General features: G+C 45.7%; 1 protein-coding gene across 3 annotated transcripts; it reads right to left on the minus strand.

Annotated features, from left to right (window-relative positions):
• Nucleotides 1-3,499: 3,499 nt before the first annotated feature.
• Pex19 (peroxin 19) lies at nt 3,500-60,815 on the minus strand. Of its 3 annotated transcripts, XM_065440484.1 has the most exons (9): nt 60,437-60,814; nt 57,244-57,431; nt 52,773-52,834; nt 48,283-48,448; nt 46,331-46,413; nt 41,243-41,416; nt 38,033-38,209; nt 21,322-21,363; nt 3,500-3,876 (listed from the first exon to the last, which is right to left on the minus strand). In XM_065440484.1, the coding sequence occupies exons 3-9, from the start codon at nt 52,785-52,787 to the stop codon at nt 3,814-3,816; spliced, it is 720 nt and encodes a 239-aa protein (XP_065296556.1). In that variant the 5' UTR covers nt 52,788-52,834; nt 57,244-57,431; nt 60,437-60,814; the 3' UTR covers nt 3,500-3,813. The 3 variants fall into 3 exon arrangements, with proteins under 3 accessions (XP_065296556.1, XP_065296554.1, XP_065296555.1); XM_065440482.1 differs by lacking the exon at nt 57,244-57,431 and having other exon boundaries at nt 60,437-60,811; XM_065440483.1 differs by lacking the exons at nt 21,322-21,363; nt 57,244-57,431 and having other exon boundaries at nt 60,437-60,815.
• Between the last annotated feature and the right edge of the window lie 83,364 nt (nt 60,816-144,179).

Genomic DNA, 144,179 nt, shown 5'->3' on the forward strand with positions numbered 1-144,179 from the left:
CTGCCAAAGCCATGAAATACTAAAATTTTGTGAAGTATACTAGTAGTCGTTTCAATCGTCAAGACACAGAGTTTATTTTTAAAATTACCTCAAGGGAAGCTTCAAAAATGCATTGAAAAGTTAGCAACAAATATGATTTGCATCACAAACGGAAATGTTCATGTTTATTCCTGAAATATCCATGGAATAGCGGCCAAAGTGTAACTTGCCACATTAGTGGCGATGCTTCCACTCGTAGGTCCGAATAATCTAGCAGGTCCAAAAAGTAAGGCTCTGAAACATCGCTCGATGACTATATATTTGCATCCTGTCGAGATCAGTTTGACCTAACGTAAAACGCAAATGAGAAGTCGCACAATTGGCATCAATACGACAATCGTAACCAAGGTCTCAAAATTGAGCATCTCACAATAAAATCGTAAAAGCTGGCAGATGTGAAATATAGACATAAATCACAACATATAAAAGAAAGAACATGATCTCAGCATACTAGTTCCAAAACAAAAGAGCCAATACTTGGTTGAAGAACTTTATCATTATTAAACTGTCCCAATCGTTAACAAATCTCGGGGAGAAGGAGCACTTGAAGCAAAGAACACATTTGCGAAAGACGGTAACGGTTAAATTATGCCTTTGTATGGTGGCATATCTGTATAACAAAGATAACTTTTGATGTATCAGCATTGTAGGGCCCATAAATTAGCCAGTAGAAATTAATATGGGAACAGAGCTTCCTCTGGGACAAGGCAGATAAATTAGCCTTGGCAAAAAGAGCAGTTATTGAACATGTCCCAACCTGTTACATGTAAAGCGGAGATAATTTTTTTCTTGCATTTTCTCTGTTTTGTCAATATCATTTTTAGTCAAACAGTTGCACATTAAAGAAGCATGCTCTACTATTGGTGAGAAACCAGTTTTATAGATTAGCAACCCAAGAGCAGGGGTTGATAGTTTTACAATTCTTCGAACAGTTTTTAGTTTGGGTTTGCTGTAACATAGTCAGTGTGCTTTGACCAATGAAGGGTGTTATTCATCCAATGTCGTAAATATTTAAAGTGAGTTATTTTATCAAGAAGGTTATTTGCACCAAACCTAAATTTTTAAGGTTTTCGTTTCAGAGTAATAGTCGTAGAAATCTTTTCCAAATTGGTTTCCATTTGCCAGAATTGACATCATTCAATAATTTTACAGGAGTCCTCATTCAACTCTTCCGAGTTAGAAGAGCTTTTGATCTCCAAGCAACGACACAATCGTCAGTGTACAACTTAATTTTAACTGAAATATCTGTTATTCTGTCATCAATAAATATGAGAAATAAGAGCAACCCGAGAATGGGTTCCTGTGGGATGCCAGAGTCTACTAATAGTCATTCCGAAGAGTGGCCTTTGTAAACAACATACTGCTGCCAGTTTCTTAGGTAGGCTGACAACCAGGTTATCAATTGTGTTTTTGGGGACCTGTTTGTGGGAAACTTCGTCAAGTGCCTTGTTGAAATTTCATAAAAGATTGTGTCAGTTTGCTTCCATTATTAATTTCTACAGCAAAATCGTGACCAGTTTTAGTTAGCCGAGCAGATGATCAAAAACCTTTAGTAACCCCGTGTTGATATCGTACTAATATATTCACAAGACAGAAGATAACAATTTAGATTTTGTTTACTTTCAGATTGAAAGATTGCAAAAAGAGCACGATTCAAAGGAAGACAAATAACCACGATTTCCTAGCGCGAAAAGGCATTTTGTCTACATTGTCCAAAATATTTCTTGTTCTCCAACATTCGTGATAACTAAATTCTTCACCACATGCTGTTAACAAGGCGATCACAATTACCCGAGCTTTATGCAGGTCGAGTACTATGCTTCTGCCCTTGATGTATCTAAAAGCCACCGTAAAGTATTAATTGGTCAGAAAGCCATTAGAAACGGAAGCAATTTGTTCAGATTCGCGTGAACAAGCTCAAGCGCTTCAAGACCTACGCCTCTCTATAGTTGATCTGAACATAAAATTTATTCCAATTGATTTTGGGAGACAATACGCTTGCGAATGTACTACAATCAAGTGCATTTAGTGATGCTTGAGAACCGGCAGCGCTTCAAGCCACTCAAATTTTTTTGTAGAGAATAAGAAAACACTTTTGTCAACACAATATGAACACTGTGATTAACCACTGTGCTATGAAGTGCAATTACAAAGTAAAGACTGCCAATGTGAAGCCAACCGTTACTTCATCATGGTCATGGAGCCTATGCGTCACACAGCGATTGTCGGCTGCCGACATGTAGCTTTTGAATAATGAGCTCCGTTTTAGAAGGTCACTTTTCAATCGACTTTACTAGCTTATAAGTCAGCCGCCGTGGTTGCTCAGTGGCTATGGTGTTAGGCTGCTGAGCACGAGGTCACGGGATCAAATCCCGGCCATGGTGGCCACATTTCGATGGGGGCGAAATACGAAAACACCTGTGTACTTAGATCTAGGTGCACATTAATAAACCCCAGGTGGTCGAAATTTCCGGAGTCATCCGCTACGGCGTGCCTCAATCAGAAAGTAGTTTTGGCACGTAAAACCCCATTTTTTTTTTTAGCTTATAAGTCACTAAAATGTTGCCCATTGTTTATTCAAGTCGCCAAAAAAGTCGCTGGTCGCTAAATAGAAGTTTGTTGCTAAACAGGCAAGAAAGTCGCTAAACCTAGCGGCAAAATAGCTTAAATGGCAACACTGATTACAGATTGTTAAATTATAAAATACAAAGCAGATTTTGTGTTTTCATAGATTGTTAGGTTATACGTCCAACAAACACAGGATGATACAATCAATGGAAGTCAAAACTTGTCTTGGACTACCCAATGACAGGCCTCCTTACAATGCAGAAGTGCAAGGCGCATTGTGCATACGTCTTGCACCACCAAGAACCATACTCTCCTAAGTGCGGCCGGCTGAGGCCCATATGCAAGGCCGGAAAGGCAATCCTCGCTGACAAAGCAGGAAATACGCTGTAATAGAGCACACTTTCAGGGACCTTATTCTGGAAGACAACTTGGCCTGGATGTTTTGTTGGAGTTTTCCTGTGTGCAGCTGACAGTCACCGCTTTCGAAAGTGGGAGGTCAAATGGCATACTGTGCCCCCCTACTTCTGAGGGTGAGGGGGGGGGGAGGCAGGTGTGCTCACTGCCCCCCCCCCTGGCGACAGGCAGGTGTGCTCACTGCCCCCCCCCCCTTCCTGGCAGATATGCCTATGACCTCAACCCGTGCTAGAACATGCAAGCTGTCATCTCTGCATTTGGGTGGATGCCGTCATTTTTTTTTCTCTCACAGTTCAAAGTGAATCAGCACAGTTTGTGTTCGAAGCATATCTTACATGAGCTGGAAAATAGCCAACCAGTATGAGCAACACATGAAATGACACCAAATACAAGTTCCAACCTTTGCTGCTGTCCTTATGCAGGTACGCTCGCTGAAGAGGTACTTTCAGGTACCCCTCCAGTGCTTAAAGTATTTGCAGACAACATATACAAAATTTATTCCCTTTGAATGTACACTGATCATTGCAGCAATGGGAATGAACTAAAACACAGTCACTAACTGCAGGTGTCACAAGCAAGTGATCACTAGTGGTAGTGGCATTTCAAATTTGTGAACATACTTATATAACCACCAGCTGGAGCACTCTGCACCACAAAGAATATGCAGAAAAGCTAGTACTGCATCCAAAGTGGCTGCAGAGGAATGCACTGTCTCCAAAAATACTGGTGCTTGCGTTGCAATGAATATTGCACAAAATACAGGCAGCCAGGACCTCTGATGAACAAGCTCAGTCACATGACTGCACACTGCTCGGGCATTCCTGGGGCACGCCCATCCAGGCCAATGTCAGGGCCCTGCAAATGGAAGCAACCTCGGTCAAACTTCTTTCTGGTCATGGCTAAATAAGAAAGCATCACTAGTCTTGGATACCTGCAAGATATTCTTTGTGTTCTTTATTCTAGAGCAAACAACCATATCAGGTGTCAAGTGAAGAAATATAAAGGTGTGTAGACAACCATCTTGAAATAGCACACAACGGGATGGCACAACAGAAAGGAAGATGAGTGGGTATGGCGAGGCAGGACGCATCATGTCGCTCACCAAACATTTCCTGTTCATAACACAAGTGCTGCTGGCTGCCCTCGCCATTGGATCATGTCTTGCAATCACGTGTCAAAACCACTGCATGGGTGATACCGAATCTGATCCCGTCTTATTACCCTGTACCTCATCAGCATCCGACTGGGAACTGTGCTGTAGTCTCACTGCGCTAGTGGTGTCATCATGTGAACAGAAGCAAGGCACGACATCATCGATTCCGGCTCTAAAAGACCTGCAGCAACACTTCTTCACCAGTGGGCACAGCGAGGCCAGAGGCATCGTGCCGCTCACCGAACGTTTCCTGTTCATAACACAGGTTAGTTTTTCATCATTTAAGAGTGATGACCTCACTTCGTTAGTTGTGTCATGCCCACAGACGTGTCTATTAGTAGCATATGAGTGTCTTTGTGTCTGTAAACTGCTTGTTTGTGGTGATATCGAACTAAACCCCGGTCCCTCTGTTGAGGAAATGTTTGCATCACTTCAATCTGGACAAGCCACAATCCTGTCAGAACTAGCAGACATTCGAAAACATCTTTCAACTACAGAGCAAACTGTGTCATCCTTAAATACCAAATGGATAGAAGTTTATTGGAGGTTGGAATGCGCAACAGTTTCACGATACACACAGAGGAGACACACACCACAGAGCGCTACTTGCAACTATCGTTTTATTCCCTTGTCAGTGGAATAAATACAGGAAGATACTCAGGGGGGAGGGCGGTAGCGACAAAACAAACAAGCAAACAAAAACTAAAATAGTTTTGACAAATATTGCCATCTACCAATGCCAAGCCGGCTTTGTCATGCGATCGTGTTTGCTGCACTCATCACAAAAAAACCCGGATACGAAAATTCCCGATTAGCGCTTGAGGAAATCTAATTCCTTTGCACTAAGGGAAACTGAAGGCGTGCTCACGCACATACTACCCAAACGCGCAATCTCCGCAGCTTCGATTATCTCCCGCGTTATTTGGCTGCCATCTTTGCTTACAATCTTACAATTCTTGAATAATGGCCGACATCCGCAATCTCTACAATGTATCCCAAGGTGTCCAGTGACTGTTCTTGAAACGTTATAATCATGTTCCTTTAATCTTTCGTTTAAACATCGTCCAGTCTGACCGATGTACTTTCTGCCGCACTGAAGTGGAATGGAATATACTACTCCCTCAGCGCAGTCGACGAACTTCTTTCTGTGTTGTGTTTCACAACCTCGTTTCTGTGTGGCACCTGGGTTAACCTTTGCACACATGCTCAGCAATTTCTCCGGTGCGGAAAACACCACTTTCACCTCGCATCTTTTACCAATTTTCTTAACTCGCTGCGCGATCGAATGAATGTACGGCATCACCACTATTTTTTGTCGTGTGCTTGGACCGCAAGGCTCCTTCCCAGATAACGGAGCCCTGGTTCCGATTTCCTTGAACAAACATTGTGCCACAGATACTAATAGTTGTGAAGGATAACCTGCCTCTGTGAGCCTGCGCGTTTGCTCCCGAAAGCTGTCAGCAATGCTATGATGGCACGACTTTTGCAACGCGTTTCTGTAGCATGACTTAACTATGCCTCGTTTTACGATTTTGGAATGCGCAGATTCGAAGGGCAAAAGAGGCTTATTTGCACGCGGTTCATATTGCCAACAACAATGACTGGAGCCCAGACTTAGTTTTAAGTCAAGAAACCTAATTGCTCCACCATCTGGCTCTTCACTTGTGATCACCAATGGCTCTAGCTCTTCTCTGAAAATACTTTCAAGGTTTGTCAACAGCGACTGATTCTTGTTATCAACGTTGTCCACGTATCAACGTTGTCCAACGTAAGTCATGCTACAGAAACGCGTTGCAAAAGTCGTGCCATCATAGCATTGCTGACAGCTTTCGGGAGCAAACGCGCAGGCTCACAGAGGCAGGTTATCCTTCACAACTATTAGTATCTGTGGCACAATGTTTGTTCAAGGAAATCGGAACCAGGGCTCCGTTATCTGGGAAGGAGCCTTGCGGTCCAAGCACACGACAAAAAATAGTGGTGATGCCGTACATTCATTCGATCGCGCACCGAGTTAAGAAAATTGGTAAAAGATGCGAGGTGAAAGTGGTGTTTTCCGCACCGGAGAAATTGCTGAGCATGTGTGCAAAGGTTAACCCAGGTGCCACACAGAAACGAGGTTGTGAAACACAACACAGAAAGAAGTTCGTCGACTGCGCTGAGGGAGTAGTATATTCCATTCCACTTCAGTGCGGCAGAAAGTACATCGGTCAGACTGGACGATGTTTAAACGAAAGATTAAAGGAACATGATTATAACGTTTCAAGAACAGTCACTGGACACCTTGGGATACATTGTAGAGATTGCGGATGTCGGCCATTATTCAAGAATTGTAAGATTGTAAGCAAAGATGGCAGCCAAATAACGCGGGAGATAATCGAAGCTGCGGAGATTGCGCGTTTGGGTAGTATGTGCGTGAGCACGCCTTCAGTTTCCCTTAGTGCAAAGGAATTAGATTTCCTCAAGCGCTAATCGGGAATTTTCGTATCCGGGTTTTTTTGTGATGAGTGCAGCAAACACGATCGCATGACAAAGCCGGCTTGGCATTGGTAGATGGCAATATTTGTCAAAACTATTTTAGTTTTTGTTTGCTTGTTTGTTTTGTCGCTACCGCCCTCCCCCCTGAGTATCTTCCTGTATTTATTCCACTGACAAGGGAATAAAACGATAGTTGCAAGTAGCGCTCTGTGGTGTGTGTCTCCTCTGTGTGTATCGTGAAACTGTTGCGCATTCCAACCTCCAATATGCTATACCAACACGCCCAGTCGTCAACCTTGGATAGAAGTTAACCAAGTGCAGGTAGAAATCTATAAAAAAAAACCTGAAATTGAACCAGTTCAGACTGAACTACAAAGCTTAAAGCAAGTAACTGAACAACAAAACAGTAAGCTGGCAGATCTCGAGGATCGCAGCCGATGATGCAACGTCATTATTTATGGCATTAAAGAACAACAAGGAGAAAATGAAAAATCGCTGCAGCGTGCAATCGTAGATGAGCTTTTTTCACAGAAGCTAAACCAACCTATCCGTTCTGTTGCAAGAATTCACCGTCTTGGGCAAAAGTCAAGCAACAGACCAGTGATGATTTACTTCCAAGATTTCCTAGGAAAAGAAATGGTCATGTGCAATGCTAGAAATCTAAAAGGCACCAACATATATTTGCAAAATGATTAGAGCCTGTATACCTTGCGTAAAAGACACCTTCTATGGGAATCTGCTCAGGCCGATAAATCTCAAGCAAAACATGTTTTCCTTGTTAATAAAAAACTAAGCATTAATACAACCTCTACATATGGGAGTGACACTAGTAATCAGCGCATCCTTTTCCGAGCAGCTTGTAAACCACGTGATAGTCCCTGACTGGACACGCATAGTAATTTAAGGGAACTGAGATGGTGAAGTTTTAACGCCTGCGGCTTATTAAATAAGACTGAACAGCTTGAACAACTTTTTAAATGCGATCCCCACACAACCGTAGTTTCTGAAACGTGGCTACACGGTGACATCAGTGATGCAAATGTAACCCACCCTTCATATCAAATCTTTCGACGCGATCGCACCAGTCGAGGTTTAGAGGTGGCGATGGTACTCAAAAATAGTTTTGTCGTCGGCTTACTTGCGCAGATAAATGACCACGAAAGCCTTTTTAAAAGTAAACTTAGCATATCATCACTGAAAACAAACACCATTGTATATCCATTCCGTAGTAAAGAATATTGGCACGTGGTATTTTATCGTATTGAGCATGGGTGGCAAATGTTAAGTCATGCACTTGAAGTTCTGTTGAACAGACTAATTTTCCAGGACATTCATGTGGAAATGTGCAGCATACGTAACATACGAGAGTTCTTCATTCCATGATGTCAGTACTCTTTTATGCGAAGCATATTACTAGAGCTCAACCCAGCTCCTCAGGCGCGGCGGTGTCGCCTTCAATACCACGTGACACCGTGATGTCACGACAGAGGAGAAACGGGGCTCCAACTTGCACCGTCGCTCGCGGCGTCGCCTTCAAGGCTCACCACGTGACACCATGACGTCACGACAGAGGAGAAACGGGGCTCCAACTCGCACCGTCGGTCGCGGCGTCGCCTTCAAGGCTGACCACGTGACACCATGACGTCACGACAGAGGAGAAACGGGGCTCCAACTCGCACCGTCGCTCGCGGCGTCACCTTCAAGGCTGACCACGTGACACCATGACGTCACGACAGAGGAGAAACGGGGCTCCAACTCGCGCCGTCGCTCGCGGCGTCGCGGCGGTATATAAGCAGCTGCGCTTGCCTCTGCTAAACACTCACGAGGTGAGATGCCTCCTGGAGACAGAGCTGCTCGTTGGAATAAAAAGCGAAGGTTGCGGCGTGCTACAGAGACTGTTTCTAGGTGGCTTTGCTACGGCGCAGCGACTACGCGCCCCGCATCGGACACGGTGAGCGTCGAGCAACGCAGCGTTCGGCGCGACAACGAAATGTGCGCCTGAGGAAGCGCCGCACGCCTGAGCCGACGCCGACGACACCAGCTTTTCTGCGACACGAGCTCCTTAATGCTGTCGCGTTAAAATAAAGGCTAGTATGCCTCGCATCCTGGGCTTAACCTTAGCTAAGCCACAGCCAGTTTTTTCCAGTGCTGTTAGTATTTTTATGTATTTATAATTACTGTCAAGCTGTTCATATTGTATTACATTGTATAGCACTAGAGGTTGACCTGCAATGGTAAACAGTTAAAATACCTCGTTAATTGTCGCCCTTTCTCTATGCCTTGTATATTGGGGGCTCGGGCGCTTCTCAAGTGAATTGATTTTCACTTTTTGCTCGAGCATTCCCGCATTGTGATGATGCAAATAAATTTCAACTTCAATTGTTGGGGCCATATGTTTGTCTTGTGCGCTGTCTATCGGCCACTGTCTTCCCCTCCAGAGTTCCTGCCACTACTCTTTGATTACATGGCGTCATTAAAGTGTCGTCACGTCATAATGGCTGGTGACTTTAACCTACCTTCCATCAAGTGGTTGAAAAAGTCTGCTTCACATCTTATTGATAGTTCTCTCGTTGACATTATGCTTTCCTGCAACTTGGAGCAAGTTGTACTTGAGAACACGCAGGTAATTGCCAGTCATGGCTCGATATTAGATCTTGTATCTCTCAGCAGAGATATTTCTTTATGCGACGTGGCTGTTAAAGAGGGTGTACCAGACCACAAGCTGATACTAGTCACTTGTATATTTGTTCATTGTACGCAACATCCAAAAAGAGTTCCAAAAACGGTGAAGGATATGACAAAAGCTGGTGACAAATCCATTCTTGATGAGAGCAGCATTCCGGGAAAGTTGGTAATCCATTACTCAAGTAATACTGCACAACAAAAAATGACATGGACTTGGTGTGTCTTCTTGTTTTACATCCATGTCATTTTTAGTTGCGCAATATTACTTGACCATTCTTGATGTATTGTGGTAGCTACCCCAAACTGACACCGCTTCTTTGTGGCTTTCTTTTAAGAGCACTCTACAGCACTGTTTAGATGCCTTCGTTCCTGATCGCCTTATTAAAATGAGACGAACAAACCCTTGTATTACCTGCTACATTCTACAATTTAAACGAAGGCTAAAGAGAGCCCAAAAGAGATTGAGCAGAAACCCCGACCTCATTCAACAACTTCAACTTTCTTGCGCACTATCTGCATCTCGAAATAAACATTTTTTATAAACCTCGCCAAGTTACTGAAAGAGTAATCTGGAAAAATGTTGGTGCTATCTGGGAAATAAAGCTTCGCATTTAGAAAAATTAAAAACACAACAACATAACAGTTACAGACGTAACAGAACTATTAAACGTAATGAACAACTACTTTTATTCTGTGTTTTCTTCAAAGGATGATATAAATCCTGATCTTGTTCCATCCTCGCTAGATCCAGATTTCATAACCTTTGAGGGTGTGTTTTCTCTGTTACTGAACATAAAAGCTAAATATTCTGGGGGCCCTGACGGAATTCCGAACTCTTTCCTGCGCCTACATGCATAACCAGTATCACATATTTGAACTACTATTTTCTGTGAATCAATCAAAACGGCGACCTTACCAGATGATTGGCACTCGCCAGAGTTGTTAGCTGTGCACAAGAAAGGAGATCACCTGCTGAAAGAAAACTACCACCCAATTTCTCTGACGTCAGCGTGCTGCAAGGTACTAGGACACATTATTGCTCATTTTATTACTGATTTCCTTGAAAGTAATAACCTGTTGTCTTTAGCTCAACATGGCTTTCGAAAACAGTTAACAACCTGCACGCAGCTCGTAGTAACAGTCCACAATATCGCATTGACGTTTGATTCCTCAGGTCAGGTAGATTTACTTTTTTTGGACATTAGCAAGGCGTTTGATCATATCTCTCATGTAAAACTTCTCCTGAAGCTCCAAAACCCTGATCTTCCATCTTTCATCATAAATTGGATAGATGCTTATCTTTCAAATCGTGCACAGTTCGTTGGTGTAAGGGGACACGCTTCTAACATATTACCAGTATCTTCTGGGGTTCCACAAGGAAGTTTACTAGGGCTGATTCTTTTCCTAATATATATCAATGACTTAGTAGATATGGTTGATTCTAATATTAATATCAGATTGTTTTCTGACAACTGTGTTCTATATAAGAAAGTAACTTTGTCAACAAGATCAGATTGACTTGGATTTCGCCCTAACAAAAGTTAGTGAATGGTGCACCCGGTCGTCAATGGTATTAAACCCCGATAAAACGGTCTTACTACGCGTGATGAAGAGAAAACAACCATTCGCATTTACTTACCGCGTTCAGAGAACAAAGTACATGAAGTAAATTAATATACATACCTAGGAGTGACCATTACTAACACGCTTTCATGGTCCATGCATATGACAAATGTCTGCACATCCACTTCGCGAAAACTTGGTTTCCCGAGACGCAAGTTGAAAATAACACCTCCCGAATTGAAAATGCTCGCACATGAAACGTACATTTTACCAAATCTAGAATATGCATCAGTGGTTTGGGACCCTTTCAACAAAAAAGACATAAAAAAATTGAGATGATTCAGAGACGCGCTGTACGTTTTATTTTTTTTGAAAGTTTCTATCAACAAATTCTCCAATCAAGTTAGTGAAGGAAAATAACATCCTGTGCTTGAAAATCGCCAGACAATCGTGCGCCTTAAATTTTTGCGTTCTGTTTATAATAGGACGGTAAAGATACCTGCACAGACCTATGTACAGCCGTTTTTACGACGCGCATCCAGGCATTGTCATGTGCTTAACCTGCTCCCATACACTGCTCGGACAAACATATTCAAATATTCTTTTTTTCCTTGAACAATTGTTCAGTGGAACAATTTGCCATCAGATGTCGTTTGTGCTGATGACATTGACAAAGCTTTGCTCGGTATGAACACTGAATGAGCCCGAGCTTTTGTGTACTACTTACACTATTTACTGTGCTCCTTTCAAAATATCTTACTTCTTTTTGTATAATCTGCAGGGATAATTGTTCAGATTGTAATTACTGAATGTGGCTGTATAATCAAAGTGATTTGTACATGCATGTATACATATGTGAATATATATATGTATGCATATATGTATATTTTTGTGTGTGTGTGTGTGTGTGTAGACATTGGCTTTCGTTATTTTGCTGTCTATTCCCCTTCATTTTCTTTTATTGATCGCCCATTGGATATTCTTGTATAATTAATTATTGTTTCTGATGTGTGTATAATTGATTATCTGTTTCCCTCCCCTTCTGCCTGGTTTTTAATGAATGCAGTGTTTCCTAAATAAAAAATAACAAAAACACAGGCGCACTGTTTACACTAGTTGCACAACATTTCAAGATGGCTCTCATGTCAAAATACCAACTAGTCCAACATTGAACTCATTTAAAGTGGGTAGACAACACTGGTCTTTCCATTAGGTGCTCCTGTTTGGCAACATCACAAGACAAAAATTAGGCAGTAAGCAAGCCTGTTCCTGGTCACTGAAATATGGCACATTTTGCATTTTGATTCATGCCAAATCATTGCAAACATGACCCCTAAGATTAAATACAGTATTGCCATTCAAAATCTTCTTGTCTTTGTACGCTATTAACTGATGGCCCAAGCATTTCAGTGCGTAGTGCATAAGTTCTAACAAAGGGTGGCGAAATTCGGCAAGTGTGTTCGGGAGCTCACTTTTTTTAATGAATTTGAGACCTTTCTCTTCCTGTCCTTCAGTTTGTGAATGAGTTTAAACGGGAATGATGTATAAACATTACAAATGTGAAGTATAAACAAGGAAGCTAAACATATTATATATATATATATATATATATATAATTTTGCAGGACATATGCAACTTGTGCAGGTGCAAAGACCAAACCAAACCAAGACAAGGCATTCCTCCTGCATTCAATTGACTACAGCAAGTTGTGCATTAAAAATTGGAGGACGCTTAAGCTTCGCCTTCAAGAGTGGAACGCGACAGCGCTCCCGTCGACCCGCCAAGGGGTGCAAGACAATGGGCTACAGGGCAGCCATCACTTACGAGGCACCCCGCATCGGACGCGCTGAGCGTGGAGCCATATGGTCGAGCAACGCGGCGTTCGGCGCAGCAACGAAACGTGCGCCTGAGCAAGCGGAACGAACCAAAGAACTCGGTATCTCGGAGGGGGAAATGATGCACGCCGGCCAAACGTCGTGATCGGCACGGGCAGAGAGATAGACAGATAGTGATCTAAAGAAAGGAAGGACGCTTGATTCTGCGGAGGGAGCAAGGCGAAGCGTTGTCAGGGGAGAGAGAGTCCGGGCAACGACCCCCCTCGCACCGGTCCTTCCACAGCTCCAATGCGCGCGTGGCGCGCCATCTGTCGAGGCAGCGCCCTACATGGAGAGGAGGGGGTCTTCTGTGTTTGCCGCAAGATGGCTCTGCGTGTGCGGAAAGCGCAGAAGAAATGCAGCGGAAACGCACTTCGCTACTCGTGTAATTGCGACTTCTATAAGTTACACGTTCATAATTACCGATATACACTGCAGTATAACTTTCCACGGCTCGTTTCGAAGGCAACACCGCATTCACTAGAGGCGCGTTTGTACCGCTTGGAAGCATCAAACTCGTGGCTGAGTGGTAGCGTGTCCGTCTCACACTCCGGAGACCCTGGTTCGATTCCCACCCAGCCCATCTTGGAAGTTGCTTTTTATTTATGAAGTGCCTGCCGTGATTTATCGCTCACGGTCAACGCCGCGGACGCCGACACCCGACGCCAACGACACCGGATTTTCTGTGACACGAGCTCCTTAACGCTATCGCGTTAAAACTAGGTATGTGTAGCAGCGTTACGAACAGTACCTTGGTTTGGAACCTTGCTGCCAAATGAAATTCACAGCCCTCTTCAGCACTAAAACATTGGCTTTCAAGTAGCTTTGCACAATGTTTAGACGGCAAAATATATTTGGTCTCCCATTCCAAATCTGATTTGGAAAAAGCACACCATGTAACAACTTCCATCTTTCCACTTCCAGACGGTGGTTTCAGAACAAGTGTTTTACATTCCACTAAGTTGTTAACCACACAAACGTCTCCAGATTCACTGATGATGATTTTCACACTCGGTGCCAGCAATTAATGGCTGACCACCAACTAACAACATGCCTTTCACCATTGAGGAGCCCGAACAACCTTGAGTAACACCCATTCTCACACGTGTTCTGGCCTAGTCTAATGAATTGTATTTCTGGCCAAATTCTTTAACAGCTTTTCAATTTTCGCAGATATTTCCTGCACTCTGATAATTTGCTTCATCCTAAACAATTTGTTTTCACACATAGGAAGAGTGTGCACCTCACCTCACACGTGCTCCATAAAACACTCAGCAAATATAAAGAAAAAAAAAGCTACTTCATTCACTCGTCTCTTGACTTCAAAGGTGTCTTCGGCAACCTTTTTCATCCTGCAGTGGAACAGTTTTTCAGATCTCATAAGTACTCTAAAAAACTTTGCTACCACTTAAAAATTATTTCCTCAAACACCAAACTATCATTTACTAGTAGTCCTATGGGCTCACCAATAAGTCCTCTAGGTTGGAATATTATTATTATTAATAAACATCTAAATCTCCCCTTGCCACCTGGTATGTCTACACAGACATACACCGACAACAGGTGGCGTTATGTCCGGCTGGGCACGCCCTGCAAAATTCACCATGAACATAGAAAAATCATGCTTCCTGTACTACCTCAGAAGCCATGCCAATACTTCTACCCGAATTTGCAACATCACTGTTCTTTTTAATAATGTCATCCTCAAATACTAACAAAAAAATGATAGAGAGTTATAGAACAGCATCTGTCGCCTTACGTAGGTTAAATGTAAGCACCTTTGCGGGACGTTACAGTGCGCATCCTTTCAAGTCTTTCAGTTCACCCTACAGAAATGCACACGTAAAGAAGACGTTATAAAACAGGGCGCCATCTGGTGCCTCGTGCCAAACGTATCCAAGCCAAGACGATCCATTAGCAAACATCTTGCTGTTGCTATGCGGATGTGTCTCGTTAGGCCTACGGGAGCCCGAATCAGAAAATGGGAATCTCAGAAATCTCAGAAAATGGGATGGGCTATGCGCTCATAACTAACCTCTCGGGTGAGTAGATAATTACAATAGTTACTGGCGATCAATGCGAGTAAGAGTGTAGCCATCACAAGAACTCATGCTGAAGTGGGAGCCATGGGTGTCATGGCTCCCGAAAGATAGCCCGAAAGAAAAATAACCCCGTGCCTTCAACAACGCCGCCCGTTGTCTACTCTGTAGCTTCATTGCAAGTGACAAAAGTAGAAAGAGCAGCTCTGCAAGGCTTTTGCGCTTGTTCACATGTACACGGCGCGTCTACTACTAGTTTTCCAAGCTTCAAATGAATCAGTTGCTATTGAAAAAGTACTTATATAGAACAATGCATTTATCGCAACCATTACAAACCTGGGGCGAGAATACGGTTGAGGCAGGAAGGTACAAAAATGCTTCAATCATCGTTTTAAATAAGTACTCTTGGTTTTAAATAGCATAAAATTTATATTTTTTGGTTTTGTGTTTTCACAGCACGCACTCTAGGGCTTGCGCGTGCAGTGAGCACTGGTGGACAGCACTCAATCGACGGTGCTACACAACGCTCGAACACCGTCGCTAGATGCTCGCCTATCTGACTGCTGACAATGATCGTTCACGCTAAGTTGACGGCGACAAATCTTTGCGTAGAAGGCTTCTTCCAGGCACGTACCCAGGGGGGGGCCCGGGGGGGCCCGGGCCCCCCCCGAAATCAAGTGGCATAACCCCCCCCCCCCGGCCCCCTCCCCACCCACGCCACCACTCCTCACACATTCCTAAAGCGCCGCCAGATTAATGTTGAGACTTGGCAGCTGTTCATCGGTCAGCCTTATGCTGCCTTTTTCACTCCTTTTAGATGGCGGTAGTTATCGGCATCTCTTGTAATGTGAAGGGCAGTTTTCTCATAGATTCCGCACCCGCGAGATTAACTCGAGATGCGTTCAGTTGTCATCATCTATTCAACCGTCACGCGCATAGCTGTTGCTTTTGTTAGTTTAACCTTCTTTGTTTAGGCTGATCCTGGGACCAGGAGAGGGATGCGGCTGTTACTCAGCTGGTCTGTATACTCTCATGGAACGAGTTGCGGCCGGAGAAAACGCCCATTGCGTTTAACTTTTCCCTTTGCTTCATTATTTCCTTGAGTTACGGCTCGCCGCGACGCTGGCAGATGCCCGGAACCATATACACGTGATATGGGTTAGATAAGGTGGGAAATAAAATAATGTGAAAGAGCGTCCATCATGAAACCCTGCAATAACCCTTATACCCATAAGCAAGATGACTGTCGCCCGTTACCTCGTCTGTTTTTCCCTAATTGTTAAGCACTTTTCGTGCAAAATTGGCAACGGGAAACAAAAATCGCAAGGAGTTGAGAAATTAGGTGATCTACTAAGGGAGAGAGCCAACGCAACAACCAAATGTGTTAACCGTTGTTTATGAGAATATTTATGGATCAACATCTTTTTATTTAAAAAGGAAGTAGAGGAAACGCCGCCGGAAGTGGAGAATAATTACTTGCTTTGAATGACGCTTCTACAGTTATCGGTCGAACCGCCTCACGTAGCCACTTCTCTGCTGTGCTTATGTGGGTGTTTTTCTAACCTTTCTCGGTGAGCGCAGTACGTCTAGAATCGCAGAGTCCTGCGCTCTACGCGGTTGTATGGGACTGGTGGCCGCACAGCGTTACGCAATTCGCGGAACTGTCAAAACTGATCCACAAGGCGAAAATAACTGATATTCGAAACTATAACATGAGAAAGACTGAAGAAGCCGTAAAAAAATGAAGGCAGCCTGAAATCAGTAAAAAAGAAACCTGGCATAGGACAAACCATGATGTATGCACTAAAAGATAAAAAGGATAATATCATAAACAATCTCGAAGATACAGTAAAAGCAGCGGAAAAATTCTAAGCTGACTTGCATACAGTACCCAGAAGAATCACGATACCTCACTTAGAAACAGTAATGAACAGGATACAGAAACTCTCCTATAACTAGCGATGAGGTCAGAAGGGCCCTGCAAGACATGAAACGATGAAGAGCGGGAGGAGAAGGTGGAATAACAGTCCATTTAATCCAAGATGGAGGAGACATAATGCTTGGAAAACTGGCGGCTCTTTATACGAAGTGTATATTGACTGCAATGGTCCCAGAAAACTGGAAGAATGCAGACATTATACTAATCCACAAAAAAGGAGACTCTAAAGAATTGAAAAATATTAGGACCATTAGCTTGCTCCCGGTATTATATAAGATATTTGCCAAAATAATCGCCAGTAGAATAAGGGCAACGCAGGATTTTGTCAACCAAGGGAACAGGCTGGCTTCTGGAAGAGATACCTTACAATGGATCACATCCATGTCATCAATCAGGTTATCGTGAAATCTGCAGAGTACAATAAGCCTCTCTATGTGGCTTATATAGATTACGAAAATGCATTTGATTCAGTAGAGATACCAGCAGTCTAGAGGCACTACGTAATCAAGGACTACAGAACGCTTACGTAAAAAGCTTGAAAAATGTTGCTACATGCGTGTGGTATTTGTTTGTTTGAATGAGGTGCGTGGGCGCCATCACTCCAGAAAAGAGGGGGGAGAACGAACTGGGCTCACGCTGTGAATCTAAACGGTCAGCGCTGCAACCGTTGTTGTAAATATAATCTGTAAATAGTTTCTCGTCTTACTGACTCGTCCTTCGCGTAAGAATATATACAGAGGTTCTACAGCTACCTTAATTCTACACAAGAAAAGCAGTGAGGTACCTATAGGGAAATGGGTCAGACAGGGAGACACAATTTCTCCAAAGCTATTCACTGCGTGCTTAGAAGAATTCAAGCTATTAAACTGGGAAGGCTTAGGAGTAAAGATCGACGGCAAATATCTCAGCAACCTTCGGTTTGCCGATGACATTGTTCTATTCAACAACAATGCAGACGAGTTACAACAAGTGATTGGAGACCTCAACAGAGAGAGGGTAAGAGTGGGGTTAAATACTAATATGCAGAAGATGACGATAATGATAAATTGCCGGGCAAAGGAACAAGAGATCAGGATCGCCAGTCGGCCACTAGAGACTGTGAAGGAGTACGTTTACCTAGGTCAATTAATCACAGGGAACCCTGATCATGAGAAGGAAATTTACAGAAGAATAAAAATAGGTTAGATCGCATACGGCAGACATTGCCAGCTCCTGACTGGAAGCTTACCATTATTATTGAAAAGTAAGGTGTGCAATCAGTGAATTTTGCCAGTGCTGACATATGGGGCAGAGACTTCAGAATGAGTTAAGGACCGCGCAAAAGGCGATCGAACGAAGATTGCTAGGCATAACGTTAAGAGAGAGAAAGAGAGCCGTTTGGATCAGAGAGCGAACGGGTATAGACGATATTCTAATTGACATCAAGAGGAAAAAATGTAGCTGCGCAGGTCATGTAATGCGCCGGTTAGATAACCGTTGGAGGATTAGGGTTACAGAATGGGTACCAAGAGAAGGAAAACGCAATCGAGGACGACAAAACACTAAGTGGAGCGATGAAATTAGGAAATTCGCGGGCGCTAGTTGGAATCGGTTGGCGCAGGACAGGGGTAAATGGAGACCGCAGGGAGAGGCCTTCGTCCTGCAGTGGACAGGATGATGATGATGATGATGATGATGATGATGATGATGGAGGTGGTGGGCCCCCCCCGAAAAAAATCCTGGGTACGTGCCTGGCTTCTTCTGCAAATATTTTCTGTTGAGATACTCGTAGGTTTGTTTCATGCGCGCACACTTTTCTGATTTCTCCTGAGAATGGTTTTGCTCCATCATTTCCCCCCGTCCGACGAAAAATGCAGCGACACAGTACACAAAAACATCCGCCGCTAACAGTAGGCACCAGTCTTTGGAAAACTTTTCTCGTCGTAACTTTACTTGGGAGTGAAATAAAACAACATGGAACAAGCACGCAGGATGTGTGTTCGTAGCGGTCGCTGCAGGATCCTGTTTTCAGGCAAAGCTTAGCGCAGCGCCAGCGATTCTTGCTGCAACGTTCCTTCACCAGATCACGGCTCAGAATAAACGCACGTGGCACAAATGGCGCATCTTAAGCTCGCAGTAATATTTCCGGCATGATAGATCATCGCAAACAGTTCTGGAATTCACTCTGATGAGGGGCTGAAGCACCCAGCGGACGCGACCTCGCCCATGTTACGTTTCGCCTACGACGCGCGGTATAGCCGGCGCGGATGCAACGGACGCCGGGGCTTGGTTCAAAGCGGCGGACATTTTGGCCCGTTCGGAGCTGCCGCAACGCCTCCCCGCCAAACGCGTCCAGGCATGTTTCAGTGCCACGTGTCTTCGTGTGTGTGTGTGTGCCCACGCTTGTCAAAGCGCGGCAGCCGGGGAGAGGAGCTCCCCAAGTGTGAAGCGAGGAGGTCTGACCGGCGCCGGCCCGGCTGATGCGTCACTACACTCGTCTCAACATGTCTCTCAGCTTGTCCGTGCCCTGCTGTCACATGGCCTCGTCCCGTGACGTTCCCTCTTGCCCTCAACTCCGAGAGTATAAAAGCAGCTGCCCCAGGACGCCAGGAGAGAGGCTCCGATTTCTTCTGTTGAGTAACGTGCTCTCCCGTCTCTCCACTTCGGTCGACCTGACCGGCCGCTCTTTTGCGATGCTAGAATAAACAAGTTGTTCTGTTAGCAGTCAACTCATGCTTTGCCAGGACCTTCGGATGCTTCCAGTTGTGCCCCAGGCCGCCAGGCCAACGCTACCCTTGGGGCTTGCGACCCATTTGCAACAACTCGTGCCAGCGGTGCTTTTGCAATAACGGGTGTCAGCGCCGAGATTCCAACACCCAGTTCGAAGCGGGAGCGGCCATCTTCTCCATCGGCAGAGTCATCGGCCATCCGGCTCATGATGTTAGTCCAGAGTGCGCTCCCATTGGTGGACGCTCGTGTGCCACCGCCTCCGAGGAGTAAACGCCCCCTTTTTTCTAAAGTTGTATCCGACTATAGTCTGCTACTCCGCACTGGGGAAAAGGGAAGGGGAGTGAAAGTACTGGGATGGGTGATGATGATAAGAGAAGTGGTAAGTGCTTATGTATACAAGACAGTTGCCTTGCTAGAGCTGCTCGTCTAGCTTGGTGTCCTGCAGGAACTTCAACACTTTAGTTGCACGCATTGAAGTTGCAGTGTCAGGCCATGGGCCGAGGATAGATTTCTCCAACAGTCGGGAGGATGTAACTTGGGAGACTGGTATTGTGGAAAACCACTGCCATGGGTGCACAGGATGACACAAAGCTCACCGAGAATACAAATTCTAACCCCGAGATACAACTGTCTGTTGTGCATTATCTCTTTCGACTAAACACTGAGCAGCAGCATTTGCTCCTATTTTGTAGTGATTTTTTGCATCCCAAAGTTTTTCTGCATAGAAGAGTTCATGGCAGGCACATTCCACCAAAGCGCTGGCCACTTACTGATGAGAACTAGCGCAAGAAATCCAGAGCAAATGAAGAAGACGAGTAGTGCTGACGATAACGAAAATAGGGCTGGGCCTCAAAACCCCGCGGGCAGGAAAAATGGAATGTTGAGAATTTCACTGCCACAAATCTTACCTTCAGCATTGGCTTTGTATAAAAATAACGAGACGTGAAGAAACCAGACAAAAAGCTACTTATTGCTCCAACTTCTTCTCTTTGCAGTGCCCGCCTGCCCCGTTTATTCGTCTTTTTCTACAGGCTTTGCAATCAATGTGGACTTGCTGTGGCCAAAAATGTGCCTCTGTTTTTTTTTTCCGTGTTTTTCAATAGCCCCAACAGAACGTCTTTCACCACTAGAAAGCACCAAATCTTTCTAATGAGTGAATTGACTCCGTGTCACGGTTCTCTCCCGTTCTACGGCCACATCTTAAAAACGGCATTCGTAGGCACTTTTGAAAGGAAATGTGTGTAACTCCTTTCTTGAGCAGATAACCAAACACGGTGAGGAGCTTTTTTTATATGTTTAGATATCCAAAACCCCCCCAAAATTAGAAACTGTTTTTCAACATTGCGATTCGACAAAAATTATGATTTCAGGCCCTTGCCCTCCCTTAAAAATTTCAGCTGTCCGAGATTAAACCACATACTATATTTACTCCTGTAAGGCTTGAAATTCTTTTTAAGATCATGCAGAACAGAGGAGATAATCGATGGTCAATGAAGGTAACAAAGTGGATGCCAAGGGAAGGAATGGAAGGCGACTAGGAGATGAGATAAGCAAAATAAGGAAATTTGCAAGCATAGGATGCAGTCAGCAAATGCAACAGAGTGGTAAATAAGGGAGACTCTGTAGTGTGCATAAAACGATGGACGCATCCTTTGTTTCTGAATGAGCCAAGATGAATCATGTGGAACCTCCCAACACATCATCGGTCCTGTACTAAACATAACTAACATTGTACGAACTGGCTGGTCATTTGATATGACTCACTTCATGGATATTGACTTTGCAGAAAACTCTAAATATTATGTGTTCTCCTTTGAGGCTCATCTCAAGATACCACCACAACCAGGAAAAGGTAGCACTCACAATTTCGACCAGGTCCTTAGGTGGATGTCCGCACTCTTGCATCTGAAAAGGACACCAGTAGTGAGAAGCCATCATTTCAGCAGGTTCACATGTGATGCCAGAGAATGTTAAGCACATTTCACGCATGTGTGATTTTATCAGCAAATTCAGCAGCTCCTTTCGATGTTGCATGTCTTTCAGCATGTTACCTCTCAATTTTTACACAGCTGACATTGCAGTGTTGCAGTGGAGGCGGTTGGCAACTTTACGAGTGTGCCTGGCACTGGCATTATGCCAATGCTGCTGAACATAGCGAGATTACATCCCGTCACCCCTGTTACATCAGCAACCAGTGATAAGGCAACGCAAGGCTGTGTACTGTGCTATTCAACACAGTCGATCTTGGATATATCACATTCGAAGGGGATTGAACGAGAAGAAAGGGGGAAAACAAGACACCAAGAACATAGGGGCAATTACTTCTACTTATTAACTGAATTTAAGAAATGATCATTTAATGGCAATGAAAGTGGATGAAAAAACAACTTGCTGCAGGTGGGGAATGATCCCACATCTTTGCATTACGCGTGCAATGCTCTAACCATGTGAGCTACTGCGGCAACATTTCCCCATCTAATTTTCTTGTGTATTTATGTTTTACTACTAGAACTAACCTTGGGAGTGTTAGCCAGTGCCACCACTCAGAAACCTGGCGGCGGATGTGGAACATCCTTTCTGCTGCAGGCGTCACGAGTGTGTGATGTTTTTGGGTGAAGGCAACTGGTCAACAAACTCGCACATGCTACCTGAAGGCATCAATGTTGCCAGATTCGTGACCCTCATTATGTAATGAATGAGGAGGCAGGGGGTTAGCCAAGGGGCCCGATTTTCATTAATCATATCATGAGAAGCCAACAAACAAAGACACCAAAGACAACATAGGGGAAATTACTTCTACTTACTACAGTCGAACCCACTTATAACAATATTCAAGTGCCACGAAAATTCCATTGTTATAACCGATAATTGTTATAACCGGGTTGCATGAAAAAAATTGAATAAGGGGACGGCAGAGCTGATATGAGCAAACTATATAGGCAGGGATGCCAGTGACCCTCCCCACCACCTTCCTCCGCCCGGCTGCTCAATGTGTTCACTTATTTAACTGCTTCCTGGGCACTCCGATCGCGTGTAACAAGCCGCGGCCGTCGGCGTTAAAGAATGGCACTGCTATAACAACTGCAAATAGGTGTCACGGCTGGCAAGCGATATGCGAGCACCGTCGAGGCATCGCATTGATGGCCCCAAAAAGGGGCCCTTTAAAAATTGCGAGAAGGCTGCCATGGCAGCCTGTCAGAATGAGAAATCCAGCTTGCCAACATCCTTCTCCAAGGCATCCAGGTGCTCCACGTAGTGCAGTGGAAGGTTCCTCACGGAAACAAAGCTCCGGAGGGACTGAATCACCTGCCGGGCCTCCTGTGAGGACAACATTGAGGCAGCCTGCCCTATCGCATCGTCGCTGCCGTCGTCGCTGTCGCTATCTGATGCAAGCACATTCGCGACGATTGTCTCATCGGTTAGAAGCACTTAGTTTCCGAATCTATAGCTGTGCGCTTTCTTTTCACTGGCAACGTCGTGCATTGCCGATGATCAGCAGGCGGATCAGCCATCTTCCGTTTCGGCAGCGAGTCAAGCGAAGTTGGGAATCCGCGTGGCCAGGAACTACTTCGACATAACCAACAAAAATGAACGTGAGCGATTAAGCTGTTCGCAGAACTGCACTGAATGAGGAGCCAGCGAGCAACATGCGAGCAATCTGCTTGTGGCGAAGTTGGCGCGGTCCATTTGTGTTTTCTATACGTGGGGCGGCGTAGAGGAATGGGCGCAGCCCCTTTGTGCTCGGAGGGGTGGAAGGGCGACGGGAGAGAGCCGCGTGGAGATGGCTGGAAAATGAAATGAGCGCGCGGCGGCTGTTGTAGCAGCGGCTCGTCGTGGAGCGGCTCGTATTTCTCGTTTTCCTTTTTTCTTTTCGAGGATTTCGCATTTCACTACCTTCCGGCTCGGACACCCAGCAGCCAGACTTCATTGTTATAACCGATAATGCGGCATCAGGGCATTGTAGTAACCGGGTTATTTCACCATGGAAAACATACAAAAGTGGACGGTGCAGCAGCTTCTCATTGTTATAACCGACACATTGTTAAAACCGGTATCGTAAGTGGGTTCGACTGTAATTGAATTAAAGAACTGATAAATTATGGCAATGAAAGTGGATGAAGAAACAACTTGCCGCAGGTGGGGAACGATCCCACGTCTTTGCATTACGCATGCGACGCTCTAACCAACTGAGCTACTGCGGTGCCGTTTTTAAATCCACATTCTTGGGTATTTATGTTTTACTGCTAGAATTATCCTTGGGAGTATTAGTGCCACCACTCACAAACCTTGGCGGCAGATGTGAAACATCCTTTCTGCCACTGGCGTCACGAGTGCATGATCTTTTTGGGTGAAAATGTTCAATAAACCAGGATTGCAATTGCAGCATATTTCCATATATCAATAATTTGAAATATAAGATGTCCCTATCTGAAGCTTATTTAAAAATTCCACACATTTCGAACCATTACCCGTGATCACAAAAAGCAGGATTTACTCATTACCGACTTGTTTTTTCAAAGCTGTGTCAAATACACAAAATGTCATTGTTTCTTTTTTTTTTTTTGCAGACGAATGTCGCGAGTCGCTTGCACAGCGGTCTGTAGTAGAAGTGGTTTGCGATATACTGATCAGTATACGAATGCATCACCAACTGGGCTTAGCCAGCAACCAGTTTTATTGATCACAATGCTAACCCTAAAAGCCCACGTTGTCCGGACGCAAGACTGCAGTGTGCTCTGCGTGTCGAAGTGCTTGTTGCATGTTCTAATCCAGGATAAGGTGGAAATGGACTGAATATGTGTTTGCGCTAGAAATTCCTAGTACACACATACTGTTAAGAACGGCCAGCTGCAGTGCAAGTTTGCCACCCAGTTTAAACAATGCGGCAACATTCCGGGACATCACCGCCAACTTCTCGCCACAGCGCGACTAAATCGACTTTGTGTCGGGGAACAATACGAGCATCCCCCACTCTCCGTCGCTTCAGCTAGGATGCGTTCGATGAAGCAGGCTTTGTGCTGAAACCACCACCAACCTTTAGCCTCATCGCCGTTGTGACGGAATGAGTTCGGCGGGTCAACCATTGTTCCCAAACTCCCCAACGCGCTACCCGGAACGACTCCGAGTTCTGCGGGGCCCCTCTGATGTCGGCTCCGGACATTCGAACGTGTGTGCATTTGTGTGTGTAGACCGTCCTGCGGGGAGGCGGCTAGTTTGCGATTACGAAACGAACGTTCGCATCACCTTGTATCGGGAGAGGACCGAGTGTTTAAAAACCGCTGTTGTGCGGCTGCTAGGGGCAATCTTTCTCAAGCAGTCGTGTTAGACTGATGTATTTCTCAAACAGTCATGTTAGACTGATATATATACTGTAAATAAACCCATATTCCTCGTTCTCGATGAGAAACAGTCCTTCCCTTCATCAACGTCCTCAGCGTGGATAAGTTGGACGAGGGCATGGGCCAGCTACCTTCTAATTCATGCCAGACTCCAATCTTGACAACGGATCACGAGCAATGGGATTGAGCCCCCGATCCTGACAACTGGCTGACAGCGGTGAGATGGACTTCGCGACGTGGTGCTGTGACTGCGGTGAGTGCTTGGTTCTTGCTTTGACTCTCTAGGTTTCATTTTGTGGTTGTTTTGTTTAGAACAGTAGGGAAGCTAGATTATTGAGTGTTAGGTAGGTTGTGTTTTCCTAGCTAGATTTAGAGAGAAGAATCAAGGCAGTAAAGCAGCAATCATGGATTTAAAGACACTGCTGAGAGACGAACTGTTGATTGTTGGTGAGGAACTTGGCCTAGATGTATGCAAGGAAATGCTAAAATCGGTATTGGAGCTAATTTCCGAAAAGGCAAGTGAGGAAGAAATTGAAATGGGGTTTGAACTTCTAAAAAAAAAAGAGAGAAACGGGACAGAGAAAGAGAAAGAGAAGAACGGGAAAGAGAAAGAGAAGAACATGACAGAGAGAGAGAGGAACGCGATAAAGATCGCGAGTTAAGAACAATGCAACTTGAACTTGAAAGCAAACGTTTGGAGTTGTCTCAAGGAAGTGAAGGCGCTCTGGGACGATCAAGTGAGGCAGAATTGTACCGCATGGACAGGCTATTAAAGCCATTTGAGGTCCGGACCGACATAGGCTTGTTCCTAAGCAATTTTGAAAGGACTTGCGAAAAGATGAACTTCAGCCTGAGTACATGGCCACAGCGGTTGCTGTCTATGTTGCCGTGTGAGGCGGCGGAAGTAATCGCCAGATTGAGTGCACAGGATGCATATGATTATACAAAAGTTAAGGCTAGTCTCCTGAAGAAATACCGCCTTTCAGCCAAAGCTTTTCGGCAAAGGTTTAGGAGGACAGGCAAGAAAGATAGCGAGGGATATCCGGAGTTTGCATATAGCTTAAAGGCCAACCTAGTCGAGTGGCTTAAAAGGGCGGAAGCGTACGACAGCAGAGACGTGATCATTGAATGCATGTGTCTAGAGCAGTTTTACAAAACCATCCCCCAAGCTGTGAAACTGTGGGTGCAAGACAGAGGGAATGTAAACACTGTGGAAAGGCGGCTGAATTTGCCAAAGAGTACGCAACCCGTAGAAAGTTGAACGCCGAGGACGGAAACTTGGACGGTCGAAATGAACCGCAGAAACAATTTCCGTTCAAAAGGGGTGTGCAGACTAGACGACCGGAGCCTGTAGACATGGCGGAAAAGCCCGCAGAAAAGAGCGAGGAGAAACTTAACGGAGAAACCGCACAAAAAGAACAGAAAAGAAAATTCTGATCTTTTAGACCAATTCGCTATTACAAATGCCACAAACTGGGACATACAGCTGTAAACTGCGGGAAGCCTAGCGTAGTTTTCTCCTACGTGGAGGAAAAAGACGAGAATATGGAACTTTTAAGTCCATATCTTCACGACCTGCAAGTTAATGGCAAACCATGCCGAGTGCTAAGAGACAGAGCCGCCATGATGGACATTGTCCATCAGTCTTACGTGACGGTAGATAACTTCACCGGAGAAGTAGCATAGATAAAACAGGTTGTAGAAGAACACAGCGTGTGTCTGCCTATGGCCAAAGTCAAAATCAGTGGACCATTCGGAGAGCTGGAGACTGAGGCTGAAGTTTCCAAATTTTTGTCACTGCAGTACCCTTACATCTTTTCGAATGATTCAAATCAGTTACTGCGTGACAAAGGGCTTAAACTGGGAGAGGGCATAGTACAGGCATTGACCCGAGGCCAAGCTCGTAAAATCGCATCGCTTTCGGCTGAAAATGCACAAGCTCCTCCAGCGGAAGCTGAAAAGGGGATAACTTCAATACCCGAATCCAAGCTAGGCCCGAGGGTCAAAAGAACAGTTGAGGAGAGCCTGCCAGGTGACCAGCTCAATGAGAGCGTAGCACTAGAGTGTCAAAGTTCTAGCCTGCAGGAAGAGCAAGCTGACGCACTCACAAGCGACACAGGGTCGTTATTATCACCGGCCTCAAAGAACTTCGATCAGCTCTTACGTGTGGATAGAGAGTCACTGGCAGCCGAGCAAAAGAATGATGAGAGCTTAGCTAAATTACATGACACAGCTAAAGAAGGCATTGCTAGGCGCAACGTGACGATACATGAGCGAGGAGGATTGTTGTATCGGCACTACAGAGATCGAAACGGTAGGATTTTAGGCCAGTTAGTCGTACCTACTAAGTACAGGGACCTTTTGAGTCAGTCATGGAAATGGGTGGCCTGCCCACCTAGGCATAAACAAATCAAAGGAAATATTGCTTATGGAATACTACTGGCCTGGTTGTTTCAAAGACGTAGAAAACTTTGTAAGATTATGCGACGCCTGCCAGCGCTTGGGTAAACCAGGAGAGACATGGAAGGCTCCACTAAAGGTAGTGCCCTTAATAATGGAACCTTTCAGACGACTTGTGATAAAAACGGTAGGGCATCTACCACAAACAAAATCGGGTTACAGGTACTTGTTTACCATGCTGTGTCCGGCTACAAAGTTTCCAGAAGCAATCCCTCTGAAAGAGCTCAGCTCCACCGAAGTAGTAGACGCGCTTTTGACAGTGTTTGCATGAGTTGGGTTTCCAGCCGAAATTCAGGCAGATCAAGGGTCAGTATTCACGAGCGCACTGACTTCCACGATCTTGCAAAAGTGCGGGGTAAAGTTAATACACAGTTCTGTCTATCACCCTCAGTCAAACAGTGTAGATAGGTGGCATTCGGTGTTTAAGCCAGTTTTGCGTGTGCTCTGTTACGAGCACAAGGAGGACTGGGAGAACTGTCTGCCGGCAACTTTGTTTGCTTTGCGAACGGTTCCACATGAAGCGACAGGGTTCTCGCCAGCAGAACTAGTGTATGGGAGGACACTCCGTTCTCCACTGAGAATGTTAAGAGAGGTGTGGGAGGAATAAGGGGAGAGTCCAACAGTGGTTGAATACGTGCTAAATTTGCTGGAACGGTTAAGCGCAACCCAAGAACTAGACAGAAAGAACATGGGAATAGCTCAAAAGAACGCCCAATTCTATTACGACAAGAATGCGAGGCTTCGTACGTTTAACGCCGGAGACCAGGTAATGATCCTCAAACCTTCAGGAAAGAACAAGCTTGAAGTTCACTGGGACGGGCACGTTAAAGTGTTGCACAAACTTTCAGATACTAACTATGCTCTGAAAATGCCCGGTCGCAGGAAGGAAGTGAAGATATATCACTGTAATTTGATGAAGCCGTATGTAGAGCAGAGCGGGGTCGTTAACTATACCATCAAAGAGCAGGATGGCACTAGTCCCAAATTTAAGGAGTATAGGGTGACCTCCAACTCTGAAATCGGCCTAGAAGAAGTAGTAGAACACTCGGCATGCTCGCACGCTCTAAGACCGGAGCAGCTAGATGAGCTAAAAGAGGTGCTAGGGGAATATCTCGACAGATTCAGCGATCGGCCGGGTAGAACCGAACTAATAACGCATGAAATTGAGCTGACATCAACCGAACCAGTAAGATCAAAGCCTTACAGGGTGTCTCCAAAACAGAGAGAGATTATGGAGGCAGAGATACAGCGCATGCTAGAGCTGGGAGTTATTGAGCTCGCTGAGAGTGACTACACGTCACCGCTAATACTGGTAGAAACCCCTAACAAGGACCCTCGTCCGTGTGTTGACTACAGGAAGTTAAATGCCATCACTAGGGATCAGCTGTACCTGATACCCAACATTGAGGAACGAATTGAAAGAGTTAGCGCTGCTAAATACATTTCAACTATAGATCTCGTGCGGCGGTACTGTCAAGTTCCCCTTTCAGAAAGTGCCAGCCACTATGCCGCATTCATCTCACCTGTAGGCACTTTTCACCCTCTCGCACTCAGCTTCCGGCTGAAGAACGTGCCGTTTAGCTTCTCTAAGTTAATGGATATTGTCCTAAAAGACTTGCAGGAGTTCGCCTTGCGCTATCTTGATGATCTAGCAATTTTTTCAGACAGCTGGGAACAACACATATCGCACCTCAAACAGGTGTTCTCACGGTTGAGGGAAGCTGGTTTAACGATGAAAGCGGAAAAGTGTAGGTTTGGTTGTTCGCAGGTTACTTATCTGGGCCATGTTGTCGGTCAGGGCATGAGACGGCCGGCTGAGCTGAAAATAGCTACGATTGGAGAATTTTCTCAGCCGCACACGAAAACAGACCTTCGTTCATTTTTGGGACTTGTGGGGTACTATCAACGGTACATTCCGAATTACTCGCAAATGGCAAGTCCATTAACGGACGCCCTCCGAAAAGGAGCACCGAGTAATGTACACTGGGATAAGGACAAAGAGAACGCTTTCCAAAGTTTGAAAACGCTATTGGTCTCTCGTCCTGTGCTTCGCGCGCCAGACTACACAAAGCAATTCATAGTTCAATGCGACGCAAGCGACAGAGGTATGGGCGTGGTCTTAGTCAGGTCGGCTACGATAACGAGGAGCATCCTATCCTCTATGCCAGCCGTAAACTAAATGTAAGAGAGGAAGCTTACAGCACTTCAGAGAAGGAATGCGCTTGTTTAGTTTCGGCCGCCCAGGAGTTGTGTTACTTGTACGGAGCGAAGTTCATCTTCGAGACCGACCACTGTCCTCTGACGTGGCTCAATCAAATGTCACACAAAAACGGCCGCTTGCTCCGATGGAGTCTCACTCTCCAAGAGTACAACCTCTCTGTTAGATATAAGAAGGGAAAGTTGCATAGCAATGCGGATGGTTTTGAGCAGGCTAATTTGAATTCTGCGTTTGAGGGTCCCGCCTAAATTTTAGGGTTACTAGTGTTAATTTTTTTTAAGCCAAGAAGATCTCCTCTCATTTAGCAGGATTCCCTCCATGTTTGCTGAATTTGTCAGCACAGAATTGCTGCAGAAATTGGCATAGCGAAATGCAGCATTTTTTTTTGTTTCTCCACTTATGTTTTTTTTTTGAAGCCTAGCGGGTCTAAAGTGGAAGCCAAGGTACATCATCTCGGCACAGAGCTGTGTTGTGGGGTTCATTTTGCAGTTGCCTGTCCTTGTTGGATGTTTTGGGGCGGTGACATCAATACACAAGTGGTCGCTGCGAGCCAACACATCAGTCACCCCCTGGCCACCAGCCGTTCTCTTCCTGCCCAGCAGTTGTCAGCGCTAGACAGTCGAGATTTTTCGGGCCATGGAGGCGCTGTTAAGAACGGCCAGCTGCAGTGCAAGTTTGTCACCCAGTTTCAACTATGGTGGCAACATTTCGGGAGCGTCGCCGCCAACTTCTAGCCACAGCGTGACTAAATCAACTTTGTGTCGGGAAACAATACGGGCATCCCCCACTCTCTGTCGCTTCAGCTAGGAGGTGTTCGATGAAGCAGGCTTTGTGCTGAAACCGCCACCAACCCCTAGCCTCATCGCCGTTGTGACGGAATGAGTTTGGCGGGCCAACTATTGTTCTCAAACTCCCCAACGCGCAACCCAGAACGGCTCCGAGTTCTACGAGGCCCCTCTGATGTCGGCTCCGGACATTCGAACGTGTGTGCATTTGTGTGTGTAGACCGTCCTGCGGGGAGGCGGCTAGTTTGCGACGACGAAACGAACGTTCGCATCACCTTGTATTCGGAGAGGACCGAGTGTTTAAAAACCGCTGTTGTGAGGCTGCTCAGGGCACTCTCTCTCAAGCAGTCGTGTTAGACTGATGTACTTTCTCAAACAGTCATGTTAGACTGATATAAATACTGTAACTAAACCCATATTCCTCGTTCTCGATGAGAAGCAGTCCTTCCCTTCATCAACGTCCTCAGCGTGGATAAGTTGGACGACGGCATGGGCCAGCTACCTTCTAATCCATGCCCGACTCCAATCTTGACAACGGATCACGAGCGATGGGACTGAGCCCCCAATCCTGACAATACTAGGAATACATGCCTGGCTGCTCGTCCATTACAATGCGCCGTTTGAACGAGTGATCGTGATATGTCGGCAGTGAGTCAACCGTCAGATTTCAGTTGCAGAACAGATTTCTCGTTGGAACCAGTTGCCCTTGCTCCTTGTCCACCCTACGTGGCCAAGTCCAGCTGAATCCTCTTGCATGCTGCTCAGTGCTCCAGTGTCTTAATTTCTTTTGTTCTCAGCCCTTGCCCACCGACCAGTGCATTGGTGATTACCGACACTACACAGACACTGTTGGAATGGATGTGGATGTTCATCAAGCTGAACACCTCTTTTCAATCTCACTCACATGTACGTTTACCTGGTCAAGCACAGACTGTGGGTCTGAGAATCGCACAGTCACGAGCCTTGCACACTGTTGCTGTGATGGTCTTTCCACAAAGAGGATGTGGCATGCGGTGTTATTAAATAGCGGCACAGTTCTGGGCAACTTTTATTGCTGTTTTGAATTTTTGTTGCTCCAGTTCAGCACCCCATGTTCAGAGCCACTCAGTGAAAGGATTGAGTATCATTCACACTTCCTTGTGAAGCACTTGTCAAACCAGGAGGCCTTTTGCATTTTTGAAGCAGAGTGGCAATTTGCTCTTAGTGATAAAGAACGACCGGAGTTTGCAAAAGCCATCCATAATGCGCAGGGAGTAAAAGTGAGACATGCACCCTGTGCATTTTTCCTCTATGGCATGCACTGCCCTTAGATTCTTTGTGTCGTTTGATAGTATCTGCCTAAACAGTACCGTCTTGAATTCATCGGCATTAAATATTTATGACAGTGCAAAAAACATGTTCCTGTTAGGAGAAGTGCACTTGCAGGGGCACAGCACAGCGTATTACCTAATGCGGCAGTGAATGTGAGTTCCATACACATGTAGCGCTATACTTCTGTATGGGATTTCGAAGGGGACATCACAAATGTTCGAATATACACAATGATTCAATAAGTTCCAGTGACATTTCTGGGATTGATTGTAGTCTGCGAGGCATTACAAACACTATTTTTCCTTGTCATTGCAGAAAGGCAATCAATGGCATTGTAAATCCTTGGCAGTGGGTACATGACCTTTTTTCTTTTTTGTAACAGCATTTAGGCAGTGCCAGTGTTAACACAGAATCACTCCCTACCGTGTTTCTTTTTCCCTAATATTACTGGGGCCGCCCAAAGAAAAGCCTGAAAGAATCTTGAATGACTCATTTGCTTAGCATTTCAGGGACTTGACTGCTGATTAATCTTACACTCTGTGAGTGGTGCACAATAAAACTTATCAAATAGGTAGGGGAGATCTTGTGTTGATATGACGCAGATGATTCTATATGCAGTAACCAATGGCAGGTTGCTGTGCTGCGCGAAGTTGAATATCAAGCAGTGTTTCAAAAGGAGGTCTACCAAAGCATGCCACTTGTGGCCAGTGGTTGATTTGTTCCCCATGGAAAAAACAATAGAGTCCATAAAGCAAAGGTTACTGGCTTCTCCTGTATCTGGAGCTTGTATAATGGTTGTCGGCGAGTCTTCTTCAGATGAAGCAAGCCTTGACATAGGGTTGGGCAAAGACACTTTGCAATTTTAGCATGATACAATACAAGATACTCGGGCAACAAGTACATGAAGTAAAGATACAAGATACTACCGTAATTATTGTATTGATACGATACATTCCATTTGTATCTTAAAGGGGAGAAGAAACAACCTCATTATTTTTGGCCTGGATCTTTCCGCCGAAGATACAGGGTCTGAATCGTAGGAAAAAGTAGTCTTTCTTCCAAACGCACCTGGGTGAACAGATTACTCCGGAAAGTATAGAGTGTGCTCACCAGCTTGGTAAATCTCATGAAAGCAAAAGCAGCCCTATCATTACTAGGTTTGTTAACTTCAAGGATAAGGAACATATCCTATCTCGTGGTATCAGGCTTAAGGGTACTAACTTTGCAATCTGTGAGGATTCCAGCCCTGACGCCATGCTTGCACGATGTAAATTTCTAAGTTATGCAAAAACATTGAATTTCTCTTTTCAAACTTCGATACGATAAGCTGATTGATAAGAAGTGCTACGTTTATGATGTTACTCAAGATGTTGTTGAATCGAATAACTAGCAAAAGGGGCAGTCAGTCCGAACGGTCTGGCGGTCAGACCCGAACAATCAGTCCTCCAAGCGATGTGTGCATGCGGGACGTTCCGGCCATCCAATTTCAGAGCTTACTATTTTAGTTGTGAACTGCAGAAGCGTAAAAAACAAAACTGATGAATTTGCTACTCTGACCTCTTTAGTGAAACCTCACGTGATTATAGGTACGGAGTCTTGGCTCGATGAATCTGTTGGTAGTTTCGAAGTTCTCCCGCCTGGTTTTCATGCCTACCGTTCCGATACCAATGCGCATGGCGGTGGAGTCTTTCTACTTGTTGACTCGTGCTTGCAATCGTATCCCATGTTAATCCCACCTGATTGTCTCGAGTAAGTTTGGTGCAATATCCGATTTCAAACTGGGCAGTTGCTGACAGGTGGCTCCTTTTACTGTTCCCCCGCTTCCACATCGCCTGAGAGCTTCAAAGCACTCTCCGGTTATTTCAATATGCCTGACGTGAGGTGGGTTCACAATAAGCCTGTCCTTGTTAATTCTTCTGCTCTGTCTATAGCATTCGGCGAAGCAATAGTTACCAATGATATTTATCAGTTTGTTACTCAAACTACTAGGTGTGGTACGAATAGCTCGTCTGTCTTAGGTCTGCTTTCTTCAAACCAGCCATTGCTTGTGTCTGACAACGCCGTAATTCCCGGTATTAGTGACCAAGACTGCATTGTGGCGCATGTTCTGATTGTCCCCTTTTCATGTGCACATGATCACCCAAGGAAGGTATATTTTTTTGAGAAAGGCAATCATGTTTCATTATCTAATAATCTCGCCATATTCCTGCAGAAATTCAGTCACTTAGCTCAGTCCGCAGATTGCAATACCCGATGGGATACATTTTGCTTCACACAAAAGCAGTTGGTTGATACACACGTTTCATGTAAACATTTGTCTGTAAAAAAACGTAGTGATAAGCCTTGGTTTACTCGGGAGGTCAGGCGATTGATTGATAGGAGACTGTCTTCTGAATGCTTATAGAATGCAGCGTAACCTTTCTGTATTTCTAATGCTAGAGTCCCTTGGAAAAGATATAAAAGTAAAAAACAAGGTTGCTAAGGAAAAATACTTCTTAGCATTGGGCCCAAAGTTACAAAATAACATGAAAGAAATGTGGAAGTGTTTAAAAACAATTAGCAAAGAATCAGTTGGCCTCCCGCGCTTAAAACCGGCAGTGTACTTCTTACTGATCACTTCGATAAAGCTTCTTGCTTAAATCTTTATGTCCAGCCTTCTTTCACAACTCCCTGTCATAATGAATTACCGTGTATTCCCAACAATGTGTTCGAACCTATGCCAGAACTGGTCCCGACACACGGTGGTATACGTAAGTCACTTGACAATATAAATGCTTCTTTTGCAAGTGGTCTGATGCAATACCTTCTTACGTGCTAAAGACTTGTTCTGACATAATTGCCCACTAGTATCTGGTTATTATGTTTGAGAAATCGAGTGGAAGGTTGCAAATGTGGTACCAATCCATAAAGGCGGCCCAAAAAATAGTGTCTCCAACTACAGGCCAATTTCTCTAACGAGAGTGCATAGTAAAACACAGGAGCACATTTTATACAGTGCCGTAATAAAACATCTAGAAAACAATATTTTTTTTTAGCGAATATCAGCATGGTTTTAGGTCTGGTCATTCTTGTTCGACGCAGCTCCCAGAATTCAGCCATAATTTTTTTTCAATCATTCGATCTTGGTGTACAGACTGACTGTATATTTCTAGATACCAAAAAGGCATTTGATTCTGTTCCCCATGTTTTGCTGTTATATAAGCTATCATTCCTCGGTATCCCTCCTTCACTGCTTGATTGGATTAAGTGTTACCTACAAGAGTGCATGCAATGTGTTGTAATTAATGGCTCACAATCTGATCATATTGCTGTTACTTCGGGAGTTCCCCAGGGACCTGTTTTGGGGCCGTTGCTGCTTTTGGTATGCATCAATGATATTGTTCACACTGTGTCATGCAAAGTGCGTCTGTATGTGGATGATTGTGTGATTTGCCACTGCATTAGGTCTTCCACTGACCACGAGTACTTGCAATGCAATTTGGACTATATAACACACTGTTGTGTAAGGTGGCGAATGTCTTTGAACCCCAGTAAGTGTCAATACGTCTCCTTTACACGTAAACAAGATCCATACCTGTTTAATTATACCTTAGACAATGTACAGCTATCGCGAGTAATTGAGTTAAGTATCTTGGTGCTTATTTCTCATCGAATTTAACTTGGACTAAGCATGTTGAATATGTTACAGTGAAAGCCCGTAAAATGCTAAATTTTATTAAACGCAACTTCCGGTTAGCTCCTCCCAAAATTAAAGAACTACTTTACTTTTCGAACGTAAGACTCATATTAGAGTATGCCTGTATGGCCTGAGACCCGCAAACAAAAACTCGGTCTAATATGTATGCTCGAGCATGTAAAAAACCACGCAGCCCATTTTGTCTGTAGTAATTATGACTTTACTTCTAGTATTACTGCACTTAAGGATAGCTTGGGGTGGGAATTATTAAGCACATGCAGACAAAACATGAGATTAGAAATGCTTTTTATAATGTATTTCGGTATGGTTAAACTAGATAAAGGAACTTGCCTTCGACCTCCTCATTTTTTATCTCACAGCAGTGACCACTCTTTAAAAATAAGAGAAATTATACAAACGTCTTCCAGAAATCGTTTTTTCCACATACAATATCACAGTGGAACCAGCTACCGCAGGAAATTGGCGATTTTCGCAATGAAACATCGTTCAAAGCATTTCTGTTTCATTTATAGCAGCGTGAACCTTTCTATTGTTGTGTTATTTTTGTTTGATCAGTTATGTATTTTTTCGAGTTTATGTAACACTGTGTGCTCCCCCTGCAATAATGCCTTCGGGTGCTGCAGGCATCTGAAATAAATAAAGATAAATAAACCACCTGACGTAGCCACTTTTCTGCAATGCTTATGTGGGTGTTTTTCTAACATTCCGTGGTGGGCGGAGCACGTCTAGAACCGCAGCGTACAGGACCGGCAGCCACGCATCGTTATGCAACTTCCCAAATAGCAATTCGAGTCGGTTTTGGCACTTAACTTGATAAGCAGTAAACAAGGGATCCAAAAGAACTGATTATTCCACACATAAATATTTCTCTGTAGTTTTTTCAGAGCTGATTTAAAAAAAGAAACTGCTACAAATTGTTATTTTATACTTTCGCGTATTTATTTGTTATTGGCAGTGTTCTTCCTGTGCTTCTTTCCTGCGAGAGTCCATTTGATGTGGTTCCTTGTCTGTCAAGCAAAGGAGGGTTCTGTCTCACAGGCGAGATATACCTGTGAGATACACCTTGTTTTATTTCTCTTTTGCTGCATTACACGTTTTTATGGCAAATGGTGGGCATTATTCACGTTTACACTAGTAAAGATACCCCCCTCCCCTTTATTTGCACAGAAAATCCTGCGTACGTGCCTGAGTAACAGCACTACTATGTGCAAAACGTGAACAAGGTGAATGCAGGAGCCAACGTTTCGACAAGAGGACTTGTTTTCTTCAAGGCGTGGACTTGTCTTCTTCAAGTGTACTTGTCTTCTTGAAGAGACAAGTCCACTTGTCGAAACGTTGGCTCCTGCATTCATTTTGTTCACGTTTTGCTCATCGTCTTGAATTTCCATCTCCCGCATTCCCCGTCTTTTCCCAGCACTACTATGTGAATACATTGCAAAATAACAATTTATTCATCCGGGATACCTCAATTCCTTCTTGTACAGGCAAATTCCTTGTATAGTGGTCTTCACTATAGAGGCACTCACAATACATAACAAAGGTAGGCATTCTGTCTGGACACATGAGATCCTTCATTGTGAAGGTAATTTCGTTGCAGAAGATTTTCGACTGTTTTAGTCTATAGCTTGAATTTATGCTCCCTGCAACTATTTCACATGAAACTGTGTATTACAGTGAAACATCGTTAAACCATAGGGCCTGAGCTTGGAAGAAGTACATAATAAATGGTAGTACTGCTTAACCGAAATAGCGTGAGATCGCCCACTTACCTGTCAAAAACGGAACTACGAGAGAGTGCAATGAAATGGCAGAAAACACGCAGTATTTATTCAGTTCGCTCGACAAGAGTCTTATTTTCATTTTATGCCCAGCAGGCTAGCAGCGACGATGACGGCCTCAAGCTCACTTAAGCTACGAGCCAGCTTTTCCGCCAGCTCCCTCTTCTTAGCAAACACCCGCATGAGGCTGATGTAATGCACAACTTCTGCGACTGTCAGGCTTGTATCGCTCTTACTTTTGCTTTCCGTGTTGTCCTCATCACTGTCGTCAGGCGACACTTCGGCGATAACAGAGGCAAAAATGGCGAAAGTCGAACCTCGAAAAGTTGAACCTTTTTTCAGGCTCGTTGTTCTTCTGGGCTGATGTACTATTGCTATTTCGCGAAGAAAAGTGGAAACAACATGCGTTAACCAATATGTACGCAATAAGCTGGTACGGTTTATGCAGATACGTTCAATATGTTATACGTTCAATGGCTGCTGAGTTGTGGATTTGACTTCACTACTTTTAAAACGAAACTACTGTTTAAGTGGGTACAGTCTAACGATGTTTTACTGTATAGACATAATTTTTGTTCGTTTGATTATATGATACTCAAATTATACAAATGTTTCGCATGGTTTCAAGAAAGTTGTATGATTAGGGTTCCACTGTAACAATGTTTCAAGTTGCAAGCAACTGCTCAACACATCTGCACTGTGATGATCTGCAGCTGGAGAAGGAATCGCAAAAGCAGAAGCTGATGTCTACACGGCAGTAGCACAGTGATACAAAAGAAATCAACATGTATTCCTGGGAAGAAAAAAAAGAAAGCCTTGTCATTGCAACAAAAGACATTGTCTTGGTCCAGCTTGAAGTTGCAACCAGCTGGTAAGCACTGGACATAGCCTGGTGCCTGCTCTATCCTGGCTTCAAGACCCCGGCAAACTTCCCCTCTAAGTGTCCTTGGTGAGCGACCTCTTCATGAAATGCGCAGGGTACCTACCTTCTGCATGAGGCTGAGTACACGCTCAAAGCGCGCCTGCTTGACCTCGGCTGCGTCCGAGCTCTGCTCTGCTTCAAACTCCTCACACACTTGCCGCATGAGGCCAAACTGCCGGTTGTACCGCTCATACTCCTCGTCTGCCAATGAGGACCGCTTGTCGGCCAGCCAGTCGGGATACTGCGCAAGACAAACCTGCTATAGTCTAGACACTTGTTGCCTGTGCCTGACTGCCAACAACAGCAGTGTACATGGCTTGCCCTTTCTGAGCATGACCAGTCAAAGTTCTGGCTTTTCATCACTACCTGTTCCTACACTTGTCAAAGCACCCCAGTGGCCATTGCTCACTCTACATAGATTAGTCAAAACACACAATGGCCATTGTGTGTTTGTTTTGCCCGACACAAGCCACGTTTTTGTTCTGTGAGGCATGACGACCACCGAGGCTCCTCGGTGCAGAATGTGGTACTGCATGAGCAAACATAAAGCAGCTTTACCAGTTTGCCACCAAGGCATGCATGCAAGACGCATCGAATGCAACAATATCACTTGCACCTTCCCCTGTCTGCTGTCCAAGCAAGTAAATAAACAAAGTTTTGGTTAAACCAACGGAGCATAGTGCCTGTTCACATGACCTTGCACATGGGGCTTCCTTCTGATGAGCATGCAATGTCTAAATCAAGCATCCTGAACCGCCAACTTAGTCGTGTTGCGTGGAAATAACAGTGTGTTTTGGAGCTTTGTGCAAGTTTACTCTTGGAACAAGGGCCCCAAAATGCATGTTTTGCCATTAATGAAGGGAAAATGAGACATCCACAGGGGCAATCATAGCAATTGCTACAAAAGAAACTCATACGGGTTCCTCGAAGGAAAAGCCTCGTAGTTAAGAAAAATTAGTCCTGGTCTGGGACTCGAATCCAGGTCCACTGCATTTCCGGGGCAGGTGTACTATTATCTGAGCCAACCAGGTGGCTAGCAGATGGCAGCGCAAAGTCAAACCCATCAACAACTCGAAGCAAAGGCAAGAGTTTGATGTAATAGTTCTGTGGAAACCTGTAAGGTGGAGAGAAGTAATTAAGGAAAGTGAGACATCCATGCAATCGTAGCAACTGCTACTAAGGAAACCCATACGGGTTCGTCGAAAGAAAAGTCTCGTAGTTGAAGAAAAATTCGTCCTGGTTCGGGACTCGAACCCAGGACTACCGCTTCTCTGGGGCAGCCGCACTACCACCTGAGCTAAAGAGGCTGCTAGCAGATGGCAGCACAAAGTCGAACCCACCAACAACTCGAAACAAATGCAAGTTTGACGTAACAGTTCTGCAGAAACCCACAAGGTGGAGAGAAGTAATTAAGGGAAAATGAGACATCCATGCCATCATAGCAATTGCTACGTTGCAGTTTTGCCATGTTGCTGTTTGCTTCAGTGAAGCCTACAACTTTTATCTTGAATGCCGCTGATAACTGTCTCTGCGTGCCACTGCTCAACGCTCACCAGGAAAAACAAATAAACAAATTAAACATGAGGTCCTCCCAAAGAGAGAGCAAGACGATACAGCAAAAGAGAACACAAAAAAGAAATACTGGCCATCACATTTGGACATGGATATTGCTTTAGCTATACATTCGCCAAGAAGCATGGTGTAGGTTACCAGATGAGCACTCACATTTTATTTTATTTTATTTGTTTATTGGTACTGCAACCCCTACGGGATTTCAGCAGGGTGGGATACAATACATGAAAGAAAATACAGCATAATGGCAAACAAAGTATATGTACATGCATAGGTCACAGTCAAGAAAGAAAAAAAAATATAAACAATGCATTTTTCATATGTGCAAATGAAACAGAGGAACAATCAACGCGGATATCATATAGACAATAACTATAAAAACCATTCTGCTAAAGACTACTATATATAAGATAAATAGTGATGTTAACTTACTTTTTCAAAAGAATATCATGACTTATTCTTGTTATACGGTAGAAGCCAACAAACACTGACACCAAGGACAACATAGGGAAAATTACTTGTGCTTAATAACAGAAAATAAAGAAACGAAAAATTAATGGAAATTAAAGTGGATGAAAAAACTTGCCGCAGGTGGGAACTGAACCCACAACCTTCGCATTGCGCGTGCTATGTTCTACTAATTGAGCTACTGCGGCGCAATTTCCCCATCCACTTTCTTGGGTATTTATGTGTCCTAGTAGAAACCAGGGAGTGTTAGCCAGCGCCACCACTCACAAACCTTGGCGGCGGACGTGGAACATTCTTTTTGCCGCAGGCATCACGAGAACGTGATCTTTTTGGGTGAAGGCAACTGGTCAATAAACCCACATATGCTACCTGAAGGCATCAATGTTGCCGGATTCGAGACCCTCGTTATGTAATAAACGAGAAGAAAGTAGGTTCGGGAGAAGAAAGAGGGTCTCGAATCCACCAACATTGATGCCTTCAGGTAGCATGTGTGGGTTTATTTACCAGTTGCCTTCACCCAAAAAGATCACGTTCTCATGACGCCTGCGGCAAAAAGGACGTTCCACGTCCGCCACCAAGGTCTGTGAGTGGTGGCGCTGGCTAACACTCCCGGGGTTAAAATTATAGAGTTTTACGCGCCAAAACCACTTTCTGATTATGAGGCACACCGTAGCGGGGGACTCCGGAGATTTCGACCACCTGGGGTTCTTTAACGTGACCTAAATCTATGTACACGGGTGTTTTCGCATTTCGCCCCCATCGGAATGTGGCCGCCGTGGCCGGGATTCGATCCCGCGACCTCGTGCTCAGCAGCCCAACAGCATAGCCACTGAGCAACCACGGCGGGTCACTCCCGGGGTTCTACTAGGACACAAACACCCAAGAAAGTGGATGGGGAAACGGCGTCACGGTAGCTCAATTGGTAGAGCATTGCACGCGAAATGCGAAGGTTGTGGGTTCGGTTCCCACCTGGGCAAGTTGTTTGTTCATCCACTTTAATTTCCATTAATTTATCGTTTCTTTATTTTCATTTATTAAGCAAAAGTATTTTTCCCTATGTTGTCCTTGGTGTCAGTGTTTGTTGGCTTCTTTTGGTATCACTAATAAGAATTGGGCCCCTCGGTTAACCCCCTTTCTTCTCATTTCTTTATACGGTAGGTGTCACGAGACACAATGTGAATGAAATCCCATCTACAACATGAGCCACTGGTCACACAAGGCAGAGCTATCGTACCTTGTCGACAATGTCCCTCAGTGCTGGGTAGAGGAGGTCCTTGGAGAGCAGGTTCTGCATCATGCCCTGCATCATGGAGACCAGGCCAGGCACATCCCCCCCGCCACCATTGGGGCCACCCTCGAGACCCAGTGAGCCTACCAGCCGTGACAGCTCGTCTTCAGTGGGAGGGTCCTGGCCACAGAAGGAAGCAGCCATGTTCACAGTAGACACAGTGCTGATAGAGTCTGTTACTGCGACCCCTGGCAGAGGGTAAACTAAAGTCCTTAACACCCTTTTTACCTATGAAAGACCCCTATGAAGCAAAACATTTTCCGAGTGAGAAAGTACGTTCTCACTATTTTGCCAACCTATGGTCAATTTCGAAAAAGTCATTGCTATAATTGCGGTGAAGGCAGCCACAGGAGAAGTTTATCCAAGCAATGCACCCTATGCTTCAAACAACTGCATAAAGAAAAAAAAAATAGAGGGCCCAACACGATACCGGGCGGCAGCTCTTGTAGCATTAGCCTGGAGTCATCGTAGCGCCAGCAACGCAAGTAGTCACTGCTCAGTCTGGACTTACGGCGGCTCCTCCTACTTGCTCCTCCTATGCTTTTTGTTTTTCTTTTCTAAAACTGTGTCCGCTGTTTGTGCCTCTGCGGCACGATGGAGTGGGTTTGGAAGGGAAGTGGAGTAAACAGGAGAAGCGTCGCAATAGAGTGTGAAGCCCTGGGTGCTATGTGAGCGTAGCTTTCATTTTAATCTTCATCTTTGTGACGAAAGTCAGGCATTTCCAGTCCCCAAGGTGCCAGCACTGGCGTGAGAAACAATCAAGATCAACGCTGAGTGTTAAGTTTGGCCAGTGCAAGCAGCCCTGGCCATGCTGCATGCACATGTAAGCGTGTATCAAATTGTGTCGGGATTGGTGCTCCTGATGCATCTGTGAAGCAGCCGCAGACCTTCGAAATGATCTGTGCAGTGCTACCTTCGAGAATGGGGAGGTGAGCCAGAATTTCAGTAGCACACTTGTGTATCGTAGTTTAGTTAGGCAACTTGTGACGTTAGGCTTCTTGAAGACAAGTTCTTCTTTGGCGACTTCAGATAAATTTGGGGTACGTGGGATCTGGGTATCTGGCAGCCACTTTGTGACCACTTTTGCTCCATCTAGTGAGCAATAGACTTCAGCCACCATTGAGACATTGTTCATTATTACCCTTGCTCAAATGCACACCCCCAGAATCTTCTAGCAAATGGGAAAAGGTGGCTGTTAACGTGTCTGACCTGCTCCTATCTCCAGCACCTTTACCAGATGCCAACCTTGAAGGGTTACCACAGGTGCACGGTAGAAAAAATAAAAAGAAAGGAGCAATAGGCAGTGCACTGTTGATGATGATGACGATTAGTGGAGTTTATTGGTGCAAGGGCCAGATGTGGCCAAAGAGTGCCATGTCGATGATAAGGGCTTGTCAATGGAACTGAACTGCGAATTACGAGTGGTGGATGAAACACGACTGTACAAAGGCCTAAAAACATTAGCTGAAAAAGTTCGTAAAATATATATGTATTAAAACTATTACAATGAGAAATGATGTGTGCTATGTACAAACTATATATTACAAGTAAGTTACATACTAAAATACATCGCTGTAAGTAGCAATAGGTCAACACTGCCCTTAAGCACAAGGGCCTGGAGATATGTGCCATACAAGACGCTACTGTCACATCAGCAGCCTCTGGTGAGAGGAAGTACTATGAATCTTATGAACTTATAATGTCCGATATGTCAACGGCTTAAAACTGATTTATGGTCGAAAAACGGTTCTGATCCAAGCAACAATGCCGGGTGATGGGGAATGTGCTACTGTTATGCTCGTGAAACATGCTTTTTCTTTTCAATTTCTGCTTTCCGACATTCCAGCAAGACGTGGAGGACAGTTAGTATCTCACCAAATTTGCAACAGGTAGGAGATTCATCGCCAGTCAAAAGGTAGGAGTGTGTACCATATGCATGGCTTATCCGATTCTGTAGAAAATGACCTCAGTTCGCCGTATTTTAGTTCATCATCATCATCAGCCTGGTTATGCCCACTGCATGGCAAAGGCCTCTCCCATACTTCTCCAACAACCCCGGTCATGTACTAATTGTGGCCATGTCGTCCCTGCACACTTATTCATCTCATCCGCCCACCTAACCTTCTGCCGCCCCCTGCTACGCTTCCCTTCCCTTGGAATCCAGTCCGTAACCCTTGACGACCATCGGTTATCTTCCCTTCTCATTACATGTCCTGCCCATGCCCATTTCTTTTTCTTGATTTCAACTAAGATGTCATTAACTTGTGTTTGTTCCCTCACCCAATCTGCTCTTTTCTTATCCCTTAACGTTACACCTATCATTCTTCTTTCCATAGCTCGTTGCATCGTCCTCAATTTAAGTAGAACCCTTTTCGTAAGCCTCCAGGTTTCTGCCCCGTAGGTGAGTACTGGTAAGACACAGCTGTTATAAACTTTTCTCTTGAGAGATAATGGCAACCTGCTGTTCATGATCTGAGAATGCCTGCCAAACGCACCCCCGCCCATTCTTATTCTTTCGATTATTTCCGTCTCATGATCCGGATCCGCCGTCGCTACCTGCCCTAAGTAGATATATTCCCTTACCACTTCCAGTGCCTCACTACCTATTGTAATGTGCTGTTCTCTTCCGAGATTGTTAAACATTACTTTAGTTTTTAATATTTAGACCCACTCTTCTGCTTTGCCCCTCCAGGTCAGCGAGCATGCATTGCATTGGTCCCCTGAGTTACTAAGCAAGGCAATATCATCAGCGAATCGCAAGTTACTAAGGTATTCCCCGTTAACTTTTATCCCCAATTCTTCCCAATCCAGGTCTCTGAATAGTACCTCCTGTGAACACGCTGTGAATTGAATAGCATTGGAGAGATCGTATCTCCTTGCCTGACGCCTTTCTTTATTGGGGTTTTGTTGCTTTCTTTATGGAGGACTACGGTGGCTGTGGAGCCGCTGTAGATTTCTTTCAGTATTTTTACATATGGCTCGTCTACACCCTGATTTCGTAATGCCTCCATGACTGCTGAGGTTTCATTCTGCTGATGTATTTTAGTTGCAGGTGGCCAATTTCCTAAACATGGCTAATTTAGATGGAGCTTGTTTGACGTTTCACTATCCCACTTTCGTTGCCAATAACTTCTGAGCTTTTTGCATAAGAACGGTTTTAAGTCTGTGGTAGGAATAGCTATGGAGGAGCTACTAGCCCTCCCTGCCATGGACGTGGCGATTTCATCTGCGAGCATGTTGCCTCAATCCCTCTGTGTTCACGCACCCAGCATATTCTGACATGCTGGTATGATACATATGTTGTACACAGTAGTGAATTAGGATTGGTAATTACAGGATGCTTGCACTTTTGCAGACACCAAAGCTTTTGGGCCACTTAAGGAGTCAGTAAATATGATCACTTTTTGTAGCTTCAATTTTATTATGTGTTTAACCACCGATAGTACTGCATAAGCCTCTTCTGTGGTACTTGTTTACGAGTGTAGGATGTCGGATATTGAATAAGATGGTCCAACTGCTGCATGAGCTACACCTGCGCTTGACTTTGATGCATCAGGGTAGAATTCAGGACATGAGTACTTCGACTGAAGCTCTAAAGAGTGCATTCGTATGTGTGCCTCTGGTGCTTGCTTTGTCACTTCAACAAACGACGTGTCTCATTCGACAAGTTGCCACTTCCACGGCGGCAACAGCTTCACTGAGACTATTACAGGATTTTCAAAGAGTGAAGCACCCATTTCTTTATCAAGTTTCCTCACACGCAGTGAAAAGGGGTGAGTCACTGCAGGTCGGTTCTGGAAAAGTGTGGCACATGTCAGTTCATTCACAGTAGCATAACAAGGATGCTCAGGATTGGCATGTACATTTGGAAAATAGGTGAAGCTGGCATAGCAGCTTTGCAGATAAAGTGACCACTCATTCGATTCTGCATAAAGACTTTGCACAGGACTTGTCCTGAAGGCACCTGTGGCCAGTCCGATTCCCAAGTGGTGAACAGGATCAAGCATCTTTAAGGTGCTCGGTGTAGCAGATTAATAGGCTACAGCTCCACAGTCCAAACGTGTATTTACAAGGCTCTTGTACAGGTTCATTAGGCATTTCCTATCACTGCCCCATGCTGTGTGTTATAAAAGTTTAAGAAGGTTAACTGTTTTTAGACATTTCTGTTTGAGGTGTTTTATGCGTGGAATGAAGGTTAGTTTCGAGTCTAACATGATGCCTAAAAATTTGTGTTGTGTGTTCAGAGTTAACTGCTGTCCATAAAGCTTTACAATGGGATCTGGCACCAGGCTGTGAAGAGGACGCAGGAGCTCTTCATCCGGATTAAGCTTAAATCCATTCTCACAGGCCCATTCTGACACTTCGTTCAGACCAAGCTGAACCTGTCTCTCACAGATGGCAAGTTTACACAACTTAAAGCCCAGCTGGACGTCATCTGCACTCTTTAGTAACCATTGTACTCTTTATACCTCCATAATTGGGCCCTTCCAAAATTTTCTGCAAAAATATATTTATGAAAGGGCATCACACTCACTTCAGTGTGTTCTCAGTTTTGTAGAAAAAGTGTAGCACAGCTTCATCTAATTTTGTCCATTCTTACACTGTAATCTGTGACAAATGCCCACTCAGGCACATATCATAACAGCTGTGAGCTCTATTCAGAGCAACCGTTCTCTAAACCATGTTCAAACCTGTCCAGAGCCTTTTTGAGAATACAACATACAATGGTGAAAGCGTTCACCAAAAGTAAGGACCTGCGATGTGGCACAAACCGTGACATTCAATATAGGTGCAGCCTTAGCCAAATGAAGTAACAAGTGTGACATCTGCCTCCTCAACTTCGCTCAATATCTTAAAAAAGTACGAAATACCTTCTCTAAAGGGTTCAAAAGCCACCAGGTGCCTTTCAACTATTTTTTGCTGTCTACATACAAAATTTGTGCACGAGGTTACGCCGTAAATAAGAGCATTCGCATGCACCGAAGATAAAAGTTACTGTTCCTGCAACTTGGCTGTTAGCTCCAGAGTGCTTACCCCAAAAGCAAGGGCCGTGTCCGAGATGTTCCGCAAGGTTTCATTCAGCGTAGCAGAAAACTCCTCATCCGAAGCAGCAGAGGCTGCAATTCGCAGAGACAGAACAGCTGGACTTTCTCCCCAAAATAGTATCTTGACACAAAACAAGAATCAAGCTGGAGTTGTCTAATATGGTTGCCCAAGTTCTATAATTGCACAATATTATGGGAACAAGAAAGGCTCAGTGTGAAATGCACAGTGGCAACTCCCAGCTCTTGCACAAAGCTGTAGTAAAAGAAGCAAGCAAGCACGCTGACGTGATTTAGTTTGGGGTGGGGTGAAGGGTGCAGTGCGATCGCTTGCAGCACATGAAAAATGACCAGAAGCAATCCTGCCGGGACGCCTAAGCAACCTGCTTGCCGCGGAAAATAAATGAACATGAAAGTGCATGGAATGGCAAGACTTGGCTCGGTCTATCGCACTGTCAATGAAACCGACAGTCTACGACAAGTCACTCTCAATGTTGTGAAGAAACGGTGCTTGAGGAGTTAGTTTTTTTCTTCGAAAGCCCGAGCAACCTCATTAGTGCAGGGTGGGTGCAGATTTATCACATTTAGCAAAAATGTAGCAGAGTTCACCATAAGGTCCAGTTTGGCGTAATTGGTGCTGCAGTAAAGCATGTGTATTGTGTGTGTGGGAGATAGCACAATAACAGTTATACATGTACACTACAGAGAAAGAGATTATATCCTCGTAAAAGTAAAATAATGTATGTGCAGCAGTATATTTCATCACATACTCAAGGTCACACAATTATGGCAACTCCATTCTTCCAGCCATCAAAAATATGCGATGTGACCCCCTACACCTGCTGCAATGCACATAAGGCATTATCCAACTCCTGCGGGAAAAAAAAGCAAGTAAAAGACACTGAAACATGTTACCGTCATGGTGCATCGAGGTAAACATGAAACATAAGAAAATGAAATATGTCAGCAATGGCACATATCTTTCACACAATGTGCCCAAAATGTATCTTCTCACTAGCATGAGGCAGCTTGTGGTGCACCCAGTGTGACAACCACCTGCACAGCACAGCATTTCGTGTGCAAAACACCACTTTGACTAGCTGTTTGGCACAGAGTGCACCATCAATGTCTGTGCCTAACAGCTGACTTGTGAAGAAACCCATGATCATTTGGCTATCAAAGTGCAGTCAATCTTTGTCAAATTGACAGGGGATGGAGATTTAGTGTAGTACGCACTGACCACACTTTCATCATCTACCTGTAGCTACAGCATGACAATGATTGCAATACAGGCTGGTCAGGTCTTAGGCAGACGTATGTGTGCGCAGCAACACATTCACAAGCTTTTTCTGCCACTTGTCTTATGAAGGCACTTATTTTCTGATGAATCCATTATTGGGAACTTTTAGGTGATCCCCGCCAAGTCTGAATTAACCTCAGTGGCAGCCCGAGGTTCCTCAAGATAGTACGAATTGCTTGAGGTACCATCAGCACCTACCCTGGGTGGTGCATCTGAAGCCCTACTTGTCTAAGTGACTTGCTTTTCAAAAATATTCTAAATATGTTTTTTTCCTCTTACTTACATAGCACATGCTCAAGTTGTGCAGTGCATAAGGATGATGCTTATTTGGGAAACATGCGATGGCAATGCTTGTAGTATGCCAGAGGACAGCAAGAAAATTGATGCTCACAACGAGGTAAATGAGATGGGAGGGTGCCAGCGTACATTAAACGTGGTCCTCATATCTGTTTTTATATGTGACTATTTGTGGCTGCTGTTTGGTGACCACGCAGCAAATGAACACATGTAGTGCTTCATCTTAGTCTCTTCTAGCCAAGCTATGCACTGATGAAATTCAGCACGTCAAAAAAGTTCACAAATAGGTTTCACTCTGTGTGCTGGACAGTGTGTGCTGGGGGTGTCTATGCGTGGTCAACACGTACCGGCCCGGTTGGCGCTCTGTGCAATGCGGCTGAACTGCTCATGGAGCTGTGGGTCCTCCTCCAACAGACCCTGCATCACATCAGCAAACTGGCCAAACTCGGCTGTCCACGGATGCTGCCTCTCGTCGGCCGCGGGCGGTTCTGCCAAGCTGCCATCTTGCTGCACCTGCATGCCCCCAAATTCTGAGCCTTAAGAGGAAGCTCGAGGCCAAGTTCGATTTCCCAAATAAAATACATGTGAAACAAACAAACGATCTCATTAGACAACTTCTGGACCAACACAGATTGAATTTGTTGCATTTAATAAAGAAAGCTGAATTCTACGAACTGTCGAAAGCAATACGTACATTTAGAGCATCCAAGCTTTTAAAAAAATTGTAAAAAAATCTGTTTCAAAAATTTCAGCATGTTTACAAATCCATAAGTCTGCATGGAGAACAAATCTCACAATAGTGTAACTATGGAGCATCTCAAGCAGACAAATGTGATCAGGGTGTACAGCTCACCTAAAATTCATCCCATGTTTGCGAGGGTGTTGCAAGAGTCCTGCTAGCGAATTTGGGGCAAATTTCAGAACAGTGTATTATACATTGACTTTGTCCGCTCTAGATGTCTCATGGTGATAGCATATTTTGTTGCACACTTAAGTTGTGAACATAAAGCTTTCATTTTTATTTGTAGTTTATCTTTTGTTTAACTTTTGTTCGAAAATTGACAGCCTGAATAAAAAATCTGCTGCTTCCAGTAGGTAGACCTTAAATTTATTTAAAATGCAACAAACCTCATCAAATTTGGCACGGAAAGCAAAGCAATTTCTCAATTCCTTTGTGTTTACATAAGAGCCACGGAGGCACAGCCTGCTCTTTATAAGGGCAACATCAAAGACTTGCTTTAAAGGAACACTAAAAGCATATATTAGGTCAAGCTAAAGTGATAGATTAATGCTCGAGAACGTCTAAGGTATCGATATTGTCATGAACAAAGCTTAGTAATAGAGAAATTGAGGTACAGTCTTGGTCAAAAAACTTGAAGCCGCTGTGAACGGCCGCAGAGTAGCTATGCTACGCTATCGCGGCGCTGCCACCGTCGGTGCGCGCCGCTGCTTGCTTGCGCCAAGGATAAAGAGGGCAAGGAAAGCATGTCTCTTACTCCCAAGCATCGTTTGATAACAGTGCTCGTGAAAAACTAGTGCGGCGAGTGCGGCGCAAATGCGACGGTGGCGAAGCGAAAGCCACCCGACCAGCTAGCATGCCGCTTACAGCATACACTGGATGAGCAGGCGGGGGTCTCTGGCGACTCTGTCAAACACGATACGCTCAAATTTCGCAATTCCGAGTATCATCATCATCAGTTAATGTTTTCCGGGACCAAATTAAAGGAAGAAGGCTATGAACAGTCCTACGCATGCTCGAACACAGGCACTTTGCGAGGGTCGTAGCTAAGATCTGATTTAGAAGCTGAATGCTATATTAAATAATGTGCCACAACGGCATCTCATATTTGTCATCATGAATGTGACAAGTAGCAAATTAATCAAGTAAGCATAAGCTTCCGGGTAGCACCTGCATCTCTCGACGAAATCATGGGGGGCGAGCATGCCTTCAAGGCATTGAGTGTGATTTGGTCTGTGGTTGCCCCGAACAATGGCAGCTTGACCATGTGTTTGACTGTAAACTAGCCAAGGTCTCTGGTTAAAACGATGCTACATTTAACCCATTTCTGTAAACTACCTGTGAAGCCCTTTCTCGTAGAGACAAACGATACCTTAGTAAAATATATTCAAAATACTTCCAGTGAACCCGTGGCAGCAACAGCACCGCCGGTGCTGTCACTGTCGTTGATATACAACCATGCGTCTCCTCGTGGGATAGAACTTAGTGATGCAAACAAAGCCTAGCTTCAGAAGGATCAACATCTGAGCTGTGTTGTCTCTTCTACGTTCTTATTCATCTTGAGCGCACTAAACTTTTCCTTAAAGCCTAGCTTTTGCTGAAAACAGAATGCAAATTAATCACAAAGTGAACATATGTGTTGGTGTTTACAACAGCAAGCATTTCAAGCAAGTTTTGTTGTTTTCCTTATAATAATATCAATAATAATAATCCAATTGATCGCACTTCGTTCTTTTTAATTTGGTGGAATTAAAATGAAATATGGCATATTTCCATAGCGCAGCAGGAGACAGAGGGGGGGGGGTCAGCATAGGAAAAGGGGGCCTGCACGCGCATTAGCCCAGCGCTCCCATTTTTCTTAATCCGGCCCTGCCTGCACATGTCCCACTTCCCTGTGCCCATATGTAAGCGATGCTTGTGCTCCAATGGCATCATTTGTTCAGGAGATTGTGCACCAAAAGCTCGCCAATGTCAGCCTTCACTCAGCGTGCGCTGTCACTCACTGAATGCCCTCTCCTCTTGAATACCGATGCTTCCTGCCACTTTCTCACAACATCACAGAGTGAAGAACACCATGCAATCACCATATATGCTGCAGCTGCTTCTACATTGATCGTGTTCCTCGATACTGTAGCAGTCACTGATCAGTGATGCCTCAGATCCCACTGCATACCTATCAACCTGCGAACTTTCGAATTTATAAGATACCTGGACATGACACTGTGAAGGGAGGGGCTGAGGAAGGGTAATTTCACGGAGTTTGTAGGCCGACAAATTAATCTTACTTACAAACAGAATTTATTTTTCATAATATTAGATGAAACCCTTGTCAAGTCGTAAAACAAGCCCAAACTCATAAACTTTACGAGTAAATCAGGATTGGCAGGTGTGCCATTCTGTTACCACTGCCATCCAGACAGTTATTCTTGCCATTTACCAGCACAACCTGAGCCAAACCTACATCCTTCACTCGCTCACCATGACCATGCATTCACTACTGCCATTTGCTGCACAGTCCTCCGGGTGGCCCCAGTTTCATCACCTGTCAACAACATGTGTCCACCTTGGATGCATCCCTCCAGAAAACTAGGGGATGCAACTCCCAAAGGCGACTCCATTTTGTCGACACTTCCACAAAACTCTCCCACCCTTCTAGCCAGCTGCAGTACAGTCAATGAAGAAGGTGGATTACACATCTTGGTAATATGCAACTCGCTTTAGTGACACCTGAATAAATGTCCCGACACCTGCAGATCCTGCATTACCTGGGTTGCTGATTGAGGAACATCCACATTCCTTGACATGTAGTGCTCATAAATTCAAATGTGAACAATTCCTGAACCACTTCAATGTGTTGGTTTGTTTCCAGGTTTGCCTGCATTTGTAACAGCAACTTAATTCAGGTGAACACAGAACACTGTGGAACATGCCAGACTGGTGGGAGACAACTTCTAAAATGTTTTTCTCACTGATAATGAAAACCAATCCAATAAATTTTTTCTCAGTTTAGAAACAATGAAATGTGCCATTAGATACACTATTTGGCATAATTTTACTAGGACTACCTTAGTGTTCATTTGGTGGCTATATAAATGCCAGAAATTGGTTTTTGCATATATATTGTCACTTATGCGCACTACTGTGCAATACTATATCTGTCTGAAAACATTTCTTGTGCAAATTACAGCTCCTGGCAACTTAGCTGGTATAAAATTTGTACTATTTTGTATCAACCCTTTCGGTAAGGTTTTTTACAGTTGATGCACCCCCTGCGTCAGCTTTTTGTCTAAAATATTATAAAACGAGGGAAGATATGCATATGCTCTCCTGATGTGGTCCTCACATTCCTATTTTATAAAAGGAATGTCAAAAGAAACATTGCAGGACAGAAATACGAAACCTACCAGTACAGCAGTGGCTCTGAAAAGGTTAAAGCATTGTTTTAAACAAAAATTTTCATATATGGACCATTTTGCCCATTTTTACACATAAAAATTGAAGAATGCCTAATAATCAATTAATGCAATTTCAGATGCAAGGCCACTCTTATATCTTCTGATAAAAATTAGATATTTATTTCTTAATGAAGAAATGCACTTTTTGGCAATGCCTTTCATGCTTTGTAAAAAAGTTCCAGTGGTGATTGAGCCAGTTATAAATTTTTCCAGTGAGAAAAATTTCACAAAATGGTGTTTAGTGTTCTAGTGAAGCATCTAAATATTTTTTTAAAGATATCACAGATGGCCGAGTGCCCAGGTTGGGACAGTTGGCATGAAATGAATCATACAGTAGCAATATCTCTACAAAGTAACTGAGAGTCCCTTACAGTAAACTCCAATAAGGCATAAGATGAAACATTAAAACAGGCATTGTTAATTAGTACACGTGCCAACTATTATAACCACTGCAAAAGTACTCACAAGACGTCCACATTTTTATGACTATGCCATACCTCTTCACGCAGACAACAAAACAGCCGTACAATTCGATCCTGTCCTATAGCAGACCCAACATGGTAAGTGCCAAAGGATGTAAACAGAGTGTGACCATCGTAGATGGTAAATGAATCTCTCTGCTGTATCTAGTCAACTTGCTCACCTGGCTTTTGCCCATGTCACTGCCACGTGCGGGTGTTGGCTTCTCAAAGTCCTGCAGTGCACCTAGAGTGAAAAAGGTCATCCGAGGTCAAAACGACCATGCTAGATGGGTGTCATACATGTGGTGGAAGCCACATGATGTACAAGTGTATAACTACTACATTGAGAAATACTCTTAATGTACGACCATCATGCCACAAACGCAGAGGCCAACAACAGTTTCATTTTAGCAAGTCGATTTCTGATTATTGCAGTGTACAACCTAATTTTCCGGAATTGATAAATTTAATCAAATTCTGGGGTTTTATGTACCAGAACCATAATCTGATTTTGAGGCACATTATAGTGGTGGACTTCAGATTAATTTTGACCTCCTGAGGTTCTTTAACATACACTTAAATGCAAGGACATGAGTATTTTTGCGATTTGCCCTCACTGAAATGTGGCCACTGTGGCCAAGATTGAACTCGCAACCTCCAGCACTTCAATGCAACACCACAGCCACTAACCCCTTTAACTGCTGAGAACATTCTGCAAAAGAAGAGGAAAAGAAGAGAACCCAAATATGCCAATTGCTTTTAATCATTAAAACATATATGCAATGGAAGAGCCAGAAATATACTACTGAAGATGTTTATTTTGGAAGGCCCTGAAAAAACATATGTATACAGTGAAAAAAAAAAAAAGTTTGCTTATCTATAGTACTGTTAAAAACTTCACTCGGGAATGTTAAAATTTTAGGTTTAGCTGGAAAGGCGTGTTCTTGACACTACAATAGAGCAATGCTATCACTTTGATAAATGCCTGTATAGCATTGCTTCGACCACTCTAAAAGCTGGCCTCTGTATGATACACTTCAAAGCGAGGAATAGCGCATAGCGACAGGCCACTGTCTTCACATCAGATCCTGGTTTCCTCTTGAGTGCTTGCCTTCCGAACAGCTGAGGATCGTTTTGAGCATAGAAGGTATACCCTTGCTGGCTTTTGACATTTAGCAGCTGGCAGAATGTACTTGGGAAAGTACTCATTTACTCAGTTTTAGCTCCTTAATTATTGATTTTCATTTTTTCATGTGCAACATCTCCCTTTCTATATCCAGCTGCCGGAATCCAGTGATAATCCTGGCTGTTTACCAATTGTCACAAATTGTTGCAGATGGTACACAGATAAAGACCAATGGTTGTCACACCAGTTTAGGATTTAGAGCAATTTTAGGAGCAGGAAAAATTTTATTCTGGAGCAGTTTTGGAGCAGAAAGATTGGTCTTTTTGGAACATTTGGAGTAGTTCAGCAGTAATCTGTAGACATTCGGCAAAGCTTGTTATTACTGTGCAATCAGTAAGTGCTGCTCAACAGTGAAGCAAGACACAAAGTCAACAGCAACCAATTAAGCTTGTCTTCCCACGGACGGTATGCCGTGCACGCAATGTTGCAAAACATATTTGGGTAGGCAAGTAACTCAATTTTGTAAACAATTAAATTTTTTAGGCTAACAAGAACAAACATATGCACCTAAAGCGCTAAATAGCTCAAATGGCTGCCAGTACGCTTATTATGCATACCGGTGCTCGTACTGTGATAGGAGATGACGGGTGGACGCCTGTATAATAAAGGGAAATGTACTGTCTGGTGACAATTGCCCCTTCCCACTTTTGGTACGCGTCACCGCAACAGTTTGCATATGCTTCATCGCGTAACATTACTGAGGCGAAGCTGACTTTCGAGAAGTGGCATTATGCAACGCGCCGTGTTTTCCGCGCTTCAAAGCTATTGGCGAGGTTTACAAAGGCGGAGTTGGCGCCATTGCTAAAAGCGACAAATTGTTTCAATGAAAAACACGGCACCAAACAGCTAGCTTGGCAGCGTCGAAGTAGCTAGGCCTAGCGTTGCCGCGGTGGCGGCTACTGCTGCTTGCAGATCTGCGTGCGAGAGCGCCGGTTGGAGGCGGTGAGATCAATTATTAAATAAAATAATATGGCCGCGGTGGTGGCTTCGATTAACGTTGCTTCGAACCTGCGGTCATGGCAAAACGTCCGGAAAATCAGACGGCGAAGGTTTCAGACATTCTCATACAGTTACTTTATGGGGTACGTGGCCATGCCGCGAATCACGCGTTCGAATTTTCGGGCACGTCCGAAAAACTGGGCGTCCGGAAATTCAGTCGTTGACTATGTGAATGTTCACAAATCGATTCGTGTAACGGAGTAGTTGCACTACCGTGAAAACGCGAAAATAGCGCTCTTTTGCACAGTTGGTACAAATGAAACTTGAGTGGGCGCAGCCAGGAGCATGCGAGTCAAATTGTAGCAAAAATGCGCAAGTGGAGCAGTTGGATCACTATTGAGAGACAGATGGCGCCAAGCAGGCAATTCAATGAGCAAAGCAGCAAACCAGTGGCCTATCACAGAAGCACAATGTCTGCCAAGGGAAGGGGTGACAGAGTGGTAAGATGAGATTTTGATGGAGTTGGCTGGTACATGCAGGACAGGGTGGACTGGAAAATTGCTGAGGTTAGGAAATAGGATGAAGAAAATGATTGACAGTTCACAAGTGAGATTTGCTTAAGCTTTTGGACATGCTGCGATGGCCAGATGCCATTCTTCTTACTGATAAAGCCTTGACCAGTCCTGCAATAGGCAGAGAAACATTTTAATGGTGCTAGATACTACATGCTGCAGCATTGAAAATCAGCCTAGTCCAGTCGGGTGGTCGTCTTATTGCTTTTATCTTCACAAAAACTGGTGCGAATATTTTATCTAACACATGTTAACGTCCTGGCATTCATTGGAGGTCAGCGAATTTTACAGGCTTAGGATGCGACAGGTGGCCCACTGCATTAAGGTAAGACAAAGCTCGGGGTCGAACACAAATTGGCTCAGCATGGCACATGTGGTTCATGGTTGAGGTTCATATTCATGGTTAAGGGCCCAACTGCTGAACTTGCAGGCAAGTTGTTCTGCAGGGGCGCTGAGCAACTAATCTGCTAATCATCTTTGGTTCATTCCTGATGACAATCTGATTGCTTTCGATATGCCCAACATTTCTCATTAACGAAACAAACCTCAGACTTTCATGCTTTCTTTTTCCATTTCCAATGCCTTTAATTAATTAGTTTCAATGTCAATACCCAATCATTCACATTTAATTGGCAGCACTGCAAAACATGCAATCCTTAAGCAGGCATGTCTGGCTTAAGTCCTTGATGTTGACATGCCAATAAACTAGCTGCAAAATGAAGGGGAATAGAAAACTAGGCATTTCCTGAGCAGGAATTGTGGAGAAGCAAGCTGCATGTGCACCGTTCATGCCATACCCCACTAAAGGCATGCAAAGAATTATGCTTGTAAACTTATGCAGCAAGACAAGACAACTTTAGCAGACCAAAATTTCCAATGAATCAAGGTAGCCAAAATGAGTGCATGTGGAAAATAACAAACATATTCTCTTAACATGATACCAAGTATCTACAGTCTACCAAGTACCAAGTAACTACTCCAAGTGCTCGAAGTGTGCACACAGAGAACCAGCCTGGTCCTCGAAGGCGTCTCCTCGTGTATTTATTAATGGTCAGCTGCTCAACTGACTTTACATTGAGGAATATGTGCAGAACACTCAGCTTGTTTTGTAAGGTTTAAAATGATGGGGCATCGTCTTATTAATCCCGTCCCACTTCCGACACAGCACAAATGTACTGGATGCTATGCTTAAATCTATGGAAGAAAATGTTTTGTGTGTAGGGTGGTATAATTTTCATTCTTTCTTGTTAAGCAAGCAGGCACTTGAGGAGAATAGGAAGTTTTCTATTAGCCATCTTCTCGCATGACAGCGAGAGTCGCCCAACAGTGTACTATGTGTGTCTAGATCTCCGATCACTATGTAAGGGTGATGAAGCTCATCAATAAAGCTTTGAAATGTCGCTCTAGAGAGTTGATAAGTAACGGGATGTATATAGACTTGATGGTGACTAGCTTACCAAATAGCACTGCTTTGATAGCAACTGCCTCAAGGGGGGGATCGTTGTTGTACTTGCCAACAGGCAATGCCTCTGTCGACTATTATAGCTACATCACTGGACGACACGACAGTGTCTTCTAGGTCCCTCCGGAAAATAGCATATTGCCAGAGAAAGTTAATGTCTGTAGATTTAAGGTGCGGCTTTTGAACGCACAGCACCTTTGGATTGTATTTGTGTTGAAGTTATTTAATGTCATCGAACCTCTCACATGGCAGTGTAATATTTGTGTATCCATATTATCAGTGTTCTTGTGCTTTCTGTCTAGAGGAGTCAAGTTGGCTTATGGAGCTTCTCCAGGCCCTGTAATCCGGGGTTTGTCTTTCTTGGAACATTCGCGAGATTTGCACTGCTCCTGAGGCACCTGCTGCGCCATCTATCTTGGAGTTGTGACCATTGTCTCCCGAGAGCTGCTGCACTTGCCCTCACTCGAGCGGGGTGTTAGCACGGTAGGCCTTGCCTCAAAAAGCAGAGGCTTGGGGGCCGTCAACCAGGAGGTCCATGGGCCTTCCTTCAAAGAAGGTGAAGCAGTGCCGGCTACTCTTGCGAAGGAGGCTGGTGGCACAGCCACAATCACATTCCTTGTGGGCCGGGTCAATGCGCAAGTCTGCAGCGGTGTTGCCCCCTTGCGCACCGCATCAGCAGACCCTGCGGTATGAGGAAATGAAACACGCCTGTGCGCTTTTCAGAAGGAAATGTTCTCCTTTACTTTGACAATGATGATCTCATTTTCCTTTCTCCAGGTTGGACAAGAGTGGGTATATGCAGCATTTTCGCCATCGCAGTTCAGACAATGGAGTGCACCGTTACAGTTACCCGAGGGACGATCTTGGTCACTACCCTTGGCACAGGTTTTTCGACCTCGGCAGCTGTGTGAAACATGGCCATGCTGTTGACATCCGACGCATCCGCGTAGGCTTGGGATGTACGCTTTTACTCGTATCTTTACATACCCAGCCTTGATTAAGTTCACTTGTACCAAAATTAAGTATAAGATGTTTTGTTAGAATTTCTCAGTTTTCCATTTAACGTTTATTGTATGCACTTGAGTGACATTCTGGGGACGTATTCTGAAACGTTCGCCGCGGTGAAGTTTCGCACTGGCCACGCCTCCGCCGTTGCGGCGCGCTCTGAATGGCTGCTTTGACAAAACCGGAAATTCAGGTGGCGCAAGTGCATTTCCGGTTTTGTCAAAGCAGCCATTCAGCGCGCACCGCAATGGCGGAGGCGTGGCCAGTGCGAAACTTCACTGCGGCGACCGTTTCAGAATACGTCCCCTGGTCCTTCAAGCCCTCTAGGAGCTCTTCTCCACTCAAGTTCAAGAGGTCGTCACTTCTTTGGATGTATTCAGTATCAGATGCAGTGTCACTGTGATTTGAGCATCACCAAATGACACCAGATTTGAAATCTTTCGATGGTGTGGCTTGTCGCATACCTCAAGCAGCAGGTCGACGTTAGGAATTTTTGTCACATTGTAGCCACTACCCAGTGTATCAGTGAGTCATCAACAATGAACGAGATGGTTCTGACAGTCTTTCAAGAGTTCTCACTACGTATTAAAGGGTATCATCGGTAGTTTACTTTGCACTGGATAAAAGGATTGAAAGTTTCTTCAGTGCGAGGACGATCAGGTAGCTTGGGGAAGGAAGATGATGCCAGAAAATCTTAATTTCAACAGGGATGCCAGCCGCCCGCTACCGCGCCCAACAAAGGGACGTGACTGGAGTTTCTGCAAGGGAAGTCCTGCCAATGCCAGCTATACAGCGTTGCTATAACCAAAGACGACAGAACAAAGACAGGTTGGCCACACAAGGCTAACCCTTGATACCAAGAAAAATGAGAAGTAATATGAGGATAAAAGAAAACAGGACAGGTATGAAACAAGAGAGTGAAGAAAACGAGTGTGGAGGAAGAGGAGAGGATCAGGTGACTGCCGATCTCCACTGGAAGGTTCAATTCGAGGGTGCTGTCTACATGAAGCAGAGGCCAAGGAGATGTGTTGCCTCTGCCAAGGGGCCATAAAGGTCCAAATATCGGGCTTTGGCTGAACCCCCAGAATACCCCTTTCCCCGGCCATGGCCAAGCCATGCACAGCTACAAGTACAAGGGTCCGAGCCCCATGTGCCGTGGTGTAGCAACACACCAAATGCTTGCTGATGCAGACGCCGCAGTGGGGAACTTGGCGGAAACTAGTTCACAAAGTGCAGGGTGAATCAAATGGACCCAAAATTTGCAAAATGCCTTGCGATATTGAAAAGGAGCTTCTTGAAGTGACAATGCTTACACTCAGTGGTGCGCCTTGATCTTTTGGATAGGGAGCGAACTCAGCATGAGTTCACCTTCATTAAGGGCTTGGATTTGTGCTCCAGGCACAAAAGGTTGGGCACCAACTCACAACTTGGTTTGTGTAAGAAAATGCACAGAATATGCTGCTTCCAACACCATTGAGTGCATGCTAATAACAAGGCAGAGCCATGCTCAACAAATCTGTGCAACTTTGTCTCAAGCCATCAACAAGGCAAAGGGACATGAAGTGAAATGCAATATATTGGCAGCGTGGGGAGAACACCCAAATTTGTTAAACACAAGATCTTAGCTGTTTATTGCAAACTAGACACTGTGTAAGCACCTGGCTTGCAGAATACATGCAAGAGCTATGAAGGGGTTTCAGGTAAGCACTGTATTATCTGCCACTGTAGCTGGTCCTTTTCCATGAGATATGTTTACTCACAGAGGTGGGACTACAGGTTTGGTGACAGAAGTGTTACAACCTTGAAAAAAAGAGAGTACAACTGTACAGTCAGAATTCAACAAGCTTGTCAGACACGGAAGAATTCGTGCTCTTAGTAGTAACGTGGCAAAAGCGTTTCCATCTGTTGCTTTGAAGTCCCTGTCATAAGCTGCTTTCTTGTCGCAAGCACAGTTGAAGTGAAGTTGGGAGCTCTTTCTGATATAAAATCAGTTGCAAGTCAATGTTGCATGTCATCGTAAAGGGTGTTGCATGAAAGGAGAGAAGCACAGAACGTTTTGCCCTTACCAAAGCAGCCACATAGTACGTTTCTCCAGCGCTCGATGGGTTGGGGGTCAAGGACTGCGCAGCGCTAACTTCAATCTATCAGGGCCCACCCCAAGCAAACCGGCCATAGCGTGCGGAAAAAAGAAAACTGTCCAGTGCCAAGGTCAATCCTCTACACGCAGAACTTCCTTCTTGCTGTAGCACTCTTTTTTCGCCAGCACCCCCTTCTTCCTTAAAGCAATACTCGGAAGAAAAAAAATACAAGCAAATACTTCATTCAATGATGCGTTGACAGCCTTGCTCTAAACGTACTTGTGAACTTTTCCTCCCATTTCAAGGAGAAAAGTAGCGTATACAGAACTAAAGTCTAAAGGCAAACAACTATGACTATAAGCGTCAGCAAACTATTTGCAGCTGTCTTAAAGAAGAATTATTCGCCCAAGAATTTCGACGTCGGCCGTTCTCGCTATGAGAGAGACCTCAGTTAGGATCGTAGTACATGTGCCACTATAAGCAGGAGCTGGGGCGTACAAAGTCGTGCTGGCGACGGTTCGGTACATTCCGGCCTCATTAGAGGAAAACGACATATAATAAGACAGACATCATTGCATGACCAGGTGAGAAGGGATATGCTTACTGTCGAGCAGATCGTCCAGGTCCTCATCAACAGGCTTGTCCAACGTCGCTTTATCAACAACAGGCTCGTCGCTCTCCTTCGCGCGGTTTGAACTCTGTTCTGACATAGCGAAACTGGCGAAACTCGCACAGTCGACGACATACACGCGCTACATACAATTTTTTCCTTCCTCCATGTACGCGCTCCACCTTCACCGTGGGTACAGTGCACTGCTGCAAGAACGCGTTTCCCTCCCCCTAAATAAAAAAAAAACATAAAATAGTCCCCTCATGCATTTCGTATTTTTCAAAATACTGCTGGCGGTCCCTGAGAAATGCTTCAAAATTTTAATGCCTTTTTTATGTTAATTGCGGCCGTGACTGGTGCGACCGGAGCACAGCAGACGAAAGGTGCCCAAAACCAGTAGGTCGTGCCCAAAACGGCTACGTTCACCAATGACGTCACGTCCGCTTTAACCCATGAGGTCACATCCGCCTATTTGCATGGCGTCTGTCTTTCGGGAACAGTTGCACTGCGAAGCAGTCCGTGTTCCATGCCCACTTACAGCGTGAGTAATTCATATTTCCACGCTATATGCGTCTAATAAAAGCTTGGGACTGTGAGCTGCTTGATGCGTTACCGTTAGATAACTTGCGCGCATATTTTGCCTCCTGGCTGCGTCAAATTGCAGCCGGCCTGTGGAATGGGTCGTGGCGTTCATGAGAGCGATTGCCTCCGTCAAGATCGTCAGTGCGCGCACAGAACCATTCAGTAGTCTGGTTCAGGGAAGGATGCGCGAAAGAACGAGGACGTAAGACAACACTAGTATGACGAGCTGTTCCGTCAGATTGTGTTACATCGCGCTTTTTTTCTAAGGTCATCTCGCTCGAGCGAGATGGTCTTGGAACAGCATTACTGCTACTTTTTTGCAGCTTTGCTGCAGCTCATTTAATCATCACCTGCATTCTTTTAATTAAACAAATAATACAAAAGAGCTGGTGCCGCCGTGCGTGCTACATACACGCTTACCTTTCCTGACGCAGTTAAGACGCGGCATCAGATCTGCTACTGCGTTGTATAAGATCTATCATAAGATAATTCAAAAGAACAAACGAAATTGGTTCAGTAAATGTGGTGAAATGTTGCGAAGCGTGATAAACGTACCTGCCTCGCAAGATAGGTTGAATAAATCGGCGTCCTGAAGTCGCAGTAGACTTGTGTAAAGCACACCCAAGAGTATTGCAGTGAAGCACGTCAAAAGTGAAGAGGGGCCACAGTCACGGAACATATATATGTTCTTTAATGATGTATGCGCGCAACCGCCGTCTCCTGTTACGTTACGCGCACCGAGGCGCCTAATAAGTGCAGGCCTTCAGAGCTATTTCGAACGTGGCGGTGACGCTTTGAACCGTCGGTTCGTTGACCTCGTAAGCCAATGTCTCACGGTCATTTTTTTTTTCTGAACTGTTGATTTCTTCCATAATAGCTACGTAATTCGTAGTTTCCTGTCCAACTGCTCTGGTCATATGCAAGGCAAGGTGTTCTCATTAGCCGAGCGCAGTTTTCGAAAGCAAAACGACGCTTTTGTACCAGTTGCCGTCGGCCATTTGCAATACAGCTCAATGTCATTTTGTATGTCACCGGGAGACCACCGAACGCGGGGAACTCACTCGCACGTGTGGAACTGCGTCACTAGCCATGAGTTCAGCGTGCCTCTTGAGCAGCTGCTTTGCACCAAAGGCCAGGCACCCTTGCTATGCTTCACCGCAAAACATTTTGTATGTCTAACCGCTTAACGTATTTGTACTGCGGGGAAGCTAACCTTACGAAACCGAATTTCGCAACGCTTTTTAGACTCCTGCATCTCTACCAGCCACTACCAAACGCTTGTCGGTACGTCTCTTGGCAAAGATCCAGCTAAATCTCCCCTGTTGGGAGTTGGGGAGACTCACGTATGTGAAAACTGCCAAGGAAAGCAGTTGCCCTGATGAAGGCAAGCTCCCCTGTCGAAACATTTGCACCAGCCTGTTCGACCACCGTTGTCACCGCAACATATTTGTCTGTTGCGGTGAAGCATGCCGATATTGGGAAAGATTTACGCGAATATGGAATGTAGGGTTTCAATCAGCGACAAACCTAATGTTCTAGTTTCAACAAAGTAGATTTTCGCGGCAGCATGATGTCTTGAGAACTTTCGTTGGCTAAAGCCATACATGCCAGGTTAGCTCTTGTCACTGTCAATACGCTTTACCGCAATACAGAAGAGGCCTCACTGCAGGACATGCCTGCCGTAGTTAGCCAAAACCTTATGTGACTGTTCACTACAAAAGACATCCTGTATTGCACTGAAACATAATAAAGCACATTTGTCAGTTTAGAATGTAAAGACCCTTGCCCTTCGCTTTTCTGATATTATGACACTCAGTTTAATGAGAACATTTATTCACTGCTAAAGACATTCACATTGAAATGGAGACATGAACACTGATGGCAGCCTGTGTGATGTTTTATCCCTTTGCTTTGTTGTATACCTGTCATGTTGCAGCTATTAAATTTTCCTGTACATTGTAAGGTACTGATGTACAGAACATTACATCGCAAGGAGCCACTGTGTAATTAGTGTTCAAGGACCAGTGTGATGGCTTTTCTCAAGAAAGGTTGGGGTTATTTTGTTGTGAAAGTTTTTTTTTTCTTTTAGAGAGATAGTTTTCTGAGAAGAAATCAGATGTCAAAAAATAGACCTCAGTGGCACAGTAATCTTGGCTGCCTTTTGCTCAAGCGTGCCTTGGACATAATTGAGTGATCTGCACTTGCAACTGGACAGCAGCCTTAGCTTGGGAGACCAGTGGTATGGCATATTTAATAAAACTAGGCATATTATGTATGGCATATTTAAAACTAATATTACCAGTCCGAGCAGAGATCTGTTTGAATGTGTGTCGTCTTTAACACCTAGATTTTTGACCATGAATTCAGACAAACCTGTAGCATAATTCGATCCTAGATTTCAAATGCTGTATAAGTTTATTTATTTTTTATTTATTTATTTATTTATTTACTTCATCAAAGGTCTCTTGTTGAGACATTACATGAGGGAGTGGGAGTTGTCTTCTTGTTCACTGCAGTTGCGCTCGGCTTCTGTCAAAATGGGAGAGCACTTCTGCATAGCTTATTAGGGAAAAACTTTATTTACATACCTTCTTTTTATTTATCTTGCCTACAATCAAGATAAAATGTTTATAGCACATGAAAGTGCTCTGCATGAACCTAACTTACAATGCCATGTTCAACAGCACAGTGCATGTAGCTGGTGTTGGTTCATTCAAGCTAAGCATTACTACAGCCTTTAACTGTAGGTATCATGGTATGAGAGCAGAGAAATAGATATGCCAAGACAGTTGGGTGCATTGAGACATCTTTTTTGCGTGTGAAAAGGTGACAGATACACAAAAGGGGGAGAACACATGCACTTTCATATTTTCTCAACCACAAAAAAAAAAGCCGGAGGAATAAGGTTTCTTCACTGTGCCATAGAAACTATGTGTTTGCTCTCAAAGGCAATTCTGATTCATTTGATTCGTTCCTGTGCTGTGTCTATTTTCTTGAGTGTGCTTAAGTTTTTACTTGTTAGTGTTTCAAACTCATTTTTATTTTCACAGACTGAACATCCCACGTCTTGGTTTGACTTTCTGGTACAGGACGCTTGCACTTAACATGGAGTGTTGAAGCAGAGTAGTGTACTTTTATTAAATGCGCAGATTTTAGCAGTATAACAGCAGTTCACTAAAAAAGATGTGTGCTGAAAATAAAGTGTTCCTACCCACATTCCTCGTTGTCTAATTATGCTTGTATTCCTGTATTCTCTTCAGCAAAACCACTTATATGGGGAACTGATCATGATAAGTCCTCATGAGCATATTAAAGAACAGCCTTGAACCCTACTGGTGCACTGGTAAAATGTATAGATGCAGTGAAATTGAAACAGAAGGCAAAATAGCAAACACCAATGCCTGATGCGGTATTTGTCAGACTTGTATGTCAGCAATTTTCGCATAAAACGATATACTTAGACAGAGTATACTAGCACTACAAAGCACCCATCTTTAATGTTAGGCATACATTACCACAAGCTCTTTAAAAGTGATCACAAGAGAAATTCTGGGTTTAATGAGAAACTATATATGGTAAAGGCAGCCATGAAAATGCATTAAGAAATTATGCAATGAATAGCATTGACTCATTTCAGAGAGCTTCCAAAGTTGTCTTATAGGGCACATTCACACCGGCGACTTGTGGAGGTCGCGCGACCATTTGCGACTCGCAATCGAAAAGCGACCGAAGGCGACTAATGTTCACACCGGCAAGCCCGGCTGAGCGCGACCCGCAAGTCGCAATCCCGGAGATTATCGTTCTCAGTGAGAACTCTCGGAATCTACGCGCAATTTGAACGTGACGCCGGAGGAGGCCGGATGTAGACACACGAAAGATCACTTGTTCACACCAAAATATTGTCATTTCTAGGGAATTCTAATGTCTCCTTGCTATCCACTAAATGCTGAACTTCACTCAGCCAGCCATGTGACCTACTTTCAATGCATTTTCTGGACGGCGCCTTACAACTTTCCTGTATAATAAGACTTTCCAAAGGCGTGCCGCTGAGGGGTCCTTCAAAAAAGAAAAGAAACCTGGAGGATGCTTAAGCGTCCTACTTTAAGAGTAGAACGGGATACTATTATAGGCAGGTTGCGAACGTAGTTCCCGCGCCTACTAGGGCGCCCCTCGCGGCGGCGAGCGCGAAACCGGCAGGATACGACCGGCCCGCTTGCGTTCGGAAAGCCTGTATGTGCACTGTCTCGCGCGTAGCTGTTGCCTTTTTTGAGCAATGCCGAAGTGCAATCCGAGCTATTGAGTTGTGGGCTGCAACAGCACGTACACCAACTCACGAGGAACAAAGTTTTACAGGTTTCCAAGTCGACCGTATGAAGCCGAACGGCGTCAACACTGGATAGCGCTCGTCCGACGGCATAAGCTGTTTTATGTTCCGGCGATATGCCAAGTGCGTTATAACGCTAAATTCTTTGCTTTTACAGCAATGATGGCAGCAACGGACACCTACAGTCAGTGGCGTAGCTAGGTCGTCTGGCACCCGGGGCCCATAGGTCTTCTGCCCGCCCCTCCCCTTCCCCCGAGCTCTAGTTTATTGGAGGAAGGCGAGGATATCAAAAATGTCCGTGTGTCTCCAGACGTATATGACATCCCCCCCCCCACCCCACTGGCCCCTTGCACCCGGAGCCCACGCCCTCCCCTACCCCCCCACCCTTTGCTACGCCACTACCCGCAGTGCGTACCCAGGATATGCATCATACAAAGTAGTTTGTTCCTACACTGTACCGCAGTAAAGCTGTGGAACTCTTTCCCAATCCTCTCCCATTCAAACAGTGCTAGGGCTTGCTGAGAGATTTGAGGAGGCGTTGCAGCCGGCTGAGCTGGCATACACCCTTCTGCGCCCAGCATGTCAACGAAGGGGCAGATGAGATCACCAAAATTTTTGACAACGTGGTTTATTGGAACCACCTTTGCACGCACTGAAAAATCGCAACATAAAAGTATCGCACTTCCAGTAACTAGGGCGAAAATATTTTCCCAGCGTAGTCTAACACAACTGGTAAGTTCATCCCCTTTTCTGTGTTTGGGGAGAGCAACGTTAGAATACCTCTGGTAGGTCTTACGAGTCGTTCGTACGCCCGACGTTCTTAGATGAGATGTTTTGGATTCGTATTTGCCGTCCTGTATGTACAGGGAAACTACCGCGGCGTCCTTGCACTTCCCTGTGATGCCAGCACGGCAATCGCAGCTCCCCGCTAGGATTTGTCTGCTGTCGCCAATCTTCAAGAATCAATTTGACCTACAATTTCATGTGTCCACACCGTAGATAACGAAGTAACTTACGCTGAGCTTCACGCATCTCGCTGGTGCATTATTTTTCGTTTGCGAAATAAACCTAGCAGTCACTTCCGATCAGTCCGAGTTCAACACTTCGCTCACGTCGTAGACGTGCCCCACTTCAAATAGACGACTTCTTTCTTTAAATTCTTTTCACGAAAAAAGCTATGAAGATCTTGTAGTTCCCGAAACCCGGTTAAAATGAATATCGGCACGCCATTTCGCGCCATCGCTACCGTTTCACAGGACGCCAAACACGCAGCGCGGGCTGCTGACGCCGTGAGTAATCCTACCACATTCGCGCAACTATTCGTCAGATGGCGCTAGGCGTCGGAACGACAGGGCGCCGCCTAGCACTTGCAACGTGCCCATTGAGCCCGACTGACGCCGACACCTGATATTCTGCGACACGGGGCCCAATAAAAAACAATGGTGGGCCGATCCCGGCAGCAGGGGCCCTATAACGTAAAACTATTCCAATCTCCTGACGTCAAATTTGCGTAACCGCCGACGCAAGCACCAGGCGGTCACCTGCAGGGTTGTCTGAACAGACCAATCAAACGCTTTCCTCGTTCATAGGAGGTCACTTTTGTTTGCTTGAAAAACGAATAACATTGCCTACACTGAGCGGCTTGTCGTATCTGATTGGCTGACAAGAGGAGAGGAGAACACTCAAGTGGAGAGGGATTCAGTGGGGCAGAGCCAGTGCACTGAAAATCGATAACCGGATGAAGAGGGTGGTGCCGGCGTCTGCGATTGGTCGGCTTTCCGTTACTTAGCTTGTGGTGGCTGGTCGAAAATCACGGCGGCATGCAACGGAAGCTTAAGAATGACGCTAAAACTGACCCTTAGCAAGGAAGAGTTGGCAGAATGAGGTGGTAAATGTGCTGGAAGGGCTAGAAAACGTTACACGGCCACGCAAGAAGGTTTATTACACGCAAATACACCCATGCTCTGCGGCAGGTTCGAGTAGCCAACGTCTCAGCGATCGGCGGCAGCCATCTTTTATTCCTTTCGGAACGGTGTAGCCTGCGGCTATTCCGAAGAAAATTCAGTTTTATTCGGCATATTAATGCATCTTTATCACGTACACGTCACTTTGACGCGGTGAGTTTGTGCGGCCGCGTCGCGTTACACGCAGGTGAAGTGGGTGCAGCCCGAAAACATTTTACCAATAGCCGATGGTTAATGGCAAAAAGGGGTCGAATCAGAAATAACGGTTTTTCTTTTTTCTGTCAAATCATGCATAATCAGTATGTACACGTCATATCAGATGGGGAGGTATCGCGGTTTTCGTGACGTCGCGTGACAGACAGGTGAAGTGGGCGTGGTCGAAAAAAGTTTTTGACCAATCGTGGAGGGCTGATAGCAGAACTGCGATAGAAAAGTTTGGAATAGTTTTACGTTATAGCGCCCCAGTGCAGGGCAGAGCAATGACTCGTACCTCCGTAATGCAAAGGCTACAGGCAGTGACTCATCAATGGCCCATAAGGAAGGAAACATTGGTTTGTGTTTGAGTTTCCACGTAACAAGGTTATGTTTTCTCGTATATTGAAATTATTTTCTCGTATATTCAAATTACAATCCGATGCTATCATATCCGTAGTTGGGGTGTAAGTTCGACTTTACGAATTTTCGGACGCATTTTACTTGGAGAAGGTCAATTAGTTCAGTAACGCCTCTGTGCCACGCGGAGGGCCTGCGTGGTTGTGGATCGGGACGATTGTTTTTAGAGCGCAGCTCTTTGGCGTCCGTTCCTGGGTTTCGCGTCGTCGTCGGCGTTGTCGTCGGCCTCGTAACCAGCTCCGCCCCCCTTTCATCCCCCCAGCGCTAGCAGCGACCGACTGATACCGCTGGATGCCGCTGACGCCGCTAGAGAGTCAAGATAACGTGACTGCATAGAACACCGTCGCCGCCATGCAGAAAGAGGAGGAAAGGGTCCCCCCCCTGTTCTTGTGTGGCGGATAGGGTGCTCTTCAGTTGCCGACGCGCCGGTTATTTCACGTAGGCCCCGGCACGTCGACGAATACGTGACCACCTTCCCACGGCTAGACCTGGTTCTTAGCGCTGCGGAAGCGAGGGTATCATATTGTTTGTGTCGGCATCGGCGGCGTTGTCCCTGAAACCAACTCCGCAGCTGGTTGACTCACTATCGGCATCAGTCAGTCGCTGCTATCTCTTCCCTCCTCCCTTTATCGTGTTGTCCGCTTGCTGCGCGCGCTTCTGCCCCCATCGTTTGCCGCTGGGTGTACACGCCGCCCCCTCGCCCCTCTTCCTGCGAGTCTCCGGTTGTCAAAGCGCCGGCTCGAACTTAATTCCTTTCTTCGCTCCTCCTGCAATGCAACCCCTGTGCGGTGGCAATCAGAGAGCCAGATCGGTGGCGGCGGATCTGTATATGTGCACCGCCCGAGCCGAAATTGCCGCTGCCGTTCGCCCTGTGCGGCGGCAATCAGAGAGCCAGATCGGTGGCGGCGGATCTGTATATGTGCACCGCCCGAGCCGAAATTGCCGCTGCCGTTCGCCACTGCGAAATTATCTGCCAGTTCTTTCTGAGCCATGAGCGAGACGACCGATGGAAGTCCTCCGTCTGCTGCTGCTGCTGCTGCTGCTGCTGCTAAACGAGCTGCCAGAGCAGAGGCCCAGCGCCGTCGCCGTCAGAATCCAGAGGTGCGTGCCGCCGAAGCAGAAGCTTACCGTCGCCGCCGTCGAGATGATCCAGGAGTACGCGTCGCCGAAGCAGAGGCTAAGCGCCGCCGCCGAGAAGACCCTGCCGTTCGCGCCGCCGAAGCGGAGGCTCATCGCCGCCGTCGAGAGCAACCAGCAGTAAGCGAGGCTGAAGCAGAAGCTCATCGCCGCCGCCGAGAAGACCCTGCAGTTCGCGCCGCCGAAGCGGAGGCTCATCGCCGCCGTCGAGAGCAACCAGCAGTAAGCGAGGCTGAAGCAGAAGCTCATCGCCGCCGCCGAGAAGACCCTGCCGTTCGCACCGCCGAAGCGGAGGCTCATCGCCGCCGTCGAGAGCAACCAGCAGTAAGCGAGGCTGAAGCAGAAGCTCATCGCCGTCGCAGAGAAGACTCTACCGTTCGCGCGGCCGAGGCCGAGGCCAAACGCAAACAAAGGCTCGCATTTGCTGCGCTCAAATTTCGCATTAGGAAGTAACGTAATCGTCGGTAATTTTTTTTTTTTTGACGGACAACGCCACCGACGGCGGATGCCGGCACAGAATTTCCTGCGACGCGGGGCCCGTGAAGAAAAAAGAAAGTTCCGTGGGGCCGGCCGGCGCAACGTAGGCCCGCCATTCGAGGTCCCTGGGTTGCATCCTCCTTAGCCAATAGGTAAATCCGGCCCTGGGAAGAATATGTCTGTAATGATTATAATAATATAGTTTTATCCAATTATATTATAATAATCGTAATGATTATTGTATATTGTGAATAGTACGATGCGCGACCTTCACGACGACGTGACCTGTATAACGGAGGATTTTGGAGGTCCACATCCCTTCGTTATCAAGGCAGTTTACTGTACGTGCTGACACTTTACTTTGTGCACTACGTAGTGGGTTATCTTTTCCATACTGCGTTTCATACATCGAAGGCAACGCTACAAAGGCTAAAGAATGGAGACACCTGCCCGCTCACATCTGCGACTCCAAAATAGTGCGCCACTTATGAAAGGTAGTAAATGCGCGCCGTGTAAATGTAAATACGCGCCGTGCAATTTTACGTAAAATTCAGTCTAGTACATTTATGTCACAAAATATGACGCATTTACTACATTCAAGGCATCAGAAATCCGAATTTATTTAACACCCAACGAGAGGAGTAACCTATGCTTTTGTGACCGGCGGCCGCGACATATGAGCTGCGCTCGCGACCAACATATAGTACGTCACGTATACCGGAAGCACCATGGGTACGAGTAACGCGTGATTTGACGTGAACTTGCGTCCATAAGTTGTAGTTGCAATGTATGGAGTAGATCTTTCCTACAAAACATCGGAAGGTCTGAAACAACTGCCCCGCGAAAGACGCGGAGCGATACCTCTGTGGTCGCACTACTTGAGTATAGCGTCGCCTGCTAAGTATGAAACGGAGTTTACATGGTTCTAAAAAATGTCGCGTTTGTTTCTTTCAGGCCTGAGAGAAAGAAAGGGCAAAGGTAAATTGGAAGGTTTGTTGATAAGCAAACCCAACAGTGCGAGTACCAGCAGAGGGAAATGCAACAGAGTTGTCGGCTCTCACAACACAGCCAGAGCTATTCGCAGCAATCCACTTATTTTCTTACTGCATATCAGAGATTTATTCGACTGTTTCAACAGAAAACCGAGTTTACGCTGATGTCTGCGTAATATACCAGGCCATTTACCAGCTTCAGTGCAGATCAAGCTTTTTTTCTGAATAGCTTCTTAAAAGATGTTACATACCTGGCACATTACTTCACAAATGAACTGTAATTTCAACAGAGCTGTCCTTATGCTACTGTCAACACGCCCCTCACAGCCGCATTTCGCTTACTTATTTAATGGTCATCCTCCGAATACGAATACCTGGGCGTTATCTTCACGCACGATTTTCTATCAATCCACACAGGGATTTACTCTGTACTAAAGCGTTTTCTGGTTCAGGGTATTTATTTCGTTCAGCTCCAAAAGCTACCAAATTGCTTGTTTATGAGAGCCCGCTGCGGCTTCTCTGAGAAATGGTCTCGGTTATCTGGAATGCTCTCTTGAAGTTGCGTATTTCGATAGTAAAACCAGTTCAGAGGACGGCCCTTCGCTTTATGGGCCAGCGTTACTTCTACGCCTCTTCTTTCTTCGAACTTTTCATGTATTTTGTCAGGAAAAATGCCTTAAGGGTCTTTACACTGTGATGAATACAACAGGCTGCTCATATTTACGCTGCATCAAGTGTTGCAAGCCTCCTTCCACAAAACATTTTCTCCCTGTGAATACTGTGTGGATTTGTCCCAGAACTGAGACTTAAATATAGCCGCTTCCAGCATACTAATGAATGTCGCAAGACTATGCTGCACTTTGATATTATATCTTTGTCACTAAAGCAATTTGTTGCAACTAAACAGCTGCTGACCTGGTCGTTGTTTAGAATCTGCATTCTGTAATGTTTATTACTTAACACCTGCGATAACCAAACCCATAGTTAAAATGTTTAAATTCACGGACTTTACGTGCCAAAACCACGATCTCATTATGATCACGAGGTACTGGGGGACTCCGGATTAATTTCTAACACCTGTAGTTCTTTAACGTGCACGTAAATCTAAGTACAGAAGCGTTCTCGCGTTTCGCTCCCATCGACCCCGATCGAACTCGTGATGTCGAGCTGCCATAGTTGTAATATGTTGAGTTGAATGAATGAATGAATGAATGAATGAATGAATGAATGAATGAATGAATGAATGAATTATGAGACAGATGCCCATAATATACGGCAGTTGCTGGCAACTTATCGCGAATTAGGGTTAAGTTTCGTGCAGCCATGTTCCAATCATGGCCGTATTGTTACCGTTGTGGACAAGACTATTTTAGCAACTGCGTAAAGATGTGGGATGGAAACTAACGATACATTCGCCCTATTGCTCACTTCCCCCCCCCCTCCCAGTTGCACACTGGTAGGAGTCGTGTTGAGACTGCGGTGATAGTAATTGCTGCGCATTATTTCTTTGCCCCCACACTGACGTACACGACTGTTGTACTGGTGATCTTCACTACAGCGTCTGTTCAAATAATGACTGTGATTACAAAACAGGCAAATTGTTCGCAAATACATACATTTTTATGCTGGGCTTTTGTTGCCGTCTTTGAATATGTTGCTGCAATAACACAAGAAAAAACAATGTCAATCATTCCATTAACACTTGTTCACACACGGAAGTTAAGCAAGATGTTAGAAGGAAACGTGAAGCAAAAGCATGTCGATCACGAACATAATTCACGTGCTTACCATTAATTCAGCTGCTGTTAGCACAGCATATGCTGCCAACATAAGATAGCGTCACGACACACTCCATTCTTGCGACATTACATCTTGATAGGCTTAGTATTTTGTAGACTGCAGAAATTATGGTCAATGCTCAAGAATTAAGGACCCCAATTAGCAGAAATTTCAATGCTTGCTAGGGCACCTCTGAAGTGCTTTTGACTGAAGGTTTTGCAGCCGCGCGGCTTTCGAACGTATACATTATCAATACCAAGTTTCCTGTTGATATGATCGAGTTCTTTTTATTTTTAAAACGATGCAGTGTTGAACACCCCGTAAAGCCCCAAAACGAAAACAGTGATGCATTCCATTTGATATGCCAATATTACTGAAAATGCATTGAGCTAGTTTTCATGGTTCTTTCACCATAAATTTCCGTGTCAAGTTGTAAGAATGTTTTGCGCGTACGTTTTTTACCGCGTGTAGTCGCAATAACTGCTTCGACGCAAAACAGCATTTCTAGTTATTTGCAGGTTCGCTTCTTATTATCTTGATTGTCACTGTATCAACCGTATTCGTGCATGAAAGGGAGATTTGTTTATAAAAATGTATTTCAATGCATGATTTTACATGGACGGTGTTGCTTGGCAAGCTTCTGCTAGGCTTTTAATCGACTGCGTGTATATACATTTAGTGTCTGTCCACGGAACGTGTTTATGAGAGATGCATGAATGTGTACATCCTTCGTGCGTACTTCTGCCCAGTAAGGAAAATGTTATGGCGCTTTGTGAGACATTTCTTTCTATAAGTCGAATCCTAGATTTGCAGTTTGTTGTGAGAATACTCGTGAGAATTGGAGGCCTAAAGCTGGTGATTCGGATTACGCTTTGATCACAATGAACACTGCTCTCCGTTTTCTATATTACTTCAGCGTGTCCTGCATCCAACTGTCGCCGCCCAGCTCTTCTGATACAAGAGATATAAGACATAAATTCAGATATAAGACACCCAAATTTCGTTCAGAGCAGCAGCATTTCTGGCGCCTAATTTTCAGCCGATATCTTCGTGGGTAATATGGATAAGGAATGTCGTGAAAGGTGAAAATTGTCATCCACCCGAATCTAGCATGAAGTTACAAAAGAAACCCATACGGGTTTCTCAGCAAGAAATCTTCGCAGTTGAAGAAAAATGCGTCCTGGTCCGGGATTGAAAGCGGGGATGGGCGCTTTGCCGTCTCAGCTAGGTTAGCAGATCGCATCGCGAGGGCGAAGTAATCGAAGGGCGAGGACACAGAATATGATAAATCAGTTCTGCAGAATCCCGTAAGGTGAAGTAATTATGATATAAGGGAAACATTGTAATTCAATTGAAGTCATAGCGCTTGATTGACACGGCCAAGAAAAACGACAGGACCTGCGCACATCCGGTCGTCTTCCTTGTTCGTGTCAATCCAACGCTATGACTTCAATTGGTGCAACAAACCATCTAGCCAAAAAATATGATTTCCTGGATTTCATTGTCATTCACCCGAATCTAGCATGAAGCTTTAAAGAAAACCCATACGGGTTTCTCAGAAAGGAAGGTTCGCAGCTGAAGAAAAATGGTATAGCGACCGCCCTGGTAATACGTTGGTCCGGGGTTCGGATCCCAGATCAGGACGAATTTTTTCTACAACTGCGAAGCTTTCTTCTTGAGAAAGGCGTATGAGCCTCCTTTGTAGCTTCGTGCTACGTTTGGATAAACGACACTTTATCCCATTCATGATACTTTCTCTGCCTTGACGGATTCCACAGACCTGATTTGCCATTAGGAATGCCGATAGAACGAAAGATTTCCAGGCGTAGAGTGTGTCTGTCAGCTTGATGAAGTCGAATTTATAGCTAAGTCCCATATCAGTATGTGATCAAAAAACGACTTATGTTTCATATGTAAACATGGTTTTACATAAAGTTGCCTAGTTAAGACGACCGCTCTATGTCAGTGCCTTGGTGTAATGGCGATAGTTGATTAAACAGATTAATAATATAATTCGTCGAAAATATCAACTGCCTATTTAATAAAAAACGGAGTAGAAACTGAACGCTCGTAAACCTGCGTGTATCTTTCAGACGATGTCGCCGGAAACATGCTTGCCACTACTGTGCAAGAAGCGACGATCTTACCGACGCAAGTGTCATCTGTGCCGATGACTGCTGAAGCCTTAGACGACGATAGGACACGCTGGCGCGTCACATTGGGGAACACTAATAACTAGCCTGAAACAATCCCAATCTCTGACGCCAATCTTCAGAGGCTGGAGAAACCGTGAACGTTCACGTCACACGGTTCTTGATTCATTTGTTTAATTTTACGCGGGCGCAGTATAGTTAGTAAGGAAGGGCAATACATTCCGTGATTTCAAGCAAAAGCTGCCACCTACATGTATAAATGAACATTTACGACGTTCGCACGATGCCATTTCTATCTGAGTTTGCCTGCCTCGAAGGTTACAAATCCATGGCCGCAGCACACGCAACAAGATCTGCGCGACGCTTGCTGCAGAGATTGCGCGAGTGTGCACCCGAAGGGACGTTCTGCTGAGGAGTCTGAAAAATGCAGGGCAGCTACGATTGTGCCTCTGTGAACACGTTAAAGAATAATCGCGTATGCGGGACTAAAATGAAGCTAACGGAAACAAAATGCTAGAATATTACTTTGCTGATGCTGCTGAGGCAGAGAAAGTATCAGGTAGATGAAAGTCGAAATTTCACATTGCTTACTGAGTGATGACATCGTGGAGTTATCACACAGTGTCACATAACACTGGATGATACATACATTCGGCAGTTTTACAATAGCGTTTACAAGTAAACATAAACGCATTACAAGCGTAAAGAAATAGCATTGTCTTCATTGATGAATATGGTGTTGGGCTGCTGAGCACGTGGTCGCGGGTTCGAATCCCGGCCACGGCGGCCGCATTTCGATGGGGGCGAAAACACCCGCGTGCTTAGATTTAGGTGCACGTTAAAGAACCCCAGGTGGTCGAAATTTCCGGAGTCCCCCACTACGGCGTGCCTCATAATCAGAAAGTGGTTTTGGCACGTAAAACCCCGTAATTTCATTTCATTGATGAAGCTCCGTGGGTTATTGTGGTTAATGGGCTTACGCACGGTATGCTACAGTACAGTATTGGGCGAGATTAACGTACTTATTGTTTACGCAAACTAATAGCGTTGTCAAATATGGCGGCACATGTGGCTCCCACAGGTGTCGGAACTGCTGAGATAAGCTTTCGCTTCATCTGAACTCCTCTGAAACGTGAGCTACGAGCGCTAGCACATCCAATTTCTGAAGTCGTTCAGCGACTTTAGAAATGGCGTCTGCAGAGAATGAATTGTTAAATTTGGTATTTTGTGGCGCAAATTAAAAATCAAATATGGGGTTTTACGTGCGAAAACCACGATTTGATTATGAGGCACGCCGTAGTGGGGGAATCCGGAAATTTGGACCACCTGGGGTTGTTTAACATGCAGCTAAATTTAATTACATAGGTGTTTTCGCATTTCGCCATCATCGGAATGCGGCCGCCGTGGCCGGGATTGGATCGCGCGACCTCGTACTTAGTAGCCCAACACCATAGCCATTAATCAACCACGACAGGTGTTTTGTGGCGCCAGGGTGAAGTATGGAAAGAGAGTGAGTGCCAAGCTAGTGGTAATGAGTTGGCAATGTATCGATTAAGTGTGAGGTAGACGTGACGTGGCTGTAAAGGGGCCTTAAAAGATCAGTCGTTGTAGACGCGCGTAAAATGTACGTGTAATAAAATTACGGCAATGACTAATGAAGTGTACGACGAACGTGAAAGTGACGTTACTGATGGCTGGTATGATAAACTAAAATATGTCAGTGGTGCAAATTTGGGAGAAGCACTGCTGCCTTATCGAAGCCCTTGAAACTCGAGGGCCTGGAGGCATGTTCTTCACAAAAAAAAAGAACTATCGCAGCAGCATCTTCTAGCGAGAGCGTTTGCTACGAATTTCTTGGGTTAATAGCATTAAACACTTGAAGAAACTTATAATTGCGTTTGTGGTAAAAAACGGTTCTGCGCCAAAAAAAATAACCGGATGGAAAGGGATATATGATAGCGACATGCTAGAGGAACATGTCTTTCTCTCAGCTTCGGCTTCCCGACACTACACGAATATGTGGAGCACGGTCAGCCTCTTACCACATCTACCGCAGGTTAGCGGTTCATTTTCAGTCAGTAGAGAATTATGGGTGCCATAGGTGTGTCGTGTCCTTAGTCGACAGAATAGGCCATCGGTTCGTCGGGTTTTCGTTGTGGAGGGCCAGAAACCTAAGTGTGACTTAATCATGTGAAGCTTTTTATTTGTTTTAGCATCCCACAAGCGTTGCCACAAACTGGCTTCGCAGTTACTTTCGTAAGAGAGGCTCCAGATCTGTCACACGAAGAGCAGCGGTAGGATCAATAGCTTGCGATGTAATTGATGTGGCCATTTGGTCTGCTAGCACATCACCTAATTGGCTGTATAGTCAGGCACCCAGAATAAAATGACATGGCCGACAATAGTGCACAGGCCTCAGCTGTAAAATTACTTGCTTATTTTTCTTTCTTGCGAAAGTAATGCAGTGCTATGTTTTAAGACGAAGACACAGAAAAACTCGACAGGAAGGGAGCTTGTTTCCGGGTGCAGTACACGGAGTTCCGTGTACGATAGACCGACTACTGCATAAGACATCCCGGCATGCGACTTATAAGCGTCAGTGTAAAAATCTGTACACGAGTAATTGGACTGGAGTTCTATAAAATACATTTTAATATGTTCCTCTGGAGCGTGCTTTGTCACTTCTGCAAATGATGTGCCAAGACTCTATCAGTTACCACTGGCATGGCGGCAATGGCGTTTCTACATTACACTTTGGTCAAAGAGTGAAACAACCATTTCCACGCTAAGTTTTCTGCACACATTGAGAAGGGTTCTCTCGCTGCTGGTCGATTGTTAAGCAGTGTACCTAATATCACATAATTTGCCCGGTTATGTAGGAAGGAAGTTCACCGCTCGCCTTAACAGTCAGAAAATATGTGAAACTGGGGTATGATCGTTGAAGATGCAGAGACCATTCATTATCTTCGCAGACCTTCGCCGAATGGAATGGGAACCACTTCCTTCAAGAACGTCGCAGTTTCACCCATAAAGTGAAGCACCGATAGCGACAGTGGGATAGCAGTTTTATCGGCCGTATAAACTTGTGAACATTCGCTTAATAACTAAATTAACAATGACATGATATGTAAGCGCGACTGAACGCAGACAGAGACAGAAACAAACACATACAGAGACAGCGCTGTCTCTGTGTCTCTGTCTTTTTTCTACGCCCTCGTTCAGTCGCGCTTACACATTCTACCATGGATTAAGACGAACTAGCCCGCCGACGTGTTTTAACTAAACTAACAAGTACGGTGTCACGCGCGCACAGGTAAACATGAACACATATCGCTCGATGAGCGTGGAAACTCGCTGTCAAAATGCTGGAGTGAGGAATCGCGGCAGCAGCAGCGATCGAATTGACCTTCGTGCATCTCTCGCTTCCACTCGAACGAAACATCGAAAGCACAGCGCATACAAAGCTACCGGCACTGCGCACACTCTGCACACATCGCAGATCGCTTTCAAGGTACGGCGCCCGCACGGCCGCGCCGTAAGCGGCAACCGCTGGAGAAGAACGCCCCCCCTCCCCCCCCTCTCACCTCAACCACGTGCCTCGCACGCAACAGCTGAGGACGCGCTTCCGGCCTGCCTACCTCGCTCGCACACGCGGGATTGAGCCACGTTCGTCGACTCACCCTCTCACCCTCTCACTCGCACATACAGCTTACGGCGCGCGGCGATGATTTTATCGCCCTTGGACTTTATGCGGAACCTCACGGCGGCGGCGACGGCACAAATGCGCCGGGATCGAGTGTCCTTATAATTGCTGTGCCAATGAAAAGCGGGATATGTATAGGTTATTGTATCGCTCCCTTACTGATCGATTTATTTTTGGTTCACCTAGACGGGAACGTCGAGTCACGGTTGGGCAATACAGAAATCGGGAAAGCCTTTCGTTTTGTGAATGTTTTTCTGATTCTGTTTAACTGGAGAACAGCTGTGTTGCGGCCTCTGTTCGGCAGACGTTGGTTCTGTTTCAAGAATGCCCAGCCCCGCTCTCACTCATGCATGAAGTCTGAGAGAATGGCTCCCTTAGCTTTCTAGATCTGAAACTATCCTTTACTCGGCATCATGTATGCTGTATGTATGACCCGCGTGCCAATAAGCCCCTATTATCCTATGCATCCGTCCATTCAAAACTGATTAAGAGGACAGGTATAGTTGATCCTTGCTAGCATAACACGCTAAATCCTGCTATCGTGCAAGAAAATCATGTTTCAGTTTGCAGACCGCTCGCTTGAACGCGGCTGGGTACCCTTGCAAGTATCTTGGCTCAGTATCAGAAAAGTTGCGTAATAGGTTAAACCATGATCTTCAGAGCATTAGGCTCAGGTACATGATCGAAGAAATGAGACTGCTGTTCTCCCTTACATCCATGGTATCTCTGACAGACTTAACAAAAATAGGAAAAGGAGCAGGCGTCGATGTTTCTTCTGCGCCTGGAAACCTTGCACAGATTTGCGTTAGAACTAATCCTGTTGCTAAGGGACGTAGTTCCTGCAGTATCAATCACAACAACAACAAAAAAAAAGTATTCGGATTGTTCGAAAGGTGTAGTTTAGAAGATACTCTTGAAATGTGGTCTATCTTGTATAGGGTTGACAGACAAATGTCTAAATGTTAGACCGCGAGAACAGCAATAAAGTGCGCAAAGGGCGAGAGCGGTTTCTAAATGTCCATTGCGCAAAACGCGGATGTATCCCGTTCTTTGAAAAGACAAGTATCTCGGCTAGGCATTTTAATGAAAACCCTAGACTTATCATTGAAGCAGCCGCGATCGCTGAGGGTGATTCGGTAAGTAAGCCGTCAATTACATTAGCAGACAAAGAACTTGTTTTCCTGAGACCGCAGATGCGTTGCCGTTCCTCTTAAGGAGGCGGTTACAATTAGTTTGAATTTTGAATGCGTACTCATGCTGGCTTGGTGTTTTGGAGGAGGTGTTCTTGTCTTGGTGTCTTAGTTATATATGCTTGTTATTCGAAATAAACATTCATTTGGAAGTCAGCGCTTGTCTTCGCCGTTTTTTCGGTCATTTTGTCTATGTACGCACTGTAAGGCAAGTTCATAATGGAATACCAACTAGCCCGTACCCAAGCCCCACTTCAGTTTACCTAGAGGCTCGCCACAGGACCTGAAGGCGCCGCTTGCCAAGTGGATACCAAGGTTGTGAGCAAGGTTCAGCATCTTCTAGGCGCTTGGAGTAGCAGACTGGCCACTATGGCTCCCTGGTATAAGCGTGTGAGTAGAGGCTTTTATGGATGTTAATGAGGCATTTCCTATCACTGCCTATCACTGTCCGTCAAATTCTACATGAGGAATGCTTCTCCCTTCAATAGAGGGTGGGGGGGGGAAGCGAACAGTATAGCCCACGCATGCTCTCTCTCTCTCTCTCTCTCTCTCTCTCACACACACACACAAACACACACACACACACACACGTGCACACACACACGCACACACACACACACACACGCACACACACACACACGCACGCACGCACGCACGCACATAGCATCTCAAACCGTCGACTGAACACACGAAACATTCAAGCGGCCGCGCACGGGTCGGAGGATCTTCGTGACAGAGCAGGTGCCGGCGCATGGCGCGTGTACTGGCGCTTGTTTTCTTCTGCTTTCCAATTCTGCAGCGCCGGTAGCAAGGTGTGGATGATTATCTCCCCTCGGAAGAGCATTGACTCGGTGCTAAAAGATACAGAACACACACTGCAGGGCGAAAGAGGAATTAAGTACACGCGCAAAGAAACATGCACGCACGAACGCACGATAGGGTCACGGAGACATTAAACGATTGTCTGCGGCAAAAATAAATAAAGCAAAGGAAACGATATGGTCGAGAAACTGTGGTGGTAATGGCGTGCGGTGTGGTTTCAAAAGCGTAGCAGCTACGGTGAGTTGGCATGTCATGACTTTTTTAGGCTTGTAGCGCAGCTCAGAACGAGCAAAAAGGAAGGTGGAAGGGGTAATGAAAAGTAACGGAGAACAGGGTGAGCGCTAACTTGCAACTGGTGCTTTATTTCGTGACTCAGCAGGCTACTTATACACTCAGCGATCCATGTGACATGAGAAGACAACACAAAGCCAAGCAACAAAACCAAAAGTAACCATGTGAAAATACATATTCAGACAGCCTGTGGCGGCAGTCAGAGATAGGCCAATTCAATGCTTGATAACTATTGTGAAGGTGAACTTATGCATGCATGGCCAATACCTATGAAAGCTTTTACTTCAATGATTTCTTTTGTGAGCTGATTATGCTACGACCTAGAATGGCGCATTCTTCTAAAAAAGGTTCGCAACCATACGTTTTGCAGTGCTGCGCAAGAAACCCCCCAGCTGTAATGCAATTCTTAGCATTTAACTATGTTCACGCAGCCTATCATTCAGACATCGGCCAGTTTGACCGACGTAACGTTTTTCGCACTTGAGTGGAAAACAATAAACAACACAGTGTGCGCAATCAACGAACTTCTTTTTATGATTCTTATCACAGCTAGGAGGAACCTCCTTATTCGGATTAGTGAGCTTGAAAATTCTCATAAGCTTGCAAGGGACTGAATACACCACACGAATATTTGCTCGCTTGGCGATTTTCTTAAGATTATGTGAGACGGTGTGGATATAGGGAATAATGCTTGTCCTAGCCCGAGTAGTAGTGCTGGTTGTCTTTTCTAAACTCTCTTACTACTGACACTTGTAAGGACACAGAATAACTAGCCGGTGAAAGCCGTTCGCACTGAGAAGCAAAGCTAGACAAAACGGTGTGGTGGCACGATTTTTTCAAAGCATTATTTAGGCGAAGGTTAGCAATGCCTCTCTTGACCAACTTAGAATGAGCAGAATAAAACGGAAGTGGTTTGTTGGCACGGGGTTCATGGTACCAACACGTGTGAATATCGGAACAAGCTAAGCGCAGATCCAAAAACCGGATCGTGTAATTCTGCGGGAGCTCGTGGGTAACGTCAACAGGGGTAAGGCATTCTTTGACTGTTGGCACCGCCATGGCAACATTAGCCTCAGGTTCAGTCGGAGAACACTGAATACAAAACAAAAATCGTCCACATAACAAAATATTAAAAAAAACAGTCTGATTAAGGTTCACTGACATGGTGACATCAAGGCGAGCTAAAAATAAATCACTGAGGAGCGGGGCAATGCAGGAACCGATGCACAATCAGTTTTTCTGCAAATAGATAGTATCATTCTATGTAATGAACGCTGATGACATATAGAAGCTCAAAAGTTCTAAAATTGGTTACTTGACAGCCAAGAATTATTTTGAAAACGAGTAGCATCAAATTCATCAATCGTCTGCGAAATAGCTGACAGCAGGTCATTATGAAGAATAGAGTAGTGTAGGTCTTTTACATTGACGGAGAAAACTTGGAAGCCTCGATCGGAGTTGCCCTTCAAGAAGTAAATCACTTCATCGGAGTTGCGTATTAAAAACGGGTCACTCACGGATAGAACGGCTAGCTTGGCTTGCAGAAACAGCGCGATATACTTCTGCGAAATGTACTTTTACTAAACAATAATCCTCAAGGGTACGTCATGTTTGTGCGTTTTCGTGCTAAAAAACACCTCTAGGTGATCTCGCTTGCTGCTGGCGATGTTTTTCAACATTTTGTCCAAGTTATATTCCCTGCAAAGTTTTTTCACAATAGCTTTGCTGTCGCCTAAAAGCGGCGGAAATTGCCTGACCAGCTCTTGCGTGAAAATTCCCTTCTGAGAGTACACAAAACCCGCCTTCTTTATCTGCCGGTAACAGGCAGATCGAAGTGTAACGCAGATAGTTAGCTACACGTTTCAAAGAAAACTTCGCAAGTGCCTGCCTAGAGCGGGATATGGCCCCTACACCTTCGGAAATAACGCGCGAAGCGCCCTCCTCCGCCGCGAGCTTGGAAATCTACCTCACCATTGGCAGCATCGCCAGGTGGTTTACTAGATTCCACCGCGAACTTAGGTCCCAACGCCAAAATGTTGTGGATGTGTTCTGGTAGGTCCAAGTCTTCCGGCGAGTGTAGAGCGTTTCCAGGAGTCGGTCTTCTCTCGGAACCGTGGCCGCGAAGTTCACGCAACTGGCACTGCCACAAGCACTCGGTTTTCTCGTCAGCTAAGCGTAGAAATTTCCGCAGTGTCGGACCCAGCGAAGTTCTCCGTTTCCTTTTCATTACCCCTTCCACCTTCCTTTTTGCACGTTCTGAGCTGCACTACAAGCCTAAAAAAAAATATTGTTTCAACCGCACAATGTGGACAATCTATAATAGGGTCTTCCGACGTCGAGTTGGTTGGTTTCCGTCAGGAAGGATTTCGTAAATGATGACGTCACTCTCTCCTCGCAGCACTTGGTAAGGTCTGAAGTACCGCTGAGTTTTTCGGATAGGCCTTTGCAGGGCACAGGAGTCCAGACCAGAACCTGATGATCTCCTGGCTGGTACTCTTGTCGATGGCGGAGGTTGTAGTGTCGTGTCTCGATGCAGTGTTGTTTCTTATATTCGTACGAGCCAGTTGGCGTGCTTCCTCGGCACGGTGCACGAAGAGCTCGGCGTCTTTGTCAAGATGATCAAAGCTGTCGCATGGCAGCATTGCTTAAAGCATGGTCCCGCCTTAACGACCGTAAACAAGGTAGAACGGCGTGAAGCTTGTGTTCTTCTGCGTAGCGGTGTTGTACGCAATCGTTACGTATACGGAAGTACTTCATCTCACGTTTTGTGCTGCACGTCTACGTACCTAGACAGCATGTCAGTCATCGTTTTGTTAAACCTTTTGGTCAGGCCATTTGTCTGCGGATGAAAGGCAGTCGTCCTCCGATGCGTTGTGTAACTTAATTGAAAGACGTCTTCAATGACCCGTGCTGTAAATGCCGTTCCTCAAACGGCAATGACGCACGATGTAGCGCCATGACACATCACAATGTTGTGTAAAAGAAATTGCGCAACCTCGGAAGCAGTGCCTCGAGGCAGAGCTTTTGTTTCAGCATAGCGCGTTAAATAATCTGTGGCAATTATTATCCGCTTGTTTCCCGAAGATGACCGAGGAAACGGGCCCAATGGATCCATGCCCACTTGGTCAAATGGTCTTTGGGGTGGGTCGATTGGTTTTAGTAATCCCGCAGGCTTCACAGCTGGCGACTTCCGGCGCTGGCATTGACGACAGGCTTGGACATACCCATTTAACACAAGTGGCGAGTTTCGGCCAATAGTACGATTTGCGCACTCTAGCAAGCGTTCTGGTGTAGCCTAGGTCGCCAGACGGAGGCTCGTCGTGGCAGGCGAACAGGATTTCGTCACGCAGCTCTGCTGGCATGACCAAAAGGTAGGTTTTGTTGCTTGCTTACTGCAGAGTACTTATATAATACGCCTTGTTGTGAACAAAGGACGACACTCCGCGAGCTTCTTGCCGGGGCAGAGACGCGTTGCGGCCTTCCAGATGTTCGATAGTAGGCCGTAATTTCCTTATCTGCGCGCTGCTGCCTGCACAAATCTGCTCCCATTACAGCCCCAAGGAAAGCGCGCTCATGCTTAGTGTCTTGACCGCAGGTTTAACAGGCGCACGTGGCAACGTTTTGGCCGTCCTCGTGTGTGCGCCCGGAGTTGTACGCGATGGTTACGTCGTATTCTTGCAGGCGCAGGCTCCACAGTGCTAGTCGTCCAGAAGGATCCCTGAAGTTTGCGAGGCAGCACAACGAGTGGTGATCTGTCAAGACCTTGAATGGGCGGCCGCAAAGGTGAGGTCGAAACTTTGCAAGGGCCCATACGAAGGCAAGGCAATTTTTCTCCGTAGTGGTGTAGTTGGACTCTTGGCGCGATAGAGTGTGACTAGCGAAAGCGCTAACTCTTTCAACGCCCTCCTGTTATTGTACGAGTACTGCGCCCAGACCAATGTTACTGTTGTCTGTATGAGTTTCAGTCTCGGCCTGTTTGTCAAAATGTCTCAGAACGGGCGGTGAAGTCAGGCGGTGTCGGATCTCGGTGAAAGCTGCTGCTTGTTCGGGGATCCAAACGAACGACATATCGTCTCTTGTGAGACGGGTAAGTGGTTCAGCAACGTTTGAAAAATTGCTTATAAAGCGCCCGTAGTACGCGCACAGACCCAGGAAGCGTAGGACACTTTTCTTATCACCAGGGGTTGGAAAAACGGCCACAGCGGCAGTTCTTTAGAGATTGGGACGGACGCTTTCCGCGCTCGCGATGTGACCGAGAAACTACAGCTCTTGGTAGCCGAAGTGGCATTTCTGAGGCTTGAGTGTGAGGTGAGCCGATCGGATTGCATCAAGTACTTGACGTAATCGGAGAACATGCTCGGAAAATCTGGCTGAAAAAACGGCCACCTCATCTGGGAAGACGAGACAGCTTTTCCACTTCAGGTCGGCCAGCACAGTGTCCATCATTCGTTGGAAACTTGCTGGAGCAGAGAAGAGACCGAACGGGAGCACTTGAAACCCGGAAAGACGATCCGAATTGGAAAAGGCAGTTTTTCACACTCCTGCTCGTCGACATTAATCTGCCAATAGCCGCTTTTTAAATCAAGGTATGAAAAATACTTAGCTCGCCGCAGCCGGTCGACAGAGTCCTCAATGCGCGGTAGCGTGTAAACGTCTTTTTTTGCGACGTCGTCGAGCTTACGGTAATCAACACAAAAGCGAAGCGTGCCATCCTCCATCTTGACGAGTACGAACGGTGATGACCACGTACTGCTTGAAGGCTGGATAATGCCGTCGTCAATAATTTTCTTTACTTGTGCTTTAATTGCCTAGCATTCTTTCTGCGAGACCCGATGCCGGTGAATAGGGCGTGCATCATCGTAGCTTATTATTCTGTGTTGCGTGATTGCCGTTTGGCCAACTTTATATGAAGAAGCAAAGCACGCGTGGAATTTAGGTAATAGCCGCCGCAGTGCCTTCTTTTTCTCCTCCAGCAGCCCGTTATTGATGACAGTGCCTGCGAGCGAGGCTTCATCGGTGTGTGAGGCCATGACGACCCCTATTTTACTTTGCTTCAACTGCGAGGCTTTCCTTTCGAGGGACCGGTATGGGTTTACTTTGTAGCAATTGCTACGATTGGGTGGATGTCTCATTTTCTCTTAATTACTTCTCACCACATTGCGGGTTTCCGCAGAACTATTACGTCAAACTCTTGCCTTTGCTTTGAATTGTTGAAACAAATTTCGACTTCACCTGCCATCTGCTAGCCGCCTGGTTAGCTCAGGTGGTAGAGCGGCTGCCCCAGAAAGGCGGTGGTCCTGCGTTCGAATCCCGGACCAGGACGAGTTTTTCTTCAACTGCAAAGCTTTTCTTTCGAGGAAACCATATGGCGATCCTTTGCAGCAATTGCTAGGAGTGGGTGGATGTCTGAAAGTTGCACTTTCATTGGGCTGAGCGCGCGATTGGAGGGACCCTTCTGCTCGCTCTCGGCGATAGGGGCTCGGATAGGTCTCCAAGAGTCGCCGACGTAATTCACGCCATGACGTAAGGGCCTCTTCGCGGTTTTGTAACAAGCTGCGAGCGCCATCATCGAGCCTGAAATACATGTTCCTTAATTTCGCTTTGTCATCCCACTCGTTCAAAGCTGCTACTCGCTCAAAGTCGTCCAGCCAGTCTTCCACGTCTTCAAAAAGATCGCCGTGGAAGGAACTTGGCGCTCGCGGGATCTTCGGCGTGAGTTAGTACTGTCGCCTCCATACCTTCCACCGTGGTCGTTGTCCTCCCAGATGATGGTACAATCTACGGTACAATGCCGAATTCTCCGGCTGGCATGGCGCGCTTGTGTAAGCTCCGGTATGGCGCTGATGCTCTTGCTGCTATAGAGGGGTCTGTCTGTTGCACAGGTCAAGGTTACCCAGCACACCATCACCAAAAATGTCACGTTCTAGTTAAACCGGCGACCATTATTTGAGGCGTTCAGCCCGCGTCTCTAACCACGAAAAACTCAAGCGCCCGTGCGTGGATCAAAGGGTTTTCGCCTGCCTCTTCATTGTGTCTTCTGCTTTCCAATTCTGCGGCGCCAGTTACAAGGTATATATATATATATATATATATATATATATATATATATATATATATATATATATATATATATATATATATTGTGAAGCATTGAGTCGGACGATCCGGCACTGAAGCAGGTTGAGGGATAAAAACGGAGTGTAACGTGTGACAGTACGAATTGCGATGCTCGGTCACCAGCCATTAGGCAGCTTAGCTAACGTTAGCTGGAGCACGCTATATAGTTCTAGCGACAAGCAAAATAGTAAGTTTGGAAGCTCTTTACACCAGTGCCTTTCGGATCATGTTACTCTACATTCACAAGATAGTGAAGTTCGTCAAATACTAAAATCAAACACTGAGAAAAAAATTTTGTTTTGGAAGAGTTCTTTCATAAATACCTCGGGAAGTAAAGGGTTAAACATTGGTGAACTCGAAGCAAATAGGTCTATATGCAGCACAGAACATTAGTTGCCTTGCTTCAGTGAGAACTTCATGCACTACAAGAATATATATTATGGTTTCACACCTACTTACTTACAAAAGTGGACAAACGCATGTGTCTTTGGTATAACACATCACTAACAGGCCTGGAGTGTGGTCTGATCCCGGTGACCAGAAGTGGTAACGCACTCCCTCACCAGAGCAGGATTGCCACCCTGGTGCAGTACTTGGCCACAACCTCCTATATGAACACAACAATCAAACCCCGGCTCTCAGTCCCCAGCAGCTGCGAAGCAACTGACCATGGTGGCGGTCAGACCTGCGACGCAGCAGAGGGTGCTAAGAATCCCTGGCTCCAGACAGGCCGCCATTGGAATATGAACCTGGCAAGGTTTAACGCTAGAACGTTATCTAGTGAGGCGAGTCTAGCAGTGCTATTGGAGGAATTAGAGGGCAGTAAATGAGATATAATAGGGCTCAATGAAGTGAGCGGTGCGTGTAGAGCGATCGGGGAAATGCTCCCTCCGCCGAGTAACTTTCCCTGTTCCCCTTTCATGGTGACCGCTCTCCCGTTCTTTCTTTTTCTCCGCCTCATGAAAGACGCCATCACCATTTCCTCCGCGCACTGTACGTTGTTGCGTCAGCTCGGTACAGAAGCGCTACATGTTTTGAGCATTTGTGGAGTGGTATGTGTGTTCCCTCCTCTTTATGATATTGTCCCGCTGTGACGTACACACGTGCGCGGAGTTGTGTTGCTCTGGTGTATGCGCCGTAGCACTGCGTGACGAGCGCTCGGATTGCTTAGTGGCTGAAAAGCGGGCACGTTCTGTGCTACCGGAGCTTAGCGGAGAGACGAGCACTAGGAGTCGGATTCCTGATTAATAAAAATATAGGTGGTAACATACAGGGATTCTATAGCATTAACGAGAGGGTGGCAGGTCTTGTTGTGAAACTTAATAAGAGGTACAAAATGAAGGTTGTACAGGTTACGCCCCCACATCCAGTCATGATGACCAGGAAGTCGAAAGCTTCTATGAAAACGTGGAATCGGCGATGGGTAAGTCAAAACAAAACACACTATATTGATGGGCGACTTCAATGCCAAGGTAGGCAAGAAGCAGGCTGGAGACAAGGCAGTGGGGGAATATGGCATAGGCACTAAGAATATCAGGGGAGAGTTATTAGTAGTGTTTGCGGAACAGAATAATATGCGGATAATGAATACCTTCTTCCGCAAGCGGGATAGCCGAAAGTGGACGTGGAGGAGCCCGAACGGCGAGACTAGAAATCAAATAGACTTCATACTCTGCGCTAACCCTGGCATCATACAAGATGTGGGCGTGCTCAGCAAGGTGCACTGCAGTTACCATAGGATGGTGAGAATTAGCCTAGACCTGAGGAGGGAACGGAAGAAACTGGTACATAAGAAGCCGATCAATGAGTTAGCAATTAGAGGGAAAATAGAGGAATTCCAGATCAAGCTACAGAACAGGTATTCAGCTTTAACTCAGGAAGAGGACCTTAGTGTTGAAGCGATGAACGACAATCTTGTGGGAGTCATTAGGGAGTGGGCAATAGAAGTTGGTGGTAACTCCGCTAGACAGGATACCAGTAAGCTATCGCAGGACACGAAAGATCTCACCAAGAAACGCCAATGTATGAAAGCCTCTAACCCTACAGCTAGAATAGAACTGGCAGAACTTTCGAAGTTAATCAACAAGCTTAAGACAGCTGACATAAGGAAGTATAATATGATAGAATTGAACATGCTCTCAGGAACGGAGGAAGCATAATATCAGCGAAGAAGAAACTAGGAATTGGCAAGAATCAGATGTATGCGTTAAGAGACAAAGCCGGCAATATCATTACTAATATGGATGAGATATTTCAAGTGGCTGAGGAGTTCCATAGAGATTTATACAGTACCAGTGGCCAGTGGCGTAGCAACAGGGGGGGCCGGGGGGCCGTGGGCCCCGGGTGCAAGGGGACAGTGAGGGCGGGGGAGGTGTCAAATACGTCTGAAGACACCCCTATTTCCGCCGGCTACACCCGGGGAGGGGGGTGACAGAAGACCTATGGGCCCCGGGTGCCAGACGACCTAGCTACGCCACTGCCAGTGGCACCCACGACGATAATGGAAGAGAAAATAGTCTAGAGGAATTCGAAATCCCACAGGTAACGCCGGAAGCAGTAAAGAAAGCCTTGGGAGATATGCAAAGGGGGAAGGCAGCTGGGGAGGATCAGGTAACAGCAGATTTGTTGAAGGATGGTGGCCAGATTGTTCTAGAGAAACTGGCCACCCTGTACACGCAATGCCTCATGACTTCGAGCGTACCGGAATCTTGGAAAAACACTAACATAATCCTAATTCATAAGAAAGTGGACTCCAAAGACTTGAAAAATTATAGACCGATCAGCTTACTGTCCGTTGCCTACAAAGTATTTACTAAGGTAATTGCAGATAGAATCAAGAACACCTTAGACTTCCGTGAACCAAAGGACCAGGCAGGATTCCGTAAAGGCTACTCAACAATCGATCATATTCGCAATATCAATCAGGTGATAGAAAAATGTGCGGAATATAACCAACCTTTATATATAGCTTTCATTGATTACGAGAAAGCGTTTGATTCAGTCGAAACCTGAGCAGTCATGGAGGCATTGCAGAATCAGGGTGTAGACGAGCCGTATGTAAAGATACTGAAAGATATCTATAGCGGCTCCACAGCCACCTAGTCCTCCATAAAGAAAGCAACAAAATCCCAATAAAGAAAGGCGTCAGGCAGGGAGATACGATCTCTCCTATGCTATTCACAGCGTGTTTACAGGAGGTATTCAGAGACCTGGATTGGGGAGAATTGGGGATAAGAGTTAATGGAGAATACCTTTGTAACTTGCGATTCGCTGATGATATTGCCTTGCTTGGTAACTCAGGGGACCAACTGCAATGCATGCTCACTGACCTGGAGAGGCAAAGCCGAAGGCTAGGTCTAAAAATTAATCTGCAGAAAACTAAAGTAATGTTTAACAGTCTCGGAAGAGAACAGCAGTTTACGATAGGTAGTGAGGCACTGGAAGTGGTAAGGGAATACATCTACTTAGGACAGGTAGTGATTGCGGATCCGGATCATGAGACTGAAATAGTCAGAAGAATAAGAATCGGCTGGGGTGCGTTTGGCAGGCATTCTCAGATCATGAACAGCAGGTTGCCATTATCCCTCAAGAGAAAAGTTTATAACAGCTTGTCTTACCAGTACTCACGTACGGGGCAGAAACATGGAGGCTCATGAAAAGGGTTCTACTTAAATTGAGGACGATGCAACAAGCTATGGAAAGAAGAATGATGGGTGTAACGTTAAGGGATAAGAAAAGAGCAGATTGGGCGAGGGAACAAACGCAAGTTAATGACATCTTAGTTGAAATCAAGAAAAAGAAATGGGCATGGGCAGGACATGTAATGAGGAGGGAAGATAACCGATGGTCATCAAGGGTTACGGACTGGATTCCAAGGGAAGGGAAGCGTAGCAGAGGGCGGCAGAAAGTTAGGTGGGTGGATGAGATGAATAAGTTTGCAGGGACGACATGGCCACAATTAGTATATGACCGGGGTAGTTGGAGAAGTATGGGAGAGGCCGTTGCCCTGCAGTGGGCGTAACCAGGCTGGGGATGATGCTGCTGCTGCTGATGATGATGATGAGGATGATGATCACTTCTAATGTACATGTAAACGAATGGAAATGAGCCGGTAACATAAAGGAGCCAAAGTGAAGTTTCAATAATTCACGGGCAGGTACTTTCACTCTCAGGTTTCTCATGAAGCAGTATGCTGTACCAGTAATCTTAGTCGAACGAGGCTGGTGACCGTCATGTGCGGTTCCTCGGGGAAATGCATGCAGCATTAAAACGACACCTGTTTTCCTGTTTTTCCTCATACCACATCAACTGATTAATCATGGTTGAAAAATTATTAAAAAAAATGGAAAGTTAGAAATATTCTACACAAAGCACTACTGGTAATAACTTCGATTCTACCACTTGTCGAAAGGGTGCCGCATTGCTACCGTTGACCTACGGAGGCTGGGCCGAGCCCTGCCTTAAAAAATGGAAGGGGGGCCGGCCCCCTCCCCAGCTCCCCTCACTTTAAGCACTGGCCCTCTCCTTTGTGTGAAAAGAACGCAGGTGCTTTTGTTGACATTGAGTTTAAAGCCATTTTCATCAGCCCATTTAGGCACCTTCCTCAGACGAAGCTGTACTTGTCGCTCACAGATTGCAAGGTTACATGACTTAAATCCGACTTGAACGTCATTTATGTGTACGGAATAAAATTTACTAAGCGGTATTGATGAATGCAAGGAATGCATTTTTATGATAAAAAGTGAGCAGCTAAGCACGCCACTTTGCGATACCCGTTTCCTGCACAAATTGCCTCGATAGGACATTAGCGATTCTAACACGGAATGTGCAGTTTGATAAATAAATTTCAATTACGTTAATCATTATCATCATCATCATCAGCAGCAGCAGCAGCAGCAGCCTGGCTACGCCCACCGCATGCAGGGCAAAGGCCTCTCCCTTACTTCTCCAACTACCGCTATCTTGTGCTAATTGTGGCCATGTTGTCCCTGCAAACGTCTTAATCTCATCCGTCCACCTAACTTTCTGCAACCCCCTGCTATGCTTCCCTTCTCTTGGAATCCAGTCCGTAACCCTTAATGACCATCGGTTATCTTCCCTCCTCATTAAATACCCTGCCCACGCCCATTTCCTTTTCTTGATTTCAACTAAGATCACATTAACTCAACAGTACCCAAACGACTCAGTAGCACTCTATTCGAAACAATAATGAAAAGTATACAGAAACTCCTCCTATATATAGAGATGAGGTCAGAAAGGCCTTGCAAGGCATGAAACGGGGAAAAGCGGCAGGAGAGGATGGAATAACAGTCGATTTAGTCAAAGATGAAGGATATCTAAAGCTAAGAAAACTGGCGGCTCTCTATACGAAGTGTCTATCAAATGCAAGGTTCCCAGAAAGCTGGAAGAATGCGAACATTATACTAATCTACAAAAAGGCCGACGTGAAAGAACTAAAAAATTATAGGCCCATTAGCTTACTCCCAGTATTATATAAAATATTTACCAAAAAAAATCTCCAATAGATCAAGGACAACACTGGACCTCAGCCAACCAAGGGAGCAGGCTGGCTTGGATCACATCCATGTCATTAACCAGGTTATCGGGAAATTCGCAGAGTAAAATAAGCCTCTCTATTTGGCTTTCATAGATTACGAAAAAGCATTTGATTCAGTAGAGATTAGGCATCTACTGAAAAGGCATTACGTTATCAAGGAGTACAGACCGCTTACGTAAATACCGTGGAAAATATCTACAGAGGTTTCACAGCCACCTTAATTCTACACAAAAAAAAGTAGGAAGATACCTATAAAGAAAGGGGTCAGGCAAGGAGACACGATCTCTCCAATGCTATTCACTGCTTGTTTAGAAGTATTCAAGCTGTTAAACTGGGAAGGCTTAGGAGTAAAGATCGACGGCGAATGCCTCAACAACCTTCGGTTTGCCGATGAGATTGTTCTATTCAGCAACAGTGTGGAAGAGTTGCAACAAATTATTGAGGACCTTAACAGGAAGAGTTTAAGAGTGGGGCTGAAGATTAATACGCAGAAGACAAAGATAACGATAAATAAACTGGCAAGGGAACAAGAGTTAAAGATCGCCACTCAGCCTCTAGAGTCTGTGGAGGAGTACGTTTACCTAGGTCAACTAATCACAGGGAAGCCTGACCATGCGAAGGAAATTCACATAAGCATAAAAATGGGTTGGATCGCGTACTGCAGACGTCATGAGCTCGTGACTGGGAGCTTACCATTATCATTGAAAAGGAAAGTATACAATAAGTGCATTTTACCGGTGCTGACATATGGGGCAGAGACTTGGAGACTGACAAAGAAGCTTGAGAACAAGCTTGAGGACCACGCGAAGAGTGATGGAACGAAGAATGCTAGGCATAGCTTTAAGAGACAGAAAGAGAGTGGTTTGGATCAGAGAGCAAACGGGTATAGACGATATTCTAATAGACATTAAGAGAAAAAAATGGCCCTGGGAAGGTCACGTAATGCGCAGACTAGATAACTGTTGGACCATGAGGGTGACGGAGTGGGTACCAAGAGAAGGGAAGCATAGTAGAGGATGGCAGAAGACTAGATGGTGCGACGAAATTAAATAGATATGCGGGTGCTAGTTGGAATCGGTTGGCACAGGGTAGGGATAATTGGAGATCGCAGGGAGAGGCCTTCGTCCTGCAGTGGACATGAATGGGATGATGATGATGATATTAACTCGCGTTTGTTGCCTCAACCTCTCTGCTCTCTACTTATCCCTTAACGTTACCCCCACCATTCTTCTTTTCATAGCTCGTTGCGTTGTCCTCAATTTAAGTAGAACCCTTTTCGTAAGCCTCCAGGTTCTGCCCCGTAGGTGAGTACTGGTAAGACACAGATGTTGTACACTTTTCTCTTGAGGGATAATGGCAACCTGCTGTTTCCGTATTTTTCGGCAGATGCCCATTTCTGATAGGTCGCGCAATATGCCATATCGCCACGTGGTATTGTAAGCCTTTTTCATATCTAAGAACACAGAAAGAAAGGACTGTTGTTTGTGTGTGAAAGCGGCGCGAATATATATGCTGCAATGTAAACGAGGTGGTGCGTCGTCGATCGGCAATCCCTAAAACCGCACTCTATGGATCGGGCAGCTTGTTAGATTCAAGAAAATGTAAAAGCCTGTGATTCGTCATTTCTCTAAGTGTTTGCATAAGCATGTTGTGAGTGTTATGGGCTGGCAGCTTGCCACTGAGGACGGATTCTTACCTTGTTTCAAGACAGGGACTACAATCGCCTTTTTTTTGCCAATGGAATATATCCTGTTGACCAGATAACGTTGAAAAGAGACAAAAGTTCCATCTGAGTGCCAGGGTGAAGATGTTTTAGTTAGCATTATACAGGGTGTTTCAACGAACACTTTCAAAATTTAAAAGTTGCCAGTGGCAGACAGAAAAATTCTAGTTTATGAGCCGGTCTATTGAAAGCGGCGGACACTACTGGCTTAAAAACTTGAAATGCAGAATAGACTAATTCACAAGAATTCACTGATTCACTTTTTAACTAATTACCTAATGACCCATATTGCAATTTACAAATTCCAGCAGTGGACTACGCAAGACGGATCCACTTGAAATAAATTCTCAGGATGACACCACTTTCGAGATATAAATTCCCGAACTTCCAGAAATTCCAGTTACTTGTGTGTTTCAGCGCATAAAAAGACATTTTGTTAACATATTAGAGAACGCCAATGCATTTCTCCGCAAAGTTCGGAAATTTATATCTCGAAACTGATGTCATCTTGAAAGTTCGTTCCAAGTGAATCCGCTTTGCGAACTCCACTGCAAGAATTTGTAATTGCAATAGGACCATAATGCAATTAGTTAAAAACTTAATTAGTGAATTTTTATAATCAGTCCATTTTGCACCTCAATTTTTTTGCAAGTATTGTCCGCCGCTTCGAGTAGACCAGCTCATGAACTGGAATTGTGATACCTGCTACAGACAACCTTTAAAGATCTTTGAAAATTGTTCACTGAAATACCCTGTATACATGACTTTATCAGCTCCTGGTGCTGATTTCTCACAGCCGTTATTTTTTTTATTTATTTGTAATACCCTCAAGGCCCATTGGACGTTATAGATGGGATGGGTAGCATGTACATAAAGAAACATATCAGCAACAACAAAGCATTAACACGAAAACAAAAAATTCCTAAAAAATGTTAGAGTTAACGCGCGACAAGTGCACTAAAATAAAGCAAATGGAAAACAACAAACGCCAAACAAAGTATTAGTGAATATATTGTTACTCAACTAGTGTGTAGTATGTAGTCACTAATAGCAGCCTTGAAAATCATCATGCCTTCTATGCAGGTGATTGACGAGGGAAGGTGGTTCAACTGGGTAATTATCTTGGGCATGAAAGAGCCTTTCAAGGAATCTTTGAACTCGGCAACGCTAAAAGGATGGCTGCACGGTTGGATTTCACCACATTTACGCTTCAGTGCCTTACTTTCTGCTATCTCTTTATGCTGTCTCTTAACACTCCCTCCCCAAGCCCCTATCTACATAGAAAAATCGTATTTCTTGAAAAGGTACATTGATGGTTCGCTGACGCACCTGTCTGGTTCATGTCTTGCTATCAAGGAAACTTCCAAGATTTCACTTACCCTTCGGTCATTTGCTCGCCCTAACACCTTCGTTTTGTCAAAAATCGGCTTGCACTTCTTCACACATGACCTACAATGAACTGTCAGGTGTTTTCCGCTGCCATCATTTAATGAGTTGGCGTGCTGCATTAAACGACTGTTAATACACCTTCCGGTTTGCTCCACATAGAACATTCCTCAAATCAGCGGAAACTCGTACACCACCTCTGTTCTACATGGCACATACATGCGTCTGTGTTTTATGCCACATCTATCCCTCTTGGGTTTATCTACGTTAGAAAGGGCGCATAAACGCGAAAACTTGGAGGGCGCTGAAAAACGCGAATTTTCCGGCCACCCTCTTCATCCCATGCGAAGCATTATGGACATATGGCATTACCTCAAACCATCGCCCCTCTCTCTTTTCTCCTAACTCAACCCCAGTGTCTGTGATGTGGTGGCATATGGCCTTCAATAGTGACTCAGCTATGGCCTGGAGTAGGGCCTCCGGAAAACCTGCATTACGGAGAAGTTTCACCTGTGAGGAGAAACTAGCTTGGATCTTATGTTGACATGACTTGGCAAGGTATGACCTCAAGCATGACACCGCAATGCCCCTCTTGACCAGCTTTGGTTGACAAATTTAACGACAGAAGTGCCTTATTGAAACGAGTCGAGTATGACCAACACAGGTGGTCCTTATCAAAGAACAGCCTTATGTCTAAAAACTGCAAAGAAGTATTCTCGGGAAATTCCCCATCGCACCTGGCGGGCGCACACCCTTCCTTAGGCGATATCCAAGAAGTCCTGCTCTACACATCGTAGCGGTGATAGGGCTTGTGCACAAGGTGCATTGTTTTTAGAAGGAAAGAGAACATAGAACACAGCCCCACGTAGAGGAAATGAACTCAAGAAGAGTGCGTTGGGAGAAGAGTTGCTAAGCCGTATTTTTTTTTTTTGAATTTAATGTGCGCTAGGGACGAGACATCGAGGTAGAACAATACAGGATGAACGCAGACTAACAATTGATTTATTGAAACTACACAATGCCGCCTCTTCTAACCATGCGCAAGTCCAAGCCCGATCGTAACCGCGTGTCCCTGGCACACTGCCTCGCTGTGTGAAGAAATGCAAGCCGATTTTTGAGAAAACGAAGGTGTTAGGGCGAGCAAAGAACCAAAAAGCACGTGAAATGTGGGAAGCTTCCTTAATAGCAAGACAAGGCCCAGATAGGTGCGTTAGCGAATCGTCAGTGTATCTTTTCAAGAAAGAGCTTGAATTTTTGGTGTAGATAGGGGCTTGGCGAGTGTGTGTTCCATGATCACACGGTTATGATCGGGCTTGAGCATGCGCATGGTTCGAAGAGGCAGCATTGCGTGGTTTCAATAAACCAGTTCTGACGGTTACTGGGGCACGCCTGCGTAACACAGCTGTTTGTATTTATTTCTAAGCGCTCTCAAGTGTAGCCGTAACATCTGCTTATTATCATGGTGCAGTGAACAAGCAGAAAGAGCATCAGTAGAGTTAAGTGGAAAGTGAGTGAACATAATATCACCCTCCAGTGGGCCGATTTTTGACCAGGAGGATGAGCGGCACATATGTAAAGCCCATGTCCCCAACCATACAGAAACCTTATTTAGATGAACTTCACGCCAGTGAATCAAGTTAAAGTGAAGCTGACCCACTTCGACACGAGCACGTTTACATCTATCGTGCCAAGCGTGTTGGGCCAGTCAGCGTATCTTTTCAAGCAGTTTGACGAAACTCGTTTGGTCGCTCGCTTGGCCCGACTCGCTGTATATCTTTTCTCTATTTCGCCTGATTCCATAATTAAGCAAAATACAAAGAAGATGTCTGACTTGCTCCAAGTTACAGCAAACAACATTACCATGTGAACTTAAACCGCGCTGGGGTCGAGACACAGAGATAGAAGAAGACAGGACGAACGGCGCTCTCTTTATGTGAATCGACCAAAGTAAATAATCCATACTGCGTGCTAGGCATATGAAATAAAGCATTTATGAAGCGTTTATTACGGGAATACGTCGAGCATGCACTTAGCTATTGAGCAGACGTCAAATATTTAGTGACTGTTGTGGGAAACAGCTTTCATGGTTTTCGTTCTCTCTTAAAGTGGGTGTTTTCCACGGAAAGCAGTTCGTACAAGCGCGAGATATTTCTCCTTGTACTTCATCCACTGCGCTCAAACGCTCCTTCTTAAGAAATTCAGTTGATGTTCAATTTTGAAAAAAAAAAAACGATGCCGACCGGCGAGAACCTCAGAAGCACCACCTTCAGGCTATTTGGGAGGGTTGCGTAGGAGGGGGCGGGGGATTGAGCGGTTCTATACGGTTGTACAATTACGGCAATAAACATTTCGATCCTGGCCTTCAAACGGCGCTTCCTTTGGCGGCAATAATAGCGGTTCGGCACGATGTGGCAAAGAAATGGGTCTACGTGACTTTCTAAAAGTGGTTCCGCGACATGGACCAGATTGCTTTATTTTGTTTGTGAGCCCGCGGTATTATGTGACTGCATTTTCATTTCTGTGTTTGCTGCGTCAGGTCGCAGACCGCGTGGGTGAGAAATAGTAAAGGTGGATACACGTGATGGACCAAACTACGGGCCGGTCAGTCATGCGACGGGCACTCAGCATGTGGTGGAACATCAGGCAGCACCACGCAAAAAAAAAAAAAAATGCGGCAGAACACGTCTCAGGATGCATATCATATTGACCGCAAATAAAGACGGGGAAAGCGGTACTTGCGCTCAGTATGATATGCAGTAGACACCAACTAGGCCAAACTGAAGTTGCCCTAAAACATCTCAGGATTACTGTCGACGATAATGCGTTAGCATTGAATCAATCTAGTGACACAAGATACTGCCCCCGTCAAAACGAGGTATGCATGAGGTGAGGTGTGTAGTGCAGCGGGGCTCCTCTTTCGCGCTTTCCTAGGAACACATGGCGCCGTCTAGCGCCGCCATCGCGAAGCCTGCACGTAGCCTTCGAGATGGATGACACCTGAGAAACGCGCCATGTAGAAACCGGGCTCCTAGCGCTTCTTTGCAGCGAAGCTCTTCACGCCGACCCCCGTGTGCATAATCCTCATGCGTCGCCAAGGCAGGCACCCTGGGTGTTATTTGATCCTCACCGATGGCACCGGCTGTTGGAATCTCAGCGCTGCCACCAGCTGTCGGAACCTCAGTGCTGACACCCGTTGTTGCAACCGGACCGTTGGCGCCCGTTGTTGCGAATGGGTCGCAAGCCCCAAGGGTAGCGTTGGCCTGGCGGCCTGGGGCACACTGGAAGCATCCGAAGGTCCCAGCAAAGCATGAGGCGACTGCTAACAGAACAACTTGTTTATTCTAGCATCGCAAAGAGCGGGCGGTCAGGTCGACCGAAGTAGAGAGACGGGAGAGCACGTTACTCAACAGAAGAAATCGGAGCCTCTCTCCTGGCGTCCGGGGGCAGCTGCTCTTATACTCTCGGAGTTGAGAGCAAGAGGGAAGGTCACGAGATGACACCACGTGACAGCGGCGACGGACGGACTGAGAGACACGTTGGGAGAAGGAGGTGACGCATCAGCCGGGCCGGCGCCGGTCAGACCTCCTCGCTTCACACTGGGGGAGCTCCTCTCCCCGGCTGCCGCGCTTTGACAAGCGTGGGCACACACACACACACGCACACACAAAGACACGTGGCACTGAACATGCCGGGACGCGCTCGGCGGGGATGCGTCGCGGCCGCTCCGAACGGGCCAAAATGTCCGCCGCTTTGAACGATGCTCCGGCGTACGTTGCATCCGCGCTGGCTTTACCGCGCGTCGTAGGCGAAACGTAACAGTGTCTTATGTCCGTTTCAGGGGCAGAAATGGAGACGGGTAGGGGAGAGGGGAAAGCGTGTGGTGACGGCTCTGCAGCAATGGAAACGGGTAGGGGAAGGGGGAAAGATTGGTGACAGCGATGCAGCAATGGAGATGGGTAGCGGGAGGGAGAAAGAATGTGGCGATGGCGCCTGCGCATGTGGCCTGCGCTTTTGTGGCGTTTAAGGTGCCGGTGCGGCTGCAGCAACGGTTGCGGCAGATGCATGGGAGATGCAGAGACCGTGGTGGCGCTTTTGTCGGCGTAATGTGGTGCCGTATTAAAAAAAATGACTTCATATGCAGCTCACCTATGCAGCACATGCAGGCAGCCGACACAACTTATTTGGTAATACGTCCCAATATGAATGTTGCGGCCCCACCAATTCTTCTGGACATGCTGCGCCATCTAGGGGCATTGCCGCGAAATGCACTGCCGCGAAATGCGAAATCAAACAGTGTTAAACGTAGTACCATTTCATACAGCTTGAGTGGTCACGTGCCGGTGTTCCTCACTGTCAAACGGAAAGATAAAAGATCCACAGAACGAGTTAGCTTCTCGCAAATTATAACTGAAGAACGGCTAGTGCGTTTTCGCGATGACTTACGTCACGTAGTCTGGGACAGTGTTATTGCTGCTACAGGTGCTGATCGCGCTTACGGTGCTTTTCTGGAAGCGTTCATCTCTTGTTATGATAAACATTTTACTTCCCGTCCTAAAGTATCCGCTCCGTCAAAGATACGTAAGCCCTGGGTAACTATTCCATTATTTAAAAAGATAAAAGAAATGGCAAGGTCATTCAATAAATTCCTCACATCTCGGGATCCTGATGATTTAAGAGTGTTTCAATAATTTCGCAATGCATTTCGCAAAACCTCATTTTATAAGCAATCCTTCGTATCATGCAGCTATGATAGCAATAAGATATGACATTGGCTTAAGTCTTGGCTGAATAGAGTGCCCAATTCAGGGCAGGGTTGCGTATAATTTCTGATAGAGCGGATATACCTGACGCGAAGTTGGCCGACTGTTTTAATAATTATTTCACTAATCTACCTAAATCCAATGTGAATGACAACGCATGCTGTTTCAACGAACTGTGTGCATTCAATTCTTTTGCGTCCTACAAACACTTCAGAAGTAATTTTACTGTTCTCCGCACTAAATAATAGCAACTCCCGCGATGCTGATAAAAATAAAATCGAACCTGTGAGACTTGTAATAGACATAATCGCTCCAGTACTAGCCCATATTTATAATATCTGCCTTTCTACCAGCGTATTCCCGTATTAAATGCAGATGGTAAAAGTAGTTGCACTGTTCAAGGAAGGGGACCAATTGCGTTATCTAATTATAGACCCGGGTCTATTCCCCCTGTCTTTTCGAAGTGTTCGGAAAAAATTATTTGTTGCAGAATACCAGACTTTCTGGACATGCACAACTTAATAATTAAGCATCAGCGCGCTTTTCGGAAAAATACGTCAACACAGCTAGCTTTGCATGAACAGAAAGAACTAATTCTAAATAATTTTGAGGAACGTTTGCTAACATTGGGAGAATTTGTCGACTTTTCAAAAGCCTTCGCTTCTAAAAATCTTGACGTCTTGCTTAGTAAGTTAAAGCACTATGGTATACGCGGCATTGGACTTGTCTTGATTACGTCGTATCTTGGTCATAGACAGCAGTTTATACAAGTAAATACCTTTAAATCTGAAGTTCGGTCGGTCAAGGTAGGTGTACCTCAGCGAAGTATTTTAGGGCCCTTCTTCTTTAATATCTTTATTAACGATTTAGTAAACGTTGTTGTTGATACGTCTTACGTAATCTGTGCTGATGACACTACGTTATTCTTTTCATTTAACCGCTCTGCCGAATTGATTAGAAGAGCTAATGCAGTTTTGAATAAGCTATACACATGGTCATTTGACAACGGTATGACTATTAATTCGCAAAAAAAGTAAGCTGGTGTTATTTCACGCTAAGAACACGAAAATTACTCTAGAGGAAGATTTGGTAATGCACAATTCTAAAATTGAACTTGTACATTCAGTAAAATGGCTAGGTATATTTTATTGTCATACTACGACCTGGCATAGCCATATAGGTTTTCTTGCTTGTAAGCTTTCACAAATCAGTGTAATTTTTTATTCCTTGAACTATCTCCTCACTCTATTAAATGCTTGATATATAATTCACTTTTTCTCAGCCATTTAAATTATGGTCGTCTTGTCTGGGCTAGCACTTCTGAAACAAATATCAACGGGCTGTACATACTGCGAAAGAAGGCTCTTCGCGCTATTCGTAATAAACCATATATATATATATATATATATATATAAACGAGACGAAAGGGGGTTAACCGAGGGACCCGATAATTATTAGTCATATAATGAGAAGCCAACAAACACTGACACCAAGTACAACATAGGGGAAATTGCATGTGCTTAATAAATGAAATAAAGTAATGATAAATTAAATGGAAATTAAAGTGGATGAAAAAAAATGGCTGTGGCTTAGGTAAGGTTAAGCCCAGGATGCGAAGCATACTAGCCTTTATTTTAGTTGTTGAACCACTGTTTAGCCTGGTGAACTGCTGTTGCATGGCTATATTTGGTTCGGCTAGACGAAGAAACAACTCATGCATTGCTGCTTCGCCTTCAAGGGTGGAACGCGACAGCGTTCCCGTCGACCCGCCAAGGGGTGTAAGACAATGGGCTACAGGGCAGCGACTCCGCGCCCCGCATTGGACGCGGTGAGCGTCGAGCAAAGCAGCGTTCGGCGCGGCAACGAAATGTGCGCCTGAGCAAGAGACGCACGCCTTAGAAACAGCTCGTTTCTAAGGCAACACCGCATTCACTAGAGGTGCTTTTGTACTGCTTTGAAGCATCGTAGTCGTGGCTCAGTGGTAGCGTCTCCGTCCCACACTCCGGAGACCCTGGTTCGATTCCCACCCAGCCCGTCTTGCAAGAGTTGAGCCAAAGCCAATTCTCCTCTGTCGTGACGTCACGGTGTCACGTGGTTTCAAGGCGACACCGCCGCGCCTGAGGAGCTGGGTTGAGCTCTCGTAATATGCTTCGCATAGAACAACTTGCCGCAGGTGGGAACCGAACCCACAACCTTCGCATGTCGCGTGCGATGCTCTACCAATTGAGCTACCGCGGCGGCGTTTCCCCATCCACTTTCTTGGGTATTTATGTGTACTAGTAGAACCCTGGGAGTGTTAGCCAGCGCCCCCACTCACAGACCAGGGTTCTACTAGTACACATAAATACCCAAGAAAGTGGATGGGGAAACGCCGCCGCGGTAGCTCAATTGGTAGAGCATCGCACGCGACATGCGAAGGTTGTGGGTTCGGTTCCCACCTGCGGCAAGTTGTTTTTTCATCCACTTTAATTTCCATTTAATTTATCATTACTTTATTTCATTTATTAAGCACATGCAATTTCCCCTATGTTGTACTTGGTGTCAGTGTTTGTTGGCTTCTCATTATATGACTATATATATATATATATATATATATATATATATATATATATATATATATATGAACGCGAAGAAAGGGGGTTAACCGAGGGGCCTGATTTTTATTAGTCATATCATAAGAAGCCAACAAACACTGACACCAAGGACAACATAGGGGAAATTACTTGTGCTTAATAAATGAAATAAAGAAACGATAAAGTAATAGAAATTAAAGTGGATGAAAAAAAACAACTTGCCGCAGGTGGGAACCGAACCCACAACCTTCGCATTTCGCGTGCGATGCTCTACCATTTGAGCTACCGCGGCGTCTAAATGAGCTGCTCCCATTCATTGGAATAAGCGCTTCAATAGTACGACTTGGCAAAGGGCAACGAAAGACTTCTATTAAAACCGTCTAATTCTTAAGCTTCTATTATCTGACGGTATGTCATTCCATTGATATATAAACTTGATATGTGGAAACCAGTTCATTGATATAAACTTGATATGTGGAACCAGTTCATTGATATAAACTTGATATGTGGAAACCAGTTACAATAGAACATAGCCCTTACACTGTGAAAATGTTTTGTAGCTATACACTCAATGTGAAGGCCTCCGGATGCGGTGTGGATGCATCAAAACAACGAAGAATAATACAGGTGCTCCAGGGGCTAGATTTGACAGAATCAAGAACTGGGGGGAGACAAGATACGAATTACATGCATTTTAGCTTTTCTAGTTTTTTTTTGTGAGTGCTACATGTGTTTCAATTCTTTTTTGCTGATTTTCTCAGAACCCACTTTTTCATGTTTCTTTCATGCACCAACCAGCATAATTATATTGACACAGATGCTTTATCTGTATCCGGTTACCGTATTTCACCGGCTAAAAGATGTTAAACGTTATCGCTCGGTGTAGGATGCGCCTGAACGTATCGGAAGTTTCGCGAATGTTATCGATGGTTCTGTCTGTTGTCGACGAACCTTGCTAATCTGATTGCATACGCGACACGGATTGTGTTGTAGTTTCTGGAAGGCGCGCGGGCACCAGCGAATAGGCTGTAACTTTCGACGACTGAGGTATGCAAACCGACGCGCTTGACCCGCAGATGAGATTTTCGACGATTGCCGACATTGCTCGCCGCTATCATTGCGATTGAGTGGGCACTGTTTATTTACCGTCACTACTACGTGGCAATATTTCCAACAAAGATTGTTTCAGTTATACTTTGCACGCCTAATTCTTACATAGTTGACTGTGCAATAAGCTACCCAAAAATGAAATGGTACAACAGTTTTGATATATGGCATCGTCGTGCAGGTATTTGCAAAGCGATCTTGCAGACAGACGACGCGCGAGCGCTGAGGTCCATATTTTGTGCATTATTGTTACTTCAAAAATAAAAACAAACTGTTGCAACAGGCGTATATTCATTATTCAAACGTGTTTTTTATATCTAAAAGCACATACAGATCACTAACTTATTGTTTCAAGCTTAGTTTACAGCAGGCTGTTTTAGGCCGAACTTTGACGGATGAAGACGGAATAGTCCAGCAACAGTGCGCCGCAGCCGAGCAGCGAGCTTCGGCGCGCGTCGGAGCTTCTGTCCAGTGGTCGCGTGCCCTCTTCCTCCCACCAACGCGAAGCGAAGCGTTCGCTTGTCGGCGCGCGCCGAAGCTTGCCGACGCGTGCCGTTGGTTGGGGCATAACGGGTTGAAGCTGGTAGTGGCGGAACCCAGCTAAGCAGCGCTGTGTCGCTCAGTGTGCTCCGAGCATCGGAGAGTGTAGGATGGGCCTGTCCGTGAGAGCTGTTTTTTATTCTTGTGCAAGTAAAAATGCAGTGCTCATTAGAACAAAGATTTGAGATCAAGTTTTGCGTGAAACTTGGCAAGACCGCTGCAGAAACTGTTACGATGCATCAAGACTGCTTACAAAGAAAATGCCCTGTTAGATCGGCAAGTTTTTTGGTGGCACAAGGCCTTTTTGGAAGGCCGGGAAGAGGTCGACGACGAGGACCGCGCCGGATGGCCGTCCACGAACACCACAGCTGACAATGTGACGCGAGTGAGGGAACTGTTGAACTCATACCGACGATTAAGTGTTCGTTTAATGGCCGACATGTTAAACATTCCGAAAACGCAAGTTCATGAAATCGTTACAAACGATATCGGCGTGCGGAAGGTGTGCGCAGAAATGGTTCCAAAAGTGCTCTCTGACAACCAAAAGTCACTCCGCGTTGAAACGTGCCAAGAAAACTTGGACATGTGCAAACGTGATCGAAAATTTTTGACAGTGTCATTACAGGTGACGAGTCTTGAGTATTTGAATATGATCCGAAGACTAAAAGGCAATCATCTAAGTGGCACACACACTGGTTCCCTCGCCAGAGGAAAGCCAGGATGAGCAAATCAAAGAACAAGATCATGCTCATCGTTTCTTTTTTGACATTCATAGACTGGATGTTAGTCAGGAATTAGTAGAACCTGGAACAACTGCGAACTCCAAATTTTATGTGGTAGTCATTGAAAGACTGAAACGCAGGGTTCAGCGCATCCGGCCGGAAATCGCAGACAACTGGAAGTTGCACCACGATAATGCACCGGCCCACAGTGCCTTCATCGTCACCAACTGCCTGGTCAAAGCAGAAGTGCCAACGATCCCCCAGCCCTTGTAAAGCTCGGACATGGCTCCCACCTACTTTTTTCTGTTTCCACGCCTCAAAACACCCCTGAAGGGCAAGCATTTTGGGACAGTCGACAGGATCAAAGCAGCTTGCGTGGCGGCATTAAAGGCCATTCTGCAAGAGGACTACCACAACGCATTCGAGAGCTGGAAGTCTCTCTGGAGCCGATGTATCGACGCAAAAGGAGAGTATATTGAAGATATTTAAACACTTAATTGTAACGATAAATTCGATAAAAGATTTTTAATAGCCTTACTGATATTACTTTCAGGACAGACCCTGTATACTGTCTATAAGCAAGTGACATCTGTTGAATCTCAAGTAAGGAAGAGAAATAATATGCTCCAGCTTTATTCGCACTTAAAGTTGCCGATCTTGAAAATCGTATAGAAAGAAACAATATTATTATTGGTGGCTTTCATGAGACAGGAGATGAATGTTTGGCATATCTGTGTAAGAACGTCTCTAAAAGCTCTTTTTCAGGACAATCTTAAGCTCACTATAAGTTATCTTGAAAAAATTATAGGATTGGATTGAAATCTCCAAATAGAACAATGGTGTAACTCAGTTGCTTGATTTTGCGGAAAAACTCTCAATTCTAAGATCTGCGGCATGTATGTGGCAGATATGTCGCATACATACTGGTAGGTATGTGACAGAAAACTACTCACAATAACAACGCGGAGGAGGAAGAATGAACGTTTATTGTGTGAAACAGCGAGGAAGTGTTCTTTCTTCGCCCGAGGTGGGCGGCGCTCTCAGTCCAGAAAGCCGTTGGCTAATGCCGCAGCCCGGGCCCGGTCCACCAGACTTCGCTGATCTTCCAGGCTCTGTGCCTTTAACATTGCCTCCCACGTTTCTTCGATCTCTTGTAGCGGTTCTGGGGCATCATCTTGACTGTTGTTCTCGCGGTGTGGGCACACCAGCACCATATGTTGTAGGGTGTCTGGTACCTCACAATATCGGCATAGGTATGAGAATTCGGTTGGGTGTATTCGGTGCATGATGATTTCATGGACATAAGTATTCGTTTGTAGTCTGCGGAGGGCGGTGGCTTCTTCCTTGCTTAATTTTGGATGTGGTATGGGATATTGTCATCTTTCCAGTCGGTAATGTTGCAATATTACGGCGTAATTGATGGGAATGTCCTCCACCCTCGTCGCTTTCTGGAGATCATGTGGCAGGAAATCCCGCCTGGTATGCTCTCGGGCGACAGCATGTGCTGCTGCGTTTCCTGCCAGGTGTTCGTGGCCTGGGGTCCATGCGACGTAGGTTTCGGGTAGTTCTTGGCGTCTTGTTATTTCTTTCAGAATCTTCACTGCTGCGGCAGAAATTCGGCCTTTTCGTAGGTTTCTACATGCCGTTTGCGAGTCGCTCAAGATGATTGCTGTGTCTTTGCATGTGGCCATGCCGGGGACGATGGCCACTTCCTCCGCCGTTTCTGGATTTCTGGCCGGTATGGTGGCAGCGATTAGCTCCTTCTCTTGGCTGTTGGTCACGGTAATTGCGTATGCTCTTCTACCTGGGTATTTTGCCGCATATGCATATATCGTGTTGGGGTCCTTTGAGTATTTCTTGCTCAGAGCTCTGACTCTTGCTTGTCTGCTGTCTTTGTGGTATGTTGCATGCATGTTGCGAGGTGCTGGAGCGACTGAGATAGAGTCACGAAGAAGTGGCGGCAATCGGGCTTGCGCGTCTGAGTCTGCTATGAAGTTTTCGCTGTATGCGAGCTTGCGAAGTACTGCTCTACCTGTTAGAGTCAGCTTAAGGCGTTCCAGCTGGCTGCCTCTGTGCACTTCACTCATTTCTTCCCAGGTATTATGAAGGCCGAGTTTTAGGAGGGTCGTGGTTGAGGTCGTACTGGGTAGTCCTAGTGCGCTCTTGACTGCTTTTCTGACGATGATGTTGAGTTTTTCAATTTCAGCTTTTTTGAGGAGTAGATACGGGGTGCCATATGTGATCCGGCTTATAAGGAGTGCTTGGATTAACTGGACGGTTTCTTGCTCTTTAAGTCCTCTTCTTTGGGTGGTTATACGCCGAATGAGACGGGTTACTTGTGTTAGGGTCTTCTGAAGCTTCGGGAGTGTAGCTGCACCAGAACCGTCTTTATGTATTGTGAGGCCAAGGACGCGGAGTGAGCCAGCTTCAGGGATATCGATTCCATTGAGTGTGACGTTGGGATCTGGAGCGGCGTAGGCTGGTGGTCTTCCCCGGGTCCTTGCCTTGAGTATAAGTAGCTTTGATTTTTCGGGGCGCACTGGAGCCCGCATCTTGAGAGGTACTGTTCTATCTGATTGATTGCCTCTTGGAGGGTAGTTTGCTGTTGGCCGGTTGTGGACGCTTTTGTCCATAACGTTATATCGTCGGCGTATATTGCATGGCTTAAATCTTCGGTTCCTTCGAGTTGTTATGGGAGCTTAATCATGGCGAGATTGAACAGCAAAGATGAAATGACTGACCCTTGTGGAGTTCCTTTGTTGGACATTTCGAACTTGTCGCTTTGGATGTTGCCGATACCCACCGTAGCCGTGTGATTTTTGAGAAAGTCGTGTACGTATTGGGTAGGTCCGGATTCCGCAGTTTGTGTCTTGGAGATTTTGGAGGATTGCTTCATTCTTCACATTATCGAAGGCTCCTTTTTTATTTATTTTATTTATTTATTTATTTCATATACCTCACAGGCTCCAGAAGGAGTATTGCGTGAGGGGGGCGGTACAGATAACAAATGCAGAGCAAAAACATAGTTTTTGTTACATAAGTATGAACAAAACGAGAATCAAATAATAAACAAAGAACGCGAAGTAAACAAAGATAAAAAGCAAGGAAGGTAAACGAACAGGTGTTAGCTTTTCAGTATACAGTAAAGCAAACAACCTTAGAACAAATGCTTACATAAATAAATAACAATTAAGGTAAAAGTAACACAACTGAAAAGATACTTGTTTTTAGCCAGGTACTAGCCAAATATGCAGTGATTTTTCGTCTGAAGGTTAATGGGTCATTAATGTCAGCGAGGTTATCAGGAAGACCATTCCACAGTGCAATCGCACGTGGCAAAGCTGAGCAGTTGAATGCATTTGTGTGACCGAAGATGCGTTGGAAACTGAAATGATTATGCAGGCGTCTAGATGTGCGGGATGGACGAACGAGTGGTAAACTAGATGGGCGTACATTATGCATGATTTTGTGCAGAAGACAAAGTAATGCTATATTCCTGCGCGATTCCAAAGATGAAAGCGACAACGACAGCTTAATGTTAGTTACGCTCGAAGATGGGCTATAATCTCTGGCAATGAAACGTGCAGCACGGTTTTGGATCGACTCGATAATATGGATTAGATATGCCTGATGAGGTGACCATATAGAAGCTGCGAATTCGAGCTGCGGTTGCACTGATGATTGGTAGGCTATCTTTCTTGTGAGGGAAGGAGCGCTGCGAAGGTTACGTTTTAAATATCCGAGAGTGCGCGATGCTTTAGCCGTTATTTTCTCAATGTGGGATGACCATGAAAGGCTAGGTATTAGAATAATTCCAAGGTACTTGTATGAAGACGTGCGGGCAAAGATACTATTGTCAAGTGAGTAACTGAAAACGGAGTAGAACTTTTTGCAAGTAAATGTCATCAGTTTGCATTTGTTAGTGTTTAGAGTCATTTGCCAATCCAAACACCAGTTAGTGACACATTGAAGGTCACGTTGAAGAGCAATATGATCAGCGGGGGAGCGGATTTGACGGTAGATAACGCAGTCACCTGCGAATAGTCGAACACTGGATGTAATGTTTAACGGCAAGTCATTGATGAAAATCAGGAAGAGTAAGGGTCCAAGGACACTTGCCTGAGGTACGCCTGATGTTACGTTACTGAAAAGGGGAGAGTACTGGTCAATGACAGTGGACTGCTTTCGAAAAGACAAAAAGTTTCTTATCCAAGAAATTGTTACTTCGTCAAGGTTTAAGCATGAGAGTTTAGAAATGAGGCGACAGTGAGCCACGCGATCAAATGCTTTAGAGAAGTCGATGAATATTGAGTCCGTCTGAGTACTGTCGTCCATATATTGAAAAAAATTCGTAGTGAATTCAATTAGTTGTGTCTCACATGAAAGGCCTATTCTGAATCCATGCTGATGTTTAAAAAAGAAGTTATTACATTCTAAGTGATGAACGACATTAGTAAAAATGATGTGTTCGAGTAACTTACAGGGAACGCTGGTTAGTGATATTGGACGGTAATTACTCACATCGCTCTTGTCACCTGACTTGAAAATGGGTATGATTTTGCCAACTTTCCAATCATTCGGCAGCTCCCCTGTTGACAGTGACTGCTGAAATATATGACTAAGGATTGTACTGGAAGGGACTACTGTATTTAGGATTTTCGTGTTGATGCCATCAAATCCGGAACTACTCGATAATTTAAGATTGTTAATCAAAGTAGAGATTCCAGCGGCTGTTACGGTAATAGGAGTCAAATATTGGTAATCAGAGTCTGCCATCTTTGGCATATTGGAATGGTCTTCCTTTGTGAACGTGGAAAGAAAGTAGTTGTTAAATACAGATGCGCAGCGCTCTCGCGGTATGGGAAGACCAGTGCTATCCACGAGTGTGGGAGTGTCAGTGCTGTTTGGAGGAGATATCGTTTTCCAGAATTTCTTAGGATTATTTTTTATCAGTGACTGAAGGTCATCGGAAATGAATTTATGCTTTGCACGACAAAGGGAACTGCAGTAGGCTTTTTCGCAGGCTTTATGTTTATTCCACAAATCTAACGTGTTGACACTTTTGTCTGCCCCGTATAAACATTTCTTTTTGTTTTTAACGCATTCAAAGTTTTATTAAACCATGGTTTGGAGCAGTTGGTGCGAAATGAGATCTGAGGTATGTATTTATTTGATAACCTTGTAGCTGTTCTTTAAACAGGCACCAATTTTTGTTGACTGATTGTTGAGAAAATGTTGCGATAAATCTAGATGACAAGCTTTGTAAAACTCGGTTAATGGCATTATAGTCTGGTCTTTTGTAGTCAAATATTCGTTTTGTTGTTAGATTACGTGTACATGAAGGTGTGCGAACTGTAAATTCTAATAACGGGTGGTCACTGAACCCATCAGTGATTGAAATGGTGCTAACTCTATTAGGTGCTTTTGTTAGAACAAGGTCTAAGACGTTAGTAATGCGCGTTGGTTGGAGGACTAGTTGTTCAAAAGAAAAATCAAGGATGAGCTGGACAAAGTCATTAGATGCACGCGGATTGCCTCTTAAGTTAGGCCAATCTATGTCCGGGAAATTAAAATCACCAAGAATGAATATATCAGATTTAGGGAATTTAGAACGAACAGCAGTAAGGTTCTCACGCAAGTTAGAAACGAAGTTATCAGTGCTGTCAGGAGGCCTGTGGCACACTCCGTAAAGTGACTTTGATAGTGTCGATGTTACACAAGCCCACACTATCTCAATAGCGGAGGGTATCGGTACTATAAACGAAGTGATGTGCTTCTTTATTGCCAGCAAGACACCACCTCCCCTTCGATTATGTCTGTCTCGGCGATAAATGACATAGTCCTCCGTATCAGGAAAAACTTCGCTGTCATTCACGCCGCCACAGAGCCAAGTTTCCGTTAGTGCCAAAATATCACAGTTTCTATTTTCCAAGTACGATACGATTTCGGTGCCTTTAGAAATTATACTACGAATGTTAGTAAATGATAAAGCTAGGTACGAAGGCTCGATGTGTGTATGTTGCGCAGCAGAGGGGTTGTCAGACGCGCATGTTATCGGGTTAACTTCTAGCTATCGCGAAATCGGTACCATGGCATCGGACAGCGATTCATACTTGTAAGTAGTGTTATCTACTCGCAGTTTGTCGAGGGTTAACTTCAACGGTACGCCCTTGGTTTTCGCGAAGGTAATGAGCTTGCGTCGGGCGATGCGCGTTTGGAGGGAAAAATCTTCGCGAACAGCGAATTCTGTGCCTTTGAATTTATAGCCATTTTCTATTATGCTTTGTTTATCTTTAAGAAACGTAAATTTAGCAATTATTCGCCTGTTCTTCTCTCTGTTGGACTGGCCAAGGCGGTGTGCGCGTTCTATTTTGGTGGGTTCGATGGTGATGCCAAGGTGTTCACTTCACAAGTTGATAACTTTAGATTCAGATGATGGCCATGATTCGTTTCGATCATCAGGGATGCCAAAGAAGAGTAAATTACACCTCCGAAGTCTGTTTTCGGCATCCTCGCAACGCATCTCTATTGTTTTAAGCTGCCGCGAGATAGTATGGCATTCTTCAGGAGACTCGGGTGATGACCTATTGCCAAAACTTTTAATCAATTCGAGATCACCCTCAACAGTCTGAAGCCTAACGGATAACTGTTTCAGTTGACCGTCGACAGATGCCTGCCAACTTTTAAGGGCTCGCAGGTCATTTCGAATTTCATCTTGACCGGTTTCGATACGTCGCAACGATTCCAAAATGGTAGCTAGCTCAACGGGACCAGGATTTGATTCGACGTCTCCAGAAAGAAGTAAGCGTACCCGACATATGAACAAGCACAACAAGTTCTTACAGCGTTTGATAGCAAGTGGCAGCTCGCTGGGGCACGACACCACAAAAAGACAGCGATTGCTGCTCTTCAGGCAAGAACAACCATTCAGGTAACTAACCTGGAACAGAAGCATCGGTTAATGCTCCATGTCTAAAATGATGTCGTGCCCCAGACGGGCGGCGCCGAATGATTGCTTATAAGCTGCGTATCCCGTGCTGATAGTGCCGGCATGTCGTCTTGATATTCCTGGTTGCCAGCAGCAGGCCGGAATGAATCCCAACTTTGGCGATGTCGGGCATTCCACGGAGCGGTTAGTTGCTGGCGTGCTGACTGCTTCCTGAGTAGTACATGATGCGGTAGACAACGGCAGGGCCAGCAGAAGTAGGTGCACCTGGAACAGAAGCATCGGTGAATGCTCCATGTCTAGAACGATGTCGTGCCCCCAACATCTATTGTTAAATTGAGAACCTTCTGTGGCGTTCTAGGTAGTCCAAGAGGTCTTCCTTGAGCTGTAGTAGTATATCTTGTGCTGAGAGGAGCTTTCGGAAGCCAAACATTGCGTCAGGCATGAGTCCTGAGTCTTCGAGGTATGTGCTGAGGCGATCGTGAACCATGTGTTCGAGAAGCTTTCTATCGCAGGAAGTAAGGGATATGGGCCGTAGGTTGCTGATTTGTAGTGGCTTGTTGTGTTTTGGGATCATAATGACTTCTGCGTGCTTCCATTCTGCCGGGAGCTTACCTTTTTCCCATCAGTTATTCATGTAGTCTAGAAGTCCATTTAGGACCTTGTCTGGGAGGTTTCGTAGGATCTTGTTGGTCACCTTGTCATTTCCTGGCGATGTGTTACGGGTCAATTTGGCAAGGGCGGCATGGAGTTCAGGAAGCGTGAAAGGTCTGTCGAGGGTGAGATTTGGTTCGCCTTTGTACGGTCGCGGATCGGTAACCTTGGGGGCATTGTCGACAAGTTTACGTTTGATTTCTTCCAGAATTTGTTTCTCAGTTCCTGGGGGGGGGGGAGTTAATGATTTTCTTGAGGTCATGTCTTTGCTGGGTCTTGTTTTTGGTGGTAGCTAGAAGTGCTCGCAGTATATGCGAGGCCTTTTTCGTGCTGAGTGTGCCTTGAAGTTGGTCGCACAGCTTATGCCAGTTCTGACTGCTCAGTTGATCTCCGTATTCTTCTGCTTTCTTTGTTATGTAAGCAATCCGTTTCTGCAGTTTGCGGTTAAGTTTCATCTTTTTCCACCACCTCAGTAGTCCTCTTCTGGCATCCCAAACATGTAGGAGGTGAGAGTCTACGGCCGGCGTGTCCATTGTGAGTTGGATGACTTTAGTACGCTTCTCCGCCGCCTTGACCACTTCAGTGAGCCACTCTTCAATATTTCATAAGAAAGAATGATTGCGGGCGTGCGCCAGTCATAACAGAGAATGTGATTATCAGGTATGAAACTTGTCTATGCTAAGCTATGTCAGCTAGTTAACATTGTGCACCTGTAATGGGGCCGCGACTGGTAATGTTGTGTCTGAAATGCAAATAAATAATCTCTAGAACCTTCTTTCTGCCCGAAAATCTTGGACGTAAATAGTAGGAGCTTCATCCACAACGAACTTCAACCTCTTCAATCCACAATTAGCCTGACGTCATTGCGCTCACCGAATCACAGTTTCACGATGTTGTTTCTGATAATGAGTTGGTGCCTCCCTAGTTCAACGTACACAGGCGAGATCGGAATTCTTGGGGTGAGGTGTTGCACTGCTCTTTAGAAAAAGCCTAAGAGATGAACTCATTGGTGAGCCACCTGGAGTTGGTACCATGTGTTGTAAGTTGCTTTTTAAAACCAGAGTTTACGAACAGGAGTATTTTAGGTTCAGTGAAAATAAAACGTACTTTCCTGCTTTCACAAATAGGCAGATGAAGCGAATTCTGCACTAGTCATGGCAGATGGCACCTAAATAAAGAACCTTCCCGCGACATTGCCCTCGCACACATACTGGAAGCTCTTATCTGAAGTGGCGGCCATCCGGTTCTGGAGCAGTTGTGCCGGCTTTTCCAAGGGCTGGCCCTTGTTGTCTCTTTCGCGAAGGGCCCATGTGGCTTAAACATGGGCTTCAGCTCCAGATATACGGGGCACAATAGAAAGTACTCTGCCTTTCTCTCGAGTGCTACTAGCATCAGCTGCGGGAATTCACCTCCCTCTCTACCATATCTTTTTTATGTCACCTTAGCGCATTTGTGCTCTTTCTAGCTTACCTCTGCTTCGTAGTTTGGTGTCGACATTCAAGATCCTGTCACATGCACTGTAGGGACCGCAGAGTTGTTTGTGTCAGCATGTTTGGGGGCTGCGCTCCACTGCCACCCTAACTTGGCGGCTTCTCACAAATCCAAGTGCTGTCTTCTATTGTCCCACAATTTGGTTTTGGCATCGTTTAGTGTTCCGCTGTTTTTGCAAAAGGAAGTTTGCAAAAGGAAGCCTGTAACTCATATTGTGGTAGTTTCGCATTTGCAACTTCTGCGTCTCTAATGCAGCTTTAGGTAGAGAGCTGATATATATATATATATATATATATATATATATATATATATATATATATATATATAAGCACAGGACGAGAAAGTAATATCGTTTTCAAACTTTGGAAAGCGTTCTCTTTGTCATCCCAGTGTACGCTACTCGGTGCTCCCTTTCGGAGGGCGTCCGTTAATGGACTTGCCATTTGCGAATAATTCGGAATCTACCGTTGATAGTACCCCACAAGTCCCAAAAATGAAAGAAGGTCTGTTTTCGTGCGCGGCTGAGAAAATTCTCCAATCGTAGCTATTTTCATCTCTTCCGGCCGTCTCGTGCCCTGGCCGACAACGTGGCCCAGATAAGTAACCTGTGAACAACCAAATCTACACTTTTCCGCTTTCATCGTTAAGCCGTCTTCCCTCAACTGTGAAAACACCTGTTTGAGGTGCGATACGTGTTGTTCCCAGCTATCCGAAAAAATTGCTACATCATCAACATATGGCAAAGAGAACTTCTGCAAGTCTTTTAGCACAATATCCATTAACTTAGAGAAGCTAAACGGGGCGTTCTTCAGCCCGAAGCTGCGTGCGAGTGGGCGAAAAGTGCCTACAGGTGAGATGAATGCGGCATAGCGGCTGGCCCTTTCTGAAAGGGGAACTTGCCAGTGCCCCCGCGCGAGATCTATAGTGGAAATGTATTTAGCAGCGCTAACTCTTTCAATTCGTTCCTCAATGTTGGGTGTCGGGTACAGCTGATCCCTAGCGATGGCATTTAACTTCCTGTAGTCAACACACGGATGAGGGTTAGGGTTTCTACCAGTATTAGCGGTGACGTGTAGTCACTCTCAGCGGGTTCAATAACTCCCAACTCTAGCATGCGCTGTATCTCTGCCTCCATAATTTCTCTCCGCCTTTAAGACACCCTGTAAGGCTTTGATTTTACGGGTTCGGTTGATGTCAGCTCTTTTTCATGCATTATTAGTTCGGTTCTACCCGGCCGATCGCTGAATCTGTCGAGATATTCCCCTAACACCTCTTTTAGCTCACCTAGCTGCTCGGGTCTCAGAGCGTGCGAGCTTAGCGAATGTTTTACTACTTCTTCTAGGCCGATTTCAGAGTTGGACGTCGCCCTATACTCCTTAAACTTGGTACTAGTGCCATCCTGCTCTTTGATGGCATAGTTAACGATTCCGTTCCGCTCTATATACGGCTTCATCAAATTGCCGTGATATATCCTCACCTACTTCCTGCGACCGGGCATTTTCTGAGCATAGTTAGTATCTGAAAGTTTGTGCAACACTTTAATGGGCCTGTCCCAGTGAACTTCAAGCTTGTACTTTCTTGCAGGTTTGAGGATCATTACTTGGTCTCCGGGGTTAAACGTACGAAACCTCGCATTCTTCTTGTAATAGAATTTGGCGTTCTTTTGCGCCTCTCCCATGTTTTTTTTCGACTAGTTCTTGCGTTGCGCTTAGCCATTCCAGCAAATTTAGCACGTATTCAACCACTGTTGGACAGTCTCCTCTTTTTTCCCACATCGCTCTTAACATTCTCAGTGGAGAACGGAGTGTCCTCCCATACACTAGTTCTGCTGGCGAAAACCCTGTAGCCTCATGTGGAACTGTTCTCAAAGCAAACAATGTTGCTGGCAGACATTTCTCCCAGTCCTCCTTGTGCTCGTAATAGAGCGCACGCAAAACTCGCTTAAGCAGTGAATGCCACCTATCTACACTATTCGACTGAGGGTGATAGACGGAACTGTGTATTAACTCTACCCCACACTTTTGCAAGAATGTGGAAGTCAGTGCGCTGGTGAATACTGACCCTTGATCTGCCTGAATTTCGGCTGGAAACCCAACACGTGCAAACACTGTCAAAAGCGCGTCTACTACTTCGGTGGAGCTGAGCTCTTTCAGAGGGATTGCTTCTGGAAACTTTGTAGCCGGACACAGCATGGTAAACAAGTACCTGTAACCCGATTTTGTCTGTGGTAGATTCCCTACCGTTTCTATCACAAGTCGTCTGAAAGGTTCCGTTATTAAGAGCCTTCCATGTCTCTTCTGGTTTACCGGAGCGCTGGCAGGCGTCGCATGATCTTACAGTTTTCTACGTCTTTGAAACAACCAGGCCAGTAGTATTCCATAAGCAATCTTTCCTTTGATTTGTTTATGCCTAAGTGGGTGGACCACCCATTTCTATGACAGAGACTCAAAAGGTCGTTCCTGTACATATTAGGTACGACTAACTGGTCTAAAATCCTACCCTTTCGACCTCTGTAATGCAAGCAGCTTGTGCATTGTGAGCGGAAAGCGACGCGATTTTACGAGCTTGTCCTCGCGTCAGTTCCTGTACTACGCCCTCTCCCAGTTTAAGCCCTTTTTCACGCAGTAACTGATTTGAACGATTCGAAATGATGTAAGAGTACTGTTGTGACAAAAATTTGGAAACTGCAGCCTCAGTCTCTAGCTCTCCGAACGGTCCACTGATTTTGACTTTGGCCATGGGCAGACACACGCTGTGTTCTTCTACAACCTGTTTGATCCATGCTGCTTCTCCGGTGAAGTCATCTACCGTCACGTAAGACGGATGGATAATGTCCATGGTGGCGGCACTGTCTCTTAGCACTCTGCATGATTGGCCATTAACTTGCAGCTCGTGAAGGTGTGGGCTTAAAAGTTCCTACCTAGGAAAAACTACACTGGGCTTCGCGCAGTTTACAGCTATATGTCCCAGTTCGTGGCGTTTATAACAGCGAATTGGTCTAAAAGATTCGAATTTTCTTTTCTGTTCTTTTTGTGCGGTTTCTTCGTTAAGTTTCACCTCGCTCTTTTCTGCGGGCTTTTCCTCCACTTCTACAGGCTCCGATCGTCTAGTCTGCGAAACCGTTTTGAACGGAAATGGTTTCCGCGGTCCATTTCGACCGTCCCAATTTTCGTCCTCGGCGTTTAACTTTCTACGCGTTGCGTACTCTTCGGCTAATTCAGCCGCCCTTTCCACAGTGTTTACATTTCCTCTGTGTTGCACCCACAGCTTAACAGATGGTGGGATGCTTTTGTAAAACTGCTCTAGACACATGCATTCAATTATCCTGTCTCTGCTCTCGTACGCTTCCGCGCTTTCCACCCACTCGACTAAGTTTGCCTTTAAGCTATATGCAAACTCCAGATACCCTCACTATCTTTCTTGCCTGTGCTCCTAAACCTTTGCCGAAAAGCTTTGGCTGAAGGCGGTATTTCTTCAGGAGATTAGCCTTAACTTTCACATAATCATATGCATCCTATGCACGGAGTCTGGCGATTACTTCCGCCGCCTCACACGCAGCATAGACAGCAACCACTGTGACCATGTGCTCGGGCCGAAGTTCATCTTCTCGCAAGTCCTTTCAAAATTGCTTAGGAACAAGCCGATGTCGGTCCCGAACTCAAATGGCTTTAATAGCCTGTCCATGCGGTACTATTGTGCCTCACTTGATCGTCCCAGAGCCCCTTCACTTCCTTGAGACAACTCAAACGTTTGCTTCCAAGTTCAAGTTGCATTTTTCTTAACTCGCGATCGTTATCGCGTTCCTCTCTCTCTCTGTCCCGTTCTTCTCTCTCTCTTTCCCGTTCTTCTCTGTCCCGTTCTTTTCTCTCTCTTTCTCGTTTCTTTCTTTTCTTTAGAAGTTCCAATCCCATTTCAATTTCTTCCTCACTGGCCTGTTCGGAAATTAGCTCCAATAATGCCGCTTCTAGCATTTCTGTACGCACATCCGATACGACACCCGACCTCACCTTCACGGGGAGCGGCACTAAAGCCACGTGACGCAATACAAACGAAGACTTAGGCAGCGATCACAAAATCATAGAAGTGGTGGTAGAAGGAGGCCCGACAACCTCCCGGAAAAGGATGGTGGAGGCTGTAAATTGGGACTTTTTCAGGGCACTCAGGGAAGACTCGGCTCCCATCTCTGATATTGCGGAGTGGAGTGATGGCGTAGTGCGCACTGTTAAAGAGACCACCGACGCGTGTTGCACCTCAGGGCGATCCCTCCGTCAGCAACCTGTTTGTTGCATTTGCAGGCGATCCCACTGCTAGCGACCTGTCTCTCTAAGCTCCACCGACATTACTTATTGGGTAGCGTGGCGTTGTCGGCGAGCTGCAGGCATCCCGTAGACCATGGTGACCGAGCAAGGGCGCGACGACGTGTTGCTAGTGCGAAACTTGCACTGTTTATTGAAAGGTAGTTGAAAGAAAACAAGAAGAGAATGAAGTATGAAGTATGAAGTATATTTCGGAGCCCCTTAAATAGGCTCTCTACAATCGTGTGGGCGGGATCTTGCTTTCGTCGATGACACGTGACAGGCACAGAAAGAAGGCCCCTCCTCCTGCAATACCAAGCACGGGAAGGAGAAGTCGACCCTCTTTTTGACGAATCCGGGGAGAGCGTCGGGTGAGTGACCTCTCCGGTGGCGTGGGGATGACGCAGCACCCACGGGCCCCGACCAAGTTGAGAGGGGAAGGGGATGTTGATCCTCTTTTCGACGGATCCGAGGAGAGGGTCGGGTGAATGACCTTTCTTCGATAAATCCGGGGAGAGCGTCGGGTGAGTGACTGTCTTCGACGAATCCGGGGAGAGCTTCCGGTGAGTGACCTCTCCGGTAGCGTGGGGATGACGCAGCACCCACGGGCCCCGACCATGAGAGGGGAAGGGGATGACGTAGCACCGACGGGGCCCTTGGCGTCCGGCCATACCTAACAGACTGTCCGGCGGGGGAGGAAGATCCCGACGTGTAGGGGCCAGCAGCCGCTGTACGAGGGATCGGCGTTTCGGTTCAGGATTCTCCGTAGAGGTCACGAACCCTTCGTTCGTCGCAGGTAGATTCCGGGGAGTGGTCCACGTGGCGCTCTTGTGACATTTCTCCCTAGTCCGGTCCGGTGAAGTTGGTCTTGCCATTTTTCGTCTCCTGCATGGGCAAGCAATCACCACAGAACAGTGCCGGACCCACAACCACAAAGCAGCGAGCACAAGGCCACTCTCCCCCAAGACACACCCGGCTTTAAAAAAAAAAAGAAGACCCGCTACACCTTTCCTATTTCCTACGCGCGTCCTACCCCCCCCCCCCCCCCCTTAACACTAAAAGCAGCCATTTCTTGAAAGCGTTAGGACGTGGTTATTAAAATCAGCTAACAATCCGCTTCATTTCGGAAACATATGAATGCACGGAAAAATGCCACGGAAACCCGGATGAGCATGATTCTTTCGATACTCTAGGGGCAACGAATTAAACCGTCGGCATTGCCGTTAAGCTTACCCTTCTTGTAGCGATATAGCAAGCTAGCTTCTGCACCGCCCAAACTACACGAACCGCATGTTTCCAACCTATCACAGTGGCGTACTTATCGCACGCATTGGTGCCACTGAACAGTCTGGCCACTTTCACAAGTACGTAATCACAAGCGCGCTGGCTATGTGGTCACTATTCAGAACGCGTACTCGCGTCATAGGCAAATTTTTCATTACGCCTACTCACGTTTCTTCCTTTAATCCCTACAGCACACGTAGCCTAAACGAGCAACTAAACTTGCGTAACTTACACACTCCGCAGAACCCTTAAACAAATTGCGTCTGCTAATAACTCGTTCTATGCACGCTCACTAAAGAAGTCAGAATACGGCTGCCCTCAACACACACGAGCAACCCAGTCATAATTCTGCTTCCATCCGTCCACACAGGACAGACGCTAAAGGAACTAAAAACGCTTCTCGGTTCAAATCATGCACTCACTGAAAACTTACGCGCTTAACCTTAGAAATAAAAAAACGCAATAAAAAGAAGGTTACACACGCGTTACCATAGGCCTCTCAACGATAACCTTGACACTCAGGTTACTTACACACAACAAATGAAAGCCTATCTACCCATTAATGAACACCTCGCGATACATGTTTACAAAAAACCGCGTCTTTCAAATCTCGAGTCTCTCTAACAAAACATAAACAGAGCTCATACCTTACACAATGAAAAAAACTCGTCTCAAATCGCGAAATTTTCCAAATGTTCAAAAATAAAACAAAACACTTCTCTTCTACGGAAGCTCCCTTGGTCTCCCGTTTCAAACGTTTTTGACTGACTCATACTTTGAGCCGTACTCGAGGGGGTCGCGGACCGAAAGCTACTCTGGCTACGGAGAAACAACAAAAGGGCTGACTCACTATCAGCTCCCCCACGACGTTAGAGTCCCCTGCCAATTTCCGTCCTCGCGCCTCGCTTTCAGCATGACCTCGATTGACCGCGTCGCTACTCCCCACCTGGTCTCGTCTTGCCACCTTGCGCTTCTTCGTACTGCGCGCTGAGCTTTGAAAAGAACGACGGAACGACGAGGAATTTAACTGCCCCGTGCCCTTTTTCCGCGTCCGTGCAGAACATGCTTCTCGGTCCCCTTTTGACCGGTCGCTCGAACGTGTTTGATGCGTCAACATCGTCCGTGACGACCGCAGCTTTCTTTTCGCTGCGCCCTGCCTTTTCGCGCATGTTGCGTCTTTGGCTTCGCTACTTTAGCCATCGCCTTCGGATCCTTACAGCGCTTCTTTCTGCGGCGCTTTCTCTTTGAAGTCTCCTTCATGTCGCCTTCTGGCGCCTCGTGTTGGCCGTTACCAATCTCATCGGCCCGGATCGGTCTCTTGACCGCACAGTCTGAGTGATTATCATTTAAATCGACTCTATCTTTGCCTCGACTGGTGGACAGCTCAACCGACTCTTACACAATGCAGCAGGCTTTACTCGAGCTATGCAACTCGCACACTTGCGAACTGCCCTCTACTGCATTGTCCAACTCACGCTGTGCATCGACACACAGCCCGTCGGTCTCGAGCGCTGTCTCACACGTACAGTCCGAATGATTCCTAATTAAATCATCCATCTCTGGGCTACCTGGACTGGCGGAGAGCCGCACCGATCCCTGAACCATGCAGTTGTTCTCTCGTGAGCTACGGAGCTCGCCATCCCGAGAACTACTCTCAACTGCATCGTCCAGCTGGCACCTCACTTCTGTACGCAGATCTGACTCGACATGGGTGCTCGCGTCTGTCAAGTCCGCAGTATTCTGTACCTCGCTAACGACCTCGCTACCATGAGATGCGACGCACACGCGCGGTAACTGTGCCAATTTGTTCGCAGCTGGCCTAGGTGTCTCTACAGTCCTCTGTTGGCACAGCACCTCGTCGCTCTCACTCTGGCCTTTAAAGGCCTCTGTTGTCACTAAGGCATCGTTAGCAGCTAGCCCTTTCCGTTCGAGTATGACTGGGCCGCTAATCTCACAGGCAATACTTTTCTAGTCGGCTTTTGGCGAAAGTCTGCTAGATACATTCTCATTCTTTTGCTCTGTACTGCCTACAGAATTTTCAGACCGGCGTTGTCTTTGTTCCTTTAACTGCAGCAAATATTGTATCTCTTTTTCCAATGCCGCTAACGCTTTCTCGTGCTTTCGCCTACGTTCTTCTTCTTCCTCACGTGCAGCGCGCTCGCCCTCGCGCTCTTCTTTTTCCTCTAGGCGCTTGCGCTCTTCTTTTTCCTCTTTAATGCTCTCGAGGCGTTCCGTCAGTTCCTCGTCGTCTGCCCCAGTCGCTTCGATCGCCTCAATGATCTCCTGCTTTATCTTTGATTCGGCAATTTGGAGGCCCAACTCTTTGGCCAAGCTCAACAATTCCGGCTTCTTTATTGCCTTCAAGTTCATGGCTGCCCTTAGTGTTGCTAAACCTTCACTCTATACAACCTTGACGTACTCAAACTTCCGTCAACGGTTTGAAGAAAAATCACTGCTATGTACTTTCCAAAAAATACGTAAAAGCCAAGTGATATCTCAGTGAAGATTAGCCGTGCACTCACCATATGCAGTCATGATCCAGATACCTTCTTTCCGAACGTTGTTGCTAGGACGAAGAAGCTGCGATCTCGTAGTTGTCATCCAAGTTGGGGTCTCCAGGATTCCGTATCCCCCCGCTGCCACCAGTTTGTTGCACCTCAGGGCGATCCCTCCGTTAGCAACAAGTTTGTTGCGTTTGTAGGCGATCCCACTGCTAGCGGCCTGTCTCTCGAAGCTCCACCGACATTACTTCTTGGATAGCGTGGCGTTGTCGGCGAGCTGCAGGCATCCGGTAGACCATGACGACCGAGCAAGGGCGAGACGACGTTTTGCTAGTGCGAAACTTGCACTGTTTATTCAAAGGTAGTTGAAAGAAAATAAGAAGAGAATGCAGTATGAAGTATGAAGTATATTTCGGAGCACCCTAAATAAGCTCTCTACAATCGTGTGGGCGGGATCTTGCTTTCGTCGATGATACGTGACAGGCACAGAGAGAAGGCACCTCCTCCTGCAATACCAAGCACGGGAAGTAGAAGTCGATCCTCTTTTCGACGAATTCGGGGAGAGCGTCGGGTGAGTGACCTCTCCGGTAGCGTGGGGATGACGCAGCACCCACGGGCCCCGACAAAGTTGAGAGGGGAAGGGGATGTCGATCCTCTTTTCGACGGATCCGGGGAGAGGGTCGGGTGAATGACCTCTCTTCGACGAATCCGGGGAGAGCGTCGGGTGAGTGACCTCTCCGGTAGCGCGGGGATGACGCAGCACCCACGGGCACCGACCATGAGAGGGGAAGGGGATGACGTAGCACCCACGGGGCCCTTGGCGTCCGGCCATACCTAGCAAGGCCCAGTTCCTCACCAACAATCCACAATTCGTCTCTCAGCAGTCTCCTTAACTCCATGATTGCTGCGTTACTGCCTTGATCCTGCTCGCTAAATCTAGCTAGGAAAACACAACCTAGCTAACACTCAGCAATCTAGCTTCCCTACTGTTCTAAACAGAACAACCACAAAATGAAGCCTAGAGAGTCAAAGCAAGAACCATGCACTCACCGCAGACACAGCACCACGTCGCAAAGTCGATCTCACCGCTGTCAGCCAGTTGTTATGATTGGGGGTTCAATCCCATCGCTCGAGATCCGTTGTCAAGACTGGAGTCGGGCATGTATTAGAAGGCAGCTGGCCCATGCCGTCGTCCAGCTTATCCACGCGGAAGACGTTGATGAAGGTAAGGACTGCTTCTCATCGAGAACGAGGAATATCGGTTTATTTACAGTATTTATATCAGTCTAACATGACTGCCTGAGAGAGAGTGTCCTGAGCAGCCGCGCAACAGTGGTTTATAAACACTCGGTCCTCCCCGGATACCCACGTGACGGTAACGGGCGTCCAAGCACCAGGCACCGTAGTTGACCAGGCACCGTAGGGGAGACGAGGCACCGTAGGAGAGACGACCCGGCACCGTAGGGGCATTTATTCCCCGAACTGCAGCGCGCCCGCCGGCCGCCCATTGTCTGGCGTCTTGTTCGGCGCGTGGGAAGGGGTCTCAGTAGACGTTCCCGCGGGATCAGTAACAATAGTCGGTCCGCTGAGCCCGTTTAGTTACAATGGCGACTTCGTCAAATCGGCTCCAGCGATGTAGAGTCGAGGACGCACGTATTGTTCACACACAGTCGACTTAGTCATGCCGTGGCTGGAGGTTTGCGGCGACGCTCCAGGAAAGTTGCCGCCACATTCGCAACGGGTAGGCAAAACTTGCACTGCAGCTGGCCGTTCTTAACAATCCACACAGACGCCTACAATTTAGGACTCGGTGCCATCCTAGTTCAGTGGCAAAACGAAGAGGAAAGAGTGATTGCATACGCTAGCCGCACTCTTTCGAGGGCTGAAACCAACTATTCAGACACAGAAAAGGAATGCCTCGCAGTAATATGGGCCATAGGAAAATTCCAACCATACTTATATGGTAGACCGTTCCGAGCAATCAGCGACCATCACTCATTGTACTGGCTTTCAAACCTGAAAGATCCTTCCTGACGACTTGCTAGATGGAGTCTGAGGCTGCAGGAATACGACATAACGGTCGTGCACAAGTCAGGTCGCAAGCACAATGACGCTGATTGTTAATCACGTGCGCCGGTCGGATCTGCTCTTGCGAAAGATGGACACGACTTTCCGTTTCTTGGAGCCGTAACCACATCTCATATGGCCAAATACCAACAGTCTGACGGCGAGTTGCTCCTACTTATCAGGCACCTTGAGGGACACCCTGTCCATGTTCCGCGAGTTTTCTGCCTGGGTTTGTCATATGTGATGGGAAATGGCATCCTGTACAAAAGAAATTTTGAGCACAGCACAGAGAAACTTCTATTCGTCGTTCCTTCAGCTTTAAATCCGAAATCTTGGAAGCCTGTCACGATGACCCATCAGCAGGACACATAGGAGTGAGCAGAACGTTCACCCAAATTCATGCTAAGTACTACTGGCCAAAGCTATTGAATTCAGTACAGCATTATGTACGAACATGTTGGGATTGCCAAAGACGCAAAAGGCCTCCATTAAAACCCGCAAGCCTCCTTTTACCAACAGAACCCCCAAAATCCCCGTTCGAACAAGTAGGAATGGACTTACTTGGTCTCTTGCCTACATGGTAATAAGGGAAACGATGGATTGCAGTAGTGATAGATTACCTAACCCGATATGCCGAGACATCCTCTCTAATCAGTGCAACGGCTGTTGAAGTGACTGAATTCTTTGTCATCGAGATAGTATTATGACACGGTGCCCCTGCAATCATTATCACGGACGAAGTATTATGACACGGTGCCCCTGCAATCATTATCACGGACCGAGGAACTTCGTTCATTGCCGATTTGACGAAATCCATTATGAAACTGACTCATACCAGCCACAAGAAAACAACTGCCTATCACCCTCAAAGAAGTGGGCTAACCGAGCGATTGGACAGTACGCTGTCCGATATGTTGTCAATTCACGTAGACTTAGAGCACCGTACATGGGACAAGATGCAACATTCGTCTACAATACCGAATTGCAAGAGACCACTCAAGTAACGCCATTCCAGCTTGTTTTTGGTTGAACAGTTACCACACCCTTGGAGACAATGCTACCTGTCAGCGACCGTACAGAACAGAACCCTGACATCAGCGACTTTACACAGAGGACCGAAGAAGCACGTCAGCTGGCGTTACATCACATTCAGCAAAGGTAGCGCATTGACGCGGACCGATACAACTTGCGGCGAAGGGAAGTCGAGTATGCACCAGGCGAGAGTATGGGTGTGTACTCCCGCGGGTACGCGCGGTCTGTCGGAAAAGTTTTTGCGCCGTTATTTTTGCCTTTACCGAGTGTTTCGCCGCCTCAGTACCCCGAACTACGAAGTTACGCCAGAAGGATAAGTGAGCTCATCACGATGCCGGCATCGCACAGAAACTGTACGTGTGGTCAGACCGAAGCCATATTATAAGAGGTAGCGAATATTCTGCCAAACGTCTATTCTGTGCCATATACCACTTTAGTGTGGACAACAGCTTGTGAACAATTTCGTCGCTTAACGCATCGGGACGATGCATCTTGGAGGGGGAATAATGATACAAGGCAGAAACATTTAAACAACGCGCGCTGGTTCTTGCCCCCCACCCCTAAGAGGACAACGGCGTATTGGAGGAAAAGACGACGGAATAATGGCACATGTTTTCGCCACACGCACTCGCATCGTAGGTGGCCGTTGTCGGCCTGTAGAAGAAGACGAAGAGGTGAAGCGACGCCTAAAGAAGGAACGCCTGTAGTATACGTGCGTTGTCACGGACGGAGAGGGTGCGAATCAAACGCAAAAGTGTCAAGAGCAATGATTGCTCGGAGCAAGGGAGCTCGGTGTGACCGAGAGGTTATAGCCAGGCTACAGAATAGCATCGACGCCGTATACGCACAGTGGGCAAGTGAGCCCATAGCTGGAAATGCAATGATGCAATAGCGAGAGGACGCGGAGAGAACTAGAAATAAGCACACCTGCGGGACTTTAGTGACCGTTCTGCTGTCAGAGAGACTCCCAAAAGCCCAAAACTACACAATGCCCAAGTAACAACAAACGATGTCATCCAGGGCTTCGCAGATAGTCTTGAGCAATGTCAAAACAACGAGATGGCGGCCACCTGCTTTTTCTGGGTGCGCGCAAATGGACCGTCGGAGAAGTGCCCGAATAATGGCGTATACAACGTTCGCGTTCGGCCGCTAGGCTGCCATCTCTTATTCACGGCGACCGAAGGAGAACCACGGGTGAATACGAATCGGCGATGGCACTTACACGCAGTGCGTGGCCGGTGCCTGCCGCCGACCTGCGCTTGCTTTCAGGTGCCTGTTGGTCACGCATTCTTTAGGAAAGAACGATGGGTTATTTCAAAGTATTTTACCCCCCGCAGTAAACAAAAAACAATAATAACAACCACTGAGAGGCTTTTTGGCATAACATGCCAAAGAATGTAGTGACGACAGCCTTTTATCCTTTATATCTGTGACGTAAAAATCACATGGCTCTGAGCATGAATACCTGCTTGCGTGAATGTACGTGTCATTTTGTGCTCGACTCGGCTTCTCATTCCCCGTTCTGCCGCTCACAGCCTCTTTCGTTCGTTGGGCTGGTTCAGCCGTGCCTATCGGCGGCATATGTTGCCGCACTCCTATGCATGCTTTTCTGCAGTGAAGTTAACGCCGGGCGTTTGCTATTGATTCCTCTGCGTGCTAACAGCGAGCATTGTTGACGAGTACGTCTCGTAGGTTTTGTCTGAGCGCTTGTCGGCGTCACTTAAGCGCCCCACACAGAGAAATTTATAGGACAATTAACGAGACAGGAAAGAAAAAAATATATGTGGATCCCACGTACTGTGGGAATCGATATAAACGAAACTTTCTGTGCTGTTTGCTTTGATTTACGATAATTAGCGGTGATGCTGATGGCGAATGTTTAATTTCTTCAACGTTTAGTTCAATAAGAGAGTGGTGAGTTGATGTTAAACGTTACCTTGTGTCTACCACTGCTGTTTGTCTGTGTAGTACACAGAACGCACAGGGAGACATGTTCGCTTGAGGCATTGTGTGCTGTTATTCATAGCCTATGAGAGGGTTGGGCATTGTCATTGCCTCTCATGGGATATCGCATTGCGGTAGAAGTGTTGGCAGACTTATGGGGCTGTACGTGCCAAGCCACAATCGGAATAGGAGGCACGCCGTAGTGGCCGACTTTAACATGCACCGAAATATAAGTGCACGAGCGTCTTTGCATTTCGCTCCCGTCGAAATCGCGGTGGGGATCGAACCCGCGACATCGAGCGATGCTATAGCCGTCACGGCGAGGACAGGAGTATCGGCTTGGCGTACGACCACTTCCGTGTTGTAAATTAGACACAACGGTTATCCAATGCGCGTTTACAGATAAACAACATACCAACTACAGGCACTTACCCAATGGGGGGGCCCGGGAAGGCCCGTGCCCCCTCCCCCCTCCCGAAATTAAAACGCATACGTCCCCTCCCACCCGCCCACGCCACCTCTTCTCACACAGCGCCGCCTAATCAGTGTTGAGACTTGACAACTATTCGGCGGTTAGCATTTTGCTGCCTTTTTTAATTTTTTTTAGGATGGCGGTATTTATCGGCGTCTCCTGGGATGTGGAGCCCTGTTTCTTCATCAATTCGGTGCCCGCTCAATTAACTCGAGATGAATGCAGTTGTCACCGTCTATTCAACTGTCACGCGCATCGTTGTTGCTTCGTTAGCTCAACTTTCTTCGTGCAGACTTTTACAGGGACCAGGATTCAGTTCATGGTCAGCTGGTCTGTATGCACGTGGAACGAGTTGCGGCCAGAGAAAATGCCAATTGCGTTTAACTTTTCTTTTTGTTTCATTATTTGCTCGAGTGGCGACTCGCCGCGACGCTGGCAGATCCTCGGAACCATATGCCCGGGGTACAGGTTAGAAAAGGTAGAAAATAAAATAATGCATGACAGCGTCCTGAATCAAACCCTGCAATAACCCTTAAACTCATAAGCAATATGACTGTCACTCGTTACCTCGTCTGGTTTTCCCCTAATTGTACAGCTCTTTTCGTGCAAAATTGCTAGCTGGAAACAATAGTCGCAAGGATTTGAGAAATTAAGTTATCTACCAAGGGAGTGAGAGTCAAGGCAGCAGCCAAACAGGAAGAGACAGCGAAAACTAACAAACTTAACCGTTGTTTATGAAGATATTTATGGATCAACACCTTTTTATTTAAGAAGGAAGTAGAGAAAACGCCGCCAGAAGTGGAGGACAATTCCGTGTGTTCTGAGTGACGCTTCTATAGTTTGACGTAGTAGTTCTGTGGAAACCCGCAAGGTGGAGAGATAGGTATAGTTATCATTCGCCCGCTTAACGTAGCCACTTCTCTGCTGTGCTTATGTAGGTGTTTTTCTAAGCTTCCGCGGTGGGCGCAGTACGTCTAGAAACGCAGCTTCCTGTGCCATACGCGGTTGTACGCGACTGGCGGCCACGCATCGTTACGTAACTTCCCAAATAATACGAGTCGGTTGTGGCACTTAACTTGTTAGAGCAGTAAACGAGGGATCCAAAAGAACCTGTGATTGTTCCACAAATATATATTTCTGTATGATTCTTTTAGAGCTAATTTAACAAACACTACTATAGTCGGATACAACTTAAGTCTGCAATGAAGCCCCGTCCATGACCTCATAACCGCCAGCCACTGTTACTCCTCGAGGCTGCAAATAATTCGTACTTCAAACTTTTTCTGTTACCCAAATAAGGCGGCAGCTACAAAAATAAAATTATTAGAGCGTGATTTTATACATTTTCCCTCGCCTATTATGCTGGAATCGCGAATGTCTAATTCTTTATTGAACTGAAATAACATGCTTGCTCCGCTACAACTATTTGTTGTGAAGTTTCATAAGTAAAATGAGTTCAGCAGTGAAATGAACTGCACCGCAGGCTTTTGAAAAGTGAAATGCTCAGACTCCATACGTTTTGTCCATGTTTGTTGTTGTTCCTTCTGCCGATGAAAAGACTCTTCAAGAACAGCAGACGCTCCGGAGGTATTAAGTACGACGCTATTTTGAAAAGGCCGCATGACGACGATTTTGTTTGCTTCTGTGATTGGCTGGCGGAGTAACACAACTCCGCGCGGTCTATGTGCCTTTGTTGCCAGCTGCTGGTTTTTAAGTTCTGTTCCAATAAAGTAATCTTTATTTGAAATTTTCGCTTCTTCACTTGTTCTTGGCAGTGTCCTCCCGGCGGTTCTTTCCTGCGCGAGTCGATTAGACGTGGTTCTTTGTTTTGTCAAGTAATGGAGAGGTGTATCGCTAAGGCGTGCCTGTAAAATACACCTTATTTCATTTCTATTTTGTGGGTTTACGCGTATTTATGGCGAATGGTGGGCGTTATTCAAATTTGTACTAGTAAAGGTACCCCCCTCATTTGCATAAAAAGTTATCTTGGGTAGGTCTGCCCCCCCCCCCCCCCCCCCGAGAAAGAAACATCCTGGGTACGTGCCTACCAACGCGACATATCCAACACTGGCGTGGCCGAGGCCGCAGAGGCTCGCGAAGGCGGTGGCGTGGCGCGCGGCAGTGCAGGCGCAGCCGTGAGGTTGGCTTTCCCTCAAAAACAATTTTTTTTTTTCGTATGTGACCGGAATTTGGCGAATAGGGTGGCGTGCGGCGCGTTCTATCAGGCGCGCAACTCTGCTCTACAGGCGATGGAACCCTTTCAATGATTAAAAGTAGCGCCATCTCAGTCGCCCTCCTCTACTTCGTGCTCGTTTCTACTCGCGCTCTCTCGCCTCTCGATTGTGGTGCCCCCTTGCTCGATGCAGCGTAGCAGACGACGCCAAGCGGTAATGCGAACGGGAAGAGAACTTTTTAGTTTGGCGCTTTTGTATTAGCTCCTATTTATTTCCTGTTGCACTGAAATCACATCTGAGATCGTTATTTCAGCTCTGGGAAGAAGAAACAGCGGTACGACGAAATTTTAGAGGGAAAAAACATGTAAAAAATGTGTCTTTTGGAGGCACGACAGGGTTAGTGTGGACGCACACGTTCTCATCTCTGTACGGGTTTTCAGTGAGCATGGATGGCGAATTATCGCAAGCAGCTTGAAGAACGGCTGCCTCAAAGAGTTCATCGGAAATGGAAGCTGCAAATTTGTTTTGAGTACCGCTGATTGTAACTGCTCAATTATACAGTTACGTCGTTAAGGTGAACGGAAGCGATGACTGAAGCCACATGAGCCATTCTGGAACGATGGCTTCGCCTAGAGCCATACAATATACATTAAAATTTGTTACTTTGGCACTGACTGTGCGCTCTGGCTGATAGCATCAGATCCTGCGGTGTAAAGTATCCGGCTCCAGCTCCTTTTTGCCGAAATCGAGCATAATCAAAGGCTCAAATTGCTTATCCGAATAACGACACTAAATATTAAACAAAAGGCAAAAAAAAACATCCTACATCAATTGAACGTCATACGTCACGAAAACGATTCGTGGTGGACAAAAATAATGAAAAAAAAACTTAGTAAGGATCCTTACTAAGTTTTTACCCTTTACCATATCGATATGGTAAATGTTCGAGGGAGCAGCGTTTAGAATTCACAACGCTGAAAGAACATTTCCTTGCTGATGTATTATCACGTGCAAGTCTGATTTGCTTCTCAAGTATGCTTACAGTTTGATTGACACCGTATTTTTTAGCACACATGCTTAGAAAGCGCGAATTTTAGCCTGAGTGTCAACCCGTTTTCCTTATATTAAAAAGGACGCACAAACTCCACTGCAGTTATCTCAATATGCATACGCGTAGCCCGAAATTTCAGTTGGCCCACTTCCTAAATTTCCAATTGGCCCACCTCCACAGTTAAGTTGACCCACCCCAAAATTCTAGTTGGGCCACCGCTAAATTTAGAATTCGTTCACGCCCGAATTAAAGTTGGCTTACCCTGAAATTTTATTTGGCCTGCCCCCATATTTAAGTTGGCCCACCCCCAAAATTCATGCCCCCCCCCCCCACGAAATTTCAGTTGCCCCACCCCTACTCTTACCTCCCCCATGTATTTTCCATGGAGCCCTATGTATCTATATGGGTATTCTCTCTGATCATTTTCTTTTTTTTTCTTCAACTGTTCCGTATCGCTTATAAAGCTACAAATTATCTACATTTACACTATTATAACGATTATATGTCTTAACTTCGTAAATAACACATTTTTCTGCTGATACAAGGCATTACACTTTTCGCGTGACGGACAAAGTTTCCTGTGGTTTCAAAGAATGCTTATTCATAGAAAAACTGCACACTACTGCTCAAGGAAGAAAAACTGCTTCGACATGGTGCACAACAAAGTAGCGCACGACATCCGCAGTAACATCGCCTGGTGTGAAAGCTTGGGAATAAATACCTCGCATACACTGTGTTATTTAGAAACCTTCTATACCTCACAACGGCGCGCGGACAGCAACCCGTTGAAGTTTGAGTGACCGACTTCGTTCATCCATATTTTTTTTCGTTCCACATGGTTGCTGGAATGTTGCGTAAACAGTTTTTTTCCTTTACTGAAGCGATTACGGTTTCCGCATACGCGCAGTAACTCACGACGAAGAGTAGAAACAGCGCAAAGGAAACGCGCGGTTCTTAACGACGCGCTCCCGGTGGAAGCTACCGTCACCATATAAACCACAAACTGCGCACGCTACCGGCGCGTTTTCATTCGTTGCATCGAAACGGGCGCCGGAGAGACTTCTGAAACCGCGCAATTTCATCTCAGATGAAAAAAAAATAAATGGAAAAGCGCGCGCTGTTACGTGACAGCGGTAGTCCAACCCGAAAGGGGAGACGGGTGGCGCAGGGCGCGGGTAAAGAAGAAAGGCGGGAAGCCCGTGTGGCTGCGGCGGGAAAGTTCGAAGGATGGCGCTACTCTTAAACATTGAGTGGTTTTACACGCAATGTGACATGCGCGTCGCATAGTGTAGATGCGTACAAACTTTGCATTGCACTGCAAACATTACTTGAAGCGCGTACATAGAGAGGGACCAAAAGAACGAGGAAGACTTGCACTGACTTCCAACTGATGTTTATTTTGATTAACGCACGTAAGAGCGAGACACCAAGACGAAAGCGCCCCCCCCCCCCCCCCCCCGCCTCCAAGCATAACAGCGACATGAGCATGCATTCAAAATTCAAGGAAACCATGACTGCCACTTTAAGGTGAACGAGAGCGCTTGTGCCACCTCAAGAAAACAAGTTCATTACCTGTTAATGCAATTGACGGCTTACTACCCGAGTCACCTTCAGGGACCGCTGCTGCTTTCGTGACAAGTCTATTGCATTCATTGGGATTGCCTATAGCTAAGATAGTGGTTTTCTTCAAAAAGCGGAATACAGCCGCAAGTTGTGCGCAGTGGACACCTAGAAACCCTTCGCGCACTTCATTGCTATGTTTTTGCAACCTAACGTTGAGACATCTATCTACCTGTCTGCCCTATATAAGACCGACCGCATTTCAGGGGTATCTTGTACACAACACCTTTCGAACAAACTGTATACTTCTTTCTATGATTGATACTGCAAGACCTACGTTCCTTAGCAACAGGATATATATACAGGATATATATACAACAGGTATATCAAGCAGAGAAAACATCGATACCTGCACTTTGTCCTATTTTTTAAATTTTGTGGGAGATCCCATGAACGCGTACTGCATAACAGCTGTTTTGTTTCTTCGATCATTTACCTGAGGCTGAAAGCTGTGAGGATCAGTTCCTAACTTACTACGCAAGTTCTCCGAGACTGAGAGGTAAAGGTTGCCAGGGTACCCTGCCTCCCTCAACCGAGTGATCTGCGAACTGAAGCTAGGTTCTATCAAAGGATAACAGGATTTTGTTAGTGCATTATGTAAGCAAGCATGAATGATACCAATCTTCCCCATTGTTGAATGGGCAAATGCCCAGGATAATAGAGGCTTATTAGGTCGCGGCTCATACATCCAGCACACAGGTTGCCGGGCGAAAGATAAATTCAAATCCAAAGACCTGAGGGACCCATTCTCCTGAAGTTCATATGTGAGTGTGAGAGAAGATACGCATTCTTCAAACAGATCCAACGTCTGACAAACAGAGGCCGCCACACAGCTGTCCTCACAATTAAACAGAATCATAAAATGATCCACATAACGAAAGTCTTTTTCGATTTTTGTGTTGCCCAGCAGTGACATGACGTTCCCTGTCTAGTTAAGCCAAAAATAAGTCGCTCAACAAGGGAGCAATACAAGATGCTATACATATCTAGCTTTCTTGAAGGAAAACATTCCCATTCAATTCGGCGAAAGTTGTTGAAAGGTAAAGTTGAAGCAATTTTATAAAACCTGTAACGGACACACCGCATTCATTTCGGAACGCAACAGCACCAAAACTACAAATGGCTTCTTCGATAACAACCAAGAGCGCCTGATGCGGAATGGAATAAAACAATTCATTTTTATCTATGGACATAGCCTTAAATGGAACATCAGAATGTTGGGAAAGATAGTGTATAACCTCGGAAGATCCTATAACCAGAAACGGATCATTAACCTCTAGCTTCTTAAGGTGATGCGGGAGCCAGCAGGAGAGGGAATATTGCCATATGTCTTTTTCCGAAACGACACAAAAGGACGTTTCCGACTTGTGGGCTTTCGCCGAGAAAAACATCTGAAGGGCCAACTCTTTCTTGCTGTCTTCAGATTGTGCAAGAGTGCCTAAATTGAATTTTAATAATATACCAACTAGCCCGAACCCAAACCCTGATTTTGCATTGCAGTTCCGTTATATTGCACCAGGTGTCCCGACATGTAGCAGTTGCATATAACAGTTTCATGCTGCATGTAGCTAGACCTGGTTCTATCAAGTAGGTTAGGTGATTGTTTTTCAGCACCAGGTTTCGAAGGGGATGCCAATAAACCATCATTATCATCCTCATCAACAGCAGACTACCGTGCCACGGGTCAAGGGATCGGACATGTGGGACACGTAGTCTGGACACCTGTGTTCACTCTTCGGTACGCGTTACGGCGCCTCCTCGCAAGGTACAACCGTTGCTGAAGAAGCGAATCGTAGTCACGCGCTCGACTGCAACCAGGCAACATCGGGCTCAGCAGACCGCTGTGCAGAGAGCAGCACAAGCCGCAGCTCGCCATCGACGCCTGGCGGACAGTTCAGATCGTTCTCGTGAAAACGACGCGAAGAGGCTTAGCCGCGAAGACTCTGTATACTGCGTGGTGCCGAAAATGGTGATTGCTGTGGAGTCGCTGCTCCAGCTTATGCTTTGACCGTGATGCGCGTGCCGCGCAGGCGTGACTTCTTGTTTACATGTACGTGTATTGCGGTATATCTTATTCAAATGGAGGTTTAAATGTATAGCATAATAAATAAATAAGCAAGTGAATAAATAAATAAATATCTTAGTTCCTCGTGTCAACTATTGGCGGTGCTGGCTCCGGTCCGTAAAGTGGTATATATATATGTTCGCTGGTAAGGGCTTTCATGGATGATATAGAGGGTGTTCGTTTTTACATGGACCAAATTTTTAAGAATTGTCTGTGGCAGATAGCACAATTCTAACCATTGATTGATCTAAATTAATTGATCAGGTGGTCCTTCTACGAGGAATCAAACTTAGTTGGTTAGTTAACAGAAGTACGATAATTAACTTCTACAGACAAGCTGTTAGCATCTCGTTGGTCGGAATTTTTGCTGTCCATGTCCATGGGCATAAATATGGGCTGATCCCGGAGGTAGGGCAACGCCGGGCCGACCTGCGGCGGAGGTGAAGCAGGCTTCAAGCACTTACTAAAGTGAAGCGAAAAATGCATGCATTGTTTGGAATTACGCGTACAACATAGAAAACAGCGTTCGTTTCAAAAAAAAAGGAGAAGCAAAAACAAGCATCCGAACAACATAATTCAGAATAAGGTGCTCTTGATAACAATGCGAAGCATGTATGCCGTTCCCCGCATACGTTTCCCGGTAAAGATTACTGTTGTGCAAGCTGCCGCGGCGACGGCAACTTGCGACGTGGGGAGTGGCGTCGCTTGCTTTTCTTATATAAATGAACCAGCCTAGCGACTGATTCATTCCTGTTGCAGCACCGCAATTGGTAGGCAACGCATAGTTAAGGCTCCCGAGGAGCAACGTGAATGCTAGGAGCGGCAAACGGCAAAAGAAATGGTAATACGACCAGCGGCGGCGTGCTGTCAAAATTACCACTACTCTCTTACTAGCATTAACATTACTCTAAAGCAAAAAAGCATCGAATACCCTACTCGGGAGTGGTAGCGGTAGTGTTCAACAGCTTCGCTGGGAAATCACTTTTGCAGGGCCGGGATGGCGAGTCAAGCTTTTACAGCGAAGCTGTATATGACTAGGGTTCCAAGCATTTTTGTCTCCCGTGACCACAAACTATCATCATCAATGGCTCATACCCCCGTAATCATTCATGCTCCCGTAAGCAAGCAAAAAATGCAAAGGCTCATAACCCCGTTTATGCAGAGGCTACAAGCACTCGGTCAAGTGAAGCGAACAGTGCTTAAATTCTTTCTAATCGCGCATACAACATGCCGAAAACTGTCATCGTCAATGGCTCATACCCAATGGCTCATACCCCCGTAAGCAAGCAAAAAACGGAATGGCTCATAGTCCCGTAAGGTTCATGGCTATCTCACTTTTCATGAATTAGCTGCGATGACACTACCTCTGTTGTCGTTGCCGGCGATTTGAATGTGGTTGTGTGGGTACCGAAAAGGGAGCGGTTTACGCGTTCTGTGTTGCAGACATATTCCTTGCGATGCCGCACCGATCCGGCCAACCATCCAGCTGCGTACATGCATCGATTTGACATTATCAAAGAATGTGACTTCAGTTGCGAGTGAAATAATGACGACCGATCAAGGCAATAAATGGGTGTGCGTACCATTCGTCACGATGACCACCCATCAAGACAATAAACGAGATCGCACCTTTGTTCCAAATCGTGTGTCACCTCCGTGTCATATGCTAAACAGCTCGCTGGTCAACCACCTTCACAGAGTGGAATGGCTCGTGATTTTTTAATCCGTTACTTTACGGCACAGACTGAAATCTACGAATTGCGGCTAGTGAGTATCCAGGCATATCGACTTACTGAGGATGGAACCGGTTTGAAACATTGAAGCTGAGAAGTAACTGGTAGGCCAATGTATCTTGTCGGACACTGAAAATCCATATCTCGAAACTGGCGTAGTTTTGAAAATTCTTACCAAGTCGATATGCCTTGCACATTCACTAGTTGCAATCGGTAGATTAGGAATATGTGCCGTAACCTAAATAATTATATAGTTAATTAGCGCAAATATGTTAATTATTCAATGAAGTATTTCGATTTCTCGTTGAAGTAATGGCCGCCTCATACTTTAGATCAAGGGTTAGAATTGCGCTATCACGCAATTTTTAAAATTTTGAATGCTGCTGTAAAAGACACCCTGCATGTAACATACGTACGTAGAGCCTCACAATATCACATTTTGTAAGATAAGCCTGCATTATGCATTCACAGTATACACAGTAAAAGAAACCAAAAACTTCGAATGGTGTTTCGCTCATCTACGAAATTTTTCACTAATAAAACATATTTGAGTTTTCATCTTTGTTCTCGCAAATTTAACCTAGGAATTTTAACTGCGCCTTTTTCTGGGGGCGTGCTGTCTTCCTGTACAGCGATTTCCTCGCAGAAACTGAAACTGAACTTACATATGTTGCCTACGTTAAACCATTTCGGAATCTTGAAACACGTAAACAAACAAAAATGATGACATTGCGCTTAGTTTCCCATTCCTTAAGAATTCATCTTCATTTACTTGGGTAGGGCACAGCAATATCTTCCCAATAGTTGCCTGCTTGCATACCTTCACCTTTGTTTTGGGCACTCCTGCCAAGCGACCTTGAATTCTTAATTTTCGCCCTTTATTTAGAGCGGATTCGTATGGACGCTAAGGACTTGCGATCCACACTCGCCGTGTCGGTGTTGGCTTGTCGTTGTCCCCGAAACTCCGTGACATTGCATGCAAAATGTTAACCCATATATCGTACCATACGTTCGAAAAAGAGTGACATTGATGACCGTGTCATGTGAGCGCACTTGTGGTTTGCGGCGAATGTTGTTCTGCCCAAAAGGCATTGGCACGGCACTTCTTAATATTTGTATATGGTCTCACTTTGTAACTTTCTCGATCACACTGCGAATCTGAATTGAACGAACTCATCAAGCTTCACACTTCACGCTTTTCCTGAAGCCTAATGATCGACTTACATTTACTTTCTGGCATAGTTTTCAGAATAACAAAGGTCGGCAGCGACCAACTTGTTTTATCTTTACTTTTTGGGTGCTTTCAAACTTGCACCCCGTATTACTTGCGCTTGCCGCTTTAAGTCATACAATATAACAGTGTTTTTAAACTTGTAACTTCAGCCAGAACCAGTTCGTAGAGCAAAGTAGAGGACAGGCTTCAGCGATTACATGTGCACCAAACTTCAGCAACACTCGTAGGTGTATCGACTGCAGCGTGGTGAGATATATGCTGCTACTACAATAAACGTAGCGCGTTGTTAGTTGGCCTCTCACTGCGTGGCAGCCTGGTGGAACAGGAAATAACCTACGCGTAACGATGCAATGAACACATCACCATGACCCGTGGCCTGTAGTTGCTCGCAGGCATGCAGCACCAAGAAAGAGACTGCGCTTTATCTGATTTCTTTCACCATTTGTTCCCTCCAATTCCCGGCGAGGCGCAGCAGTCTTGTCTTTCTCGATCCTGCCATTAAGTGGGAACAACGCTATCGCATACTGCCGCAGCAAGAGCAGTAGCGTTCGATGCGTGCTAGGCACTGGCTTATTGATTGAGAACCTCACCCATATAGTGCAGGAAGCTGAGTGGTCGCAGTCGAACCATATAAAGGCCCAGTCGCTGGTCGATTCTTTCTGTTGAATTCTTCGGTGGCAATACATAGCCGTTATTATTACTGGTGTTAATGTTTCTTGCGCTTCTAACTTTGATCGCTCGGTTAGGCCGTGCGTGACACGCGAACTGAGGGTCGTAATCCCGAACAGAAGAAAGGGGCAGGCTTCCCGTGATTTGCAGCTGCCCCGTCCTGTGGGCGACAGCATAACTCTCTTAGAGAATGTGGAAACGCTTTTTTTTTTTGGAAAGTGACTCACTTACGTTCCGGTTCACTAAATTTGGGCTTTGCAAGCTGCTTATGTAACGCTGTGCTGGCGAAATTCCTTGCTCGACTAGAATACATCGACCGTGTTCTACAGCAAACATGAAAAGACACAATACAGTTGATCAGTTTGACGCTAGTTTCCGTGAACAAAATGCGCGTTTGGTCCGGGCCTCTCACAAACTACAAGAGACGGTTCAAAACGTGACACGTTTCTCGTGCGCTTAAGCAATAACGCGTGAAGCGATGCGAAAAGAAAGAAAAAGAAAGCTTCGTTTGCTGCTGTATATACAGCCATAATGTTTTTCTTTTTCACAGCTTCACAAACGCACAACTTCCACTGCTTTTCCGCATGCCTCTGGCTAAAGGTCGTCCTACGTATCCTTTCTACTTTTTACAGGTACCTTAGATGGATGCGGACACGCCGTGGTTGCTCAGTGGCTATGGTGTTGGGCTGCTGAGCACGAGGTCGAGGGATCGAATCCCGGCCACGGCGGCCGCATTTCGATGGGGGCGAAATGCGAAAACACCCATGTACTTAGATTTAAGTGCACGTTAAAGAACCCCAGGCGGTCGAAATTTCTGGAGTCCTCCACTACGGCGTGCCTCATAATCAGAAAGTGGTTTTGGCACGTAAAGCCCCATAATTTTTTTAGATGGATCCGGCAGTTGTTTTATGTAGGTACATCCGACTTACATCGTTGATTGTGGCATGTTTCACGTTAAGATACGACACGTATATGCACGCTGAGCAGCCAAATACACGCTTCCCTCTCGTCAGCGCTCATCGTTTTCGTGTTGCGGTGCAGGGTGTGGCGGCATCCGACGCAGCTCGGCGTGCTCATGACTGCGGCAACAGCCACCGCATCTGCTTCCATGATGCGCGCTTTCGCAGCAAGAAAAGCGCATTCCATTTGATGCTTCTCGACGCGATACTATATGATAACGTGTGCTTCTTGCACATGGACTAATCATGTATTTACGCTGCGCTACCCATCCACTTAAGTGATTGGCAGAAATGCGTCCATGTTGCAGCATTTTGCAATTACAAAGAAGTCGAAACTATTATTCGCAAATTCACAGAAACGTTAACTGAAGTAGAGAAACATGACCTTTCTTTAATAGTTAGCTCTGCTGACTACTCTTCAAGTCTCCTTCAGATGTCGTTCGCGAACAGGCGCCGTTGACCATTGTGGTAGCATTTGCTTTGTCGCTCACAAGTTTCATGCGGCTTCTTCGGGAGACTACTTGAATCATACCCCTATGAAGACCACTCATAAAAAAACATGACAATAAGTAGCCCAAGTTAAGACGTCGTATGAGACGTCATGACTCTGCAACGTTTAAAAGTATTTTCGGTCGTTTCCGCACACACTTATACTTTGATGCTGTTTCGTCTACTTGAGGTAGTGAATGATGAAGCAATGCTCAAACGCGAGAGAAAATCTACGGGCATGAGCTCACTTCGATGGCAATCAGTGCAAACGCGGCTGGGGGCTCGTTCCTCTAACGAAACAGACGCTCGGAAATGACTTTACGTGTTCGATACGTTACATTTAAAATGTTAGAGTATAGTACGTACGTAGACCACGAGAATAGGCCTTCAGAAACGTCGAAATCAGCAAAACTCCTGCGGCAGAAACTTTTTCAGTTTTCAGTTAGTGACTAATAATACAAGTGCAGCGACGATTACAAGTTGGCTGTTTTGTTAGCATTGCGGTAAAATCTCCGATTGCTACGCTGGGTCCCTGGGTTCGATGCCAGCTCGCTAATTGTTTTTTCGTTTTTAGAGCGAGAGCTCTGCTGCTCGAGGTAAAACTCCCAAGGTGAATCTCAGCGCGCGTTTGACCTTCAGCTGCCGGTGCGCAAGTGCGGCAAATGTGACGTCGCGCCACGTGATCCGCTGCGGGGAGGCGCCGCAGCTACGCTCGCTCGAGTATCGCCGCTGTGTACCACGTGACTAACAGCTGCTTCGGTAGCGCTTGGTCCCTCAGTCTCGCCATGGACGAAGCACGCGCCGGTGCGAGCGCGTCAATTCGCTGCCGCAGGCGCGAGGCTGAGCACCCTGCCCATATAGCTGGCGGAGAAGAAACACTGAAGAACCGTGTCTTACCATGACTTTCAGTCACCGTGCTTCCAAATGGAATCACATTGGGCAATTGTGCGTGGAAACGTTCCAAACGCCTTTTTTTCCGTAAAAGTATCACAAATACGAAGTTCAGCCATTTATCCACATTTACTGGCAACTTTGCCGTTGTAGAGCAAGTGCTGCCATCTGTGTAATGCCAGTCAAATCCCACTTTGGCGCCCATTTCCTATAGTCGTCATCGGATCAACTTCGTCGTGTTCATCCATGCTTAACAGCGCTTTCGCTAATTGTGTTGAAGCCACGTTGAACCCGCCCTGTCTTTATGTCTTTTGTCTGCGGCAGTTTCACCAGACGTGGCGAAACATCCGATAATGCACGATGGTCGCAAGCAGAGCGTTCATACAGCCGCCGGACAGCCACATCAAGCGGGCCGTTGCGTCACGCGTAGTAAGTACGTTTATTGCGCTGTTTTTACATGCACGAAGGAGGAACAGAACAATAAGTGTACTGTTGCAGCATGTGCGAAAGAGCATACGTAAAGGTAGCTTAATAAACTTAGAAGAAAAAACAAAGCAACAAATGGATTTATATGCATGACGCGAGACAGTGCAATATATGTGGTTGTCGAGCGGTAGTGGGGACGCGCTGCTTGCTGTCATTTGAAATTTTCTGATCTAAGTGGCGATCTAAGTTTCCATGTCAAACAAATTGCCACAAAGGAAATAAATATGTGAAGAGACGGCGTGTAATAGGACACGGGTGCAGCCGCTGTGCTGGGGAAACTCGATTCGAAAGGAAGCGTCGAAAAAAAGCATGGGTCACTGACACTGGCAATGTCTATCTCTCCAATAAACTTTCACAACTTGGGTCTCCTGGTATGTGCCGCAAGGTATGTGCTGCTCTCGAATGAACTAAAGCCCCCCCTTTTTTTAACAATGCCACTTCTCTCTCTCTGCTGTATTTCCGATTGGACGATTGCTGTCCAGTGATAGCGCGGACAGGCAATCGTCCGATCAGACTGAGCTTCAACGGAAACTTTCGAAGGCGCGCCACCGTCTGCTTGCTTTCGCAAGCAAAGAATAAAGAAACAAATCGGTCGATGAGTACGCTTCTTGGTAATGCGATCTTTGAGCGCAGTTGCTGCCTTATTTCACCAACAGGCAACCGCATACAGGACACGCAGTGCCGAACGGAGGCGATTCTGCGTTTCGGATTGGGCAGCACACACCGCGATCCGCCGCTATCGAGCCGGCGCTCCGGAGACGCGCGATCTTCTAGTGGGTCATCGCCGCGGAGAGGGGAGGGGGAGATTAGCAATTATTATTTAATGTTTCTTCGGACGTGAAATGAGGAAACGGGTCGAGAACAGGGGTATTGAGTAGAGGTCACACACTCATTCACTCACAGACAGGCCTCAGTGTGGCCGCTGTAACACTCGCGGTGCTGGTCACATTTGACGTTGCGCCATGCAGATAAGATTTCCCCTCTAGCCGCGATATCGTTTCTTATTATTTTGCCACCCTCTGATTGGCTACTTAGCGCACAAAAAGCACCTCACTGAAGGAATAAAGGCAATTTTCTTCCTGGCGCTTAGTGGGTCGTCTGTTCCTCCGGCCGGTCGTCCTGCCGCCGAATACGTAACACCGCACAAGGTTGGGGTGGGAAGTAGAAGTAAGGGGCCGAAACGCTATTAGCCCCGAGAACGAACACGAGCGGCGCTGCGAGCGCCGCTCGCATGACGTCAGGGCACGGACTCGCGCCTGTCGTCTGCTACAGTTCGGGCGTTGTCCGGGCGCTTTCTGCGGTGTTTTCGTTTGTTCGCCCTCGTTCTCTCTGCTTGTATACTTATGGTGGTCGTCTCAAATATATTTTTACGACGTCTTCCTTTGCGAACATTTATTCAAAGAGCTAATTTCTTAGACAACAATGCAGCTCTCGAAGGCAACGCTACAGTGCCAGCCGAAGCGACGCACACCAGCCCATTGCGGGTTTTTCATGCGTGGATAGACAATCGCAAAAGCATAGCCTATAGGAATCCAGTTATGATACCATACCTGCCGCGTTGCAACAAGTATGTCACAAAGCTGGCTATACATGACTTCTACAGCAGTCACGTTGATTTTATTCCGCTAAAACAGGTTTGCTCACGACGAGTAGTTCATGGTATAATATCGAATTTTTGCATTTCCTCACAGAAACGCTCGGCAGTAGCACGGGGACTTAACTAATACTGGAGCTTAGATTCTACACGCCTCACTTGCTTCTTTACCTGGTTCTTCACGTGTTTATTTTTTTAAGCGGCGGAAACTTGAAGTAAAGTTAATGAAGGCTTACAGCTATTTACAGAGTACAAATAGGAATGTACCAATATATATTCCCTTTTCCGTGCTACACGTTCAACTCACCTCTTTAGAGCGCGTTTGTTAATGATTAATAATGCATGTTATGTTCCTATTTTTTTGTCTATGTTACCTGGTGTATATCATTTATTTATTTCAATGCCGTAGTGTGTTTTGCATTGTTATTGTGGAAATATTGCACTGTTCTTTCATATATTGTATAAGTGCAATGTTTTATGGCCACTATATAAATGTAATTTATATGGCGCTTGATGTGTTACCCCATGCAGCCATATTTTTTATTGTACCTAAGGGGGTGAGGTTACCTCAAGCCGCGTCTGTGCGGCTTTTCTCCCTCATCCATCTCCATTTACCACTCCTCTGTACATGTGTGTGTGTAAATGGAAATTAATAAATCAAATCAAATCAAACTCACTTGAGAAATTTACTGGTGCTTGTTGCTTGAGGAATATACATGACGAATCTGTTTGGCGAACTGACACAGGCTGCTCGGCCCAATTTTTTTAGTAAAGCGTGCCTGCTGGACCGCATAGCTTCAGCCAGAAAGAAGTCGAAGCGTCAACGACTAGTAGTATGGGACATATTCAAGCTATCGAAATTCCCCCGGTGGAGGGTTAGAAATCAAGTGAAAGTATATGCAAGGCTTGTGGTGCTTTCTTTATGAATGTTTGCGATTGGATTGGAGCAAACTTAATTTAGCCGGCAAGGTTCTCTTTTATGTACCGACGAAGCGAATTGTTATCCGTTTGTATAATTAAATAATGCTGGATCGAGACATGGTGAGACAGAAGGTGCTTGAATTTTCCTTTTGTAGGCAATCTAAGCTGCGGTGTAGTAGCTCGAGAATACTTTAGCCATTCCAGTTGGCGCTGTAAAAAAATGCTTTATGGTTTTAATTCGAAGTTGTAGTGAACTGATGGGTTTCGCGAACATAGCGTACCTCGCCATACGGACAGTCGATTGCTACCGTTACGTGATCAGGGGTGTGCCATATTGTCGATAAAGGCTACTGAGGGCCACTATGAAACATTTCATCACTTTTAATTGAGTGGCTCTCGATCTAAACAACGAAACTTTTCTCTCAGGTGATTGCTACTATGGTGTTTGTGAATTAACTATGTAAATACTCTACATGACGCGCCGTCGTGTTAGCAGCCATGAGCAATTCCTTTTTTGGAGGCCTGTTTCAGAGGGGGATGAAAGTAGCAGCAAACTTTTTCATAAGAAATGCGCGCCTAACTATTCTTTTACGCATTAATGAATGGCCATATTTGAATAGAACAACACACCAGAGTAATAGGAATCATGATGAC

The sequence above is a fragment of the Dermacentor albipictus genome, chromosome 4, assembly GCF_038994185.2.
Source record: "Dermacentor albipictus isolate Rhodes 1998 colony chromosome 4, USDA_Dalb.pri_finalv2, whole genome shotgun sequence".
NCBI classification, from domain to species: Eukaryota; Metazoa; Arthropoda; class Arachnida; order Ixodida; family Ixodidae; genus Dermacentor; species Dermacentor albipictus.

Coding starts and splice junctions, on each gene's coding strand:
- Pex19 (XM_065440482.1), bottom strand. CDS start 60,542: ATGTCAGAACAGAGTTCAAACCGCGCGAAGGAGAGCGACGAGCCTGTT. Junction 38,210..41,242: donor TGAGGGACATTGTCGACAAG/GTACGATAGCTC, acceptor TGTCTTGCGCAG/TATCCCGACTGGCTGGCCGA. Junction 21,364..38,032: donor TACTCAGCCTCATGCAGAAG/GTAGGTACCCTG, acceptor TGTCCTTTTCAG/ATGCAAGAGTGCGGACATCC.